This window comes from Dipodomys spectabilis, unplaced genomic scaffold (genome assembly GCF_019054845.1).
Source record: "Dipodomys spectabilis isolate Male_0828 unplaced genomic scaffold, ASM1905484v1 ptg000140l, whole genome shotgun sequence".
Taxonomy (NCBI): domain Eukaryota; kingdom Metazoa; phylum Chordata; class Mammalia; order Rodentia; family Heteromyidae; genus Dipodomys; species Dipodomys spectabilis.
Window position 1 is genome coordinate 38,093,164 of NW_024870817.1, and position 144,179 is coordinate 38,237,342.

At 40.3% G+C, this 144,179-nt stretch overlaps 1 protein-coding gene and 1 pseudogene across 4 annotated transcripts; one reads left to right on the top strand and one right to left on the bottom strand.

The window, feature by feature from the left end:
• Positions 1-3,112: 3,112 nt before the first annotated feature.
• Positions 3,113-60,643, bottom strand: Gpbp1 (GC-rich promoter binding protein 1). 4 transcript variants are annotated; one of them, XM_042690742.1, is made up of 13 exons: positions 60,245-60,643; positions 58,020-58,960; positions 43,771-43,890; positions 31,403-31,526; positions 30,831-31,054; positions 26,441-26,507; positions 25,452-25,511; positions 17,892-18,076; positions 15,829-15,969; positions 11,905-12,072; positions 10,698-10,885; positions 6,393-6,495; positions 3,113-3,607 (listed from the first exon to the last, which is right to left on the bottom strand). In XM_042690742.1, exons 3-13 carry the CDS (start codon positions 43,831-43,833, stop codon positions 3,449-3,451), a joined length of 1,482 nt encoding a protein of 493 aa, XP_042546676.1. In that variant the 5' UTR covers positions 43,834-43,890; positions 58,020-58,960; positions 60,245-60,643; the 3' UTR covers positions 3,113-3,448. The 4 variants fall into 4 exon arrangements, with proteins under 4 accessions (XP_042546676.1, XP_042546677.1, XP_042546678.1 ...); XM_042690743.1 differs by having other exon boundaries at positions 60,534-60,552; XM_042690744.1 differs by lacking the exon at positions 25,452-25,511.
• Positions 60,644-71,213: 10,570 nt separating this feature from the next.
• On the top strand, positions 71,214-71,548 carry LOC122117258 (annotated as a pseudogene).
• The last annotated feature ends 72,631 nt before the right edge of the window (positions 71,549-144,179 follow it).

Genomic DNA, 144,179 nt, shown 5'->3' on the forward strand with positions numbered 1-144,179 from the left:
TTATATAATAATCTAACAGTGTATATAAGCATTAGCAAAGGCAGAAAGTGGGAGGAGCAACAATAACAACAACAAAAATCAAAATACTAGCAAATTGGATGCCTGCATACTTTTTTTAAAAACTGACAAAAAGTCTGTAATCCTAACTAAACAGGAGGCACAGACAGGACAACGTTCCTATCTGAATAAAGCAAATTTAGGGCTAGGGTGTGGCGTAAGTGCCTTCCCAGCAAGCACAGACCCCAAATTCAAATCTAATACTATCTCTCCCCCACAAAAAAAAGGTGGAAGATTATAAACTATTTAGAAGCCAGATGCCCTAAACATAATGAATTTCAATATAAATCTGATGTTACTGAATCTGACTCTAAAATAAACTTTACTTCCATTGTAACAAAAATACAGAAAATATTCAATTCTTATCTTTAAAAATCAAGTAAGACACAATTTCTGAAATATTTTATTTAAAAAACTGGCAATACTCAAGTTTGAAACTCAGGGCCCTGTGCTTGGCAAGCAAGCATTCCCACCACTGAGCTATGCCTTCAGTCCTTACCTTTGCTCTTTTGTCGTTTTGTGCCAGTCATTCCTTGGGCTTGAATTCAGGGCCTGAGACTGTCCCTGAGCATTTTTGCTCAAGGCTAGTGGGCCACTGCTCTAACTCTACACTGCTCTTCCAAGCTTTTTAGTTAATTGAACGTACAGACTTTCCTGCCTGGGCTGGCTTTGAACCACAATCCTCAGATCTCAGATTACAAACATGAGCCATCAGCACCTAACCTTAGCCATTATTTTGAGACAGGGTCTCACTTCCAGCCGAGGAATGTTCTGGGTGTGATCCAACTGTTAGGTTTCCTGGTTACTAGAGTAACAGGTGGTCTCACTGCAATCAGCTCTTTGTTGAGAAGAGATCTTGAGAAATTTTCCCTCCCTGGTAGTGGCAGGCCTGGGAACTCAATCTCAATGATTTCACCTTAGGGAGGACTACAGGCATAAGCCACCAGCACTTGCAGTTCTAAGCAAATTATTACCACAAGAATTTGTTCATGCTACAAATAAAATGGAATAGTAGAAAGGAAGAGATTTTCGGAGAAGCGAGTACCAAGATATTCTGAGAAGTAACAAAGTTCATTACCATGGTTCGGGTGATTTTATGGAACAATTCCTCAAATTTTATGCTTTGTGTTAATTATGTCCATCTATTCCTTAAGTGATTTTTGAAAATTTGTCAGAGATGAGTTTGAAGCATACAGCTTTTACTTTGTTCTGATCACCATGAACAATTCCCCACAATCTACATCTACAATTTAACTAGTTTCTGTACTTGCTGTGATCCTTTTCCAACAATATACTCCAAATTTTATATCAGTTGCCTATTATTTAACAGCAACTTAAAACTATGCTAACATATAACCTTTATTTTTAAGTACATGTGCTTGGCTCCATCCCTTTAGTAACCAAACTTGTTAATGCCATCACTTAATAGGGTACAACTATACCACCATAACATACATTTAAAAAGAGTCCATTATCACACTGTATGAGAGCACAATAAACACTCAACTTCTAGTAAATGGAAATTAAAGTAGAAGGAACTGACAAAATATAAAATGCCAGAAAATAAAAAAATTTTTCTGGTATTAGAAAATACAAAAACACAAGGTAGCTTTTCAACATAAACCACTTTTCTAAAGTCCTTTCTGATTTATTATTAGCAACCAGCTATAAAAGGTAGTTTTTGTTTCCTTATCAAAGTGAAATCTGAGCAAAGATATTCAATATGTGATACAGTCTGTCAAAGTATTTCTTAGGTTCTTGTGACTAATGCTACATTCTAATTCAATTTAGTTTAAAAAAAAAAGCCTATTTAAAAAGTTACGGTGTGGGCTGGGAAGGTGGCTCAGTGGTGGAGTGCTTCTTTTGCATGCCTGAGGCCCTGGGTTCGATTCCTCAGCACCACATAAGCAAAAAGAAAAAAGCCAGAAGTGGCGCTGTGGCTCAAGTGGTAGAGCGCTAGCCTTGAGCTGAAGAGCTGAGGGACAGTGCCCAGGCCCAGAGTTCAGGCCCCACGACCAGTCCCGCCCGCAAAAAAAAAAAAAAAAGTTAAGGTGCAATTTATAATAAAATAAAATTTAAAAAATAAGATGCACATAATACTTTCTGCTACCACTAACTCATCCTCAAGTGTATGTATGTTATGTCTATTTTAATTTTCCCACCATCACCAGCCTCAGTGAAGGTATACAGCTTCTGGTGATAACTGGGAGCCAGGGCAGAATACTGATGTAAAATTAGGGGGGAAAAAATTGTAAACTTCTGAGAAAACACAATTTTAAAAATCAAACAACATTTAACATTAGACAAATATAAAACTTCAAAGGTTTTTGCTCTAAGATAATGTTTACAATTAGAATCTATATGTAATGTTAAAAACGAATGATGGTAAATAATCAAAATACAAATACAGAGCTGGATTTCTAAATCAATAAAAAAAGCTTTTTCTAACCTCAAAGAAATAAAGTATAATAAACTTTGAAGTGAATGTTTTTGGACACCAGTACCTTGAACACTACAGAGAACAACAACATTCTGAAAATCCAGTTTTATTTTCCATGTTGTGGACAGATCCAGTTTAAGTGTGATCAGTTCTTCTGTATGTGTAATAATTTATCAAAATAAAATTTCCCACAATATTCTTTTCCATCAATTCTGAAAATCCTAACCTAACAACATATCCAAATAAAACTCTTGAAACTCACCTCTTAAAATCTGGAAGTTTGGCGAGTCTCTCCTGTAACATTTATTGAACTATAAATGGCTAAAGAGCAATTTATATTTTAAAAGGTGACTAATAAAACAGCTAAGTTCAGGAAATTAATGTCTTAAAGTGTACTTTGCTCCCATTTTAGCCAACATGCTATATTTTTCCTTTTTTTGTTTTTTTTTTCTTTTTTCTTTTGTTTTCGTCTTGTTTCAGAGAAAAGTGGAGTGAAAAGGCGCACGACGCACAATGTGGACTTGAAAATTTCCACAGTACGAAAAAATAACGGCTCTGCAAACAAACCTGTAAGCTGCCGTTTTCCTTAAGACCTGGACATTTTAAGACAGAAGCTTTGCAAAACATTACACAATTTTTTATTATTAAATGAGAAAAATCTCATTTGTTACATAGTCACATTGCTAGTCAGAGAAATGCTGCAGTGATGAAGAAAGTCAATGTTGGATCAACCAAAGTCCTCATTTCTACAACATTCATTTACAAAGAAATAATGTTCAACATAGCCCAACACAACATTCTTGGTTTTCTTCATAATGAAGTCCCCCAAAAAAAATCATCTTCTAATGGGGTATTTCACTACATAAATTATAGTTCTTCATTTTTACAATTCACCCCAAACTGCATGAGAGATGTACCACGCTAAAATTTCTAAAGCTGTTAGGAAGTCCTTCACACATCGTCATCATCTGATGTGTCACTGCTACTTGTCTCTGTGTCATCATTCTCAATTGTGGGTTTGAAAGTGCTGTTTTTCCAAGGTCCAAACTTGAAGTCACAGATCAGGCCATTTTTCAAAATACCATTTTTTCTCAGACCATTTTTCTGTAACTAAAATTTCAAATAGACATTATTACAAGAGTTATCCATTAAGAAGAGTGCAAAAGTGAAGTATACTAATAAATACAACAAACTTAAAAAACTACTGTTTTCCAACAATATTCTACATACCAAGTCATTACCTGGAAAATAAGCTATTTAGATAGACAAAATATTTCCTCTCAAACAAATATACATACAATCTAACAAAATACTGTAAGAATTAATGTATTATACAGTACAGGAAAAAAATATAGATTTTTCTAACCAGACAGGGTAAAGGTGAGCCCTGTCACAATTACAAGTGTATTAAATATTTTGAAATTTTCAGTTCCTTACATGAACACTGTAATAAACATATGCTGAGATGTGACATAACATATATTCAGCAACCATTATAGCTGTTATTATTATCATGACTCATATGAACACACCCCATCATCTGCTTAATTCATATGTAAAATAAAGTGAGGTATACAAAGAAACAAAATCATTTGAGTTCTGTGCTTAACTACAGATATTAACAGAAAAAAATTAGTCCTCTTTTCTGAAACTGAGAAAACAGAGCTAGAATACCAACAAACAAGAACCAAGCTAAGATAAAAATTCAGAAAGAAAACAGATGGTTAACCCAAATTAAAACTGTTATAAGTTACAAAAACAAAATAAAAATCAATGACAACACATAATTACTAATTCAAGCCTTTTGAATTTCTCATGAAAAAATGCATCCATGGGTCAAAAACTATAAATATTTGAAGTATATATTATGTAACATACAACCAAAGAAACGCAAAGTTACTACTATCTATAGCCAACTTCATAATCAGAATTCAAAAACCTATTAAGGGTCCATATCTTTAAGTAATAAGAGTGCTTGCCTTGTAAGCAAAAGCAAAGTTCAAACTCCAGCACTATTGGGGGGGGGGGGGGGGAGGGCCGCAATCCTGAGGCTTGAACTGAAGGTCTGGGTACTGCCTGAGCTTCTTTTGCTCAAGACTAGCACTTTATTACTTGAGCCACAGTGCCATTTCCAGCTTTTACTATTTATGTGGTGCTGAGAACTGAACCCAGGGCTTCATGCATGCTAGGCAAGCACTCAACTACTAAGCCACATTCCCAGTCCCAGCACCATTTTTGATTTTTAAAAAACAAGCTGTAAATAAACTTAACTGGAAACAGTAAGTAACAAAAAGGAAAATTGTCTGTAGATGTCATGAGACAGAAAAACCTCTGTGATCATTCTCTAAAATTCCCTGTAAAACTAAGAAATTCAGCAAAGTTTCAGGACACATAGCCAAACACAAAAAGCAGTTCTTTTTCTAGCAGTGTATGAAAAATTCAGAAAGCATTGTTGCCACACATCAGTAGCGCTCACCCTTGTAATCCTAACTACTCAGAAGGCTGAAATCTGAAGATTTCAAAAGGGTGCCCAAGCAGGCAAGTTTGTGAGACCCTTATCTCTATTTTCAAAAAGCCTAACAACCATGAGGTCCTGAGTTTGAAACTTCCTATAATGGAGTTGGGAAAATTCAACTTTTTATTTTGTGAGGGAGGTAGATGACAGTTTTATTATGTAACCCAAGCTGAACATCAACTTGCAGCCCAAGTGGCTTTCAACTCATGATCCTCCTAACAAACCATCTCCTAACAAATCCTAATCCTAGCTACTCAGGAGGCTGAGCTGAGGATCATAGTTCAAAATCAGCCCAGACAGTAAAGTCTGTAAGACTCTTATCTCTAATTAACTACTCAGAAAAACCTGGAAGTGATACTATGGCTGAAGTGGGAGTGGGGGGGAGGGGGGAGGGGGGGAGGGGGGGAGAAGGGGGGAGAGAGAGAGAGAGAGAGAGGGCAGAGGGGGAGAGGGGGAGAGGGAAGGAGAGAGGGAGGAGGAGAGGGAGAGAGGGAGGGAGGGGGAGAGGGAAAGAAGAAAGGAGAGGGGGAGGGGGGAGAGGGAGAGAGAGAGAAGGAGGAAGGGAGAGGGGAGAGAGGAAGGAAGGAGAGAAGGGGAGAGGGAGGGGGAGGAAAGGAGAGGGAGAGAGGGGGGAGGGAGAGAAGGAAGGAGAGAGGGAGAGGGGGAGAGGGAAAGGGAGAAAGGGGAGAGGGAGAGAGGGGGGAGGGAGAGAAGGAAGGAGAGAGGGAGGGGGAGAGGGAGAGAGGGGGGAGGGAGAGAGGGAGAAATAGAGACAGAGACAGAGACAGAGAATGAATTAAGAGGCCTAAAACAAGATGTTTTAGGAAAGAATGCACTCATACCAAAAGAAAATGTCAAAGGTCAAGTTATTTAGAAGGCAATTAAGAGTTATCATCCAGGCCAAAACAACCACCAAAAGCATCCTAAATAAAAATCAAATATATTGTTTATATCAACATAACTACTGCAGACAAAATTATCATTGCAGATTTGTTTAAAACAAAGGCAGGTATGACCAAAATTTGAGTATCTAACAAATTCTTAAAACTACAAACTTGTCTTTCTACTCTAATTCTTACCTTTTAACTGTATTATTCTAATTAAAAAAGGGCCATTTTAGGACTAGAAGCATGGCTCCGGTGGTAGAGTACCAGCTTGCTAGCAAGTAAGAGGCCCAGAGTTAATGCCTAGTACCACCAAAAAAAACAAAGAAATAGACAGACATTCTCAAGCAAACATTTGAGGAAGAGAACATTTCTTTAGTGCTATAGCATCAGCCTTGAGTGAAAAAAGCCAACCAAGATGAGGGCCAGTAATTCATGGCCCAGTACCACCACAAAAATAAGTAAATAAACGAACAAATGACTTAGGTTTTCTTACCTGCTCACTAATAACTTGGAATTCTCTCATTTCATCCTCAGTTAAAGGAGCACAAGTTTCATCATTTTCACTGTCTTCCTGCCAGCCCATCTCTTTTAACAATCTGAGAAGAAATGTTTAATTTAGAGCTTCACTGAAATAGGATAACTCCTCCACTTAGTTTATGTACTAGAAAATACACAGCACATGAACCATCACATTAAAACAATATATTTTTGATTAAGTTAAATATTTTTGGTAATAATCTATCTTTGCTAATAATAAATAGCTTACCTGTTGGTGTCAAAGGTTCTCTAAGCTAGAATCTTGCAATAGGAAAGGCCTAACTGAAATTTAGTGAGAAGGTGGATGGACTAATGGTACTAGAGATTGAACTGGGCCTCATATGCAGCTAAACAGGTATCACTTGGGCCATTTTGTTTTCCCCAATATCCTGTGCAGGCTTGAACTGCCACCCTCCATTTCAGGCTTTTTGCATATGTAAGATGATAGGTGTGTATCACTACATTCAACTTCTTATTGTTTGAAATAATAACCCAGGCCCAGTTTAGCCCCAAACCACTATCTCACCTCCCAAGGAACTAAATATGTGATGTATGTTGGCCACAGAGCCCAACAAATCTGTCCAATTCTTATACTAAAAGTGACATGATTTCCCCCTCTTTTCTTCCATACCACCATAATCCAACATATTCTTGGCAGCTTATTATGTTTACTACTTTGAAAAGACTTGGATAGCTTTTAACTTCTTAGTTGGTTGTGGGGCTTGAACTCAAGGCCTGGGCATTCATTATGCCTGAGCCTTTTCATTTTGTTCAAGGCTAATAAAACTCTACTACTTTAAGCCAAAGCCCCACTTTCCAATTTTTGGGTGATAAACTGGAGATAAAAGTCTCACAGGCTGCCCAGGCTGGCTTCAAACTCCAATTCTCAGATCTCAGCCTCCTGAGAAGCTAGAATTACAGATGTGAGTCACCAATGCCCAACCCTAACTTGTATTGTATAATTTATTCTTCTGCTCCCATCATCTTTAAAGGGCATGTCAATTATCTTCAACACATAAATTTGAAAGAGGTCTTATATCCTAGGTATTATGTCCTCTAATAGCTAAATAAGGATCAAAGTAAGTAAATCCTCCTCCTTCATTCTTTAATGAAAATACTTTTAGGTAAACAGAGCTTAAGACTGACAGAGAATTTCACCATTTTTCAATAATTGGACCAATTTACTGTACCAACAGCTATATTGCATTTGACTCAGTTACTTCATAGTTTCTAGCTCTTATTAGGCCTCTCCATCTTGTACTGGTGGGTTTGAGTCTGTTTTTTAACTGCATTCCTTTAGGCTAAGTCTGATAAGGCAGAAAGATCACAAGTCCATGGCCAACCTGAGTTACATAAGTAGTTCAAGCAACAAATAGGACCCTGTTTCAAAAAAGCAGATTGTAGCTTGAGCCCATCAGACATCTGATAAATTTTCATAGAACACAACTCGGGAAGAGTGAGTAAAATTTAACTTGCTCTCTATATCTTCCAATGACTAATCAAAGCCACATAGGAAAAACAACTTGCCTATTTCACAGTAAAAGAAGGCAACAGGAATTTTTGGATATCAGCCTCTCAAGCTAATACTATACCAAACTCTGCAACCTCTGAACCAAAAAAGGACAAGTCGACATTACTATGATTTATTTCATTCCCATTATCATCTTTTCTTTTCCAAACGTACTTTTTAAACTTTTTAGATGGCCTCTTTCAAGTGCTATTTTCATGCATTTTTATCATTGAATGCCATCTAATATGGAGCATGTATAGAGCATATGGATCCTAGAACTAGTAAATCTAAACTGCTTTTGCTAGATCTACATATTTAATACTTCTAAAACTGGCTACACCTTTACTACTTCTAAAACTGGCTACCAGCAATATAGATGAAAAACTTAAATATTACAAAGGAAATATAACAAAAGATTGGATTAAAGGCGTTACTCAGTAGGAGAGTATGATTAGAATAAATCAAGTCCCTGGACTGAATTATTGGTAATGGGCTGGGAAAGTGGCTCAGTGGTAGAGCGCTTTGCCTTGCATGCATGAGGCCCTGGGTTCGATTCCCCAGCACCACATAAGCAAAAAGAAAAAAAAATTGAATTATTGGTAACAAAATAATGAGGGTAAGAGGGGGCACAGTAGTAAAAATCATTCAAGCAAAGATCCTTAAGAACTGTATCTCTGGGGCTGTGACATAATGGTAAGAGTACTTGCCTAGCATGTATGAGGCTTTGGGTTCAATTCCTTAGTATCACATAAATAAAAAGTGAAACAAATTTAAAAAACAAACTATATCACTGACAACTCACTGTTAAAATGCAACTGAAGAGTAGGTAATATGTATTGTGGCACTAAAATCACACTTAAATTTATGGTAGCTGGGCACTACCAACTGGATCACACCTATAATCAGGCCACTGAAAGACCTGAGGATAGAGATTTAAATCCACTGAGTCCAGCCTGGAAAGATTCCATCTCCACAGAAATGGAGGCATTAGCATAAATGGTTTATGTCAGCTGTGAGGTGAAAAAGCCAAGCAAGATTTTGAGGCACCAAGTTCAAGCTCCAGCATGAGCACACATGCATGCAGATGCATGCACACGTGCACACACATATACATATACACACACGCACACACACACACACACACACACACACACACACAATACCAAAAATATGAAACCATGGGACAGACATATCACTTGATTTTAACAGAAAAATGAAGCTGGAAATCTAAAAGCTGTAACATTTTTTAACTTAGGGGAAAAATGTATTTCCCCAAGAGTAATAAAAAAATGTTCACAGAAAAATTTGTACACAAATGGCTCACAGCACAGCATTATCCATAAAATTCAAAAGTGGAAATAACTGAGATCTATTAGCTGATGAACAAAATATCTTGTAACAACACAATGTGTTATAATGTGTTATACAGCAATAAAAATAACAAAAGTCCAGGGGGATATGGTATACATCTGTAATCCTAGCACAGGCATAAAGTTAGTAAAACCCAATTTCAATCAACCAACAAAATGGCACACCTGTAATCCCACCTAAACAGCTAAAAGCAGGAGGTCTGAATTTTAATTTGAGGGGAAAAAAAGTTTAAAACCAGGTGCAGATAGAAAACTGCAGTTTCAGACCAGTTTCAGTCAAAATCAGTAAGACATCATCTCCAGAAAAACTACCAAAAAGTAGGACTGGAGTGGGTAGAGTGCCAGCTGAGTAAGGAAAAAAGGCTAAGTTCAAGCCGGGCGCTGGTGGCTCAAGCCTGTAATCCTAGCTACTCAGGAAGCTGAGATCTGAGGATCGCGGTTCAAAGCCAGCCCGGGCAGGAGAGACCGTGAGACTCCTATCTCCAATAAACCACCAGAAAACCGGAAGTGGCGCTGTAGCTCAAGTGGTAGAGCGCTCGCCTTGAGCTGAAGAGCTGAGGGACAGCGCCCAGGCCCAGAGTTCAAGCCCCCACGACCGACAAAAAAAAAAAAAAAAGAAAAAAAGAAAAAAGGCTAAGTTCAAATCCCACTACTAGGGACACCTGATAAGTAACTAAAGCTAATAAAAGGGCTAGAGGGTATGGCTCAAGTGGCAGAGCACTGGCCTAATAAGTGTGAGGCCCTGACTTCAATTCTAGTACCACCAAAAATAAAAAGGAATCAAGTACTGATGGCCTAAAACTCCAATTAGTCTGAAAGTATGCTGTGTCAAAAAAAAACTAAGTAGAAAGATATAAAAGATTGTATATTTCTATATTCTTCAGAACATACCTTGCTTCAATGTTTTATAGGATTAGACAGGAATGAAGATACTACTTGATGATAGGATTACCGAAAGGCTAAATAAAAATCCTTTGAACAGTGAATCGTTTTTAAAAGAAAGATTGTATATTTAAAATATCTCTAAAAGGCAAATCTACAAAAACCAAAAAGTATAGTACTGGTTACCTAGGACAAAGAGAAACATGAATAAATCTTTAATGGACATGCACTGTGTGGAGTGAGGAACATGTTCTAAAATTTTACTGCAATGGCAGTTGAATTTCTATGAGTATACTAAAAATTGTCTTAAAACAATTATTAACATTTAAAACAAGTAAAATTTATGGCATATTAAAAAATCTCAATAAACATTAAATAATAAGTTAGGGACTTGAGCTATAGCTCAGTGGATATGCAAAACCTCTGCTTCAGTAGCCAGCATTACAAAAATCAATAATCACAAAAGACCTGTACAATAATTGAAACCTTGCATACTAACCTGTGTTCTGCCTCAAGTGAACTGGAAAGAACGTCAGTTTGTGGGTAGGTTGAAGACCGAATTATTTGTTGGGAAATAACTGAGGCATTGCCATTCTCTTGAGGAATTTCATTTTCATCGAAGTTTCTGTTTATATCTCTTTCTTGGTGAGTACTATTGCTGTTATGCAAATTAAATGAGTCCTCATCCTGATTTTTAGGGAGTCAAAAAAAGAGAAAGTTTAAAGGACAGAGTTAATAACTTAATAAATTAATAAATCTTGGCTTGATTCCCATTAAGAATACATATACTGGTTATAATCATTAAATTTAAAAGCATTCTCCCAAGAATAGAAAACTAAAATGGAATGGATTCTCAAAACTTTGTAAGTCTAGCTAGTCACACCTATTCAAAAAGATAAAGCCAAAAGAATAAGGATGGAAACAGAGAAAAAGAAAAATATATAGTTTTGCCCTTCCCCCCCCCCCCAAGAAATTTAGTGATTATTTTTTAAAGCAGAGCAAGGTAGGACATGTTTTATAATTTTAGCATCTAGGGGATATTAGAGCATAAATATTACTGCGTTCAAAGGTCAGCCTGGGCTACATAATGAAGTGCTACTATATAACACCACCAACAATAAATGTACATGAAAATGTCATAATGAGCCGGGCGCCAATGGCTCATGCCTATAATTCTAGCTACTAAGGAGGCTGAAATTCAAGGATCAGAGTTCCAAGCCAGCCCTGAGACTCTTATCTCCAATTAACCACCAAAAAACCGTTAAGTACCACTGTGACTCAAAATGATAAGATCACTAGGCTTGAGCAAAAAAGTTCTGGAACAACACCCAGGCCCTGAGTTCAAGCCCAAGAACTGCCTTCCTCCTCCCACCAACAAAAAAAGGAAAATGTCATAATGAAACCCACTTCTGCATTCCTAATGTATGCTGTAAAAAATTCAAAACTTGGGCTAGAGGCCTGGTACAATTAGTAGAGTGCCAGTGGGGAAGCAATACCGAGCACACTCAAGGACCTGAGTCCAATTTCAGCATGGGCAAATAAACATGTATTTTTGCATAGGAAATGCAAAATACAGCATTATGTACACAAATGATTAATAATCAAATTGTTATTAGGCCTTCTCTTTTGGGAGACAAAAATTCCATTATATAAAATATTCCAAGGCAATATTATGGTCAAAGAAGTATCTATGCAAATTAAATCACCTTCTCTGAGCCAGCCCGGCTTTCATCTTCATGTTCCTCTTCCACTCGGTCTCTTTTCAATGCTTTCAAAAATTCACTCTTCTTATCAGTGCGCATTCTTGTCAGTTTGGTTAGCCGAGGCTGCTGATTAAGTTTGTCAACAGGTGAAGAGGAATTTGAGCGATTACACTAAAAGGAAATTCAGAAACTGATAAATACAGAATCAAAGGAATAGGGAAAGGGGAAAAACAAATCGTTTAAATAGGGATACCGGTGGACCCATTGCAACAATGAGACGTCCTTGGGGGGGGGAGTGGGGGGAGGATGAGAAGGGGAAACAAAGGAGGCTACAATGCTTGATAAGAAATGTACTCATTATCTTGCCCATGTAATTGCAACCCATCTGTACAGTATTTTTACAATAAAAAAAAAAAAGAAAAAGAAAAGGAATTACTGTCAATTAAAACTACCTCAGCTGGATAGGAATGTGGCTCAGTCGTAGAGTTATTTGTCTAGCATCCATGAAGCCCTGGGTTCAATTCCTCAGTACCACATATACAGAAAAAAAGCTGAAGTTGCACTGTGGCTCAAGTGGTACAGTACTAGTCTTGAGCAAAAGAAGCTCAGGGATAGTGCCCAAGTCCTAAATTCAAGCGCCAGGACCAGCCAACCAAAAAATACATAAATAAAAATTTAAAAAATAATAAAATTACCACCGCTTCCAGTTTTACCTTTATTCACAATGCAAAATTATCTTTAAGATGTAGGTAAAAATCTGCTTTTATCACTATTCATTTCTTTTCCAGTACTATTCTGTATACATTACCACCACTATATTACATTACCTCATTAATTTATTATCACATTTTGTAATTTCAGCATTTAGGGGAGACTGGAGCAGGAACAATACTGAGTTCCAAGATCGGCCTGGGCGACGTAATGAAACAATACTATAAAAACACCACCAACAAGGACTGGGAAGTGGCTCAGTGGTGGAGTGCTTGTCTTGCATGCATGAGGCTTGGGTTCCATCCTCAGCACCACAAAAGCAGAAAAAGCCAGACGTGGTGCTGTGGCTCAAGTGGTGGGGAACTAGCCTTCAGCTAAAGAGCTGAGGGACAGAGTTCAGGCCCCACAACGGGCCCAAAAAACAAAACAACACATCACCAACAAAAAAAAATGTACATGAAAATGTCATAATGAGCTGGGCGGCACTGGCTCATTCCTATAATTCTATACATTTCCACTTTAACAAGTCGTTATGTTGAAAAACAAACTTTACAATTTTGGTGGGGAGGGGGAGCATGTGGGGGAAGTATGGGAAGGGATGGGAAGGGGAAACAAAGAGGAGGCAACAATGCTTGATAAGAAATGTATTCATTATCTTGCCCATGTAATTGTAACTCCTCTGTATTCTTACAAAAAAAAAGACAAAAATTTAAAGCTCAGCCAATTCTGACCATCACTTCAAAATACATTTAATTTTCTAGGCTACCTGCCCTGAAATGGCTTTCTGTCCATTTCATTATAGTTATGCACTATTTGCTCTGTGATGTTTAGTTAGGATGCTAAATATTAAACTCCTAAAATTAAGCATTTCTATAAGATATAGAACAAGTTTCCCAAACATGTTTCAGCATTCGAGGGTTCCAATAATAGCTCCAATACAATTTTTAACTTTTTTTTTGTTTTGCTGCTCATGGAGAGCCTGGGTGCTGTCCCTCAGTTCTTCAGCTCAAGGCTAGCACTCTACCACTTGAACCACAGCGCCACTTCCAGTTTTCTGAATAGTTTATTGGAGATAAGAGTCTCATGGACTTTTCCTGCCTGGACTGGCTTTGAACCGTGATCCCCAGATCTCAGCCTCCTGAGTAGCTAGGATTATAGACGTGAACCACTGACACCCAGCTTTTTAACTATTTTTATACACATAGTTTATCCGGTTAGATTAAACTGGAGAAAATTTCTGTGAAAGAGCAAAAGCTCAAGAGGAAAAAGGGCATTAAATGAGGTCCTTTGTTTTGGTTCTTTGGTGAGATGAAACAGAAAATAGAATGTTAGGAACTCATATAATAGATTTCTCAGCTATACTATATTGTAACTGCTCTAAAGAAAATAAACTAGTTAGGAATGCTGGCCCTTTCCTCACAACTCAAAACTTTTATGATTGAGAACATAAACTATATATATATATATATATATATATATAAAATGATGTTCCATATTGATACCAAAGCAATATTAGGTAACAATATAGTCAAATTTCCTTTGTCCCTGGGGTCTAGTAGGTTTTTGTTTTGTGCCACTCCTGGGGCTTGAACTCAGAACCTGAGTGTTCACCCTGAGTTTTCTGCTCAAGGTTAGCACTCAAATCTCATGCATAAGCCACCAATGCCCAACTGGTCTGATAATTTTAAAAACGTGTTAAATCAAACAAATACTTGAGTTACCAGATATTTTCAGTACAAAAACAATATATACCTTTTCATCATCTTCTCTCCCTGCTTCTAGATTAATGCTAATAAAATGTCCATTATTCCCAAAACAGAATTACGAGTCTCATTACAAGTCAATACAGCACAACTACTACAAATAAATACAAAGGAAAAAAAATGCAATCTTCTTAAAAGTTATTCTAACTAATGTACTAGGTAATATGCTTTACAGGATTATTTTCTCTGCTCCTTAGGATAGCTGGAAACATTCACTTAAAATTTTTAAAAATTACCGAAATTTAAAAATTACTCAGACTTTCTCCAAGTACAAAAACTAGCATATAGAAGGAAATGTCAACCAAAGTTTTACAAAAAAACTAGAGTAACTCATTTTAATGTAGTTATTTAATGAGTTTATATACTTTATTCAAAAAATACCATCATTTAACAAACATGCATGGCAGAACAAGTATATACTCAAGATGCTAAATCACTCATGCCCAGAATTCCAGTCAAGCCTGAACACAAAGGAGCGTCACTTCAAAAATAAAAATAAGGGCTGGGAAGGTGGCTTAGTGGTAGACTGCTTGCCTACAATGCACGAAGCCCTGGGTTCGATTCCTCAGTATCACATAAACAGAAAAGGCTGTAAGTGGCGCTGTGGTGCTGTGACGCTGTGGCCATGAACAAAAGAATCTCAGGGACAGCCAGGTGCTGGTAGCTCACGTCTATAATCCTAGATACTCAGGAGGCTGAGATCTGAGGATCACAGTTCAAAGCCAGCCTGGGCAAGAAAGTCCAGGAGATGGGGCTGGGAAGGTGGCTCAGTGGTGGCTCACACTTGCCTTGCATGCGTGAGGCCCTGGGGTTCGATTCCTCAGCACTATATAATCAAAAAGAAAAAAGCCAGAAGTGGCGCTGTGGCTCAGGTGGTAGAGCGCTAGCCTTGAGCTGAAGAGCTGAGCGACAGTGCCTAGGCCCAGAGTTCAGGCCCCAGGACCAGACCCCCAAAAAAAAAAGTAAAGTCCAGGAGACTCTTATCTCCAATAAACCACCAGAAAACCAGAAGTGGCACTGTGGCTCAAGTTGTAGTACTTGCCTTGAGCTGAAGAGCTCAGGGACAGCACCCAGGCCCAGAATTCAAGCCCCACAACCAACCGAAAAAGAAAAAGAAAAAAAAAAGCTCAGGGACAGTGCCCAGTCCCTGAGTTCAAGGTCCCAGGACTGGCAAAAAAATAATAATAACAATTAAATAAATAAAAATAAAGCCAGGCTATAATTCTAGCTACTCAGGAAGCTGAGATCTGAGGATCACAGTATAAAACTGGCCTGAGCAGGAAAGTGAATGAGGCTTGTACCTCCAATGAGGCACAGAAAAGTTGGCAGAGGTATGGCTCAAGTGGTAGAGTCCCAGACTAAAGCTAAGGAACAGCACTCTGGACCAGAGTTCAAGGCTCAGTATCAACATAAGACATTAAAATATGACATTTCTCAAGAAAGTATGTCATACCTCTTTCATTGAATTTGTTGATGGACTAAAATTCTTCCCAGTTGATTTAAAAGCATTGAAGTTACCAACACTATATGTTGATTCATGAGGAAAAGAAGTCCCAACTTTATTTTCTTTAGTTTGGCTTTTCCATTGTGTAGGCTAAAAAAAAACAAATATTAATGGTTGTCAAAAACAGACACAAAATAGAGAAAAACAAAGACACAGGGAAAAAAGGTCTTGTGACTGAAGTATCTGCTAGCATGTGTAAGACCAAGTTAAATCCCAGTACAACTAAAAAATAAACAACATTTAGCTCAACAAATTTTAACAATTATTTTTTGTTAACTAATTATTTGTACATGATCATCCTCTTGACATTTTTTTTTTTTGGGGGGTCCGGTCTTGGGGCCTGAACTCTGGGCAATGTCCCTCAGCTCTTCAGCTCAAGGCTAGCGCTCTACCACTTGAGCCACAGCGCCACTTCCGGCTTTTTTTTTTTTTGCTTATGTGATGCTGAGGAATCGAATCCAGGGCCTCATGCATGCAAGACAAGTGCTCTACCACTGAGCCACCTTCCCAGCCCCCTCTTGTCATTTTCTACAAATAAAGTCAAAACTTTATAATCACAACTTTCTAAATAATCTTATTTATAAACCTGAAGTTTATATGAAACCTTATATAAACCTGAAGTTTATATGAAAAATTTCAAAATACTGAACACCAAGTAAAAAGAGTAAAAGTGCATTTAACGTAACAAAATTTGCATAAGTTTAATTTATATTGCTATTAAAAAAGATACATATAAACCTATGTCCACAAATACATAAAAATTTAAATTAAGAGCACAACAGGCCTGGAGCCAGTAGCTCATGCCTGTAATCCTAACTCTTCAGGAGGCTAAGATATGATGATCACAGTTCAAAGCCAGCCCAGGCAGTAAAGTCCGTGAGACTCTTATCTGCAATTAACCACCAGAAAACCCGAAGTGGCACTGTGGCTCAAGTGATAGGGTGGCTCGCTCACCTTGAGCTGAAGAGCTCAAGGCCCAGAGTTCAAACCCTTGACCAACAGAAAGAAAAAAAGCTCAAATACAGAGCTAGTGGCTCAAGCCTGTAATCCTAGCTACTAAGGAAGCTTATATCAAAGGATTGCAGTTCAAAGGCAGCCAAAGCAGAATGTCCATTGAGACTTTTCTCCAATTAACCAACAAAAAGCTGGAAGCAGAGTTGTGGCTCAAATGGTATAACACCAGCCTTAAGCAAAGAAGCCAAGTAAGTCAAGATGAATTGTACGTATAAACTAAATTGTTGATTAGCAATCTATTTATTCAACTACTTAAAGATAATAAAAGTGTAATTTTAAAAAGCCAAGTAAGAGCCAGGAGCAGGTGGCTCACTCCTGTAATCCTATTACTCTGGAGGCTGAGATCTGAGGATCTCATTTCAAAGCCAGCCCTGGCAGGAAAGGAACATCTGTGAGACTCTTATCTCCAATTAATCACCAGAAAAAAACAGAAGTGGCACTGTGGCTCAAGTGGTAGAGTCCTCACCTTGAACTAAAGAGCTCAGGGACATCACCCAGGCCCAGAGAGCAAGCCCCACAACAACAACAAAAAAAAAAAAAAGGAAAGAGCAAGAGACCCTGAGCACAAGCCCCAGTACCAGCACACAAAAGAAAAAATTAAAGCACACCGTGAAGCCAGGTACCAGTGACTCACATCTGTAATCCTAGCTACTCAAGAGGTTAAGATCTGAAAATCGCAGCTCAAAGCCAGCCCAGGCAGAAAAGTCCCCATGAGACTCTTATCTCCAATTAACCTCTCAAAAACTGGGAGCAGGGTTGTGGCTCAAAGTGGTAGAGCTCTAGCCTTGAGTAAAAGAGCTCTGGGACAGCACACAGGGCCTGAGTTCAAGCACCACAACCAAAAAAAGAAAGCATACAATGAGCCAACTCTTTCCACCAACAAGGAGTTCCTCATAAACATTCCACACTTAAAACTTTTTTTAAAAATTACAACAAAGAAAATAAATGGGGAATTCTCATTTACTCAAAATGTGAATTTCTAGTACTCAAGAACTTACTTTTGTAGGTGGAGCAGCAGGTTTAGGGACTAAGCCTTTATAAACACTTGGACCAGTTCCATTCTTAACTGGCTGTGACTGAAGATTTCCTGCTACTGGGAATCCAGATAGCTGTAAGTCTTTTGTATTACCTTTCTTAATAACCAGCATCCTTGGAGCTCTAGATTTAGGATTCGGAGGGTACTCTGCATAAACAAAGCACAAAGAAGAGTTACAATTTCAAATCTTGGCATGATATAAGTTCACCTAAAGGGATAATATATTCTAAACTTTTATTATATTTAAAATAGTAACGGCAGCTGGTTCCTGGGTAATTAAGCTACGTGCAGACTATATTCCAGCTAAAGAAATAAAGATAAAACATAATCTCATAAAACATAACAAGAACTGAGCAATGTTACTAATACAAATGAATCCATCTAGATATAACTGAAAAACTAAGGTTAAATTTAATTTTCCAGTTAAATTTTTAAAAATTACAAATTTCATCCTCTAGAATTCTAAATATTTGTAAAATGAAATACATTGTTTTCTCCTTACCTATTTTGCATAGAAAATCAAATTTTCTAATTCCTTTTCTTTCACACTATATATATAATTATAATCAATCATAACCAATGACCCACGGTTCCTTACTTCTAAATACCTATTTAATTAGTTAAAATAATTACACTTTTTTTTTTTCCCTGGAGCCTGAACTCTGGGCCTGGGCGTTGTCCCTCAGCTCTTCAGCTCAAGGCTAGCTAGCACTCTACCATTGAGCCACAGTTCCACTTTTGGCTTTTTCTGCTTATGTGGTGCTGAGGAATCGAACCCAGGGCCTCATGCATGCAAGGCAAGCACTCTACCCCTGAGCCACCTTCCCAGCCCACACTTTACTTAATACCAATTCATTCAAATATTTACTAGCTAAACTCACGGCATCCTGTGAGAGCAGAGCAAGCAGCTTAATTCTGCTTTCTAAGATGAAATAGGAATTGCTAAATGAAGACATTCTTCAGGATTATTGCACTTTGAAACATTATTTTTAGAGTTTAATCAATGTGTCACTGAATACACATTATACACATATGCATACAACTATTACAGAAATGTCTTTCTTCCCTTACAAAACTAAAGAAAGCATCTGTTTCATAGAAAGTTTAAGAATTTACTCAAAGAAAAAAATCCCAGAAAAATCTAAATTAAAGTTGGCTTTGCATGTTATATATGAATTGCTAAAGGTTTGTGGTGATACTCTGCCCCAAAAATACCTAGAACTAGACTATGCTAGAACTCCTAAGAGAATCTGGAGGGGAATCTAGGTTCTATGAAGTTTCAAACTCTCCAAAAAGTAAAAGCTAGTATGGTGAGTGTTCTACCTATTGTCATGCCAACAGATAAAATAGTAAGTGCTGCTGGGCACCAGTGGCTCACACCTGTAATCCTATATACTTAGGAGGCTGAGACCTGAGCACTGCAGTTCGAAGCCAGCCCTGGCAAGAACGTCCGTGAGACTCTTATCTCCAATAAACCACCAGAAAACTGGAAGTGGCTCTGTGGCTCAAGTGGTAGAGTGCTAGCCTTGAGCTAAAGAGCTCACGGACAGCACCCAGGACCAGAGTTCAAGTCCCACGACTGACAAAAAAATAAAAAGTAAGTGCTGAGACCAAACCTGAAGAAGTTCATCTTAAAGTTAAACACATGTTGATGCACTAGAGCAAACATTCCATTTCTTGGCTCACTAAAAAGGCCCACTATAAAACAGCTAAAAAGGACTTAGAGCACACAAGAAGACAAAAAAGTACATCATCAAAAGTATTGCTTTTCAGGGGAGGTTTTATACAATGAAATCAACAAACAAAATAACAACAGATAACAATGAGGAATACTAGAAAGCAAATTAAACGATCTAAGTTTTACAATGATTACATTTATTAAACAAATGATACCAGGATGAATAAGTGTCAGTGTATGCCTATAATCCCAAATTTGAGTTTAGATTGAACTCCAAAGTAAAGACTATGTCTCAAAAACTAAATAGTTATAGCTGGGTGCTGGTGGCTCACACATGTAATCCTAGCTACTTAGGAAGCTGAGATCAGAGGATCACGGTTAGCCAGCCCAGGCAGGAAAGGCCGTGAGACTCTTATCTCCAATAAAACCAGCAGAAAACTGGAAGTGGTGTTATGGCTCAAGTGGTAAGAGTGCTAGCCTTGAGCTGAATAGCTGAGGGACAGCGCCCAGGCCCAGAGTTCAAGCCCCATGACTGACAAAAAAAAAAACTAAATAGTTCTTGAAACCAGCATGGAAGCATGTCCTTGAAGTTTAACAGTTGGAATTAGAAAGACTGCTTGAGCACAGTAGTTCCACACAACATAAGCCATACAGAAAAGGCTTGTCTTTGATTGTTTTGGTTTTTAATGAGAAAATCATTACCTGGAATTTAAAATCTGAATTAAATAAAACCCAAGAATGAGGAATAACTGGATGGAGGTTAAGAAATATAAAAGGAAGTGAGTCTATAAGGCATGTCATCTTCAGAAGAATCCAGAAGCATGTGAGGGGAAAACTGAGTGAAAGCAAGGGGTGACACTGTCCAACCTGACATATAACTGTAACCACTCTATACATCATTTTTATAACAATTTAAAAAAAAAACAGACTATCAATACATGACAAGATTAAACATGACTGATGAAGACACTTCTAGTTCAAAATGGTCATCAAGCATATTAAGCTTTCTTCCCTTACAAATATTCACATCATTGTTACTACAATGGGGAGCAAACCAAATAAACAGTTTGAGTCATGTCATCAGGAGGGGAATGATCTCAATACAATGCATAAAGGATTGAACAGGTGAGACATGGCATAAGCTATTCTGTGAAATCTCACAGACTGGGATTTGAAAGTGCCATGCCGGGCGCTGGTGGCTCACGCCTGTAATCCTAGCTACTCAGGAGGCTGAGATCTGAGGATCGCGGTTCAAAGCCAGCCCAGGCAGGAAAGACCGTGAGATTCCTATCTCCAATAAACCACCAGAAAACCGGAAGTGGCGCTGTAGCTCAAGTGGTAGAGCACTCGCCTTGAGCTAAAGAGCTGAGGGACAGCGCCCAGGCCCAGAGTTCAAGCCCCACGACCGACCAAAAAAAAAAAAAGCAAGTGCCCGATACGGCAGGGAGCAGAAAATAAACCTTTTCCAGACAAAATCAAATTATTCACCAAAAGAAAATCCTATTCTAAAGAATGTATTTTAGGCAGAATATGACTCTATACAGAAAGATGAAGAAACAAGAAGAAATATAATTGTTACATATGCAATCATACATTATAACTAGGAGGCAAAGATGGAGAATATGTAAGTATATATAATCTTTAAGCCTCAAATAGACTCTGACTAGAAATTTCACCTAAGTTGGATTCCTTGGAGCAAGAAATATTCTGGCTGTTTCTTCAATGAGGTCCTCAGTGCAAAGAATGATGAAATGTCCTATAAAGAAGAAACGTGAAGCCTAAGACATCACTCACAGAAGAGATGACAAAGGTACTTGAAGGAAGATGATCAGGAATGAGAAGGAAGAAAAGCCGACAGTGGTTGTTGTGCTTTTTTAACATTCATATTCCAGTATCAAAACATAGCGTTAAAGAAAACATGTTTTGTGCCTAACTCATCCAAATCTACTTTACTAGCTCCCAACTAGCTCCTAACTGTATTTATTGTACCACTCTGAAGAAGAGTTCATGTCTCAGCGTTACTATAAATGTCTATGTTAAAATAATTACTATAAGGGTAAACCAAAGGAGGAGGCTGCAATGCTTGGTAAGAAATGTACACATTATCCTGCCCATGTAATTGTAACCCCTCTGTACAGTATGTTCACAAATAAAATTAAATTTAAAAAAGAAAAGTAAAGAAAAAAAATAAATAAATAAAATAAAATAAAATAATTACTATAAAAATGTACATGCTTGCCAGGCACTGGTGGCTCACGCCTGTGATCCTAGTTACTCAGGAGGCTGAGATCTGAGGATCACAATTCAAAGCCAGCCCAGGCAGGAAAGACCCTGAGACTCCTATCTCCAATAAACCAGAGAAAACCAGAAGTGGCACTGTAGCTCAAGTGGTAGAGCGCTCACCTTGAGTTGAAGAGCTGAAGGACAATGCCCAAGCCGAGTTCAAGCCCCATGACCCACAAAAAAAAAAAAAAAAAAAAATGTACATGCTGTTACAATTAAGAGTGTCCATTTGTTTTAGGGTAAAAACATGAGAGGTAAGAAATGTGAAAAAATGTAAGAGAAATATGATAAAGGCCAGTATATCTCTTTATAGTTATTCTGAATAAATTAGGTACATGAATTTGCCCATTTAAGAAAAAGATGTTCTCAAATGCTAATAGTTACCTATAGTAATGGAAGAGACAGGCATTACTTGCATTACTTAGGTCCTTCTACACTAAGTTTCAATGTGTTTATCTCAAGCTCACATGAACAGATACCTTCACAAACAAAATTTAATTTTAGCCAGGCACCTGGGGGCTCACACATCTCAGGAGGCTGAAATCCGAGGATCATGAGTCAAAGCTAGCCAAGACAGAAAGTCTGTGAGACTCTTGTCTCCGCAGAAAACTGGAAGTAGAGCTGTAGCACAAAGTGGTAGAACCCCAGTCTTGAAGAGGAAAGCCCAGGGATAGCTCCTAGACCCTGAGTTCAAGCCCCACAACCAACCAAAAAAAAGTTAATTTCAAAAACCTTGAAGGTAAATATAGTTTTAGGAGTTTCATAAGGTTACTCCCTCTATCTTCACAAATAACTAATCTCAAAATACGTGGCTTTTATTACTTTGTCTTGTTACTTTTTACTCACACTTTCTTCATACCTGTGAATACAGTTTTATTCCTCAAATAGTCAATAATGGATTGAAAATGACTCAACTCTTCAGAATACAAATTAAAATACCATTACAAATAATAAGAACTAAACTGACACTAGAGAGGATGATGTAGAAGGATTAAGAATTCTAAGTCAGCCTGGGCTGCATAGTAAGACTGTCTCAAAAACAGTAAATTGGTGTCAGGTGGTGTTGGTATAATCCTGCTATGCAGGAGACTGAGATCTGAGGATAGCAGTTCAAAGCCAGCCCAAACAGGAAAGTTTGTGAGACTGTTATAATCAATTGACCACCAAAATGCTGCAAATAGAGCTGTGGCTCAAAGTGGTACAGTGCCAACCTTGAGCAAAAACAAAAACAAAAACTCAGGGACAGTCCCAGACACTGAGGTCAAGCCCCATGAACCACAGAAGAAAAAAAGAAAATTGGCCACAGGAATAATTCAGAGTTGATATCTCAATTCTTCAACCTCTGTCTTTTGTTATACAGTCCATATTAACAACCTACTACATAAAATTTCCCATTCAATCATTACATTAAGTTTTACTTCTTTGATCTACCATGGAGAAATTTTGTTTCTGTCTTTTAATTAACCTACAACTGGAACCACCTTTCTGTATTTGAGCAAAATAATTATCTAAACATTTGACCTGACACAGGCTTTTAAAACACTAAACGGTTTAGCTCTACTCATTATCTTTCTGTGATCTTGCTCAGGTCAGAGATAACAAATTCACATGGAAATCAAGATATTGAGCTATCTGTCCAAAAATCTAAATCTGTCCAAAATCTAAATGAACAATTATGTAAAAGTACTATTAGAGCCTAGATCTAACCATTTCCAAAACCAGTGTTCTTAACCACTTTATTGTGGAGAAAAAAGAAATTAAGCTGTCCCTATTGCCATGTTATTTTCAAAATGTCTATCATCCCTAACACTGCTGGACATATAGAAAGACACGTGAAGTCAAGGTCACACTGATGGCACATACTACTACAGATTCCTTGCTATTAAAACACAAGCAGCAAATTTAGCATGTAAACAAACAAAATCATACAACCTAGTGAAAGATAGAAATAGTATTTGAATTAAGTTTTTCAATTAATTTGAAGAGGAAATTTGGTTCTATAAGACAATGTCCACTGATGAGCAAACTCAAAAGAATCTTTATCAAGCAATAAAAATATTATTGTGAACCCTAATTTTAATATAAAAAGGCTATCTGCTAAAGAAAATTACGGATAGGCATATAGCTCAATGATAGAGTACTTGCTTAGCATGCACAAGGTCTTGGTTCTATTGGAATGCTCTAGAAAACTTATCTATAAGACCCACTCACTAATTAGCTTTCACTTCAGAAGGCTAACCAAATCCCAATCAAACAAAAAATCTTTATGCTTATTAAGTGTATTAATTATGAGCAAAACTCAAGGAAGTTCAAATTATCAAAATATACACAAAAATGCTAATGTGAAATAGAATTGTTATTGGTAACCAAAATTTTTCACTATTATTTTAAGCACTAAATGCTAAGATCTGTTAATGCTATGTTGCTGACATACTGAGTCACTTATGTAAAAACTGTTAAAAAGGACATCTGAAAACTTTCAAATCAACAGCCGCTAATTAGAACTCAAACTGCCTACTGTAAATGACTGTTTCTTCCTCACACCATCACAAATGGAGTAACACAATTTAGAAATTCTCACTGACACATGTTAGCTGACTGAAATCCTGTTTCCAAGTCTTAAATTATTAAGAACATATAGACAGGTTACTTAAAAACCACTAATTTTATGTAATCTTATGTTGTGCTCTTTTGTCAAAACAGAACACTAAGTCACAAGCCCGAAGGAGATGTTTGCAATAAAACCAACTAAGTTCTAACTCAAATTAAATTGATATAACTATTTAAATGGATTACTTTTCCTCGTTATTTTTTATTGGAGTATTATGTTTAATATCTGACAATTTTTGTTCTTTCAGGAACAAAATATCTTTTTTTATACATAATACATTTTCATTAGTAAATTTTTACTTACCTGGAAAGAAGTAGCACTAGAAAAGCTCTATTGAAGTCTTTCCTAAAATTCTCTCCTCTTCCTCAGGAACATAGCTATTCTAAATGTTGCAATGAGGAAAACAATACTTGGGAACCCAAGGGGGGGGAGGGGGCAGGGTAAGAAAGGAATAGTGATGTGGGATACAATGAGAGTTTCATTGTATTACTGGGGAAAGTACTGGGAATTTAACAATTAACCATGCCACAATTAATCATTTTCTTTTTTTCTCTTTTTTGAATGCAGACACATTTCTTAAGTTTACCTAAACACATAAAGAGTACATCTTCCATTTAAACATTTTTTCTACTATAACTCAGAATCCTTAAATCAACCCTGAAACAGTAAAATCTAATTCTGTATAACATTTTAATCAAATTTTCAAAATATATCTTTGGCTTTAAATCATTTGTAAGATTTTTAAGTCAACCAAGGATCAATACCAGTACTATCTATATGTAGTTTTATATATAAATGCTGACATTCTGGATTGTAAAAATTGACTTTCATTCTAGTAAAATTCAAATTATTCCTAATTACTCAGAGATTCTATTTAATACCCTCCAGGTGGTTCTATATTCTTATGCAATCAGCTGTTCCCAGAAAAACTGAATAATAAGGAAACATACCTAAGAGAGGAGCTTGGGAGAGTTTTTTGGTTGGGTATGTGTGTGTCTGGGCGTGTAGGCCTGGGGAGAGTGGTAGAAATACTAATTTGCAATACAGAAAAAACAATGCCATTCACATGGTTCTAACAAGTGTCTGACCACCCCCACCCCCACCCTCAAAAAGCCCTTAAATAAAGAGGGAGATAAAGGAAATGAAGTTAATTCCCCAGTTTTACTTGACAAATACAATTACAACCAGCATAGGAAGTGGCAAAGTTTAAAATAATGCCTTTATTGTTAGGACTAGTATGCTATCATAAGCCACAATCCTTTTCTATTTGTTACTGATTTTCAATTAAAAAATGCAAATGAACATGTGTATTTAGTGTCAAAGTTGACAGAACTTTGAGGTTGGTATCAAATAATTAAATTTATTTTTCAGATGTCAAATCTTACAAAATTTTACAGTATAAAATTTTCCATTATTTTAAACTTCACTTGAATCTTTTAAAAGCTAATTTGTACTATGAATGCAATTTAATCTATTAGATGCTATCAAATAAACTCTCAACATTTTTAAACAGGGAGTTATAAGAAAACTATCATTACATTTTGAAAATCAAAAAGGAAAATAATTTCAGATATAGACTAACCATAGGAAAATATGCAAATTATTCTTAATAGTCATTAATCTCATTACACCACAATCAGAAGTACTTATCTTTCCAGTTAATCAAATTTTTAACTATGAAAACTAAAATCTTAAACTAAGCTTTTGATATTTATAGATTACCAGGCTGCTCTAGAAATTACATTAACTTAAAAATCATTTCTAGATAACAAACTAAAAGTACACAAGTCAATTATTTCTTATCATACCCCAACTGATGTAGCTTAGCATACCAAAAAGTGTGAAAAGTAAAAGCTTTATTCTAGCCTGCTTTATATTAAAAAACAAAAGAATAACACCAACATTTTATACCCCAAAAAATAAATAAAAAACCACTTACCCCATACACCTGCAGCTAAAGATTTATTCTGATTTGGTTCTCTCTCATATTCAGGATTTAAAGATGGCTGAAAGAAAACTGGAATTAGTGTCTCACATTTAAAAGCTACATCCTTTTTCAAAAGGATCACATAAGTATTGAGGAACCTGATTTAACACTTTGCTATTAATGATTAATTATTATTCATATACTTATTTCCAACTTACTCTGCTAACCATTAAAGCTCTTACTTTTTTTTTTTTTTGTGGGGGGAGGAGGTCCAGTCATGGGGCCTGAACTCTGGGCCTTGGCGCTGTCCCTTGGCTCTTCAGCTCAAGACTAGCACTCTACCACTTGAGCCACAGCGCCACTTCTGGCTTTTTTCTTTTTTGCTTATGTGGTGCTGAGGAATCGAACCCAGGGCCTCATGCACGCAAGGCAAGCGCTCTACCACTAAGCCACCTACATTCCCAGCCCCTAAAGCACTTACTTTTTATAACTTAACTGCTAGATAGAAAAAAAAAAGTCTTTAGTTTCCCCAATGACTACCCAAGAAAAAAACGGGGGAAAATGACACAAGAGGCAGGAATTGTAATTCTAAGAATTACACCAACATTACATGAACGTGTCAAGTCCAATCTAGAGCCCAAGTGCCAACAACTCACCACCTGTACTACTTAGGAAGCTGAAGTCAGAATAGCGTTAGTCTAAAAATTCAAGACCAGCCTGGGCAAGAGATAGCACACAAAAAAGAATTTCAGAATAAAAGTATAATCCCTGCTGGGCACCTGGTGGCTCATGCCTGTAATCCTAGCTACTCTGGAGGCTGAGATCTGAGAAGCACGGTTCAAAGCCAGCCCTGACAGAAAGGAAAGTCCATAAGCCTCTTATCTCCAATTAATCACCACAAAAACAGGAAGTTGCTTTGTGGGGGAAAGTGGTAGAGCCCTAGCCTCCAGCTGAAAAGCTAAGGGACAGCACCCAAGCCCAGAGTTCAAGAACCACAACTGACAAAAAAAATACATAAATAAAGTATGATCCCTTCCTCAGCATAAAGTCTAAAGAAGAAGAAAATTAAGATCATTTTTCAATTCTTTTATGTCTTTATCACTGAGTTTGCTTTCAATATACTCTTCCTAAAGTATAAATTTTTACTTCAAAAAGAGCTCAGGAAAAGCCATGCCAGTCACTGGTGGCTCACGTCTGTAATTCTAGCTACTCAAAGAAGCTGAGATCTCCAGCTACTCAAAGAGGCTGAAATCTAAGAATCTCAGATCAAAGCCAGTCCAGGCAGCAAAGTACATGATACTCATCTCCCAATCAACAACCCAAAGAGTCAGAAGTGGAGGTGTGGCTCAAGTGGTAGAGCTGAATAGCTCAGGGACTGCACTCAAGGCCATAGTTCAAGCTCTACAACCACCCAAGAAAAAAAAATCACAACTACAGAAAATAGGGGTGGGATGGGCTGGGAAGATGACTCAGTGGTAGAGTGCTTGCCTTGCATGCATGAGGCCCTGGGTTCGATTCCTCAGCACCACATAAGCAGAAAAAGCTGGAAGTGGGGTTGAGGCTCAAGTGATAGAGTGCTAGTCTACAGCTGAAGAGCTGAGGGACAGCGCCCAGGACGAGAGTTCAGGCCCCACGACCGACAAAAACAAAAAATAAGGGTGGGGTGAGCGGGGTGGGGGAAAAGAAGTATCACTAGATAAGTGGGATTGTATTCTACATCAACTTTTCTGTAACTTAAAAAAGGAAAATTGAGCAACAAGAAAGTTTGGCAAGAGCTGGGAAGGTGGCTCAGTGGTAGAACGCTTGCCTTGCATGCTTGAAGCCCTGGGTTCGATTCCTCAGCACCACATAAGCAAAAAGAAAAAAGCCAGAAGTGGCGTAGTGGCTCAAGTGGTAGAGTGCTAGCCTTGAGCTGAGGGACAGCGCCCAGGCCCAGAGTTCAGGCCGCACGACCGGACCCCCGCCCCCCCCCCCCCAAAAAAAAAGGAAAGAAAAGAAAGTTTGGCAACTTGTTCAAAACCACGAAGAATATATTTACAACTAGCCCTCCAGGCACACAGAATATACTTACGTTTATAATCCTAGCTATTCAGGAGGCTGAGACCTAAGAATCACACTTCAAAGCCAGCCCAGGCAGGAAAGTCCATGAGACTCTTATCTCCAATTAACCATCCCCAAAACCTCAAGTGGAGCTATGCTCAAAGTGGTAGAGTGCTACCCTGGAGCACAAAAGATCAGAAAAGACAGGCTGGGAAGTTGGCTCAGTGGTAGAGTGCTTGCCTTGCATGCATGAGGTTCAATTCCTGGGTTCAATTCCTCAGCACCACATAAGCAGAAAAAAGCCAGAAGTGGAGCAGTGGTTCCAGTGGCAGAACACTAGCCTTGAGCTGAAGAACTGAGGGACAGCCCCAGGGCCCAGAGTTTCAGCCCCCATGACTGACCAAAAAAAAAAAAAGACAGCACCTAAGCCCTGAGTTCAAACCCTACAACTGACCAAAAAAAATGCAGTGTTCAGATATATTGCATGTTGAAACATAGGAATAATTATTTTTGGTAGAAACACTGACATTCTTAATTGCACTTAACCTAGGATAACAACTCATTTCCTTAACTACATGGGGAGCTGTCTTGGGATTAGTTTAAGAATCAAATATGAATAATCAAGTATTCTTTAAACATAACTTTGTAGAGCAGAGTAAAGCTCAATGGTAAATTGTTGGCCTAGCCTGAGTGAAGTCCAGTTTCAATTCCTAGCACCACATCAATCAGCAGACAGACAAAATATATTTGTTAAAAATAAACGGAAACGAGGAATTTTTCCGGTTGCTGTTTGTTTTCTTGTCATATTTGTTCCTTTATCTGTCTCTGGAAGGCTGGGGGGGGGGCATGGAAATGGACGAAGAAAGGATGAATAAATAGATAAGTGGTATTCGCTAAACACTACGTTAAAAATGAACTAGGGGGGGAGTGTAGTTGTGGAGATGGGAGGGTAGGGGAAAAACAAAGGAGGAGGTAACAATGCTTGATAGGAAATGTACTCATTACCTTGCTCATGTAACTAACTGTAACCCCTCTGTAAAATATTTTTACAATAAAATACGTATTAAAAAAAAAAGAAGAAAATGAATTATATGACTTGTGAGTGGCAATGGGAGGAAAAATCTGGTAGAATGAGGGAAGTGTCCATTATCCAAAAAGAAATGTACTTTTTATATGACTTTTGTAACTGTAACCCCTCTGTACATCACCTTTATAACAATACAATTTTTTAATTGAACAAATAAGAATCCATAAAAAAACACAAGCCAAGGAGAGTAGTTCACACCTCTAATCTTATCTACTTGGGAGGTGGAGATCAAGAGATCAAGGTTTGAAGTCAGCCCAGGCATAAATGCTAGCTCCAACTTAATTAATAGCTGAACAGTGAGAACACCTGTCATCCTATGTGGAAAGCATAAGATCACAAGTCTAGGCCTAAGCATACACATAAAAACTTGCTTGAAAAGTTAAAAAAGGCAAAAACGTCTGGAAATAGGGCTCAAGTGACAGGGTGAGTACTTAACAAGCACTAAAGCCTTGAGTTCAACCTCAATTATCACAAAAAAAATAAAAATACAGAAAATGTAAACGAATGTAATCATAACTGTAGTGAGTGCATGTAGTCTCAGGTTCCTGGGAAACTGAGGTGAGAGCCTATAAATTCAAGAGCCACTTTAGGGCTGGGAACATGGCTCAGTGGTAAAGTACTTGCCTAGCATGCATGAAGCCCTGGCAGTAACCATATAAAGGCCAGAAGAGGCACTGTGGCTCAAGTGGTAGAGTGCTAGCCTTGAGCAAAAAGAAGCAAAGGGACAGAGCTCAGGCCCTGAGTTCAAGCCTAGGCCTGGCCAAAAAGAAAAAAGAGAGAACCACCTGAGCAACATTGCAAGAGTCTGCTATCAATCAATATAAGACCTTTAAAAATGTTACAATATATTCATAGCCAATGAAAGCTATAATTTCTAAGGGAAACTGTTCAATTTTCTATAATATACCAGTAGTTCTGAAAAACCACATACCAGAGGGTAAGGAACACCTTGTAAACCTTAAAAACCCATTGGGGACTGGGAATGATGAGGTGGCACTGATCAAGATGCACTGTACTCATAAACTAACATTATTGAACTGAAATCTTGTATAATTAAAGATAATTTTTTAATGGAGAAAGAACCAATCAGCATGTTTGAAGCATGACAAGAGGCTGAAGTATTACAGGTCAATAAATGGGTGAAAATTAAAGGAAAAAATACGTATATAGTGGAAATACCTGTCAACTGCAGAAAATCATGTAAAACTTCCTAAGAGTGCCTTGCCAGCAAAATGGAACTTGCAGAAAATTGTATTAAAATTTTAAAAAACTTACAAAATCCTCAGCCTCAAACTGTTTGCGTTCTCTTTTGTCTTCTTTCCTCCCAGTTTCATTGTCAGATATGTTGTTTTCATGTAGTCCTTGGCTTTTTCCAGAATGGAAAATACTGTTTCGAGAACGAGAGTTTCCACCATGGTATCCCCCTCGATGATTTATGTTTTCAGTACCATTTCTGCCATGTGAACGCCATCCATTTTTTTCTTTCCTTCCAAAATTACCTTTGATAACATTAAAAAGTAATGAAACATAGACATGTTTAGAATGAATAGCAAAACACCCTTAAAAGACTATTAAAAATGATCCTTAAACTCTTATGCTGGGCATTGGTGGCTCACATCTAAAAAACCTAGCTACTTAGGAAGCAGAAATCTGAAGGAGAGATTCAAGGCCAGCCAGGTCAGAAAAGTTTGCTAGACATTTCCAAATCAACTAACAAAATGCAGGGTTGGATATGTGGTACATACAGCACCAGCCTAGCAAGAACACAAAAACAAACCACCCTGAGTTCAAATCCCAGTACCATCCTGAGCAAAGAAAAACAACAAAACTATCATTCCTTTATTTACCTCCATTAGGACGTCCAATACCAGAATCAAAGGCATCAGAAGAGTTGTGTCTTCGACGATTCACATCGTAACGATTTTCTGTCCATGAAAAATTTTCAGAATGTTTCTCAAAATTCAACGATGACTGAAACAAATACAAGCAGATATAGTTACTTATAACTTTAAAAAGTAGTAAGACTCCAATTTATTTCCAAGAATTTAAATGGTTAAAACGAATACGTGAGGGAAGTAGAGCTGTGGCTCAAGTGGTAGAGAGTTAGCCTTCAACAAAAAAGTAGGGACAGCACCCAGGCCTTAAGTTCAAGCCCTAGGACCAGCAGTCTCCGCCCCACCCCCCCACCCCCAAAAAAGAAAAGAGATGAACTATATTGTTGGAACCTAGTCTTCTATCTATGGAAGGTAACATACCTTTCTGAAAGAGTTCAAGAATGACATCTACTTTTCCAAAAATAAAGGTTTAAAAAAGTTAAGCAATATTCTTATCACATACTACTTGTAAAAATTTTCATTCCAGCTCAAGGTTTTTTTCTACATCAAAATTGTCAAGTGAAACTTCAGTTTTAAATTCTCTAGATTTCTAGACTCCTCAAATCACATGTATAGGGAAAGGGGAGGAAAGAATATTTATTACAACTATTCCAAAAAAGAAGAAAGGAACATACAGATGTCTCTATTTATATTAAGTAGTTAGACTCAACAGTAATCTAATAATCTGAGAAAATCACAATCAAAACCCCTAACAACTTTAAGAATTCCTGACTTCAATGAATGGACTCAATATTAGAACTAAGAAAAATGTACACTGCAGGTGTGGCACTGCAAGCCTGTGACCATGCCCATGATCTCAAGGGAAGACCTTGAGGATAGCTTCAATTACATATTGAGGCCCTATCAAAGAAGGAAGGAAGGGGAAGGGGATGGAAAAAGTGAACTAGCAGCCAACCAGAATAAGTGCAAGCCTAAGATCCAAGTGGAAACGAGGCTCTATTAGTGTATCATCTTCAAGAGCAACTTGGACAACATGCCAAAAGGAGACGATATAATGCACAAAAATTGCTTCTTAAAAAAGGCATTTGAGGGGTTGGCAATGTGGCTTAGTAGTAAACTGCTTGCCTAGCATGCATGAAGCCCTGGGGTCAATTCCTTAGCACCACATAAACAAAAAAGGCTGGAAATTGCACTGTGACTCAAATGGTAGAGTGCTAACCTTGAACAAAAGCAGCCCAGGGATAGTGTCTAGTCCTTGAGTTCAAACCCCAGGACTGGCAAAAAAAAAAAAAACACACTATGTCTTTCAGAAAGACATAGTGATAGGATGGGGGAGAACACTTGTTATGCTGGTACTAAAACATGACCAGGACAGAGCACGGTGATAGTGCCTCTGTAGCATACAAGAGGCCCAGAGTAAATTCATAGTGCAACAAACAAGCTCACAATCATATGGCCTTCTCCCTCTTCCCCCACTTCTCTGTATGAATGTATAATTTTTTTTTTGGTCGGTTGTGGGGCCTGGACTCTGGGGCTGGGGGCTGTCCCTCAGCTCTTCAGCTCTAGCACTTGAGCCACAGCACCACTTCTGGCCTTTTCTGCTTATGTAGTGCTTGAGGAATCAAACCCAGAGCGCCTCATGCATGCAAGGCAAGCAGTCTACCACTGAGCTACCTTCCCAGCCCAAAATGTATAAAATTTAAACTCAGTGGAAGACAAAATGGACCCTATGAGAAAAAAGAAAAGTTAGAATCCTCTTTCACGTGATCAATAAAAGTAAATTCTACATGCATTAAAGACCTAAATATTAATGGGTCAAGAGACTTATCCCAACAGTAGAGCACCTACTTAGCACTCACTAACATTCCAAGTTCAAATCCCAGCATCAAAAATAAAAGGAAAAGAAATAAACAGAAAAAAAGAATACTTTAAATATGTGAGTGTTTTGGTTTGGTTTTTTTTTTTTTTAATTCTTGAAGGCTTTCTTAACCAAGATCTAAAATACAGGCACTATGAGACATGTCCTGAAAAACTATACAAAACAAAAATGAAGCTGGTGTCCGGCGCCAATGGCTCACACCTGTAATCCTACCTATCATGAGGCTGAGATCTGAGGATTGAAGTTCAAAGCCAGCCTGGGCAGGAAAGTTCCCATGAACTAGTGTTTCACACCTGTTAATTCTAGCTACTCAAGAGGCTGAGATCTGAGGATCATGGTTCAAAGCCAGCCCAGGCAGGAAAAATCATTAAACTCTTATCTCCAAGAAACCACCTGAAGTGGTGCTGTGGCTCAAGTGGCAGAGCACTCACCTTGAGCTGAAGAGCTCAGGGACAGCACTCAGGCCAGAGTTCACCCCATATCCGACAAAAAAAACAACAACTCAGGGACCAGGTCCTGAGTTCAATCCCTTAAACTGGTACTAGAAACACACACACACACACACACAATTTCATTAACTCATATTTTGTTTTGCTTAATTAAGAAGGAAAAAAATCTCCTACTTTCTGTTTCTATTTCCCACTACCCATCTTACCTTTTCTCTTTTGGACCTACGCTTGAACTCAGGGTTTTAACCTCTAACTTCACTTTTTTGCATATAGCTTGCACTCTACCACTTGAGCCATATATCAGTCCAACCTTACCATATTTTCATGCAGTACTGGGGATTGTAATTACTAGGCAAGTCAAGCACTCTATGTATAAATGAGAGGCACCACTGGATAGATAAGCTACTCTTTCAATATCACATTCCTGAGATCTTCCTTCAATGAAGGAGATGAAATGCTACGGAAAGAACAAGCCTATTCATGGGGATTACTTAACTCTCCTAAATTAAAACAATGGGAATGAGAAGAATCTAAAACAAGTCTTGTAGTTATCTAATTTTTCAGTATTTGTAATTATTTGAGTAGTACGCCAATAATAAAAGTTTTACTTTTCAAACTGCAAGCCAAGGCCTACTAATGGAAAAATGAACCCGGCTGGTCACAAGTGCCATTTCTGATGGGATACTAGAGAGAGACTAAAAAGGAAAGTATTAGTGCACGAAGGGAGATTAAGCTTTTACATGTATACAAAAAAAAAGTCTTTCACCATGGGTAAAAAACAGCTCAAAAATCAACCTGCTTATTCCATAATCAGCCAGATGCAGTTTAAAATTTCACCACATGATGGGGCTAAAATTCTATACCACTAAGAAAATCACAGAAGTGCAGTTCTGAAAACATTTTTAACTTTATATATGTATATGTGTGTGTGTGTGTATATGTATATACCATCTTTTCAAAAAAAAGGGAAAATGATCATTACACTAGAGAATGCAAGAGCAGTTAACATCTTTTCCATTTTATTCAAGACAAAAGAAGAGTAATGATACAAGCAAACAAGTCTCCAGCAGGGAATAGGTGGTTAATTACAAATGGGAACACAGGACTAGTGATTTTAAAAAATGAAAGGTAGAGAGAAGGTATATTAAATATTAAGAAAGCACATTCTGCTGGGCACTGGTAGCTGACTCTGTAATCCTGAAATCTGAGGATCGAGGTCCAAAGCCAGACAGGGCACAGGAAACTCCATGAGACTCTTACTGCCAAGTAGCCACCCAAAAACTGGAAGGGAGCTGTGGCTCAAAGTAGTAGAGGAATAGCCTTGAGCAAAAATGCTCAGGGACAGAGTCCAGACCCTGAGTTCAAGCCCTACAACCAACCAAAAAAAAAAAGAAAAAAGAAAAACCTATTTTAGCCAAGGAAAAAAAAGAAATCTCAAATACTACTAGTTTAAAAAGTTCAGACTGCAAATAAGTTCATAATAAAAATTTTTTTCAAGTGGCTCAAGTGGTAAAATGCTACCCTGGAGCTTAGAAGCTCAGGGACAATGCCCAGGCCCTGAGTTCAAGCCCCAGGCCTTGCAAAAGAAAAAAAAGTTCAGAGAGGCAGTACCAAAGCCTCAAGTTCAAACCCATGACCAAAAGAAAAACTCATGATAGACAGTTCCAAATTTTCAAAGCAAACTCATTATTATGAAGACCTATATTTTTTTTGGTCACAGTGATATATAGAGGAGTTACAGTTACATAAGTAAGGTAATAAGTACTTTTCGCTTTTTTTTTTTTCCAGTTGGTCCTGGAACTTGAACTCTGGGCCTGGGCGCTGTCCCTCAGCTCTTCAGCTCAAGGCTAGCGCTCTACCAATTGAGCCACAGTGCCACTTCCAGTTTTCTGAGTGGTTTATTGGAGATATGAGTTTCTCAGACTTTGCTGCCAGGCTGGCTTTGAACCGTGATCCTCAGATCTCAGCCCCTTAAATAGCTAGAATTACAGGTGTTAGTCACTGGCACCCGGCTCTAAGTACATTTCTTGTCAAACTTATTACCCCTAGCATTAAGGATTTCAATACACATTAACAATTATCAGCCTTAACCCCAGGTTAATATTAAAATGAAGACATACTAATCTTTTCTTGAATAAAAAATATATTATTTACTCTTGAATTCTCTAGTTCATAGTACTTACTATTTTTCATATATTATTATTGAAAAGGTTTTTTTTCTAAACTGGGAGTAAGGGAAGGGGTAACATTGTACAAAAAGAAATCTACTCTATACCTGACATATAATTGCAACTGCTCTGTACATTACCTTTATAATAGTTAAAAATAAATGAAAATCAATTTTTAAAAACACCAAAAATTATTAAATGGTTGTTTTTAAAGGTATTCAAGTCCACTTTCCAGATGCCAATGACTTTTAGTGATGAGCATTATATCATAGGATCCTTCAAAAATTGAAATAAGGCTAGGAGTTGGTGGTTCATGCATGTAATCTAGCTACTCAGGAGGCTGAGATCTGAGGATCACATTTCAAAGCCAGCCCAGGCAGGAAAGTCCCTGAGTCTCTTATCTCCAATAAACCACCAGAAAGCCACAAGTGGCCCTATGGCTCAAGTGGTAGAGCACTAGCCTTGACCTGAAGAGCTGAGAGACAGCGCCTAGACCCAGAGTTCAAGCCCCCTAAACAACTAAAAAAAAAAGAAAAAAAATGACTTTTTTTACTAATTTATTTTGTTGTTTTAGAATGATATTCAACAGGGTTATCTTTACATATGTCAGTTAAATAAGTACAATTTCATTTTGTGTAGTGTCATCTGTTCCTTTTCTCCCATTCCCTCCCTCCCATCTAAACCCATAAGTTGCATAGTTCACTTTCATCAATGTCCAGTACAGCCAGTTCACTCCACTACTGCACTTTTTCACCCTTTTCCTCTGATTCTGTGCCTTCCACCCACCCTCCCAAAGATGTGCATGTGAGTACACCATATATAAGGCAAAGAATATAGTCATCAAAAAAAGAAAAGAACAAATTAAGAAAGTAAGTCTTATACGTTTCAGATAGCATTACAAAAGCAAAAAACAAAAGGAAAGCAAGAAACCCACATGCTCTGAAGTGGCCTGGGAGGGGAAAAAAATCATTCTGGGGTTAAAAAAACAATACCAAAAAACAAATTCTAGAGACTACATAATGGGGAAATGGGAGGAAAATTAGTAACAAAAAGTGATCTTGGTAGCTTAATTAGAATATAGGGTCTCTATTTCCGACAACTTCAAACCCTTTATATAGTCTTGAAATGGGATTTTTTTTTTTAAATTATTTTACGGAATCCTAGAATGGGCCCTATGGAAAGAACAAGCCAATAGCATGTGCACTCTTGGATTCTAGTCCAGGTTCATATTAATTAGCTATGTGAAAACAATTAAGTCTGCTAAGCTTCCAAATAATCCTATAGAAAGTGGACTTAGATAAACGTTAAAATCTATCTACAATTTAAACTCTATCTACAATTCTGACTAGAATAATTACTTCATCTTTTTCAACATATTATTGGCCAAATTTATACCAATTGAGAAATCCTTTTTTGGGACAAACAAAATTTCAAGCTAAAATTTTTCTAGTAATAGCTGCTTTTTGAATGCCTCAGCATGATAAAAGCTTAATTAATAACCAAACAAATCATTACACTCTCTTGGTTTCTCTCTATTACAGACAAAAAAGTAGAATACAGATACTAAGCTATTAGTCGTTTCCAATTAAGTCCAAAGTATTAAATTACTATAAGACAATTTTTTCTATCATCTCTAAAATCAAGATTACTTAACAAGATGCAAGCACATTAACAGTGTTGGGTTGAAATATAGCTCAGTGGCAAAGCACATGCCTAGCAAGTACAACATCCTAGGTTCCATCCCCAGTACCCCCAAGGGTTCGATTCCTCAGCACCACATAAGCAAAATGAAAAAAGCCGGAAGTGGCGCTATGGCTCAAGTGGTAGAACGCTAGCCTTGAGCTGAAGAGCTGAGGGACAGCGCCCAGGCCCAGAGTTCAGGCCCCATGACCGGACCCAAAAAAAAAAAAAAAAAATCTTGTTTTTTTTCTTCCATGGTTAAACATACAAGAGGACATCTTACAATAAATGATGTTATTAGTCTAGATAAAATATGGCACCTTTAGAGTAATTCCAAATAAGCAGCACTGTAGAAAACAACTCACAAGAATTAGTCTGTTTTGACATTGTATATTATATGGAATATATTTGTTCTCAATCCCAGATTACAGATCATGGAGCTCCTAAAACTTCTGGAAAAATTCCATAGTGGTAAGATTATCTTTTTTCACTTAAAAGTTCATGTTGGAGTTCATACTAATAAGGTAAATTGAGGTAGAACCCCTAATCAACCACAGGAAACTATGAACTCCCTGCTAATAATTCACTCTATCCATCTATATCCTTTATAATAACTAGCAAAGTTCGTGTTTCTCTAAATTCTGTGAGCTGTCTTAGCAAATAAAAGATGCTCATGTTCACTGGTTTGTAGCTAGTTAGAATAATGTATGTCCTAGTGAAAGAGCATAGGTTGTAGCCTCAATCCCAACATTTAGAGGTAGGGGTAGTTCAAAGCTTGCCTGGGCGACATAGTGAGAAAAAAAAAAAAAAAGAAAGAAAGAAAGAAAGCACAAGTGAGAAATACTTAGCACTGGCATCTGTGGTGGAAGGAGTCTTATATGAATTAACTCTCAATTCCTGAAACCAGGTAAATGATATCAGACTGAACTATATGATAACAGGTACAGCTGATATACATTAGAAAATTGCTTATGAAATTGCAATCCTTCTGTACATACCTTGATAATAACAATTAAAGAACTGAGTTTAGGGGCTCAGTGGTAGAGTGCTTTCCTTGCATGCATGAGGCCCTGGGTTCGATTCCTCAATACCACATAAGCAGAAAAAGCCAGAAGTGATGCTATGGCTCAAGTGGTAGAGTGCTAGCCTTAAGCTGAAGAGCTGAGGGACAGTGCCGAGGCCGAGTTCAGGCCCCATATCCGACCAAAAAAAAAAAAAACTGAATTTAATTAAGGGGGCAAGGAATATAGCCTAGTGGTAGAGTACCACAATTTTTTTTTATTGACAGAACAGAGAAAAAATTTTCCTTTTGCACCTTTTTTTCCTTTTTGCACAAGGCAAATAATCTACTGTAAGTACTGTGTTTTCTAGACTGTTTTTTACCTATGGTCTAGAAAACCAAAGTACATCAAAATTGCTTTTTTTAAAAAATTTAATCATTCTGTAGAACATATTTGTAGTTATCTCCCCCCCCCCCTTTTTTTTAATTGTAAAGATGATATACAGTTTATATAAATCAGGTAATGAGTACTTTTTGAACACTGTCTCCTTCCCTTGTTTTTCTCACAGTTTTTCCCTCCTCACCCCTCTCCCACAAGTTGTATAGTTCATTTTCAACATAGTGTCTTCTGAGTAACACTGCTACATTTGTTCACCCTTTGTCCTACCATTTCTGTGCTCGCCCTTATCCTCCCCAAAAGAGATAAACTTACATACAAAACGTACAGAAAACCGGGCGCCAGTGGCTCACGCCTGTAATCCTAACTATTCAGGAGGCTGAGATCTGAGGATGGCAATGACTCTTATCTCCAGGAAAAAAAAAAAAACACTAGAAAACCAGAAGTGGAGCTGTGGCTCAAGCGGCAGAGCGCTCACCTTGAGCCAAAGAGCACAGGGACAGTCCAGGCCCACTGTTCAAGCCCCACGACCAACAAAAAAAAAGAAGTACAGAAATCAAAAACAGTGACAAAGGAGAAAAATAAATTTGAAAATTTTAAAAAGCAAAAGCAACATAAAATCTCCTGTTTCCATTTCTAAAGCTACAACCATGTTCACTGCAGCATTGTTTACCATAGTCAAGATATGTAATCAACACAGATGTTTCTCAGCAGACAAATGAATCAAGAAAATGTGGTGTACACATACAAAATACATACACGCGCGCACACGCACACACACACAGTGGAATTCTATGCTTCCATCAAAAAGAATACTGTACCATTCATAAGAAAATGGAAAGACTTGGAAAAAATTACATTATAAGCAAAGTAAACCAGACCCAAAGAAACATAGATTGGTATGAGTTTTCCCTTATTTGTTGTAATTAGAAAGTGCCTATAAATCTACATGTGAACACACTGGATGGTAAAGACAAAAAAATACACTTGGGGGGCTGGGAAGGTGGCTCAGTGGTAGAGTGCTTGACTTGCATGCCTGAAGCCCTGGGTTCGATTCCTCAGCACCACATAAGCAAAAAGAAAAAAGCCAGAAGTGGCGCTGTGGCTCAAGTGGTAGAGCGCTAGCCTTGAGCTGAAGAGCTGAGAGACAGCGCCCAGGCCCAGAGTTCAGGCCCCACGACCGGACCCAAAAAAAAAAAAAAAAACACTTGGACATGATAAATCATACAGGACTCTAGACATTCACACAGTGAAACCAAGAAAGGATATTCTTAGGAGATCACTATGGACAAAGGTTCAATTATGCTATGGGCATATGATCATATAAAATGATGTTTATTGAAATTACTTTCTATTTACTTTAATATAGATTGACTAAATTCAAATATAAATTACTATGGAAAAAATCTCATAAGTAGTAAAATGTTACATATCAAAAATATAATTTAAATACTTAATGATATGGGTTCCTTCTACTTTCTTCATTAGCTAAGAATGTTCAAGTAGTGGCGGTGTCGCTCAAGTGGTAAAGCACCAGATTTGAGAGAAAAAAGTTGAGAAAATTCATGGCTCTGAAGGTTTAAGCCCCAATATAGCTCCTCCACTCCTCCCCCCCCTCCCCCCAAGCCAAGAGACTATTTATTTATTCTTTTTGTTTGGGTTTTTTCTTAACTGTATTTTTTTTGTCTTTTCTTTTTTGGTACCAGGGAAATCAAACTCAGGATACGGCACTTGCTAGGCAAGCACTTTGTCACATCCCAGCCCTATTTACTCTTTTTTATCTATGTCCATCTATAGTTATTTTATATGTCTGTACACTAGGCAATGCTAGGGAAGACAGACTGAAAATTCCCCAAAAACTTTGTTCATTAACAAGGCAAACTAATGAAAAATACTGTAACACAATCAAAACAAAATAGATAAGTATCTCATACCTGTCAGACTACTGATTTAAAAGAATCATTAATAGCCCATAAACTACCCATAAAAAGACCAATACTAACAATGTGGAGAACTTTCTTACTATGTCTTAATAATAGATGCTAATTTTAATTTCATTTAACAGTGGAAGATATTATAAACATATTTGCATAAAGTACTCTATCTTTATTCATAAGTGAAATGTTTCCTAAGTGAGACCTGAGAAGTTCATTTTATCCTTAAAATTGCAGTAATGTCATATAGTCTTATTACAGAAAAATATGTATCTACAAAGATAGAAAAAAAATAGGGAAAAGTAAAACAGATGATCATAAAAAATTCTTACTATATATCATACACATATATATTGAGTAAATGTCTCTTCATATGCTATGTAACCTTAGACAAATTTTGGAGACCTTATATGTTTTTGTTTTTATAGTTAGCTGAAGAGAAGAGAGGGGTCTCATGGATGTCCCTTGCTAGGCTGGCTTAGAAACATGATCCTCAGGGCTGGGAAGGTGGCTCAGTGGTAGAGCGCTTGCCTTGCATGCCTGAGGCCCTGGGTTTGATTCCTCAGCACCACATAAGCAGAAGAAAAAAAGAAGTCGGAAGTGGCACTGTGGCCCAAGTGGCTGAGCGCTAGCCTTGAGCTGAAGAGCTGAGGGACAGCGCCCAGGCCCAGATTTCAGGCCCCACAACTGGACCAAAAAAAAAGAAACATGATCCTCAGATCTCAGCCTCCTAAGTAGCTATGATTATAAGTATGAGCCACCAGCTACAGACAATGTTTGTTTTTTAATAGTTTCCACCAGTAGTACTACAGGAATTTATGACATAAAAACCACAATCTCAGCCAGGAACCAGTGGCTCAGGCCTATAATCCTAGCTACTCTGAGGATCACAGTTCAAAGCCAGCCGGGCAGAGCAGGAAAGTCTGTAAGACTCTTATCTCCAATTAACCACCAGACAACTGCAGGTGGCAAAGAGCTAGCCTTGAGCTCAAGAACTAAGGACAGTGCCCAGGCCCAGAGTTCAAGCCCGACATATGACCAAAAAAAAAAAAAAAACAAATAAACAAACAAAAAACACAATTTCCTACTCTTCACATCTGAAGTACAACTGAAGATAAGGCTCAAAAAAGATGATTCTCGACTGGGAAGGTGGCTTAGTGGTAGAGTGCTTGCCTAGTATGCATGAAGCCCTGGGTTCAATTCCTCAGTACCACATACACAGAAAAAGCCGCAAGTGGCACTGTGGCTCAAGTGGTATAGCTAGCCTTAAGTAAAAGAAACTACAGCACTCAGACTCTGAGGTTCAAGCCCCACAACTGACCAAAAAAAAGAAAATAGTTGTCTACCATCTGGCATCTGGGCTATCTGATCACTTCAAACTACAATTTAGATTGTCAAGTTCCCAATGAATGCAGTCAAGAAATCAGACTCCTTTCATCTGCCCATTCCCACTTGCAAAAGGAAGGTTCCATTTTAGGTTTATTAGGCCTAGAATAATGAGGCCCCCAACTCCCCATGGTACAGCTACCTAATATACTGTTCCTCAAAGGAACTGCTTTATTTGAAACACAGATGAGTACATTTAAGCCTAAAAGCATCCCAAGAAACAACTGGGATTTTAGCAGGTATTAAAAAAGTAAAAACAAAATCGAAATAAATACATATGTACATATATGGAGGCTGGTGGTTACTCTCAGTGAAAGGTAATAAGCTAAACCAATAAGGCCATTCAGAGCAGAAAACATTCCAGAAACTGAAGAAGAGCCTTACTGGGTTAAAACCTCAAAACAAGCCTCAAAAACCATACCATTTCCAATTAAACTGGATCAGAACAAGGGGCAATTTATACCCTAGGGCATAGTTGAAAATAACATCAATCTGCATTTAATAGAACCTAACAGATGGTTATGATACCAAAGAGGCAGACAGCTTTACTAAGATCAGGAAAAGATAAAGAGAACCCAGATAAAATGAAAACATCCCTGGACAAGGGAGCCCATGCCCTTTAAACTCTGGAAGGCAATTATTTCACTTTCCCTTTATGGATAAATGTAACATTTAAAATAAATGTAGCATGAACTAGTACTAACTCTAAATAACATTCATGCAATTATGCCCAAAAGGTTATTTGGCAAAGTACTTAGAAAACTTTATAAAGAATACTGTGTAGGACTGTAAGGTGTGGCTCAAGTGGTAGAGTACTAGGTGTGAGAAAAAGTCTCCAGGTACTGAGTTCAATCCCCAGTACTCACAAATAGATAGAAAAGACAAAACAGGTAAAATAGAACAGACAGAATAGGTAGGTAGGTAGGTAGGTAGGTAGGTAGGTAGGTTGGTTGACTGATTGGATACAGATATACAGACAGACATTTCACTACTTAACAGAGCAATTAATAACAAACAAAGTCAGGGAGGATTTTAAAAGATAAACTGTAAAGAAAAGAACAGGAAAAAGTTGACATGTAAGTTCAAAGTAGCTAACTGGTTTGAATTAAAATGTGTGGAAACTGAAGAGATGAGGGACAGCGCCATGGCACAGAGTTCAAGCCCCATGACTGACCAAAAAAAAAAAGGGTAAGATGTGTGGAACCTTGACTACTAAACTAAGACAACCTTGGAAAGAAAATGGACTAGTTTGTTAGTAGTATTCTGAAAACTTTTTAATAAAACCTGTAAGTTAAGTATGAAATAACTTGGTACTCTAGAAATAAACTGTTTGCTTTTTTGTCCTCCTGCTACACTGGCTTTGTGCATGATAGGCAAGTGCTTTGCAAATGAGCCACATTCCCAGCCAAAGCCTTCACATTCTGGTTACATATACATATAACATGAGCAAGAGAGACAGACAGAAAGACAGATGCAGAAAAGAATACCTTTGTTGATGATGGTGGAGTAGGAAAATTAAGCCAGGCTGGAGCAAAGTCATGCTGCGCCATTTAGGTCCAGTCTCTCCGACTCAATGAAACAAGGCTTCAACACCTCATGGCAAGTCCCTGTCACATAAAATGGAAGGAATTAGACCTGTAGCTCCTAATCAAAATTACCATACTTCTTTTAAATTACATGACCCTACTGCTCAAGATTTATATCATTTATAATATTTTGATTATGCCAGGTGCTGGTGACTCACAGCTATAATCCTACCTACTCAGGAGGCTTAGATCTAAAGACTGCAGTTCTAAGCCAACCCAGGCAGTAGAGTCTGTAACTCTCATCTCCAATTAACTACCAAAAAGACGGAAGCAGAGCACTAGCCTTGAGCCGGCCCTGAGTTCAAGTCCCAGGGCAGGCACAAAAATAGTAAAGAGGGAAAGGATGACACTGTCCAAAAAGAAATGTGCCCATTACCTGATTTATGTAACTGTAGCCCCTCTGTCCATCACCTTTATATTGACAATAAAAAAGTTAAGTAATAACAGTCTAATTACACAGGAGACCATGGCTTTGGATTAAGCTCTTACAGTAGGCCTCAACAAGATTAAAAATCAAAATGAAATCAATCACACTCAAGTTCCTCATTACCAAACTGAAGCTAAGTTGTTATCTGGCCCCTAGAAAAATCAGGAAAGAGATATAATCACCAAGTTTACCACAGACCAGTTCCAAATCAACATGATAGTCAATCTCCCTCTGCCTTAATCCCTACCCCACCCTCATAATTCACTATCCCCTTGTACGATTAATTTGCAACAACCAATCTGTCTTTCCATTTCTTCAATTCTTTTGTTTATAAAGCCAACTTATACTCAACCCATCATCACATTTATCCTATTTTATACAAAGATATGCTGCCTAAGGCTAGAATAAAGTCAATTAAAATCTTTTAATTTGTAAGTTTGTCTTTCACAGAATAAAAACCTAAAAGGTAAAAAATGTATCTGGGCACTGGTGGCTCACACCTATAATCCTAGCTATTGAGGAGGATGAGATCTGAGAATCTTCAAAGTCAGCCTGGGCATTTGGAAAGCCCATGAGACAATCTTATCTCCAATAAACCACCACAAAACTAGAAGTGGTACTGTGGCTTAAGTGGGAAAACTCTCACCTTGAGCTGAAGAGCTCAAGGACAGCACCCAGGCCCAGAGTTCAAGCCCCACGACTGTCAAAAAAAAAAAAAAAAAAGTGGGGCTGGGAAGGTGGCTCAGTGGTAGAGCGCTTGCCTTGCATGCCTGAGGCCCTGGGTTCGATTCCTCAGCACCACATAAGCAAAAAGAAAAAAGCCAGAAGTGGCACTGTGGCTCAAGTGGTAGAGTGCTAGCCTTGAGCTGAGGGACAGCGCCCAGGCCCAGAGTTCAGGCCCCATGACCGGACCCCCCCCCCCCAAAAAAAAAAAGTAAGTAAAAAGGACAGTTATAGAGGAAGAATGATTGCAGAAGAAGGAATTTAGGGGGCAATGAGGCATTATCTTGCTTGGTGACATTTTACAAAGTTTATTAGTTGTATACTTAGAAGTTAGGTTTCTTTTGTAAAGTATACTTCAATAAAGCTTTTTAGGGGGAGATGCTGGTCCTGACACTTAAATTCAGGGTCTTGATGCTTCCCAAGCTTTTTTGCTCAAGACTAGCACTCAACCACTTGAGCCACACCTCACCACACTGCTTTTCCGTAGATAATTGGAAGTATCTCACTGACTTTCCTACCCTGGATGGCTTAGAACCTCAATCCTCAGATCTCAGCCTCCTCAATAGCTAGAATTACAGGCACAAAACACCAGTACCCAGAAATAAAACTTACCAAACAAATAGAATAAAGTGTCTACTGATGTGAAACAATATTAACTACAGAGTATCATCTACAACATATGTTTTCCCATACCCCAAATGGAATTTGAAATGTGATTAAGGCCATGAAACCAAGCAGAAAACAAAGCCTCTAGCATTTGCTTCTACCATCTATTTTAAAGGTCCCCTTATAACTAAGGAATACACTCCCATTAACATTGCTCTATAGGTAGTAATTTCTCTGACATACAAGTAAGGAAAGTAACAGTTGCATAAACTGTTTTTCAGGAACCAGGAGGAAACTCTAACCAGTTGAAATCACTCACCTTATACTTGGGCCTACAAGTGTCTTGACATCAGAAAGCCACAATCTCCACCCTCAGAGCATACTAAAACCCAACACTTTCTATACTTTCTCCAATGAAGAACCATGAAGTCTGATCACACATGTACACACCACCAATCACTTTTCCATACATCTGAGACCACTGTTTCTTTATCCCATAAGTACCTTAAACCTTACATCAGGGAAGCAGATTTGAGGGTTATTTCCCTGTGTCCTCAAATTTGGCCACCTCATAAATAAACTTTTCCTCTTGCAAAACTCAACTGTTCCAATGACTGGCATAGTGCACAGCATACAAAATGAATGGACCTTCTGGTTCTTTATCAGATGATTGTTTCAAAAAGTAAAAACTGATTACCACTTGCACTACAGACAATCTCTTGGACTTTTCTGCCTGGGATTGGCTTCAAATCTCAGCCTCCTGAAAAGCTACCATCCCACCAGCACCTTAAGCCATTTTTTGTCTGTTTATTATTTGGGGGGGAGGGGAGGAAGGAGTTGCAACAGAATCTCACCATGCAGCTTCAGACTCGACTCAAATTCACACACACCCCCACTGCCTCTAGAATGCTAAAATTCTAAGCATATACTACCACACCAGCCTTTTAATAAGCAGAGTAATCAAATCAATGTAGACTTGTGTGGATGTTACACTAACCAAGCTTTAAAGAAAATTGCAACTCTGAATGTTCTTATCACAAAGAACTGGTAAGTATCTGAGATAATAGGTATGTTAATTGCCCTGATGTGATCATTACGCTACAATGTACATGTATTAAATGTCACTTGATATTCCACAAATGTCAAAAAGGAAAAATGACTTCTACAACTATAATGACTATAATAAATGATGGTTTTGTGTCTGAAAAAAATCGACCAAGATCTAAACATAAAAGCTGAAATAAAATTCTTGGAAGCAAACACAAAGATGAAAAATATATGGCCCTGGATATATCAAGACATTTTTAGATATTTACACCAAAATCAGGAACAATGGGGGAGGGGAGGTATGAACTGTATTTTGTAAACAATAAAAACTTCTGTGCAAGGAACATCATTAAGGGCAGGGCTGAGAATGTGGCTTAGTGGTAAAGTGCTTGTTTAGCATGCATGAAGCCCTGAGTTCAATTCCTCAGTACCAAATAAACAGAAAAAGCTGTAAGTGGTATTGTGACTCAAGTGGTAGAGTGCTGGCCTTGAGCAAAAAGAAGCTCAGGGACAGTGTCCAGGCCCTGAGTTCAAGCCCCAGGCCTGGCAACAACAACAACAAAAACATTATCAGCCGGGCTGGGCACTGGTGGCTCAGTCCTAGTAATACTTGCCTAGCATGTGTGAAGCATTGGGTTTATTTTCCAAAAAGGAGTGAGGGATACACACAAGAGATGAAAACAACAGAAAGAATAGAAAATACATGCGTATCATATTTAATAAGGGTCTGGCATAAAAAATGTATTAAAAACTTCTTACACCATCGTTAAAAGACAATCCCATTTAAAAATAAGCAAAAGATCTCACTAGATATTTCTCTTATATTTACAAGTAACCAGTAGGCACATAAAATACACTCAGTATCATTAGTCATTAGAAAAATGCAAATCAAAACCACATCCAATTAACCACCAGAAAACCAGAAGTGGCACTGTGGCTCAAGGTGATAGTGTTAGCCTTGAAGTCAAAAGAGCTCAGGAACAGCACCCAGACCCTGAGTTCAACCCCAAGACAGACAAAAAAAAAAAAAAACGAACAAACAAAACCCAGAACATTGTGTAATTGATATGAAAATTAAATGATGCAACCACTGTAGACAGTCTGGCAATTCTTCAGAAAGCTTAAGACAGAATTATCCTATGAGCCCATAATCTTAATCATACTTGTGATCCTAGCTACTCAGGAAGCTAAGATCTGAGGATCACAGTTCAAAGCCAGCAAAGGCAGGAATGTCTGTGAGACTCTTACCTCCACTCCAATTAACCACCAGAAAACTGAAGTGGTGCTGTGGCTAAAGTGGTAGAGTGCTAGCCTTGAGCTGAAGAGCTCAAGGACAGCACCCAGACCCAGAGTTCAATCCCATGACAGACAAAAAAAAAGTTAGATGGAGGAAGAAGGAATACAAAGATGATTTCCAGGTGTTTTAGCTTGATAAGTTGGACCATCAAACACTTCAGAGGCCAGATGCTGATGGCTCACACCTGTAATCCTAGCTATTCAGGAGGCTGAGATCTGAGGATCTAAGTTCAAAGCCAGCCTGGGCAGGAAAGTCCGTGAGACTCTTATCTTCAATTAAACACCAGAAAAACAGAAGTGGTGCTGTGGCTCAAGTGGTAGAGTGCGCTCCTTGAGCTGAAGAACTCAGGGACAGCACCCAGGCCTAGAGTTCAAGCCCCACAACTGACAACATAAATAAATAAATAAAAATAAATAAAATAAACACTTGAGAAGTATGAGGCTGGGAAAAGAAGTTTTGCACATTACATATTCAAACTTCAAATATAAGATTTAAGTAAAGATACCTTTAAAAGCAGTGCTGCCATATCTGACTATACAAAAATTTAAGAATGTATTACGTTAACAATTCTGTGTCATAAAATAAAATCTAAATATATCTGGCTTCTGCTCATTTGTGTCCCACCTTCATTTCACATTTAGCTATGTTCCCTAATTTACCTCTTAGCTGATCACTTGGTCATCAACTACTACCATCTATTAGCCAGCTATAAGACTATTAATATTTTTATTACTCTACAATTTCATGGCATTTTGCTTTCAAATTTTGCCTCATTCTAACGATAACCTTGTAAGGAACTATTTGATAAAGCAAAAATTAGGTCATAAGGCAGTCACTGGTGGCTGACACCTGTTAATCCAAGCCACTCAAAAGGCTGAAACCTAAGAATCATCATTTGAAGCCATTGCAAACAGGAAAGTCTATGAGACTCCTATCTCTAATTAACCACCAAAAATTCAGAAGTACAGCTGTGGCTCAAATGGTAGACCACTAGCCTTGAGCAAACAAGCTCAGGGAAAGTGCCAAGGCCCTTAGTTCAAGTCCCAGGACAGACAGACACAGACAGACACACAGACACACAGAAAAAAATACTTAATTTTGGAACGAGTTTCTTAAACCCTTACACTGGAGAAAGCATTTTCCAAATGGCGATTGCCAGGAGCTAGGTAGAAGGGAAAATAGGGATGACTGAAGTCTAAACTTGGGAGGATAAAAAAATTCCTAGTGATGAGTAGTAGTGATAACTACACAGTAATGTAAATTATTTCATGCTACTAATCTATATGCTAGGGCTGGGAAGGTGGCTCAGTGGTAGAATGCTTGCCTTGCATTCATGAGGCCCTGGGTTCGATTCCACAGCACCACATAAGCAGAAAAAGCCAGAAGTGGCACTGTGGCTCAAGTGGTGGAGCAGTAGCCCTCAGCTGAAGAGCTGAGGGACAGAGCCCAGGCCCAGAGTTCAGGCCCCACGACCAGCAAAAAAATAAAAATAAACTATATGCTTTAAAATGGCATATCTCTATAATAACCCTAAACATTAATGGACAATTTTCCAATCAAAAGAACAGCAGACTGAATCAAAAAACAAGATCCATGCAATGACTGCATTCTGTTTTGGGTTATTTTTGAATTGACTGACGCTTCTACCAATTATGACATGTCTTTTAATATGCTGAACAATAAACGATATTAATCTCTGATCTTAGATAAAACAATTCAGATACAGACACTTGCACAAAATAACATACCTTTAAATATACAGAACCATCAAAAATGTCATAAAGGCCATCAAACTTACATTAGGAAATAGCCCTATTGCAAAAAGAAAGAAGCATAGTCCCAAGGTGGAGGGGGGGAGGCAAAATGAAAGCAAAAAGCAAAGCTAAGGAAATAGCTCAGCAGTAAAACATTTGCCTAGCTTATTCTAAGCCCTAGGCACGCTATATTGGATCTCTAGTACTACTACCAAAAAAAAACCCAAAAAACAAAAAACAAAACTTACCTCCAGATCTCATAGAGCAGCTATCAGCTACAAAGGTTAAAGTTTCTAACATCTACTCCCCAAAAAGCACACCGAATCTATATACAAAAGCCTATGTACAGGAGCTGGGAATCTTTAGTAGAGTGATTGCCTAGCATGCATGAAGCCCTGGTTCAACCTCAGCACTAAATAAAAGGAAAAAGCTGGAAATGGCACTGTGGCTCAAGTGGTAGAGTACTAACCTTGAGCAAAAAGAAGCTCAGGGTAGTACCTTGGCCATGAGTTCAAGCACCAAACCTGCCCCCCCCTCCAAAAAAAAACCTATGTACAAAGGACGAACAAATGCAGCAATGGACACTATACTGAATTGACACTATATTGAAAATTAACTATACAACTTGTGGGTAGGGATAAAAGGAAAAACTGGGAGAGAGGGAGGGAAGGGGTGACATTGTCCAAAATGAAAGGTACTAATTACCTGACTCATGTAACTGCAGTAACCCCTCTGAACATAACCTTTACAATAACAATTTAAAAAAAAAAAAAATTTTAAGCCTATGTAATAGCTCACCTGTGGCCTAAAAACTAGCTAATCATGAGGACAACCACTTGTTGTGAAGGACCATCTCCTACATGGTTTTTAAAATATGTTCACAAATTCATGGATACAAGGTTTGGCCTAAAACCCTTTGTTTTGATTTCAAGCTAAATTGAATGGCTTGCAGCTAGCTGACAGAATTTGACAAAAGGGGCTTCTGAAACTAGATTATAAAAGGCATTGTAACCATTTCTCTCTCCTCAAATCACCTGCTATAGAAACTTCAACTGTCACCCTCTAATTCCCAAAGTTTCAAATAATTACAGCCTTAGCCAACATCTGGGATGAAATTTTATGAAAGACTGAAGGGAAGAACACCAGCAAAGCTACTCCTGATTGCCAATCCACAGACAATAAGTAACATAAAAGTTTCTGGAGTTTGTAATCTTGGGGAATTAAGCCTTGCACATGCTAGACTGAGCGACAATCTCCAATTCTTATCAGTTTTTTATTACATTGTTTTTCATGAAGACCCTTTTAAAAAATAACATTCAGCTGGGCGCCAGTGGCACAAGCCTGTAATCGTAGGTACTCAGGAGGATGAGATCTGAGATTTGAGGTTCAAAGCCAGCAAGGAAAGGAAAGTCCTTGAGACTCACCTCCAATTAACCACCAGAAAACCAGAAGTGGCACCGTGGCTCAAGTGGTAGAGCGCTCACCTTGAGCTGAAGAGCACAGGGACAGTGCCCAGGCCCAAAGTTCAAGACCCACAACCGACCAAAAAAAAAAATACACCAATATACATAAAAGTGCCATAAAACTATGAATTCTCAGAAATCAGTCTCCCATTTCCCATCCATATATCCAAAAGAATTCATGTTAAGAACTTCTGACACAAACCAGATGCTGGTGCCCTGGCTCACACCTGTAATCCTAGTTTATTCAGGTGGCTGAGATCTGAGGATCTCAGTTCCAAGCCAGCCCTGGCATTAAAGTGCATGAGATTCTTACCTCTAACCAACAACCAAAAAGGCACAAGTAGTAGAACCCTCGCCTTGAGGGGGGAAAAACCGCTCAGGGACAGCGCCCAGGCCTGGACTTCAAGCACAAGGACTAGCACTAAAGAAAAAAGAACCAGTCAGGTACTGGTGACCCACACCTGTAATCCTAGCTATTCAGAAGGCTGAGATCTGCGGATCACGGTTCAAAGCCAGCCCGGACAGGAAAGTTTGTGAGACTCTTATCTCCAATAAACCACCAGAAAACCAGAAGTGGTGCTGTGGCTAAAGTGGTAGAGTGCTAGCCTTGAGCTGAAGAGCTGAGGGACAGCACCCAGGCCAAGAGTTCAAGACCCATGACCAGCAAAAAAAAAAAAAAATATATATATATATACACACACACACACACACACACACACACACAAATAGAATTAGTAAAGTAATATCCATAAGAAAGCAGAGGCAAAGGGAAGAGGTGACACTGTACAAAAAGAAATGCACTTTTTACCTGACTTCTGTTAACTACAACCCCTCTCCAATCATCTTTATACTAACAAAAACAAGTCTTTTAAGTCAGAGGCAGTGTAAGTATGGCATTTGTGATGATCCCCACCAAAAAAAAAAAAAAAAAAAATCAAGGTGTATGAGTTACTATTCACTGGCAGAAAAGTTCCTTCTATTGTCTAGCCTCAGTCCCTCCTGCTGCAGGAAACTTACACTCTCTCCTGAGCCTCTTTCCCTTAGAAAAGAAAGTTATCCATGGGAACAAAAATTATTGATAAAGGGCAAAACCTCTTGTAAAGAAAAACACCAGTCTAATGCTGACCAGCAGTCAGTCTCAGCCCCTTCCCATCTTTGCTAAAATTTCTTCCTCTCCCAAACTTCACAGGCTGACAGCTTTGCAGTTTACCACAAACTTTGCTGAAGGCCACTGACAACTTTGAGGCTTATCATCAGCTGTACTGAGCTGCTGAACAAGCCAGGAGCTTACAATAAAAATCTTTTCTGTAAAGAAAATTTCAGTGCACCCCCAACCATGGGAATGAGTTTCCGATGTTTTGAGATTTAAAATAGACTACCCCTACCCAAGGTTATGTTTTGACTTTTTGTATTGATAGTATCAGTCATGCTAAGATTGTTTTGCCCATGCTCTTGTGACTCAAGGATATGTTATGCTTCTGTAACCTTGCTTGCTTGCTTCCACCTACATGAAACCCCTTCCTATAAAAATCCCCCATGAAAAGCAAAAGGGGCTGTTCTCTGAAGCTCTGAGAGCTGGAGACAGATGCCATGTGGCTAATAAAAGGCTTCCTGCCAGATTGAGTGCTGATGACTCCTTTCGCTGATCGTGGGTTCAAGTCACCGGCCCTGGAAGTTGGGATACTTCAGTATTGTGGTTCAGAGTAAACTATGGTACTGTTCAATAGACAGCACTTGCCTATTATGGTGAGTGAAGATCATTCCCGGTATCACTATAACTCATAGACACCCACAAAAGCAAAGTGTGTGGAGAACAGAGATGGACAACTGTATATTTAGAGTGCTTTAGAGATTCAGTCAAGATTCCAATTCTAAGTAACTTTCTCCCAGTTTCAGCCTCTCCAAAATCCTAATTTACTTACCTATGTAAGGTATTAGTATTAATAACAATTTTAATATTAGCATTAATATTTAATAGTAATACTATTAGTATTGATAGCAGTGAGATATAGCATTATTCGCATAAGTTATCGATGAAACGTTACGTACAATATTATAATACATAGTATTATTAAGAATTCAATGGGGGGGCTGGGAAGGTGGCTCAGTGGTAGAGTGCTTGCCTTGCATGCCTGAGGCCCTTGGTTCGATTCCTCAGCACCACATAAGCAAAAAGGAAAAAAAAAAGCCGGAAGTGGTGCTGTGGCTCAAGTGGTAGAGCGCTAGCCTTGAGCTGAAGAGCTGACAGTGGGACAGTGCCCAGACCCAGAGTTCAGGCTCCACGACCGGACCCCCAAAAAAAGAATTCAATGGGGGGCTGGGAAGGTGGCTCAGTGGTAGAGCGCTTGCCTTGCATGCATGAGGCCCTGGGTTCGATTCCTCAGCACCACATAAGCAAAAAAGAAAAAAGCCGGAAGTGGCGCTGTGGCTCAAGTGGTAGAGTGCTAGCCAAGAGCTGAGGGACAGCGCCCAGGCCCAGAGTTCAAGCTCCACGACAAACCAAAAAAAAAGAAAAAAAAATTTAAGGTATTCCATGTAAAACAGATGCTAGTGGTTCACACCCATAACCCTAGCTATGCAGGAAGCTAAGATTTAAGGATCAAGGCTAAAAGCCAGCCCAGGAAAACAATTGCACAAATTCGAGAAAGAAATTTATCCACAATTAGCAAGCAAAAGATGGAAGTGGAGATGTGGCTTGAGTGGTACATGGCTTGAGTAGTATAGAACCAGAGTTGAGTGAAGAAGTTAATTCAGGGGCTGGGAAGGTGGCTCAGTGGTAGAGCGCATGCCTTGCATACATGAGGCCCTGGGTTTGAATCCTCAGCAGAAAAAAAAAGGCTGGAAGTGGTGCTGTGGCTCAAGTGGTAGAGCGCTAGCCTTGAGCTAAAGAGCTGAGGGACAGTGCCCAGGCCCAGAGTTCAGGCCCCACGACCGGACCCAAAAAAAAAAAAAGTTAATTCAGAATTGGAGGCCATGACTAAGTACCAGCACACAGGCACATGTGTACATACACACACAAGAGAAGCCATGTAAAATATACAGCAAAACATATGACAGTACCATCATCCATAAATGTCAGCAATAATTATTATTTATAGACCTAGAGTTTGGACAAGCGGGAAAAATCAACAGGGAAAAATTGGGGAAGGGAAACAGTCCTACAATGGTTCTAATTATAAAAGTAATAATGTATACTTTAATAACCAGAAAGTATAAAATATTGAAAATATCAAAACATTCAGGTGAAGTAAATCTGTCCTAGAACTATTGCTGTAAGCAAAGTTCACAAAGTTAAAACTAGTAAAGACGTATTAAAAATTGTGGTTAATGGAGTGATTTATTCAACTATTTGTGAAAACATCCCCAATAGGGTGTTACGTGCTTCTTCTCTATGAATAAAGATCAGGCAGGCCAGGCACCAGTGGCTCACACCTGTAATTCTAGCTACTCAGGAGGTTGAGATCCAAGGATCGCAGTTCAAAGCCAGCCTTGGGCAGGAGAGTCTCTGAGACTCTTATTTTCAATTAACTACCAGAGAACCAACCAGAAGTGGCACTGTGGATCAAGTGATAGAGTACTTGCCTTGAACTGAAGAGCTCAGGGACTGAGCCCAGGCCGAGTTCAAACCCAAAGACCGACAAAAAAAAAAAAAAGGTCATGTAATTCCAGACCAATTTCTTATTCACATTAAAGAATAGACAAGTAACTTGAAGTCAATAAATCAATAAACTGAAATGCATAAAATACAGGCTCTCCCAAGTGGAGAATAGAATGTTCTCACCAATTTGTATGCACTACAAGTGAAATCTGGTAGTATAACGCTATCCATCCCAGCACTGAGGCATGAAGATGGGAGTGAGGCCAGCCTGGGTTTTATGGTTGAGTTGCAGGATAGGCAAGCCTAGCTGCTTAAGGGGAGCCTGTCTCATAATTAAAAATAGAAATACGACAGTGCATACATGAAGCCCTGGGTTCGATTCCTCAGCCCCACATAAAACAGAAAAAAACGGAAGTGGTGCTGTGTCTCAAGCAGTAGAGTGATGGCCTTGAGCAAAACCCAAGCCTGAGTTCAAGCCACAGGACTGGCAAAAAAAAAAAAAAATACTACAAATTGATCTAACTATGAAAATATACACAACCTTAGCTTGTTATGCCAGAGGAGTTGTTAAACTCCCTAATCTCAATTTTAGAGCAGACAATGTCTAAATATGAGTATATGAATACCTAGATCCTTTTACTCTTAATACTTGTTTTGCTCTAAGAAAATAAACAGAATTCAACAGGTGAGTAAAAAAAAAAAAAGCTCTGTCTAGAAATAAATGAACAACTAATAAGGCACCTTGGAAAAAATTTTCAAAAATTACAATGTATCTCAAAAAGATAATTAGATCATGGGCTGGGTATGTGGCTTAGTGGTAGAGTGCTTGCCTAGTATGCATGAAGCCTTGAGTTCAATTCCTCAGCACATAAACAGAAAAAGCCAGACGTGGCGCTGTGGCTCAAGTGGTAGGGTGCTAGCCTTGAGCAAAAGAAGCTCAGGGACAGTGCCCACACCCTGAGTTCAAGCCCCAGGACTAGTTAAAAAAAAAAAAAAAAAATTAGATGGAATAAAATCTAAACTTAGCTGGTGCATTCACCAATGTACTGTTTAAAATATTAGTGAATTCTTGGGGTAGGGGGAGGCTGGGAAGGGAGGTGAAGGGTAAACAAAGGAGGAGGCTGCAATGCTTGGTAAGAAATGTATGCATTATCCTGCCCATGTAATTGTAACCCCTCTGTACAGTATGTTCTCAAATAAAATTAAATTAAATTAAAAAAAAAATATTAGTGAATTCTTTAAAAATAACATTCCTTGGGCTGGGAATGTAGCTTTAGTGGTTAAGTGCTTGCCCTGCAAGCATGAAGCCCTGGGTTCGATTCCTCAGTACCACAGAAACAGAAAAAGCCAGAAGTGGCACTGTGGCTAACATGGTAGAGTGCTAGCCTTGAGCAAAAGAAGCTCAGGGGCAGAGCCTAGGCTCCTCTGAGTTCAAGCCCCAAAACTGGACAAAAAAAAAAAACCACTCTGAATGCCTGCACTTCACTAAAATAAAAGTAGCTAATAGCAACTAAAATCATTCAAACCTGAAAATATACAAGTATCATTACAAGTTTCTCATTTGTCAAATAGATTTCTATTACAGCAGTTCTTAAAAAGGCACACATTGAATGGCGCTGTGACTCAAGTGGTAAGGCACTATCCATGAGCTGAAGAGCTGAGGGACAGTGCCCAGAGTTCAAGCCCCACAACCAACGTAAAAAAAAAAAAAAATGCATACATTGCTTATAAACTTGTCAGTATAACATTACTAATAGAAAAAAAGGTTTTTTTGGTCAGTTGGGGGACTTGAGCTCAGGGCCTGGGTGCTGTCCCTGAGCTTTTCTGCTTTTGTGCTCAAGGCTAATACTCTACTTGAGCCACAGTGCCACTTCTGGTTTTCTGGTGGTTAATTGGATATAAAGAGTCTCACGGACTTTCCTGCCCCTCATAGCTCTGAACCGTAATCCTCAGATCTCAGCCTCCTGAGTAGCTGAATTACAGGCATGAGCCACAAGTGCCTGACTGGAAAAAAAAAGTTTTTAATTCAGTTTACTCAGTTCCTATTTATTGCTTGGCAATGAGTTTTCTTTTTGAAGTTAAAAACTTCATCTGAATGCAAAACCACTTCAACAAATTGCTTCAAAAACTTAATTTCTATGTTAGAATAGGCTGCAACTTAAACTAAGCTTTTTTTAAAAAAAAATGTATCAGGTTAAAAATCAAATACCTTATTATAACACAGGTTTTTGGTTGTTTTTTTTTTGGTCAGTTGTGGGGCCTGAACTCTGGGCCTGGGCACTATCTCTCAGCCCTTCAGCTCAAGGCTAGCACCCTACCACTTGAGCCACAGCGCCACTTCCAGCTTTTTCTGTTTATGTGGTTCTGAGGAATCAAACCCAGGATCTCGTGCATGCAAGATAAGCACTCTACCACTGAGCAATCTTCCTAGCTCCTTATAACACGTTTTAAAGAACTACAAATCCAAACCTGAGTGCTCTATGGGCAACGCAGTCTACATATACATTTAAAAGGCAAACTTCAATCAACATGCATACTTTTAAAATGTTAAGTCAACCTGGGAGCAAGGAAAGGGCTGATATTGTCCAAGAAGAAATTTACTCTTTACCTGACTTATGTAACCATAATCCTTCTGTCCGTCACCTTTATTATCACAAAAAGTTTTTAAAGTAAAAAACAAAAAAGCAAAATAGCTAACCATCATATCAATCTATAAAGCCTACAGTAAATACCGACAAGATGGACTGAGCTTTTTTTTTTTTTTCTTTAAAAGTAAAAAACTTGTAGCCAGGCGCCAGAGGCTCACGCCTGTTATCCTAGCTACTCAGGAGGCTGAGACAGTCAAAGCCACAGGGGCAGGAAAGTCCCCAAGAAACAATCAGAAAGCCGGAAGTGGCACTGTGGCTCAAGTGGTTGAGTGCTAGCCTTGAACTGATGAGCTGAAAAACAGTGCCCAGGCCCAGAGTTCAAGCCCCGTGACCAACAAAAAATAAATTTAAAAAACTTGTAACTTAGAACTGTTACAAATTTGAAATATTCTTAAGCCTTAAAATTATTTTTTCTGCATTTCAGTTTATTCAAACTATGGTTAATGATTATTTTCACACTTTCCAGGAAACTGAAGCCAAGCAATATTATTGCAAGAAACTGAAAGCTTTCCAAGAATAATAGGTTAAATTTGATTCTCGTTAGTTTACAAATGAAGATTTGATTTGCTCACCATAACAGTACTTACAAATTCCAACAGGACTGCACAGGAAGGTGTTGTTTTCTCTATTATCTTTATGTTTTCCAGTTTGTTTTTTGATTTTGTATCCTCTGAAATATCCAAGTTCTTTGAAGATACTTAACCTATGACTATTTGACATAGAGTTTTTCAAGTCAGCTACCCATACTTCTGTTTTAAAGTTTTCATATGGCTATCTCCAGAATTAGCCAAGTTCCTTGGGTTTAAGAACAAAGTCTTCTTTATTATTCCATGTACTTGTCACTGTTGTACTTATCCACTCCAGATGAAAATATCCAACTTATAAGCCAAGAAGTACAAATAAAAAAGAAAATTTCACATCTGAGGAATATTTCTCAACACCAGCATATACAAATAGCTATCTCAACACTACCATGCTGGTGCAAAACTGTAACATCTTAAATTTCCACGTAAATAAAAGATAGAAAGAAAAAAACTCTGTATTCTTTCAATGTCTTCATTTAGAAAAGTTGTCCCATTGTGACATGAAAAGGGCTAAGGTCAAAAATTCCTAAAACTTTCAATAAAGGTAAAAATAAACTGCCATGAAACTTCAGCAATAAACAGTAATTTGAAAATGCTGAATCTACTCAGTATACACATCAAACATCTTACAGTCTGGGCTGAAGAACAGTTAACGGGGAAGGGGGGTGGGGGGGGAGACAAAAAAATACCACCAGCTGAAAAACTTTAACCGGTTATATAATCCATGTGAACCAAAATAATGAAGAAATGACTGGGTCTCTTTAGCTTGTTGAATTTGTTCACTACTATCAATTCACTTCAGAGATGGTTCTTGCCAATTTTTATTAAACTTCTGGGGCAAAATTATCCAAAAACATTGTAATTCCAAAATGGCCACTTGAAATATCCGGGGCCTTTTACACAAAACCTAGAAGATGATCTTCTTATCTGAATAATTCAATCACCTGTGAAAGTTACAGAAAACAGAACAAAACAAAACTTGGATTACACAGAGTTTTGATTTTGAGCTAAAATATCAACCCCCCCTCCGCCCCCACCTTGGAAGGTCAACCTCTGGAAATTCTCTTCTGAATATGCAAGCCTACAGGAGCCTAGAAAAGGGTTTGTTTATGCCCTAACAAGCACTCAATCACAAGTCTACTAAATGAAAAAGACTTCGGAGTGAAGGGGTGGAAACCAGCTGGGCGATGGTATCGCGCAGGACAAGCACTGCTTGGAACTGGGAACACGAGGTGGACCTACCACAGGGAGATTTATAGGAGCAAAAGTGAACTTTCTTGAGTAAATTGCTAAAACTAAGAAGCTGGCACCCAATCCTTCGTAAAGATCGCCCCTAGTTCGGTCCAACATTCCGCAGGAAAACAAGCAGGACAGGTAGGTGTGCTGGGCCCGGAGCACACAACTTAGGGGGGGAGAGAGAGAGAGAGAATACCAGAGAGACGCTCCGTCCGAATTCGGACTCTAACAGGCCGGAGAGGTGGGGAGAGGCGCGGAGCGGAGCCAGGACGCTTCGGAGCTTCACCGGAGGGCCAGACCTCCCCGCCCCCGGGGGCAGCGAGGGGACGGACCGGGAGCAGGTTCCCATTTCCTCCAATTAAGAAAACAGGTTTCTCCAAAACTGAGGGTGTGGGAGGAACCGGGCCCGACTCGTAAACCACACGGGAAGAATGGCTGTCTCCCCGAAAGGAAGAAACAAGTCTCCTCAGACCGCCGCCCCCCCACCCCCGGCCAGGAGGGACGAGGCGGTCCCCGCCGCGACCCGCGGCGGCACGGGCGGGGAGAGCGGGAGCGCCGGCCGCCGAGGAAGCAACCGAAGGCCCCAAGTCGGCCTCGACCCCCTCAGCCCGGGCTGGGGGGTGGGGGGGAGCGGCCCGGGCGGCGGGCGCGTGCGAGAGGCCTGCGAGAGGAAGCCCGAGCCTGGGAGGGCGCCCGGCCCGCTCCCGGCCTCCGCCAGACACCCCCCCCCCACGGCCGCCGGGGCGCAGCCGCCCGCGCCCTCCCCGCAACCGCCACCTCCGCCCCGCCGGGCCGAGTCCACACCGAGGGCGGCCTCCCCGCGCCGCCCGCCCCTCCGCTCCGAGCGCCCCGCACCCCCCCCCCGCCGGCGGACAGCCTCGCACCTCGCGCCGCCAACGCCGCTCCCGACCCCTCAAGCCCCAACGCCGCACGGGCGCCCCCCCCCCCGCCCGCTCCCGGACTCCGGCGAGGAGCGCGGAGGCCGTCGTTACCTTCCGCCCCACCAGAGGTGCCCCTGGCCTGGGGGTGCCGTTGCGCGCGATCCCGGGAGGAGGTTTTCGGTACTTTGAATAATCCCCTTTTGCCGCTTTTCCCTCCCCCACAACCAGTCTCAGTCCCAAAATGGCGCCGACCCGATCCGCAATGTTCTGGGCCAAGTCTCGCGAGATCGTGGAAAGTGGTGAGGCGGGGAAGAAACTAGAGGGGTTGAGAAAAGGAGGGAAGGCGGGGCGAGGAGACCGAGGAGGGAGAAAGGGTGTGGAAGAAACAGTGAGAACGAACCTACTGGGCGGGGCAGCAGGAGGAGCGCCTCCACCGGAGAACCTTCTGGCCCAAGCAACTGCTCACGCCCCGGTCAGAGAAGCTCCGCCTTCTACGTCGGCGGCGGGGGACGGGGAAAGGGGCGTGGCTACGTCTGGAGGCGGGGCTTCTAGGAGGCTCTGGAGGCCAGGACGCGCGGGGGGCGGTGGCTCCACGTGGTGACGTCAGGAGCAGCTGGAGTCGGGGATTACCCCCTGCTGCTGACGTGAAGCTAGTGAACAATCGGGAACGTTCGGTGGAAGGGGGAATTCCCCGCCGCTCTCAGAGGAGCCCCTCCTCCCGCCCCTCCCCTGCCGGATTCCACTCCGAGCCCCGGCTGGTGGGGGCCTCCGGGAGGGCGCCAGGGAGCGCGGCGCGGGCGGCCGTCGCGGGTGCGGCGCGTGCCGCTGCGTCCTCCCCGGCGCGGAGCTCTTGAACAGCCGCGGCGCGCGCCGCTCGCCGTCCGCAGCTCCGGGTCCGGGTGAATCGGAGACCCGCGCACGGCGCGTGTGCACAGCCCCGCGCGGGCGGAGCGCCGACCGGACTTGGGCCCGGCGCCATTGGGCGCCCGGGAGCCGTAAAGCCAGCAACGTGTGCAAATCGGGAACGTGTCAAGCCTCGGCCCCGGGGAGGACGGCCGGTGGGCGGCGGACGCGGACGCGCCGGGGCCCGAGCCCAGGCTCCCCGAGGCCGCCCGGCTGCTCGGGTCTGGTCCCGGAGACCACCCTTCTCGTTTCTTCTGCTCGGGGAGAGTTACTCCCGCAACCCGAAGACTTTATTGTTGCCGTGGAAACTAAATAAACGTGGCGGATTGCGTCTCTCTTCACCGGCATCGCTGGACACTCACTTTGAAACCTCGGGAGCCGGCATTCCCGGGAAGAGGAAAGCAGCCGGTGTTTACCGGGGAGGACGGGAGGCGACGAGCGGAGAAACGAAAAATAGCTGGCCCTCGGATTCCTCGGCAAACCCGATCCTCTTGCCCGACGCCTGCTGGGTGTGCAGTGCCGCGCAGCGCTCGGAAAGCCGGGCCGACGGCTCACGCGTGGACGTTAGTCCCGACGCGCCGGCGCCCGTTTTGGGGAATGAACAAATGCCCCGCCGGGCACAACGAGCAGTAAATGACACTGGGCTGGTGTTTCGTTTTGTTTTGTTTTTCAATCTCTGAGTTATTTTGCAGGTAGGGAAACTGGTCTTTAATGTGGAAGTTGGCCGCTCTATTCAGCAGTACCAGGAACAACGTTTATAACATGCATTCCTCCACATCACGTTGCACCCATACAAGTAACATACGAGGAGAGAATGCATGCTATTTCTAAGCATGATGTCAACCCGGGACACACAGGAAAAAATAGTCTGATCAAAACAACTTGGTGCATTTCCTATGACCAAAGCCATTATGAAATTGAAAAACTAATAATGAAATGGAGAAAAAATTGTAACATGTACAAGAAACTGTTTTTGGTTATACATGCTGCATACTATTCTCAGCATCTAATTTTGATATGTTATATGTATATAATTTTTATTATTAAGGTGATGCACAGAGGGGTTACATATGACAGGTAAACTACGTTTCTTTTTGTACAATGTCACCCCTTCCCTTGCTGTCTCCCAGTTTTTCCCTTCCATCCCACCCTTAAGTTTGTATAGTTCATTTTCCACGTAGTCTCTAGTGAGTACCATTGCTGCATTGGCTCACCCTGTGTCCTTCCATTTCTGTGCTCCGTCTTACCTTTCTAAAGACAGATAAGACAAAAAAATAACAACGGGAAAAAAACTCATTTCCATATCCTGAAATTTATTTTTCTAATTCTTGTAGAGTTCATATACAGAGGAGTGTAGTCGCATGTATCGGGTAATGAGTAATGAGTACTTTTTTTTTTTTAACCATGACTCTCCTTCTGCTTCTCTCTCTCTCCTGGAGTTTATTTCAACATGTATTATATGATTAGAGGCAACCAGACCCATCAACTTTTAAAATGTCAAATGATGGGCTAGGAAGTTGGCTCAGTGATAGAGTGCTTGCCTCCCATGCATGAGGCCCTGGATTCAATTCCTCAGCACTACATAAGCAGAAAAAAGCCAGAGGTGGTGCTGTGGCTCAAGTGGTAGGGTGCTAGCCTTGAGCTGAAGACAGAGGGACAGCACCCAGGCCCAGAGTTCAGCCCCCATGACAGACCCCCCCCCAAAAAAAGTCAAATGATGTAACTGGGTGCAGATGGCTCATGTCTGTAATCCTAGCTACTCAGGAAACTCAGAGCCGAGGATCCCAGTTCAAAGCCAGCCAAGGCAGGAAAGTCCATGGGACTCATCTCCAATTACCCACCAAAAATCTAGAAGTGAGTTATGTCTCAAGTGGTAGAGTGCTAGCCTTGAGCTGAAGAACTCAGGGACAGTGCCCAGGCCCAGAGTTCAAGCTCCATGACCAAAACAACAACAACAACAAAAACCACTATTAAGAACATACTTATGTTAGACACTAGTGGTTCACACTTGTAATTCCACCTACTCAGGAGGCTGAGATCTGAGGATTATGGTACAAAGCAGCCAAGGTAGGAAAGTCTTGTCTCCAGTCAGCCACTAAAGTTCAACTGAGGCTCACTTGGTGAAGCACTAGCCTTAAGCAAAAAATAAAAGCTCAGGGTTGGCACCCAAATCCTGAGTTCAAGCCCCAGAACTAGCACATGCACACAAAATCAAAATACTTGAGGAATGTATTATTGGCTTTTTTTTTTTTGTCAGACATGGGGCTTGATCTCTGGGCCTGGGTGCCGTCCCTCAGCTATTCAGCTCAAGGCTAGCTCTCTACCTCTTGAGCTACAATGCCACTTCTGGCTTTCTGGTGGTTAATTGGTCATTAGAATCTCACGGACTTTCCTGCCCAGGATGCCTTTGAACCATGATGTTCAGATCTCAGCCTTCTGATTAGCTAGGATTACAGGCACGAGCCACCAGCACCCAGCTAATTCCTAGTTTAGAAGGCTGAGAGCTAAGGATCTCAGTTCAAAGCCAGACTGAGCAGGAAAAGTCCATGAAACTTTCTTCCAATTAACTATCAAAAAAGGAAGAAGTAGAGCTGTGGCTGTGGTTCAAGTGGCAGAGTGCTAGACTTTAGCACAGGGACAGCACTCAGGCCCTGAATTCAAGTCTCAGTACTAGCACAAAAACAAACAAAAAAAAAACAGTGAAAAGCAGAGTTAGTGTCCACGCCTCAAGGAGTACAGAATCAGCCTAACAAATTTAAAGTCTTGAGTTCAAACACCATTACCTCCTCAGCTCCCAAAAGAGATTAAAAGCCTAGATGAAGTTATAAGAAATGTTAAGAATGGGGGCTGGGAAGGTGGCTCAGTGGTAGAGTGCTTGCCTTGCATGCATGAGCCCCTGGGTTCGATTCCCCAGCACCACATAAGCAAAAAAGAAAAAAGCCAGAAGTGGCGCTGTGGCTCAAGTGGTAGAGCGCTAGCCTTGAGCTGAAGAGCTGAGGGACAGCGCCCAGGCCCAGAGTTCAGGCCCACGACCGGACCCAAAAAAAAAAAAAGAAATGTTAAGAATGGAACTATGATACATAGCAGCCATGAGTCCTGGGAAAACATAAAGGAAACCTAAAACAGGATAGGCTTAGAAGGTCTGTGAAGAGAACACAGTTTTTTTATCTAGAATAGATAGCCCACCAGGGTCACGAAATATCATATGGTGGGGTTTTTTTTTGAGGACTCTACTCTCCTAAGTATTAATATAGACTTCATTCCAGCCTAAAGCGTGTCAAGGAATGTCTAAAACTGCAGACCTTTACCTTACCTACCCAAGTCAGAATCCATGCCCTAGATGTAAGTCTATTGGAACTCAGTAAACCTTCCCCAAGCTTGAGACAGAGATTGCCCCATGAGCTGGTCTTGGGAAGGGACTTAATGCTCAAAACCCTTTTTACTTCAATAAAAACTTATATCTGAGTAAAAATAATTGCCATTCTTACAGGACAGACTTCATTCTATGGGATATGTATTCTTTTCCTAAGAAATTTTCCTGCTACTTATGTTCCTACTCAGGAGGCTGAGATCTGAGGATCAAGGTTCAAAGCCAATCCAGGGGGCTGGGAAGGTGGCTCCGCAGTAGAGTGCTTGCCTTGCATGCATGAGGCCCTGGGTTTGATTCCTTAGCACCACGTAAGCAGAAAAAGCCAGAAGTGGCGCTGTGGCTCAAGTGGTAGAGTGCTAGCCTTGAGCTGAAGAGCTGAGGGACAGTGCCCAGGCCGAGTTCAGGTCCCACAACTGACCATAAAAAAAAAAAAAAAAAAAACACCAAAAAAAACCTGCCTTATAATACCGTAATTAACAAAAAAAAAAAAAAAAAAAAGCCAATCCAGGCAGGAAAGTTCATGATACTCTTATTTCCAATTAACCACCAAAATCCCAAAAGTGGAGCTGTGGCTGAAATGGTAAAATAGTGAGCAAAAAAAAAAAAATTAAGGGATTTTGTATTGTTGAGTACTTTGGAGAAACAAGGAAACAACAGTAAATAAAACAGAAAAAAATCTTTAAAAAAAAATCCTAAACGCAGGCCCTGATTTCAAGCCCCCTGGCCCCAGAATCACACGCGTGCATGCATGCGCGAACACACACACACAATCTAAAAGTAGTGACTCATTCATAGTATCCTATAGTTTCAGCCATGGTTTAAATTCTCTAATTTTTGTTAGTAAAATGCTTGCCTCTCCCTCCTTTAGTCTTTTTTTTTTTGAACCGCGCACTCTACTTCTCAGAATTTTCCTTGTTTTTGAATATTCTATGCCAGTATTGTTTCCTTTAACAAGATTGTCATTCTTTTTACTTTCCAGATTCTAACTTCTTATCCCAAAAGATCCTCTTCAAGTAACTTTCTGTCTGATAAGGCCTGTATTTTCTGTACTTTCACATGGATTTTACTCCAATTTATACGGCTGTTTTATCTGTTTGTTCTCTTTTGTATCTTCCTTTCAGATAGGGAGACTATGGTTCAGAACACTGTTCTCTTTATATTTCAGCCCTAAACCAAAGCTCAATCCATAGTAGGCTTTAACACATTTAAGTTTGTTTTTTCCAGACAGGATAACATAGCTAAGAATGGCTTGGAAATTACTGTTCTCTTGCTCTTCTTGTCAAATGCTGCGATTACAGCCATGTATCCCCACATCTGGCTAATCAACTGAGTTTTACTGAGTGTTTGTTGAGGCTCATATTTATGAAATCATCTAGAACCCACTCATTTCCTCTTCCCATACACCAACACATCTGATTAGTCACTAAGGTCATTGATTAGGTACAGAGTGTCTCTTGATGATTTATTTCACTGTGATGGTTGTGGCTGTCCATAGATGTTGGGAAAATGGAGGAGAATGGAAAAGGCATAGGTGGGACTTGATCATCAACAGGTGAGGACTGTTTATTGAGGACCAGCGAGGGACACAGACCTTCCCTCGGGTTTAGAGTTTGTGCAAGGGACTGGATTTGGGGTGGGCGTCTATAGGGCTTAACAAGGAAGCAGAAGGTTTAAAAAAAATGGGCTATGGTCTCCTTGGGATCAAGGGCAATGTCCTTGGCCAGTGGAATGCTGGGGTGTGGGGGCTGTTGTGCCCTGGGGGACAAGGTTGGAATGACCTGCCTGTCCGAGCATGTGAGCAAATACCTGGTGCTTTGCTTGACCCTGGGGAAAAGGCAGGACTCAGTCCTTCAATAGATAATCCAAATGGAGGCACAAATGTCTTACTTGGAGAAAAATCAGAAACACAGAGACTTTCTCTTTGGTAGTCTTAAAAATATTTGCACATGCCTCTTAGTTTCTGACAAGTTTCACAATTTTGTACTGCTGATTACTGGGTCCCTCTTCTCAGGAAGCCTCAAAATGAAAGAACTATGCTTGTCTGGTACTGTGCTACATTCCCACCACAAGCACACAGTAAGCACTTGATAAAGACTACCTGGGAGAATGAGTGAATGATTAGTGAAGATAAAATACTTAAAAGAGAAATGTTTAAAAAATAACCCTGCCCTACAAGAAATAAAAAGTCCATGGGCTGGGGGTGTGGTTTGTGGTAGCCTACATTGACTAGCATGCATGAAGCCCTGGGTTTGATTCCTCAGTACCACATAAACAGAAAATGCTGGAAGTGGTACTCTGGCTCAAGTGGTAGAGTGCTATCCTTGAGCAAAAGAAGTTCAGGGACAGCATCCAGGCCCAGAGTTCAAGCCCCAGGTCTGGCAAAAGAAAAAAGAAAAGAAAAAAAAGAAGAAAGCCCTGACATCAATGACTCCTGCCTGTAATCCTAGCTAGTAAGGTGGCTGAGATCTGAAGGTCACAGTTCAAAGCCATCCAGGGCAAAAAGGCTATGAGACTCTTCTCTCCAATTAACTATGAACAAAGCCAGAAGTAGAGCTGTAGTTCAAGAGTCAGAACAACTAGCCTTGAGCCAAAAAGCTCAGGATCAGTGCCTAGAGCTAGAGTTCAAGCAGCACCAGCCCTCAAAAAAAGAAAAGAAAGAAAAAAAATTTTTAAAGGCTTAAAAAAATGTCATCTATTTTGAAATGTACTCCAGGAAATGGAAACAAAAGGTTTTTCATTTCTTTGTTGCTGTTTTTGTTTTTTCTTTTTGTCTTATCTGTTTTTGAGACCTAAGTAGGGGAGGGGGGGAATAGAAATGGAGGGACATAGGGTGAACAAATGCAGCAGTGGTACTCACTAGACACTGTTTTAATATAGGGTTGGAGCTGGGCTCCTGTGGCTCACATCTGTAATCCTAGTTACTCAGGAGGCTGAGATGTGAGGATCATGGTTCAAAGCCAGCCCTGGCAAGAGACTCCGTGGGACTTTTGTTTTTGTTTTCGGTTATGGGGCTTGAACTCTGGGCCTGGGCACTGTCCTTCAGCTCTTCAGCTCAAGGCTAGTGCTCTACCACTTGAGCCACAGTGCTACTTCTGGTTTTCTGGTGGTTAATTGGACATAAGAGTCTCACGGACTTTCCTACCCAGGCTGGTTTTGAACCACAATCCTCAGATCTTAGCCTCCTGATTAGCTAGGATCACAGGTGTGAAGCACTGGTGCCCAACACTGTGAGACTCTTATCTCCAACTAACCGCTAGAAAACTGTAAGTGGTGTTGTGGCTCAAGTGGTAAAGGGCTCGCCTTGAGTTGAAGAGCTCAGGGACAGCGCCCAGACCCAGAGTTCAAGGCCCAAGACTGGAAAAAAAAATACGGGATATGGGAAGGGAAACCTGGGAGAGAGTGAAGGAAGGGGTTCCATTGTCCAGTACTCTTTACCTAATTTATGCAACACCTTGATAATAATATTTTTTAATGTGTCTGTCAAGAGTTCCAGAGGAAGGGGCCTTCAAGTTAGAAGGTTGTTGTGTAACCAAAGACACAAGGATAAAGAAAGCATTTACAAATATGAACCAGAAGGACAAGGCTGGAGAACCATGAGACCACACCCTGGCCCTTGAGTGCAGAGATAGACATTTAGTCTTCAGGCTTTGGAGAACCATTTTGTTTTGAGCAAGGAAGTCATAAGATTGGACGGATACTTTAGACAAGGCTTTCTCTTGAGACTCAGGAAAATCAATACGAAAAATGAGATTCTAGCTGGGCACTGGTGGCTCCCACCTATAATCCTATCTTCTTGAAGGTTGAGATCTGAAGATCTCAGGTGGTTCAAAACCAGCCTGGGACATCGGGTGGCAGTGGCTCATACCTGTAATGCTAGCTACTCTTGGGGCTGAGATCTAAAGATCAAGGTTCAAAGCCAGCCCAGGCAGAAAAGTCTCCAGGAGACTCTTGTCTCCAATTAACCACTCAAAAAACCAGAAGTGGCACTGTTGCTCAAGTGGTAGAGTGTTAGCTTTGAGCACAAAGAGGTTCAAGGACAATGCCCAGACCCTGAGCTCAAGCCCCTCAACTAATTAAAAAAAAGGAAGGAAGGAAGGAAGGAAGGAACTGAGATTTTAGGAAAGGAAATAAGAGGCTATGTAGTAATCTTGGTGAAAAATAATGGGATTTAGGACTGCCTAGGCCCCTTTTCCATTGCATACCTTTCTCCTTTGTGAAGGTCATCATAAAAATAGTTGTTGTTGTTTTTATTGGTTTGCTTAAGGCTACACTGTATCTCGGTGAATCTCTTCAAGTTTTCTGGTAGTAAATTAGAGATAAGAGTCTCTCAGTCTTTCCTCTTGGTGGGGGGGGGGGGACAATGGCTTCTGTTTTGTTTTGTTTTGTTTTTTTGGTCGGTCGTGGGACTTGAACTCTGGGACTGGGCGCTGTCCCTGTGCTCTTCAGCTCAAGACAAGCACTCTACCGCTTAAGCCACAGTGCCACTTCTGGTTTTCTAGTGGTTTATTGGAGATAAGAGTCTCATGGACTTTCCTGCCTGGTCTGGCTGTGAACCGTGATCCTCAGATCTCAGCCTCTTGAGTAGCTAGAATTACAGGCGTGAGCCACCGTCGCCCAGCTCTGTTTGGGATGGCTTCTAATCTTCTTCTTTTGTGTGTGTGTGTGTGTGTTTGTTTTTGGGATTTTTTTTTTATTTTTATTTTTTGTGAACATACTGTACAGAGGGGTTACAATTACATGGGCAAGATAATGAGTACATTTCTTATCAAGCATTGCAGCCTCCTCCTTTGTTTACTCTTCACATCCCTTCCCAGCCTCCCCCCGCCCCCCCCCACCCAATCTCCCCCCACATACACCAAAGTTGTAAAGTTCGTTTTCCACATGACAACTTGTACTTCTCATAGTTGCAACGGGTCCACCTGTATCCTTAAACGACTTGTTTTTCCCCATCTCCTCCACAAATTATACCAACATCAAATATAGTGAAAGCAGGGGTTATACTGTGGGGGAGGGACATACAAAGCAACAAAGAAATAATCTTTTTTTTTTTTTGGTCCGATTGTGGGGCCTGAACTCTGGGCCTGGGCGCTGTCCCTCAGCTCTTCAGCTCAAGGCTAGCGGTCTACCACTTGAGCCACAGCGCCACTCCCGGCTTTTTTTTCTTTTTGCTTATGTGGTGCTGAGGATTCGAACCCAGGGCCTCAGGCATGCAAGGCAAGCGCTCTATCACTGAGCCACCTTCCCAGCCCAAGAAATAATCTTATAAATGAGTTAGAAACAAATGCATGAAAGAAAAAAACATTTAAATACATATCTAAGGGTTCGTTTTCCTAACATCAGCTTATCTGACCTTTTCTGCTTGACTCATACATTTACTAGATATTGCAAATAAGGGAAACCATGGGACCTGTGTTTCTTTGGGCTTGGCTTACTTCATTTAATATAGCTGGGAAGGTGGCTCAGTGGTAGAGCAGCTTCTAATTTTGATCCTCCTTTGTCACCCTCTGGTGAGCCACAGACACCCATATGGATCACGAGTGCTTTCCTACCTTCTCCCAGCAACTCTTACAAGCTTTCAGGTTTCAGCCTAAGTTTCTAAAGATGTCTTTATTCCTTTGGATAATTGAAATAGAAGAAACCTTTCTCAGAAACTTTCCTCCATGGTGCCCAACTTGTCCAAGGAAGTAATTTTTTATTTCTTTCATGTAAGCAATAGTCCTAACATCTTACATTTTTCCTTGTAGAATCAATCATTATTATAAACCAAGTGTGTGTGTCTGCATGAGTGTGTGGTACTAGAGCTCCAACTCAATACTATGTCTTGACTTTTTCCACGCAAGGCTGGTCCTCTACACTTGAGCCATACCTTCACTTCCAGCTTTTTGCTGGTTAATTGGAGATAAGAGTCTTAATGGGCTTTTCTGCTTGAGCTGGCTTCAAATCTACCTTTACCACTATCCTCAGATATCAGCCTCCTAAGTAGCTAAAATTACAGGTGTGAGCTACAAGGTCAAGCTTAAAATATTATTTATAATGTTATTAGTTTGGTATCTGCCTCACCTACTGGACTCTGGGTGGTCTCATGAGGACCTGAATGAGTGAATGAATAAATGAATAGCTGGAAGAGGTACCAGTACACATACACACACACACACACACACACACACACACACACACACACACACACGGAGTAGTTCAGTTTGGGACAAGTAATGAGTATGAATTTCAGACTACAAACTTAAGTGGACAAAAAATAAAATTCAGTTAAATTTCTATAATTAACACTATATGCTAGTGGAAATTACTGTCAATTTCAGAGCTATCCCCCTTGGCTAAGGTTGTTGGAGAAAAGGTAGTTTATGTGATTTGAAGGATTCTGAATAGGAGAGGGTTTCTATTCATCTATCAGTTTTAGAATCTATGAAGAGATCATTGAGTTATCCCTTAGTAATGTCCAATGAAACCAATATTCTATTAAACCAGCTGTACGAAGACAAGATCTGGAAAGGTTGAGGAATAAAGAGCAGAAGGGTGTCAAAAATCAGTTTCCCACTGGATGGAAATTTAAAAAGATAGGGAATGGAGATTTAAAAAGATAGAATGAGTGAGGTTCAGATCTTTCTTTGTTCTGTTTGAAGTAGTCTGGAGATTTTCCTGTTTGAGATATGGAATCTTTGGTTAATTCAAACAGGAAAATGACAGCAGATTTACATTTATTTAAAACAGTCTGGAAATAAATTGGGAGATGAATTGAAAACATTGATCGTGGAATCTGAGAGATGGCTTAAGAGGGTACTGAAAGGCGCGCGCGGCAACATGGTGGACAAGGAGAAGAAGAAGGAGAGCATCCTAGACTTGTCCAAGTACATTGACAAGACCATCAGGGTGAAGTTCCAGGGAGGACGAGAAGCCAGTGGAATCCTGAAGGGCTTCGACCCGCTGCTTAACCTCGCGCTGGACGGCACCGTGGAGTAATGCGAGATCCCGACGACCAGTACAAGCTCACGGAGGACACACCACCGCGGGGCCTGGTGGTGTGCCGGGGCACATCGGTGGTGCTCATCTGCCCGCAGGACGGCATGGAGGCCATCCCCAACCCCTTCATCCAGCAGCAGGAGGCCTAGCCGCGCAGCCCCGCCAGCCGGCCGCTTCTTGTACAGTTGACTATTTCTCTGTTGTTTGTTTGTTTGTTTTTTAATAAAATTGCAAACCTCAAAAAAAAAAAAAAAAAGAGGGTACTGAAAGAACCTGCTTGTGATTCTGTTCATCACAAATATAATCATCCAGGGAAATCTTGTCCATAATGTCTTGGGCCATTTTTGTTTGACCAGTTGGGTGGATGCAAATGAAGTAAAACCAGTGATATTGCTAAAACTTCTATAATAATTACATGACCTCCACTGGAGGTCCATGCCTATACTGTAATCCTAGCTACTGAGGAGGCTGAGATCTCAATTTGAAGGCATACACTGTAGATCCCTTCTCAATCAATAACTGGGCACAGTAGCTATTTCCTGTCTTCCCCCAGCTATGTGGTAGGTTGAGATTAGCAGGGCCATAATACTATGGCAGCCCAGGCAGAAAAATCTGCAAGACTGTATCTCAGTGGAAGAAGCTAAGTGTGGTGGTGCATGCTAGCTACAACAGGAAGCTTAAAATAGTCAGACCACAATCCAGGTATAGGCAGGGCAAAAAGCATGACCTTATCTCAAAATAATCAGTGAAACAAGAAGGACTGGAGGTATGAATCAGCTTCTGCCTAGTAAGCACAAAGTCTTGAGTTCAAACACCACTACCTTGAAAAAAGGAGAAAGAGGAGGAGGAGGAAGAGGAGGAAGAGGAGGAGGAGGAGGAGGAGGAGGAAGAGAAGACCACTGAAATCAGGGCCTCTGTGTAGCTGCAAACTGAAGAGTATAAGAGAAAATTGTCTCTTATTGGGACAAAGGCTGGTTCTGTATGTGTTCCTACACACTTGACCTTGCTGATCCCAGCAGTACGTTGCTTGTGCAAATTCATAACACTGCTTTGCTTCAGTACCTCAACTATAGGTACACTTAAGAAGTGAACCAAAGCTGGGCATTAGTGGTTCACACTGTAATCCTAGCTACTCAAGAGACTAAGATCTGGAAAGATCAAGACTTCAAGCCAGCAGAGGGAGACTCTAGCTTCATTTAAACAGCAAAAAGCTTGGTTGAAGATATGGCTTATGTGGTAGGTTGTTTAAGCCTCAGAACTAGCAAAAACAAAAAACAAAAGTAAATTAGACCTTGTTGCTTCATAGCTTATGAGGGACTTCTCTAGTGAGCAAATAGGTTCCAAGGTCAATTTGTAATCAGATGGCAGCTCTACCACTTACAACCTATGTATGTGACATTGAGCAAATGACTTGACTGGTCTGTAGCTCCTTCCCCACTCCCCGCTCCCCCTCCCATTTTTTGTGCAGATTGGATGGGAAAAAAATTAAACTAGACAAACACCAGATAAATCTTGTCTGCTATTGGTCAAGCAACCCAGAAGCACTTCCTAGTCCTGATGATGCTTCTTGCTGAATCCAGATTGAGCCTGCTTTCCTCCCTACCTAGTGGTCACTACCCGCCTGCCTTCCCCTCAGACTGGCTTCAGAGTAAGTAAACTATGGTAGTGATTGTGAGGATTTATAAGATGATCACATGAAGCACTCACAGAAGGCCCCACATAGGCAAGAGCTTAAGTGAAATATTATTCAACCATAAAGAAGTATATGAGTACTGGGGATTGAACTCAGAGCCGCACACTTGCTAAGCAGATGCACTGCCACTTAAGCCACACTCAGACTTAATTTCTTGCTTTTTAAACTGGTAGCTCAAGCTGTCTTCAAATTGACAAACCTCCTGACTCACCATCTACAGTGCTGAGATTACAAGCCCAGTATATTTCCTCTTTTTTACAATAACTGGAATATGTTGTGATTTTTTCTATAGCTTTCTTTATTCATTCAGTACACTGATAAATACAATTTATTAAAAATAAAGGAAATAGGGCTGGGAAGGTGGCTCAGTGGTAGAGTGCTTGCCTTGCATGCATGAGACCCTGGATTTGATTCTTCAGCACCACATAAGCAGAAAAAGCCGGAAGTGGTGCTGTGGCTCAAGTGGTAGAGCGGTAGCCTTGAACTGAAAAACTGAAGGACAGCACCCAGGCCCAGAGCCCAGACCCCACAAATGACAAATAATAATAATAGTAATAATAATAAATACATAAAGACAACAAATGCTAAAAAAGTAAGAACATGATGTTATTTGCAGGAAAATAGATGGATCTAAAGATCATTTTTAGCAAAATAGGTGAGAATGAAAAAAATGTTCTCTAATCTTTAAAAATCAAGGACAAGACTCTAAAACAGGTTCTCCATCAGGAGCACAAAAGTCAATTGGAGAATGTAAAGTGGTGGGAAATGTGGTCAAATTACTTTATATGTGTATATGAAAAGTAGAACAATAAAAGCTATTGAAAGGTGTAGGAATGATAGAAGGGATTAATTTGATCAGGGCACATTATATGCATATATGGAAATATCACAATGACACTCCTTTGTACATTAGTTAATGAAATAGTCATCTCACCTCTGCTGTATGTATACTTTATTGTTTTTCAACAGTGAGCCATTCAGTGACCAATAAAAGTTCTTGGGTGTTTCTTTTGTTTCATATCAACACACTTGGAGACATTTTCATTTCTATCAGCTTTTCTGTTCCAAATTGATAGGGGAAAGAATGACAATTAGAATGGAAGCAGAATAATTTTAGTACTTATCAAGAATATTGATTCGGGACTGAGATGGTGGTTCAGTGGTAGAATGCTTGCCTCACATGCCTGAGGCCCTGGGTTCGATTCCTCAGCACCACATAAACAGAAAAAGCTGGAAGTAGCACTGTGGCTCAAGTGGTAGACACTAGCCTGGAGATGAAGAGCTGAGGAACGGCACTCAGGCCCAGAGTTCAAGCCCCACAACTGACCAAAAAAAAAAACAAATAAATAAAATAATGTTGATTGAAGACTTCAGAAAGGAACTGGAAGTTTGATTAGAATTAAATGCTTGCATTATCTCATGATTTCCAATACTTGATTTCTTCTTCTTTTTTTGGGGGGAGGGGGGCCCTGGTCCTGGGGCCTGAACTCTGGGCCTGAGCGCTGTCCCTCAGCTCTTCAGCTCAAGGCTAGCGCTCTACTACTTGAGCTACAGCACCACTTCCAGCTTTTTTTCTTTTTGCTTATGTGGTGCTGAGGAATCAAACCCAGGGCCTCATGCATGCAAGGCAAGCACTCTACCAGTGAGCCACCTTCCCAACCCAATACTTGATTTCTTGTTTCAACAAATAATTAAAGATTGTATCATTTGCTCATTAGTATGATTCAGTGTTACCATGGAAGTCTGTCCTATGTTCTCTGTTTTCTAAATGATAATTAAGATCAATGATTATCCCAGTCAGACCTACACATCATTTTTACAGCTATTTAATCTGATTTATTTGTGTCTTTTCCCTCCTTTTTTTTCACTTTCTCTTTCTAGTTGTATCTTTTTCTAAACCATAAAGTACATCTGTGTGTGTGTGTGTGTGTGTGTGTGTGTGTGTGTGTGTGTATTAAGACATGAACTTGAGGCCAAGGAACTCTCCTTTAGCTTTTTCCCTTAAGGCTGGCACTCTAACATTTGAGTCATACTACCACTTCTGGCTTATTAGTAGTTAATTGGAGATAAGAGTCTCACAGACTTTTCTGCCCATGCTGACTTCTAATCTTGGTCCTCAATTCTCAAACCTCCTGAATAGATAGGATTACAGGTGTGAGCCACCAGTGCTGGCTCTGATCTTTTCTTTTTAAGCTTTAATAATCTATCCTATTGACTTCTCATGGTTTATTGCTATTGTTGAAGAATCAACTAAATCTTAATCAATAAACAGAGAAGAGAAATAGGATCATAGTCCCCATTCCTGAGGCATAAATGGATTATAGAAATACCCACCAACCTTGTCATTATGCTAAAAAATGTCTCACCTGTGTCTGCTGGGAGCCATTCTCTGGAAGTGTCTGGGCCCCATATCACAACATATTGCTCTCAAAGATAACTAGAATACTGATTTCTTGAGGTAACTCATTTTGTGTAGCACATGTGGGACTGACTGCATCTACCTGTTTCCCTCAGGCCTGTTCCAGTTCCAGTTCTAGATGTGAGTGCACAGCTGCCAAGTAGAAAAACATGCGCCATGGCCATAATGTTAACTTGGAAGCACATAATTCAAGTTAGACCAACAGAATTTTCTTTAGAACTTTGTCACATAGAGCATCAGGAGTCTGTCTTTTTCTACTGGGGGCAGTTACTGAAATAGAATGAATGTACTTTTTATCATATAGCCAGCCCTTGGACCCTAGTGTAATCAGATCTAGTTCTTTTCTGAAGCAGTGACCATCTCTGAACTTCACAGATGCAAACAAGTAAATCCCATTTACCACTTTACTGTTTGTGTTAGTTTCTGTCACTTTCATTCTAAAGAGTACCCACGAATAACAGGACTTTATTCTGTAAGGTGACTGATACTATGCAATGCTGTATTTCACCCATAAGATCCAAAGTCAATTGAGGAATGCCTTTAGCTTCTTGTAAAAGAACTGGCCATCTGAAATAACCTAAGAAGTGAGTGTAACAATTCTGGTGTTTTTCTCCCTTTTTGTGTCAGAGACCTGGCTTGCTGAAAGAAGCCACAAATTCGCTTCTTCTATGTAGAAGTAAGTTATCCCTTTAAAGTAGGATCTCCTTTGTGGAAAGTAAATTGAAAAGGAAGCAAGTTATCCTGTCCAATTCTTCTCTGTCGCCCAAGGCAGAGAAGCTCTTTTCGCTTTAGCAGAATAAAAGGGAATGTGATAAAGGTTATAAGAAGTCTCCTTGTAGTTCGTTTCCTTTCTACTGCAAATGACAAATTCAGACAAACTTCTAGAAGTATAAAATGAATTGATGATAAAGGCAATTGTACCAAGAAAAAAATGTTGCTGAGAGAAAAGTAGAAATAAAATGAAAGAATAAAAATGGATTATTAGAAAGAAATGAAACTGAAACCATAAAACAACCTTACCAGGATTTTTCTTAATGCTTCTGCAGAAAATTTATTTACCAATGGCATAGTTATTTATCCCAGAAGCAGGTACTACTCTATAGCCTATTTTGATCTAGGAACCAAATCAAATGTTTCCTTCCTTTCTTCTTTCCTTTCCTTTCCTTTCCTTTCCTTTCCCTTCCCTTCCCTTCCCTTCCTTTCCCTCCCTCCCTCCCTCCCTTCCTTTTCCTTCCTTCCTGCCTTCCTGCCTTCCTGCCTTCCTTGGTTGTGGGCCTTGGACGCTATCCCTGAGCTCTTTTGCTCCAGGCTACTGCTCTTCCACTTTGAGCCACCACTCCACTTCCAGTTTTTGAGTGTTAATTGGAGATGAGAGTCTAACCCCTGTTTTCATCGTATTTGATGTTAGTATAATTTGGGGAGGGGAAGGGAAAAAACAAATTGTTTAAATAGGGATACAGGTGGACTCGTTGCAACAATGAGATGTTATGTCAAAAACGAACTTTACAACTTGGGGGAGGCGTGGAAATGGGAAGGGATGATAAGGGGTAACAAAGGAGGAGGCAACAATACTTGATAAGAAATGTATTTATTACCTTGCTCATGTAATTGTAACCCCTTTGTATGGTATTTTCACAATAAAAAAATTTATTAACAAAAAAAATCTCTCAGGGACTTTTCTGCCTAGGCTGACTTCAAACAGTGATCCTTAGACCTCAGGGTCCTAAGTAGCTAGGATTACAACACCTGCATGCTTACAGCACCACCAGCACCTGGTACGTTTCCTTCCTCCCTTCCTCCCTCTCTTCTTCCCTCCCTCCCTCCTCCCTTCTTTCTTTCTTTCTTTCTTCCTTTCTTTTTTTCTCCCTTTCTTTCTTTCTTCCTCCAGTCCTGGGGCTTGAACTCAAGGCCTAGTAGCTGTTGCTGAGCTTTTGTTGCTCAAGGCTAGCACTCTACTATCTGAGCCACAACTCCACACCCAGCTTTTGGCTGATTAACTGGAGATCAGAGTTTCAGGAACTTTCCTACCCGGCTGGCTTTACACCATCATCCTCAGAGCTCAGCTTCCAGAGTAGCCAGAATTACAAGCATGAGCCACTAGTGCCCAGCTCCAAGCTAAACAGCACATCAGGGAGCAAGAACCTTCCCAGCCATGGCTCTGTCTTTATAAAAGACAAAGTTTGGGGCTGGGAAGGTGGCTCAGTGGTAGAGCGCTTGCCTTGCATGCATGAAGCCCTGCGTTCGATTCCTCAGCACCACATAAGCAGAAAAAGCCAGAAGTGTCACTCTGGCTCGAGTGGTAGAGCACTAGCCTTGAGCTGAAAAACTGAGGGACAACGCCCAGGCCCAGAGTTCAGACCCCATGACTGTCAAACACACACACAGACACAGACACACACACACACACACACACACACACACACACACACACACACACACACAAAAGACAAAGTTTGATTCTAGAAAGGAAAGAGAGAAACAGTTATTAAATATCTACAAAATTATTGTGGTAATATTTTCTCTGTTATTCAAATATCTTTGGTAATAGCTAAAGGGTCCAGAGTCCCTTCTCAAACCAATGAAGAAACTTAAAAAAAAAAAGGCTCAGAGAGCTTCACATTTTCTGTGGAGCTTGGAGGACATAAAATGCCTGATTTACATCTAAATTCTCAAGGCCATTGTGACCTGATTTTCTACAACAAACCAAAGACTGGGGAACGTGCAATGAACCTGGACATTGCTGGAATTGAGGATGCATGAATTACTGGTGACCAAATGTGAACTGTGAAGGAGGACAGGCAAGAGCTGAGAAGACCGCTTGGAAGGAGCTGGTGACTGCAGCATAGAGAAACTAGAAGCCAAAAGAAAATTACACATGACCAGCTAGAGAAGCTATTGCCCTGCAAAAACATTTTTGGTTGTTTGTTTGGAGGCAGGGTCTCCCTATGGGGCCTATGCTTCAAAATCCTAATCCTTCTGTTTTTGTCTCATGTGTCTGAGATTACAGGTAACATCACCACACCTGGCTAAAAAAACATTTTTGGGGTGGTGGTGGTGATGATGGTGTCAGTGGTGGGGCTTGAACTCTGGGCCTGGGTGCTGTCCCTCAGCTCTTCAGCTCTACCACTTGAGCCACGGCACCACTTCTGGTTTTCTGGTGGTTTATTGGAGATAAAGAGTCTCTTGGACTTTCCTGCCCAAGCTGGCTTTAAACCGCGATCCTCAGATCTCAGCCTTCTGAGTAGCTAGGATTACAGGCTTGAGCCACTGATGCCAAGCTAAAACCATTTTTTTTCTAAATGAGAAATTTCCAGGTACAATTATCTATAGAAGCACTCCATGGGGGAAAGAGAATTAGCATTTGGACTCTGTTTACAATCTGAGGGAATCATTACCAGATTACAGCAGTGTAAACCTTTCTCTCTCTCTCTCTCTACTCCTTCTCTTCACTGACCTCGCCAATAAAACTTGAAGAGCTAGGTAACCTGGAAATTTGGAGGACTAGAGCAGAAAATAGGGACTAGCTTTATTGCCTGAAAGTGGCAGTAAGATTATTAGAGAACCTGCCTTATACTTTATTTTCAAACAAACAACAACCATTCTAGGGAGAGGTTTCAAATACAAAGGACTAAAAAGAAATGAAGTTATTTTCTGTTTGTACCCTTCCAAGTCAAGCTTATGAAACTATTTAGATGCCCTCCTTCATAATCTTACCTTCCAAACAATCCTTTTAAGAGTGAGCACACTTTCATATGATAAAGCACAGACTGATTACACCAATGATTGAGGATTGGGTGATTTATTTTATTTTATTTTATTTTGCCAGTCCTGGGGCTTGAATTTAGAACCTGGGCACTGTCCCTGAGCTTCTTTTTGCTCAAGGCTAGCGCTCTACTGCTTGAGCCACAGCGTCACTTCTGGCTTTTTCTGTTTATATGGTGCTGAGGAATCGAACCCAGGGCTTCATGCACACTAAGCAAGCACTCTACCACTAAGCCATATTCCCATGCTATACTTTTTATAAATGCTAATGAATTAAAGAGATCACTAGATTTGATTATCTCATGGGACCAAGTCATGATTAGACTCTGGTTGACTCACATACTCATTACTGTAAATATTCTGGTAAATGTTCACAACCATTCTTTGATGAGATTTTTGTCTGCAGGGAAATATCTCTCTATGTTTAGAGACTTTTCTGTAGAAAAATCCCAGAATCATGCCAACTGACACCTACAAATTTAGTATCCAGTTTCAGTTCTCATCGATGTACAAATTTTTCTTCCTTTTCTCCTCTTCCTTTTCTTTCCCTCCCTCCCTCTTTTCTTTTCTTGGCACTCTTTTGCCTACAACACCAACCTCTTCTCATCATCTCAATGGAAAAATATGTTCTTTTTCAGAGAATAAGGTGTTGCCCGATTCTAGATTAGCTTAGATCCTTAGAGCGAATGTGTAATTTTACTGGCAAGGGATGGAACAGGATTATCAACCCAAACAGTCCAATGCCGGCATCTATGCGTTTATCCACTGTACTCTACGGACCTCCCAGGGAAGAAATTTGACAACCCTAACCCCATTCATTTTTATGTTTCCTCATAACGATGCCAAATTATATTTCCTCGTAACAGTTATATTTCCTCATAACACAATATGCCAAATCTCAGCAGATTTAAGTAACAACATACAGGTATATAGGGTCTGTCTTCTCCAGAGCCATGAAACTCCCTTAGATAGGAGATTTATGGTAGTTTTATTCTTGGTCTCTCTTTTGATAGTAGAAGACATTCTGAAGAGGAAAATGAAACAGTCCTCGTTTCTCAGAAGTTTCTGCCTCTAGGCAAATAAAGCAGGCTCCAAGGAAACTTTTTCCTGCATCAGTTGAATATTGGATATCTGTAAAAGTTTTTTGTTTTTTTTTTTGGTCAACTGTGAGGTTCTGAAAGAACCCTTGCCCATAAAATAGAATATTTCCACCCACTCAGAAAGTTGTCTTGGTTCTAATAGAAACCATCAACCCCCTACCATAAGTTGCCGCTCTTATGACTGACAATAGAGTATTTTTGCCTGTTTTTATTTTCTAGAACTTTATTATTAAGTACAGCTAAGCAATGTGTGGGTTATATTATTTATTATTATTTTAGTCCTGGAGCTTGAACTCTGGGCCTGGGCACTGTCCCTGACCTCCATTTTTACTCAAAGCTAGTACTCTACCATTTGAGCCACAGCACCATTTCTGGCTTTTTCTGTGATTAATTGGAGATAAGAGTCTCAAGCCGGGTGCTGATGGCTCATACCTGTAATCCTAGCTACTCAGGAGGCTGAGATCTGAGGATCACAGTTCAAAGCCAGCCTGAGCAAGAAAGTCCATGATACTCTTATCTCCAATAAACCACTAGAAAACCACAAGTGGCGCTCTGGCTCAAGCGGTAGAGTGCTCGCCTGGAGTTGAAGCGCACAAGCACAGCGCCTGAGCCCAGAGTTCAAGCCCCACGACTGCCCCCACCCCCCCAAAAAAATATGCTCCTCATATCTCAGCCTTTTGAGTAGCTAGGATTACAGATGAGCCACAGTGCCCAGCAAAAAATATTCTTAAAAAAAAAACAAAAAACACTTTGATATATATGAGCCACACCTTTTGGTTGCTTAGCTGGAGATAAAAATTGCACGACTTTCTGCCCAAGCTGGCTTTGGGCAGAAATAGCTAGGTTTACAGGCACAAGTTCCGAGTGGCTGGCAGATCTTTATTAGTGGTTATTGTAGATAACTTTTATAAGACATTTTAATTTTAGTTTACTTGGTAGTACTGTGGGCTTAAACTCAGACACTTAAAAACTTGCTAGGCAGGTGCTCTACCACTTGAGCTCCCCAGTCACTATTTTAATTTTTAAGGTTATTTCTGCAATGCTGGGGATTGAACCCAGGGCTTTGTGCAGTCTAGGCAAGTGCTTTAGCACTGGGCCACAGCATAACTGGGGCATTTATAGATGGGGTTAACTTACAGAGAGTGCAAGATAATGTACTGTTTTTTTGCACTCATTTTTTGTTTGCTTTTATTTTTATTTTATTTTATTTTTTGGGTCCAGTCGTGGGCCTGAACTCTGGGCCTGGGAGCTGTCCCTCAGCTCTTCAGCTCAAGGCTAGCGCTCTACCACTTGAGCCACAGCGCCACTTTCGGCTTTTTTCTTTTTGCTTATGTGGTGCTGAGGAATCGAACCCAGGGCCTCAAGCATGCAAAGCAAGCGCTCTACCACTGAGCCACCTTCCCAGCCCCTGCTTTTGTTTTTATTGCTAGTGTTTTGAGATGGGGTTCTCACTATGTAAGTCTATGTACTGCGGGCTGGCTTTGAACCTAAAGTTCTTCTACCTCAGCCTTCTAAAAGCTGGAATTATGGGGCTGGGAAGGTGGCTCAGTGGTAGAGCGCTTGCCTTGCATGCTTGAAGCCCTGGGTTCGATTCCTCAGCACCACATAAGCAAAAAAAGAAAAAAGCCGAAAGTGGCGCTGTGGCTCAAGTGGTAGAGCGCTAGCCTTGAGTTGAAGAGCTGAGGGATAGTGCCCAGGCCCAGAGTTCAGGCCCCACAACCGGACCCTAAAACAAAAACAAAAATAAAAGGTGGAATTATAGACATACACTGCTATGCTTGGTATTGTTCTGTTTTTCTTGAATCCACTTGAATCCACTGCCCCAAATATTCCTTGTTGGAAAAATAGCTACAACACTTACAAGATTAAAAAAAATGAAGTTGACATGCGATCACAAGCCTGTGATCCTAGCTCTTACGAGTTCAAGGCCAGCTTGAGCTACATAGCAAGACCTTCCTCAAAACAAAATCTTTAATAAAAAGATGAAGAATAGAGACACATGATTAAAACAGAATTTTTCTATGAAACTACTGCAGCAATAAAGAATATCAAGAGGTACATCTTCAACTATCTCACTGTCTCATCTCAATAGAGAATCTGGAACTTGAAGGGCTTCTGGTCAGCAAGAATGGGTGGCTTGGGAACCTGAACCCAGAAGAGGGCAGCCAAGAGCTACCCAAAGTATTGACAAAAGCCTTGGAGCCCATCAAGGATGATTATGAAGGGTTTCTTGCTCATTGTAGAAAGTCCTAAAGAGATACAAGACCAACTGAGAGCCTGATGAATTCAAACTAGATGAGACTAGAGATAATAATTAGTAGAGGAAACTAAGAAATAACTAGCTACCCTAGTATAACATTAAGGAAAAGCAAAATGTTTCTGGCAAATGTCAAATCAAAAGCAAGGGACAGATGGTACAAGACCAAGGACCATAAAAGGAACATTTTTTTCTATTAAAGAAAAACAACAACCTGGGTTAGGAATGTAGCTGAGTGGTAGAGTGCTTGCCTAGCGTGTGTGAAGCCCTGGGTTCAATTCCTCAGTGCCACATAAACAGAAAAAGCCAGAAGTAGTGATGTGGTTCAAATGGTAGAGTGCTATCCTTGATCAAAAGAAGCTCAGGGACAGTGCAAGGCCCTGAGTTCAAGCCCCCGGACTGGCAAAAAACAAAAACAAAAACCCTTTTTTGGTCATATTCAACCCTATTATCCCCTCTTGTATGTTTCTTTAAAAAATATTCATGATCATAATGGATATGAAAATTCCATCAAAGGTCTCTCTCTCTCTCTCTCTCTCTCTCTCTAGGTCCAAGACCATGACTTGAACTTGGTATCTGACACTTTGACTCATTGGCTGGCACTGTATCAACTAAGCCACACCTCCAACCCTAGGTTGGATGTTGAAGGTTATGATGAGTTGCAAGGCACTTTGAGAGCTAGCAGCTAAGAGGAAGTTACCATAATGACAGTCTATCACAGCCTAAGCCTTTCTTAAAGTATGTTTGGGAGTAAGGACTAATAATTAAAAGCTATCCAGATATTACTTATTATGAGATCTAGAAAGGATTGGATTAAATGTAAATTACTTACTGTGGGAAGTCCAATGCTGAGAAACTCTACGGGGAGGGGAAGGGCCATTCTCTCGGCCATCCTCACATACTTGGAATGAAACTTTCAGAATAAATCCTGCTGTGCCTTATAAATGTTATCCATTTCCCCCTCTTCTTTTCCCTTCCTTTCCTCAGGTGCTTCCGCCTCCTTTTCCTTGATGTTATAATTTGGGATCTGGGTTTTGATTCTACTGAACACCATCAGTTAATGGATTGTCTTACTAGTTTTCCTATAGGCTGTCCCATTACAAACCATGTGAATTTACTGGCAAATTCCATTCCCTTTCTCAATTGAAATACACTCTAAATAACACCACACCCACAGTAATAGGTATCTGTGAACATAAAGTGTTTGTTTCATTTTGTTTTTAAAATCAGATTTTAATGAATTTTCATGGAAATGAATAAGGTCTGGATATTTATTTATTTATTTATTCTTTTTTTATTGTGAGACTATCGTACAGAGGAGTTACAATTACATGGGCAAGATAATGAGTACATTTCTTATCAAGCATTGTTGCCTCCTCCTTTGTTTCCCCTTCCCATCCCTTCCCATACTCTCCCCAGCTCCCTCCACCTGATCCCCCCCCCCACCAAAGTTGTAAAGTTTGGTTTTTCTACATAACAAGTTGTACATCTCATTGTTGCAATGGGTCCACCTGTAAAAACAAATTGTTTAACTAAGGTCTGGATACTTTTTTTTTTTTTGGTCCGGTCGTGGGCCCGAACTCTGGGCCTGGGCGCTGTCCCTCAGCTCTTCAGCTCAATGCTAGCACTCTACCACTTGAGCCACAGCACCACTTCCGGCTTTTTTCTTTTTGCTTATGTGGTGCTGAGGAATCAAACCCAGGGCCTCATGCATGCAAGGCAAGCGCTCTACTACTGAGCCACCTTCCCAGCCCAGGTCTGGATATTTAAAGCTCAACAGTATAAAGCCCTTCTACTTGGATACTAGAGACTTCTTGGTTGAAGCTGACTCAACTTGTTTGCTTGACTTGTTCTCTGTGAGTAATGTTTTCTGAAGTGAAAAGATGTCTTTCATTTTGAAAATTAACCATCTAAGAAGTGAGGAGAGCCCAAAGATATTTGATGATTTAATAAACTTATTTGGTGAAACTAAAAAAAAATGTTCTGTTGGGCTAGGTACCAGTGGTTCACACCTATAATCCTAGCTACTCAGGGAACTGAGATCTGAGAATTACAGTTCAAAGCCAGCCCGGTAAAGAAAGTCCTTGAGACACTTATCTCCAATTAACCACCAGAAAACCAGAAGTGGCGCTGTGGCTCAAGTGGTAGAGCTCTAGCCTTGAGCTGAAGAGCTGAGGTATAGGGCCCAGGCCCAAATTTCAAGCCCCACGAACAACCATAAAAACAAAAAGTTCTATTGGCTTTACACATATATATGGGTTCAGCAACAAAGAAGCTATTTTTTCCTCTGTTTCTCTTCTGGGTTTCATATTACCTCAATATCCTCTCTGAATATCCAACTCCCAAATGCAAGTTTTATTCCTCCCTCTCACTCACCTCCTTTCTCTCTGTTAGTGCTGGTCTTAGGCCTTAAACTCACAGCTTCTTTTTAAAATTTTTTTCAAAGCCAGTCCTTAAGCCACAGCTCTACTTCTGCCTTTTTTGGTAGCTTATTGGAGATAAGAGTCTCATGGACTTTCCTGCCTGGGCTGGCTTTGGACCACAATTCTCAGATCTTAGCTTCCTAAGTAGTTAGTATTACAGGTGTGAGCCACCAGGGCCTATCAAATTTTTATTCTTTATATATAATACCGCATTTTTTAGTGACATCTTCTTCCAAGCCGAGGTCCAGACTATTTTTTTGCCAGTCCGGGTCTTGAACTCAGGGCCTGGGCACTGTCCCTAAGCTTCTTTTGCTCAAGGCTAGCACTCTACCACTTGAGCTACAGTGCCACTTCTGGCTTTTTCTCTTTGTGTGCTACTGAGGAATAGAACCCAGGGCTTCATGCAAGCACTCTACCACTAAGCCACATTTCCAGCCCCACTTTTTAAAATTTAATACTTGGTGGTGCTGAGAATCAAACGCAGTACTTTGTACATGTTAGGCAATCACTCTAGCACTGAGCTTCATTCTCAACTATTAGGTTTTTGAAACAAGGTCTTACTATGTAGCCCAGACTGGCCTAAAGTTGCTACGTACCCCAGGTAAGCTTTGAACTCCTCACCCTCCTGCTGCCACCTCTGCAATGGTGGGATTATACTTGTATAGCACCAGGACTGACGAAAGATTTTAATTTGCCAGGCTCTAAGTTCTTTGAAGGACATTGTAATTGAAAGTGGCATTTTCACCTCTTCCTTGCATAATCCAGATAAAGTTGGGAGGTACCAGGAAGAACACAAATTGGGAACTTGGGTGTCCTAGAGAAGGGGTTCACATTCAGAGATCAAGTATTCTATAGTAACATGGCAGTTTCAGACTAGAGACCTAACACTTAGAGGAATCCTCTTTGTAGGAAATGGGGCATACTTAGATTTTATACAAAACAAGTTAAAGTAAAGAAAGAATATGTTAGTTAACTGTCTATCCCTATGACAAAATACCTGAGATAACTTGTAAAGTAAAAAGTTCATTTGGGCCAACATCATGAATTCTAACAATAACAAATGTTGGCAAGAATGTAGGGGAAAAGAACTCTATTGCACTGTTGGGGGAAATTAAAATAGTACATCCATTCTGGACAGCAATCTGAAGGTTCCTCTAAAAGCTAAATATTAGATCTTCACTCTGACTCAGCCATACCCTTCTTGGGCATCTAACTAGAATATCACAAGCCAGGATACTGTAAAGACATTTGCATATCCATGTTCATTGCTACACTGTGATACCTATACACAATAGAATTTTACCCAGCCTTTAGAAAGAATAATATTATCTCATTTGCAGGGAAATGAATGAATCTAGAACAATTCAGGTTAAGTGAGGTAAGCAAAGCTCAGAGAGACAAATGGCACATGTTTTGTCCTATATGCAGAAACTAGATCTAGAATACACTGGGCTCAGTGTCAGTGGCTTAAACCTGTAATCCTAGCTACTCAGGAGGCTGAGATCTGAGGATCACATTTCAAAGCCAGCCCAACAAGAAAAGTCTTGTGAGACTCTTATTTCCAACTAACAAGCAGAAAACCAGAAGTAGGGCTGTGGCTCAAAATGGTAGAATGCTAAAGCTTGAGTGAAAAAGCTCAGGGATAGCACCTAGGTCCTGAGTTCAAGCCCCATGACAAACAAAAATAAAATAAAACAAAATACATTGGGGCATCATGAATTATACAGGACTCTAGGTATTCACACATAGTGAGACCAAAGGAGGATGCTCTTGGGGGAGGAGCACAAAGGTGCAATGCCTATGTACTTTTGGTCATATAAAATAATATTTATTGAAATGAGCTTCAGAAAATGGAAACAAGAGGCTTTTTCTTTATTGTTGTTTTGCCTTCTTTTATTTGCATCTTGTTTGTTCATTTATTTGTCTTTAAAGGGTAAGGTAGGGGCAGCGAAATGGAGGGACAAAGGGTGACCAAATGCAGCAGTGGCACTCCCTAGACACTATGTGAACAATGAACTACACAATTTGTGGGTGGGAATGGGAGGTAAAACGCACAGTAGAGGGGTCCTGATCACTTCAGAGACGTCTGGAAGCAAAGAGAAAGGGGTGAGGTCCAAATAACCCTTTCAAAGACATATCCCTAATACCCTCCCACTGTCTCCACTTCCTTAAAGCTCTTACCACCCAAGGGGGTAACCAAGCTTTTGGCATATTGGCCTTAAGTTCCAAATTGTAACAAAGAGTAAAAGAAAATCTTGCTAAAATGAAGCTAATAGGTGAGACCGTCACCAGCTTCAAATAGAAAGTATAGGCCCTGACAAAGTCATCATGAGCTCCTGGCTCCTGTGTGGTGGGGCCTGAATAAAAGGAAAGGAGGAAACTCCAACCTAAAAAATAAATCTATGTGCAAAAGATTTCCTAAACACTTTCTGATGTCCGAGTGAATTTTCTACTCTTTTTGTTGTTGGTGGTGGTGGTGATGAGGTTTGAACTCTGGGTCTGGGCGCTGTCTCTCAGCTCTTCAGCTCAAGGCTAGTGCTTTACCACTTGAGCCACAGCACCACTTCTGGTTTGCTGGTGGTTTATTGGAGATAAGAGTCTCACAGACTTTCCTTGCCCAGGCTGGCTTTGAACCATGATGCTCCGATCTCAGCCTCCTAAGTAGCTAGAATTACAGGCATGAGCCACCGGTGCCCTGCAGAATTTTCTATTTTTGAGGAAAAATTCTTTTTCTGAACTGGGCACTGGTAGCTCATGCCTGTAACTCTAGGTACTGAAGAGCTGAGGTCTAAGGATTACAGTTCAAAATCAGCCAGGTTTGGCACTGTGGCTCAAGTGGTAGAGTACTAGCCTTGAGCAAAAGAAGCTCAGGGATAGCTTCAAGGCCCAGAGTTCAAGCTCCAGGGCTGCCAAATAACTAAAATAAATAACTAAATAAATCAGCCACTGCTAATAAATCTGTGACACTTTTATCTCTAGCTAGTCAGCAATATGCTGAAAGTGGTGGTATGGCCCATGTGCTAGAGCAGCAACCTTGAGGGAAACAAAAAAAAAAGCTAAGGAACAATGCGAGGGCTTGAGTTCAAATCCCAGTACTGATATACACACACACATACATACACACACATAAATAAATAAAATAAAACAAAAATCAGACCATAATGAGGAGTTCAGAATTATATGGAAATAACATTTGATATAAAGTTGCACTTCAAAGCAACACTGGCTAAACGGGTTGTTTCTTAGGTAGCATGAGCAAATGGTCTTTCAGTTTTATAGTGAAAAAGCAAGCAAGATCTCTGTGTTTTTCACAGATGTGAAAAAGTCTCAATATAGATTGTATTACCCACAAAGGTAATAGAAAGTACAGAAGGTGGGCTGGGAAGGTGGCTCATGCATGAGGCCCTGGGTTTGATTCCTCAGCACCACATAAGAAAAAAGAAAAAAGCGGGAAGTGGCGCTGTGGCTCAAGTGGTAGAGCACTAGCCTTGAGCTGAAGAGCTGAGGGACAGTGCCTAGGCCCAGAGTTCAGACCCCACGACCGGACTCCCACCGCAAAAAAAAAAGAAAGTACAGAAGGTTATCTTTCTGAACCAGGAGGAAAACTTTTTAAGCAAAATCAAAAAATAAAAACATGAGATCAAACATGAGTGACTATTTTGAGAAAAACTAAAAGTTTTAGGCGCTAGAGATGTGGCTCAAATACTAGAGTGCTTAGGCCTAGCAAAGTCCTGAGTTCAAATCACAGTAATGTCCCCTCCCAAAATTTTAAAAATAAATGACTGATAGGCATTGGATAGCTGGCTGTGTATTAAGTAATGATGTCCTGATCTAATGAGTGATATCACTAAGTTTTCTACAGTAGGATATACCATGAAATGGAAAAATAAGAGATGAAATCAAGATAAAACATACATGGTTACTTTCCTTATACATAACATTTCACATTAACCACCTTAAAATATGATAAAAGTCACAGGTAATTGTAATGAAAATGGTTTAAAAAACTATTAAGCTGGGCGCCAGTGGCTCACGCCTGTAATCCTAGCTACTCAGGAGGCTGAGAAATGAGGATAGAGGTGCAAAGCCAGCCCAAGTTGCAAAGTCCATGAGACTCATCTCCAATAAACCACCAGAAAACTGGAAATGGTGTTATGGCTTCAGTGGTAGAGCACTAGCCTTGAGCTGAAGAGCCCAGGCCTAGATTTCAAGCCCCAGCAACTATTAAGAACATACTTATGTTGGGATCTTGTGCTTCACATCTGTAATTCTAGCTACTTAGGAGGCTGAGATCTGAGGATTATGGTACAAAACCACCCAAGTAGGAAAGTCTGTGAAACTCTCACCTCCAATTAGCCACCAAAGTTCAATTGTGGCTCAATTGGTAGAGTACTAGCCTTAAGCAAAAAATAAAAGCTCGGGGTCAGCACCCAGACCCTGAGCTCAAGCTTCAGAACTAGCACATGCAGACAAAATGAACATACTTAAGGAATGTATTATTGGCTATTTTTTTATTTTTTGTTGGTTGTGGGGCTTGAACTCTGGGCCTGGGTGCTGGTCCCTGAGCTCTTCAGCTCAAGGCCAGCACTCTACCACTTGAGCCACAGAACCACTTCCAGTTTTCTGGTCCTTAATTGGAGATAAGAGTCTCAAGGACTTTCCTGCCTGGACTGGCTTTGAACCATAATCCTCAGCTCTCAGCCTCCTTAGTAGCTAGGATTGCAGGCATGAGCAACTGGCACCCGGCTGTTATTGGCTACTTAAAGATTCTTTGAGGGTTCTGGAAGGTGGAAAAGAGAAAAAAAAAATCAAATCAATCTATAACTTAACATCAAAACACCAATTAGAGTTTTCTTTCTTTCTTTTTTTTTTTTTGTCATGGGGCTTAAACTCTGGGTCTGGGCGCTGTCCTTCAGCTCTTCAGCTCAAGGCAAGCGCTCTACCACTTGAGCTACAGCGCCATGTCTGGTTTTCTAGTGGTTTATTGGAGATAGGAGTCTCATGGTCTTTCCTGCCTGGGCTGGCTTTGAACTGGGATCCTCAGATCTCAGCCTCCTGAGTAGCTAGGATTACAGGTGTGAACCACCAGTACCGGCTCCAATTAGGTTTTTCTTAGAGCTAGATAAAACTGACAAAAAGTTTACTGAATATAAAGTTCATTAAACATATTGGGGTATCAAAGAATAGCATAAAAAAAACCCAAAGCAAATGAGATAGAAAGTTTCAAGATTTTGAGACACTAGTACTTTAAATAATGGAACAAATGCATAGACACATGGAACTGAGTAGGAAACTTAGAAATTGAATCTTATTGCACACCATCACTTGTTATATAACAAAATCAAAAGAATGGATGATTTTTATGAATGCTGAGACAATGCTTGGAGTTAACTTAGCACCTTATTGTATACATTATATAGCTAGTCTCTATACATATACATTTGATAGGTATAAATATATACCCCAAAATCTGAAAGTTTAAATTTTCTATACATTTTACATTTGTTATTGATGGAAAATAACTTGAGCTGAAAGCATTCACCGTTCCAGGGGCCAGGCATATCTTAGAGCTGTCCTTGCTATCAACCCTGCTGAATCATCTTCCCTCCCCTTCTACCTGAACAGTCACACCCTAAGGGTTTGGAGAGAGCCTGAGCCCAAGGCCAGGTCTGATGGCTGACACCATTGGGGGACACAGATGCTGTTGAAACTCTTGAAACTCCTCAGTCCAAATAACAATGCTCACCCACCCAGCCTGTATCTCACACAGTTTCTGTTTGCCCTGCCTGACTTTACTTATTCCGCCCATATTTAAAGGGACCCTAGTTGTAAGGAGGAGACTTGGTTGCCCTTCCCAGGCTTTCCTCCTAAATAAAACCTGCTGGACTGTTGATTTTGCCCTTTCTACTCCTTTCCTTTTCTTCCATTTGCATGCTGAAACCCAGGAGTTAACCATATTGAAGCCAAACTTAGTGTTAACACTCATGGGCATAGCACACTGCAGCCCAGAACTCCTGGACTGTATATCGAGAGAGAGGGGGTAGGGGAAAGGGAGAGAGAGAGAGGGAGAGAGGGAGAGAGGGAGAAGGAGGGGGGAGAAAGAGAGAGAGAGAGAGAGAGGAGGGAGAGAGAGATATGAGGGAGAGAGAGAGAGAGATTTTAGTTTATAGTTTTAGAGCCTGAAAGTCCAAACAGCATAATTCAGCCTCAGAAAGTGCTCCTCCTTAGAACATTCACCTTGGCAGATTGCAATCATGATTGCAAGCAATCTCTTGGCCAAATAGTTAAGTCAGAGAGAGCTCTGACTTTTTGACACCAGAATATAACAAAAGCAACTGCTGCTGTGTGAATTTCAGAGCTCTACCCACGAAGGCCCAGGAACTTATGCTTTTGCTCACTTGGAGCCCTGCATTGCTGTATAAGCAATCTAGTTAGCTATACTACTGGAGAAAGAGCTGGAAAGAGGCCAAGCTAGCCAGCCCCTAGGTGTTCCAACCATCTCAACTGTGAGTGAGCTGCAATCACCCAGCCTTGGCTGAGTCTCCACATGACTGCAGCTCCCTGAGTCACCCCAAGATGAACAGAATTACCCAGCAGAGACGAACCCAGAATGTGGAATTGTGAGTAAATAAATTGTTTTGAGTCACAAGGTTTAGGAGGAACAATTTGTTTCATAACCATTAAAATTCCTCTCATGATTCTATGAGGCAGGGCTTATTTTTGTTTTAAGTCTGTAGAGGAAGTACCAAGTTTCATAGTGGTTAAGCAGCATGCCCAAGGTCATGTGAGATACTAGTAACTGAGCTGGAACATGAGAGCAGGTATGTCTGACTCCAGAAGGCCTCTGAAAATGGAACAAATATCTCTGAGTCATCTTGTTTTTCACACAGCACCTAGTAGTCTGAAAAAGAATTCCATGCCAATTACAGGAGATTCAAATCTCTAAATAAAACTTTGGGAACAGATAGAAATCTGTGGATTTTATAATGACCAACAGAATCTGAAAGAGAAACTATTCATGGGTGGAGGGAGGAGTAGTATTTCATTCTCAGATATAAGTTATCCCAATTCTATTTAAAAAAAAAATAGGTCCTGCCTATTGCAACAATGAGAAGTACAAGTTGTCATGTCAAAAACGAACTTTACAACGTGGGTGGGGGGGAGGACTGGGTGGGGGGGAGGGAGGATGGGAAGGGATGGGAAGGGTAAACAAAGGAGGAGGCCACAATCCTTGATAAGAAATGTACTCACTATCTTGCCCATGTAATTGTAACCCCTCTGTACAGTATTTTCACAATAAAAAAAATTAAAAAAAATAGGTCCTGATCTGCAAAGGACAACTTACTTGAATATCACTAGTGTTGAAAATACTAGAAATACATCCCTGTAGAATGTTGGGTGAAAAGTTGGTTTATTTTTCTAATGAAGGGGCTCACTAGCCAAGCTAAAACAAGTTTTCTTTTCTTTTTTTTTTTTGGTCCGGTCATGGGGCCTAACTCTGGGCCTGGGCACTGTCCCTCATCTTTTCAGCTCAAGGCTAGCACTCTACCACTTGAGCCACAGCAACACTTCCGGCATTTTTTCTGCTTATGTGGTGCTGAGGAATGGAACCCAGGGCCTCGAGCATTCAAGGCAAGCGTTCTACCACTGAGCCACCTTCCCAGCCCCTAAAACAAGTTTTCTAAAGATGTTTTTATTCCTTTGGATATTTGAAATAGAAGAAATCTTTCTCAGAAACTTTCCTCCATTGTGCCCAACTTGTCCAAGGAAGTAATTTTTTATTTCAGTCAGGCACTCCTAATGACCATATGAATGGGCCATAAGGGAGAATTGTCTAGAGACACACATAAGATCCTTGAGGCTTCTAAGATCATCACTTGTATATATCCTGGCTACCAAGTGCTCTACTACTTGAACCATACCTCCAGCTCTGAATCTAACCTTAAATGTAAGGGTGTTGTAGTATCTATAACATTTCCAAAGGAACAGAGATCTTGAGTTTCTAGACAGAGAATTTAGCTCTGAAAAAGTTGATATGTCATTATAACATTTTAAAGATAACTTCATCATGTCTTGAGATCCAGATGCAAAACTCCTTAATTTTGTCACTTTTTTATATTGTTCTCTTAAGTTGTTCTTGATCTTTTTGGACTTTCAGACTATATATTTTTGGCTTGGTGTTATATGGGTTTCATGACACCAAAAATGATAGCACAGCACAGCTATCTTTTCATCAGGATAAAAGACTTTCAAAAGCTTATCACAGGGCTGAGAAGGTGGCTCAGTGGGAGAGTGCTTGCCTTGCATGTATGAGGTCCTGGGTTCAATTCCTCAGCACCACATAAGCAGAAAAAGCTGGAAGTGGCGCTGTGGCTCAAGTGGTAGAGTGCTAGCCTTGAGCTGAAGAGCTAAGGGACAGCGCCCAGGCCCCGAATTCAGGCCCCATGACAAAAAAATAAAAAATAAAATAAATAAATCACAAAGCAGGAAAGTTCGTGAAACTCTTATCTCCGATTAGCCACCAGAAAACCAGACATGGACTGTGGCTCACTCAGAGTAGTAGAGCACTGACTTTGAGCAAAATAGCTCAGGGACAATGTCCAGGCCCTGAGTTCAAGCCTCATGACTGACGAGACAACAACAACAAAAAGCCTATCACAAAGCTGGGCACTGGTGGCTACACCTGTAATCCTAGCTATTCAGGAGGCTGCGAGCTGAGGATCATGGTTTGAAACCAGCCCAGGCAGGAAATTCCATGACTCTTATTTCCACTTAACCATCAAAAACCCAGAAGTGGAGCTGTGGCTCAAATAATAGAACACTAGCCTGAAGCAAAAAAGCTCAGGTACTGAATAGGACTCCCCTTTCCCACACAACCACATATCACAACCCTATTAGCTTATGGCCTCTATTCCCACTATACATTTACTTTGATTCCGGAAGAACTGTTTACTTTCAAATATAGAAAAGTAGTAAGTTTAACCAAAGTGGTAAAAGGCAACAGTGACTCTGAGGGACAGAAGACCTTTTTTACTTCATCTCTCTGACATTCTTCTATCTCCATCTTGTGTGCAGTGTATCTATAGTAACTATGGCATATATTCATCATTTCCATTCCAAAGGGTATCACCCACTAACCTATTCTGAAGTCTTCCTTGAGTTTGCCTTGAATGGGACCTTGGTTCCTCCTTAGCTCAGGTATTGAATGAACCTTTGAACACACTGTCTGAGGTGGACATTTAGGCACTGATTACTCAGTACCTACTTAATATTCAGACAACAGTGTCAAATACTTACATATGCCTAAATGCCTTATAAGAATTAATCAATTATTAATTTTTCATTGCGTGGGATGGAGCCCAGAGTCTCCATCATGTCAAGCAACAGCTTACCATTCCTTAAATTCTTTTTTTTTTTTTTTTTAGATAGTCTTGCTACATAGCCCAGGCTGGCCTTGAACTCAAAGCTTTCTGCCTCTGTCTCATAAATGCTGGGATTATAAAGGTATACTACTATGCCTGGCTTAATTTCTTTTGTTGTTGTTGGTTGTAGGGTTTGGACTCTGGGCCGGGGCTCTGTTCCTGCTCTTCAGCTCAAGGCAAGCACTCTATTGCTTGAGCCAGAATGCCACTTCCAGTTTTCTGGTGGTTAATTGGAGATAAGAGTCTCACGGACTTTGCTGCCCTGGCTGGCTTTGAACTTCTATCCTCGGATTTCAGCCTCTTGAGTAGCTAGGATTACAGGCGTGAGCCACCAGTGCCCAACCATTCTTTGTTTGTTTGTTTTTGTTTGCTTATTTTGTTGGTTGTGGGGTTTGAACTGTGGGCTTGGGCACTGTCTCTCAGCTCTTCAGCTCAAGGTGAAGGCTCTACCACTTGAACCACAGCTCCATTTCCTTCATTTCATTCTTTATAGGAGGACTTTGCAATAGGCCATGCAAGAGAGAGACCACAGAAAGGCAAACCAAGTAAAGATACATAGCTTTGGAAAGAGGCATACAGCAGACTTAGTTAATTGGATGTGAAGGAAGGACTCATAAAAACTCCAGGGTTTCTAACATGGTGGGCGGCAGTGCTGTGCAGTATAGAGATCAGGGAGGAATCATGTCAAAGCAAAGAAGAGGAGGATAAATTACTTTTGAATGTGTTAAGTATCAGGTGGTTCAGGAGTGTCCACATAGAATTGTTCAGAAACAAAGTGACCAAATTTTCCAAGTTTTGACTTTTCCAATGTTAACACTAAAAGTCCCATGTTAACCCCATGAACTCCTGGGCACAAAAGAACAACTGGTTATTTTGTGATGGGAGTGTGAACCCTCTCAGTAGATGAAGTTAGTGATGGAAGGAGCTACAACCGTCTTTTGATCATTGAAAGCCTGGGAGAAGGTATGACAATTCAAGAGGAAAGAACTCTCAGATGAGAAGTTTTCAGAATCTGGACTGACAACTGTGACTCAGACAGTCCCTCTTTTTTGGCAAGCCATTTACCTAGCCCAGTGATCATTTAAAAAAGCATTGCTTTATCCAATGTGTACTTCAAATTATTCTTTCTACTACAGTAAGATATTCATAAATGTGCTGTGTTAGAAGTGGAATCAAACTCTATCTATGTAAGTGATTATTAGTATCCCTTTAGCCTTTGACACTTTTCCCCTGGGCAGTGATGGATCTACTCCTTGAATCTATTTGACTGGGTAACATTATGTAACTTCTGAGGTTAAACTATAAAAGGTAGTTTTCTCCCTAGATCTCTTGAGCTATTGCTTCTTGGAATTCACCCAGTAAGCTGTGAAGATGGCCAACTACTCACATGAAGAGTCCATATCAAGTCTATGTCAAGTTGTTAATAACTCGCAAGTTATCTCAGCCATCAGTTGAATTGACCTGTAGTGTGAGTCTTTAGATGATTCTAGCTCTGAATTGGCATGGACTTTTCTGATTCTTTTCAATCCTGAGCAACCAAGACAATTGGTAGAGTCTTACTGTCCTCTGCTTTGACTCTTTGCAACAGAGAGCATAGACATCTTAGAGCAGGAACAGTTGTTAGAGCTATGCCTTTTTGAGATTCCAAACCCATAGGATCTATAAGAATAACATCACGGTTGCTATTTTATGCCACAGAACTTGGGATGAAATGTCTTAGCAAATCATAATTGGAACAACTTCTACGGTGGGAGGGTTTTCCACTTTCCCATGGCTCAAAGGTCCAGACAAACTATCTCCTTCAAATGAAGCCATTCAGGAATAACCCAGACCAAGAGGTAGGATTTCAGGGGACTGAAACTTCCTCCTTAGCCTACTGATCTGACAACTTCCACAGTGGGACACAGCCTGTCATCTAGTCGGGGAGTCTGAGTGTCAATCTTTTTGTGCACTTGGAGGAGTAATTGGAATATGTGACACATATTAACAAACCTAGGATCTTCCTGGTGCCAGTAGCTCACACCTGTAATCCTAGCTGCTAAGGAAGCTGAGATCTGAGGATCACAGTTCAAAGCCAGCCCAGGCAGGAATATCTGTGAGATTCTTAATGCCAATAAACCACCAGAAAACTGGAAGTGGTGCTATAGCTCAAGTGGTAGAGCACTCGCCTTGAGCTGAAGAGCTGAGGAACAGCACCCAGGCCCAGAGTTCAAGCCCCACGATTGACAAAAACCAAACCAAAACCAAGAGGTTCACAGAAAGTACCCAGGCCCTGAGTTCAAGCCCACAACTGACAAAAGAATAAGTAACCCGAGGATTGTATAATTTAAATGTTAATCTAAATGAATTGATTATTTCATTTACATGAGGTAGTTTCTCATATAAAACCTGAAAGGGAGAATATAAGAACCATGTGTCCCTGAAGTGGTTGCCTTTGTCTATCCATAATTCTTTGCTGTGTCTTCAATCTGGGTCTACAGTTTCCTTTTCAGAAGAATTTCTGAGATTCAGTTGCTGCTCCTTATAGAAGAGAGGGCACTTCTGGTAATACTTAAACACTTAATCATGTTCATACCTTTCCTAGATCTCCATTCCTTTCCACTTCCAAGCTACTTCATTTTAAAATTATTTTAAATTAAAAAAATGTACAGAGAGCAAAGCAATACACCAGGCATAAAAGTAGTTTGTTGTATTCTCACAAAATAAGCTCTTTGAGAATATATCAGTTCAACTGAATGAATACTGCTAAGACCCCAGAAGTCCCTCTCATGTCCTCTGTCACTATCTATTTCCTCACTTACCCCTGAACTTTCACCCAGAGTTTAGCTATGCCTATTTAAACCTTATGCAAATGGAATCATACAGTATACAGCCAACATCTAGTTTCTCTTGTTTATCATTATAAGATTTATTCATGTTCTGTTACATGAATAGAATTCCAATATTATGTTTGTCTACATAACAAGTCACTTGTATATTCCATTATTGATAGATACTTTATTTTCAGTTTGGGGAATATTACAAATAAGTTGCTGTAGACATTCTAGTACATGTCTCTTGATTAATTTATATTAGATAACTATTGTAGGAATGGAATCATTGGCTCATGGAATATGTGCATGCATAACTTTAATAGGGAATACTCAATAGTTTCCAAGTTTATACTGATTCATACATGCATCATCATGAGAGTTTTCCTTGTTCTGCATGCTCATCAAAACTTAGTATTGTCATTTTTGTTGTTGTTGTTGTTGGTTGTGGGGCTCAAACTGAGGGCTTGGACACTGTCTTTGAGCCTCTTTGTGCTCAAGGCTAGTGTTTTACCACTTGAGCCATAGAGCCACTTCCAGTTTTTGAGTGGTTAATTGGAGATAAACATCTTACAGGGACTTTTCTGCCTGGGCTGGCTTTGAACAGTGAGATCCTTAGATCTCAGCTGAGTAGCGAGGATTACATGCATGAGTCAGTGGTGCTCTGCTGTCTATTATTATTATTATTTTGGTTGGTCTTGAGGCTTGAGCTCTGGGCCTGGGCCCCGTCACTGAGCTCTTCAGCTCAAGGCTAGCACTCTACCACTCGAGCTACAGTGCTACTTCTGGTTTTCTGGTGGTTTATTGGAGATAACAATCTCACCGACTTTCCTGCTTGGGCTGGCTTTGAACTGCAATTCTCAGATCTCAGTCACCTGAACAGCTAAATTACAGGCTTGAGCCACTTGTGCCTGGCTGTCAATTATTTTAAATTTAAACTCTATTTAACTGTATAGTGCTATTTAACTAAGGCTTTAATTTTGATTTCTCTGGCTATTTTTGGAAGTGGCGCTGTAGCTCAAGTGGTAAAGCACTCGCCTTGAGCTGAAGAGCTGAAGGACAGCGCCCAAGCCCAGAGTTCAAGCCCCACGACCGACAAAAAAAAAAAAAAAAACAGGAATTCTCTGGCTATTTTAATGAGACTATATATTTATATTTATACGTGTGTGTGTGCATGGTGTGTGTGTGTGTGTGTGTGTGTGCGTGCACGCGCGCGCGCATGTGTGGCAATCCTGGACTTGAATTCAAGTCCAGGACTGGGCATGATCCCTGAGGTTTTTTCCTCAAGGTTAGTGCTCTACCACCTGAGCCACAGCTCCACTTGTGGCTTTTTTGTGCTTAATTGGAGATAAAGTCTCATGGACTCTCATGCTCTTTGTGACTTTGAACTCTGATCCTCAGATCTCAGCCTCCTGAGTAGCTAAGATTACAGGTGTGAGCCACTGGTACCTGGCATCAGACTAAATATATTTTCATGTGCCATTCCCATTTGGGTATTTCTTTTTTGTAATGTGAAGAGTCTTTAAAACTCCTTCCTGAGGGCTGGGAAGTTGGCTCAGTGGTAGAATGCTTGCCTTGCGTGCATGAGGCCCTGGGTTCGATTCCTCAGTACCACATAAGCAAAATGAAAAAAAAAAGCCGGAAGTGGTGCTGTGGCTCAAGTGGTAGAGCACTAGCCTTGAGCTGAAGAGCTGAGGGACAGCGCCCAGGCCCAGAGTTCAGGCCCCACGACCGGATGCAAAAAAAAAACCAAACAAACAAACTCCTTCCTGATATTTCATCCTGTGGATTTCCAGCTTCTAGTTCTGCTTTAGACACTATCACTCTGTCCTAAAAACAAGACCAAAACTAACTAGACTGAAAAATTAATGTCTTTTTATATTTGTAGGAGGTTAGGGCACAGATTAGACAAAGATTGGAGAGACAGGCTTACCAGTGGAGTCATAGTCCACCCAGCTAGAGACCATGGACAGCAGTCAATGCTTGGGCCCAGTTAGGAAAAATCTAATCTGAAATTGATAGAAGAGTTTTAGAGTAGTTAAACATTCCATGAGAAGTAGTCATAACACACTTTCTTTTTCTTTTGTCAGTCCTGGGGCCGGAACTCTGGGCCTGGATGCTGTCCCTCAGCTCTTCAGCTCAAGGCTAGTGCTCTACCACTTGAATCACAGCGCCATTTCCAGTTTTCTGGTGGTTTATTGGAGATAAGAGTCTCATGGACTTTTCTGCCTGGGCTGACTTTGAACTGTGATTCTCAGATCTCAGCCACCTGAGTAGATAGGATTACAGGCATGAGCCACTGGTGCCCGGCTCATAAAACACACTTTTAAACCAGCATTTGTGAGTTTATCTCCAGGAACGCAACCAGAAATTTTATTTATTTATTTATTCATTCATTTATTTGTGTCAGTCCTGGGGCTTGAACTCAGGGCTTGGGTGCTGACCCTTAGCTCCCCCTTCCCCCTCAAAGCTAGCACTTTACCACTTATGCCACAATTACACTTCTGCTTTTTGGTGGTAAATTAAGTATAAGAGTCTCACGGACTTTCCTGCCTTGGTTGTCTTGTGATCCTTAGATCTCAACCTCCTGAGTTGCTATGATTACAGGAAGGAGCCCAGCTAATAATTATCTTTATTGATTTCCTAAATTGATCCATTGCTGGTTCATGAGGGCTTGTTCAAGTCAATTTTTCTTTTTTTGTGTGGTGGATACTGAACCCAGGAACTTTGCTGTATTCTAAATAGACTTCTAGTCCTTCTGATAAGATTTTTTTTTTTTTTTGCCAGTCCTGGGGCTTGAACTCTGGGCCTCCCCACTATCCCTGAGCCTCTTTGTGCTCAAGGCTAGCACTCTACCACTTGAGCCACAGTGCCACTTCCAGCTTTTTCTGATTAGTTTGTTCGAGGTAAGAATCTCATGGACCTCCTGCCCAGGCTGGCTTCAAACTGCAATCCTCAGATATCAACCTTCTGAGTAGCTAGGCTTATGGGCATGAGCCACCAATGCCTGGCTTGATATGAATTTTATAGTCTCTGAAATCAACCATTTCTCCAAGTAGCTCTTGCTCCTTTTAGCGAGGAAAGATTCAGAAAATACAATCTGGCCACTAGGGTTCTCATTGTTCCACATTGTCTTAAAATGTACTGACCCAGACCTAGAGAAAGTCAGTTTGGTCTACTGATACATAGTACAATTTTAAAGGGATTATATGGGAAGAAATAAGAAGTAGGGAGAAGTGACATAAAATCTGGGAAGTTATCTGCAGTTTATGGTCTTTCTTAGAAAGAAAGGAAGAGGAGCTTATATACAGAGTATATAAGCTCAGGGTCCCAGTGTTCCAGATTTTTACCAAGATGGAAAGGAAAAGATCACAGACACAATTTTTAAATAAATCTTTATTTTCAACAATTGCATTGCAGAAACATAGGAGGGAAATGTTCACCAGCCTGGGTAACAGACCAAGAGCACACTCTGGGCCTGGGCTCTTCAGCTCAAGGATAGATGTTATGGTCAGTTGAGGAGTTGTGGCTTCTGAGCTTTCATGTAAAGGGAAGGGGAGCTCCTGACATGCACAAGTGGAACTGTCTTCCTTTCCAAGAGAGGAGAAAGTAGGCCTTATTTATAGTCAATACTAAGAGGAATAAAAACGCAACTTGAAATTTTGTCTGAAAGATTTATTTTACAGGGTTGCAGTGTCAGCCCTCTCAAATATTAAGGATTCATCATTTTGTGGGACTTCAGTTTACTTTTCTTGCTGTCAGACATACTTTTGTAGTGGAGGAGCTGATTTTGTCTTTACTGAGCAATGAGTGGATGGATTCAGAACTGAACCACCTTGCTTGCTCTGATATATTTCTGTTTCCCAACACATCCTGATTCCACAGCTTTGGCTCTTTTCTCCTTTTTGTTAATCAGAAAACCCACTTTAGACCACTAATGCAGAAAAGAATCCCACTGCCTATGATGCAGATTTCTAGTTACCACTTCATTGTTTTAGGCTTGGCCCAGGCCCTGATTCCCTAAAGTTGCAATCTTTCTCCTTACCTGAACAAAAGCCTGAAGAAAGATGTCAGCTTCTCAGACCTCTTGCAGGAACCTAACTCACAGAAACAAGAGATGGACACCTACACACTCAAGACATTCTAGGGCCTGTCCTTGCAGGAGCTAGACCCTGGGCAAATATCTAATTTATTTTGTGTGTAGTCCTTACCTCTATAGTAGAGATTGTATTTACTTCCTACTTCATTAATTGCCAGGAGAATTTAGCCAAACAATGCATGGAAAACCCTTAGCCAGTGTTTAAAGGAAATGATCAGTAGATGAAATCTACCAGTACTATCTCTTTTTTAGGGCAAGGAAGTCTTCCCAAGCAGAAACAATCAGGCTATGGACTCAAGTCCAGCCTTGATCATTATCATTCAGAGCTGCATTATGTTCTTTTCTCGAAAATAATGAATCTCTTTGTTTCCAGAAAAGAAGGCCTGGGTGCTGGTTTTACGTTTTCAGAAATTCTTTTATTGTTGTTGATCATGAGGCTTGCACTCTGGGCCTGGGCTCTTCAGCTCAAGGATAGAACTCTACCACTAGAGCCATAGCACTACTTCTGGTTTTCTGGTGGTTAATTGGAGATAAGAATCTCATGGACTTTCCTGCCTGGGCTGGCTTTGAACTGCAGTTCTCAGATCTCAGCCTCCTGAGTAGCTAGGATTACAGGTATGAGCCACCAGCACCCGGCTGTTTTGTGTTGTTGTTGTTTTTTTTTAATATTTATTTATTTTTTTATTGTGAAAATACTGTGCAGAGAGGTTACAATTACATGGGGAAGATAATGAATACATTTCTTATCAAGCATTGTAGCCTCCTGCTTTGTTTCCCCTTCCCATCCTCCCCCCGCCCCCCCCCCCCCAAAGTTGTAAAGTTCATTTTCGACATAACGACTTGTACATCTCATTGTTGCAATGGGTCCACCTGTATCCCTATTTAAACGACTTGTTTTTTTGTTTTGTTTTTTCAGAAATTCTTGAGAGGAAGGTAAGAAGATCACTAGAACCTAAGAGTTCTATATCACCCTGGGTAACAGAGGGAAACCCCTGGCTTTCTCCCATCTTAAAAAAAAAAAAGTCTTAAAGGAACAGACCATCCTCTTTCAGAAGGGAATTTATATCAGGCTTGAGAGTCCCTTTCTTCTATAGTGTGATTTTCCTTCTGCAAAGTCATCTTAGTAAGATAGTTCCTCTATCTGCTCTCTAAAACCCCAAATTCATTCTTCCACTTTTCCCAATATTAGGAAGTGGCATTATTATCTCCCTAAGTCACCTGGTGATTTCCTTACACTTGGACTTGGAATCCTGCCTATTCTCTTGTTTCTTCCTTATAGCTGGATTTGCACTACTATTTTTTGGAGGAGAAGCCTCACAGATTGTTTATTTGCTTTCTTGGGTTCTTCAAATCAACTGGCTTTGGCCACAAATAAAGGCCATTTTACTGGATAGTGAGTGTCTGAATCACCTTGAAAGTTGAAAAGTAAATAGAAAGTATGGATAGTGGAGGCAACTAATCCTTAAGATTAGCTATGAAGAAAGGAGAAAACAGAGATAAAACACATTTTCTAGGAAAATCAGCAGTAAAATTCTTTTTTTTTTTTTTGTCAGTCATGGAGCTTGAACTCTGGGCCTGGGCGCTCAAGCTCTTCAGCTCAAGGCTAGTGCTCTACCACTTGAGCTACAACACCATTTCCAGTTTTTGTGTGGTATATTGGAGATAAGAGTTTCACAGCCTTTCCTGCCCTGGCTGGCTTTGAACCATGATCCTCAGATCTCAGCTTTCTTAGTAGCTAGGATTACAGGTGTGAGCTACCTGCACCTGGCAGATGAGAATTTTTTATACAGTCTGTGGGCTTGCCTTGATGTTTATGCCTTCAAATCATGTCCCCTTGCCTGCACTAGTTTAGTTCAGCCAACATTTATAAATCCCCTGCCTGGAATTGAATATTGTGTGAGGAGTTAGAAATTTTAAGAATGTCAAAATTGGTCCCTTTCTCCAATGGTATTTTATTTGCTTAGCTACTTAAACAACTCTGAAATATTACAGAAAGGATGCAACATAATGTATGTTTAATAATTATAAAACAAATACAAGTATAATCAACCCACTAGGAAAAGAAATAACATGAACACTAAGTAGTGTAATGATCCTCCAAAGAAAGCACCAAGATAATAGTAGTATTCCAGAATTACCCACAACCTGGTGACTTCCTCAGAACATTTGTTTTTACCTCCCCAACAGGAAGCTTGTCTCCTGATTTTATAGTAATCACTTCTTTGTTTCTCTCATTTAAGCTTCTATGTATGCATTCCCTTGTTATATGGGAATTTAATCTGTGAGATACAGGGAAGCCACATTTTGAGAGATCTAATTGGTAGTGCTTATTAGAAAGCCAGAGACTGCAGGTATACACAGGTCCTCAGAAAATTTGTGGCCTCCAATTAGAAAACTGAGCCATGAGGGTAGTAAAGCAAAGAAAGAGCAGAAAAACAATGTCAACAAACCAGATTGACTCCAAGGAGAGCCAACATGGGATGCCATGGTGACATGAAGAGAGCCAGGAGACACAAGATATGGTGCACAAATGGTGCTTGAGCTGGTTGGGTCCTGGTCAGGGGGAGGGTCACAGGGAGCTAGAGAGTGTCTGGAGTTCATGGCACAGGACTGGCAGGTCCAGTAATCTGTTGTTCAAATCCCTACCCCTGCCCCTAGGAATGCAGCCATGCCTATCTCCTGGGCATGATAGCACCATTTAAACCAATTCTATCTACTGTGTGGCTAAGATGGCACCAGTTAGACCCAGTATCCTTATTTTACCCTAATTAATATAATTTAGTTCAGGTTTTTTTTAAATCAATGATGACTACTTCATTCAAAGTCCTATACTTCAGAGAACACTGTAAATGTGCTAGGTTGACTCTTCTTTATTTGATGTGTAGAAATTTGAATATATTTATTTAATCACTAGTGCTACCCTATTGAAATGAAGATCCTTTCACGACATAAAATTTTGTGCACTTTCAACAGTAAATAACATCTCAAGTGAATGTTTATATACTTATATTCAAATGTGTCTTGTTTTTCCTGGCTTTTTTTTTTGTTGTTGTTGTTGGTCATGAGACTTGAACTCTGGGCCTGGGTGCTGTCCTTGAGCTCTTCAGCTCAAGGCAAGCCTCTACCACTTGAGCCTATTTTCTGGTGGTTAATTTCAAGAGAAGAGTCTCATGGACTTTCCTTGCCTGGGCTGACCTTGAACCAGGATCCTCAGATCTCAGCCTCCTGAATAGCTAGGATTCATTTCCTGGCATGTTAAAAACTAGCTTACATTTGTATACTGAGGGGGATTTCATTGTTATATTGCCACTCATGTTTATAATATGTTCCAACCATGTTGCTCCTTGTAGCTGAAGTTTATCCAATTGGATTGTTCTATATCACTATTTATGTGTTCAGCAGAAAAGAGCTCAGATTCCTAGAACCCTCAAGGAGCTGTTCGCACTGATGATGTCCTTCAACCACAGTAACTTGCAAGTTCTTCTCTTCTAATCAATCCAGTGCGCCTGCTGCTATTCTCTTTCTTATGACAACCCAAAAGGAAAACACTGAGGAATCCAGGAAGTCTTATGATTAAAAGAAATGTGATCTTTCTGATTTTGTTTTTCTGTCCTTATTTTATTCAAGATGTTTGCATAATTTAAATGTTATTGGTGACATGAATAGTGAATTACCTGAAGATAATACTATCTGCTAGAACTTTTTTTCTCTTAGGTCCCATTTCTAGTTCTTTTACTATTAGCTGTACACATTTTCTGATTTCAATAGAGATTTTTCCTTCTTTAGAAAAAAATCCACATCACTTTCTTTAAAGTTAATATTAATATGAAACTCAAACCCATTTATATGGTAATTCTATCATTCAGATTTATGGCTGTAATTGAGAATCTTACATTATTTGATCTATGGATAATCAAAATGAATGGAGCTGTGGTCAGATCAAAGTGAGTTTTCACCACATGTAACACCAAAACTAAATGGGGTAATTTAATACTGCCTAATATAATATTCAATATTCACAGAATACTTGTTTCATTTCTTCAGACACAGTTATTATTCTGTATAAAAGACAAACCTGAATAAGTAAGCCATCACAGATGTTACTGCATACCAATTTTAACACCTGAAATTTCTTACTGTAGGTGAACTTTTCAAAGAAATACATTTATTTTCTCATTTTATAGCCAATTGTAAAGTACCTATGAAGAACCATATTAAGTTTAAAATACAAAATCAAATCGAATCAAACAAAACAAATAGTGCCTATCCTTTACTGATTTTTTTTTGGATGGCAAAGAGTTTAGAAAAGAGATAGAGTGAAGAAATGGGCATCAATTGAAATGACTAAATAGTAGAATACATGCTACCATTGGGGTAGACCAAGTGTGTAATGGAGAAATAGAAGAGGGGATAAGGAAATGATAAGTGAGATTGAGGAAAATTACTAGAGCACCTAGCTTGAGAAAATAGTAAGGACAGGAACAAAGGAAACAGCAAGTATATTTCAAACAGAGGGGGCAGGTATAAAAGTTCATAGGTAAAAACCAACAACTTTTTGTTTTTTGGTCAATTGTGGGGCTTGAACTCTTGGCCTAGGCACTGTCCTTCAGCTCTTCAGCTCAAGGCTAGTGCTCTACCACTTGAGCTACTTCCGGGTTCTGGTGGTTAACTGGAGATAAAGAGTCTCACGACTTTCCTGCCTGGGCTGGCTTGAACTGTGATCCTTAGATCTCAGCCTCCTGAGTAGCTAGGATTACAGACAGGCATGAACCAACTGTGCCCAGCTAAAAAACAGCATCTTAAGAAGCTGAAAATTGTGAGGCTTAGTATGGCCTTAATATGATGGATAAGAGGTGAAGAGAATGAAAAGATGAGGGTAGAAAACTGAATCTATGCCATATCAGAAAAGGTCTCTAGGCCACTATAGTGATTGGTGTCTTCCTAAATTCATACTTCTCTGGAACTTCAGAATGTAACCTTATTTGGAAATAGAGTCTTTACTGATATAATTAACGTAAGCATCTTAAAATGAGACCATCTACAGGTAAAAAAAGCCCTAAGTCCAGTGATTGCTTTCCTTATAGGAAGAAGAGAAGACTCATGTAGGCACAAAAAGTTCAGGTGAAGATAAAGACACGGACCAGAAGGAGGACTGCCAGTCCAGGAATGCCAAAGACCTCAAGAAATCACAAATAGCTAGGGAAAAGTTAGAAAGGGAACATGGCCCTGCCAATGACCTTCATTTTTGGTTTCTAATACTATAAAAGAATAAGTTTCTATTGTTTTCACCTACTAAATTTGTAGTAATTTGTTATAATGGCCAGAGGAAACCATTCAGTCACATTAAGGAGTTAGAACTGACGTAGGTTCCAACATGTCCTAATTTATGCCCTTTAAAAGTGTTTTAAGAAAAGATATTTTACCAGATGAAGACTTTACCCTGTCTGTGGTGTGGAGGGTAGATGGGAAGAAAGACTAAATGTAGGGACATATTGGCAGGGCCTGGAGAAAGCCTCATCTAGAAAAGTAAAGGAGAGGAATTAATAAAAACAGATGGCGACATCTAAGAAGAGTGTTGTTATTGGAATGCCTGGGACACATTGATATACTATCCCTTCAAGAAAGAGAATTTATTTCCATCCACAGATCTAGCAAAGACAGCTTAGGTAGCTGGGTGCTGGTGGCGTATACCTGCAATCCTAGAGATTCAAGAGGCTGAGATCTAAGGATCGTGGTTCAAAGCCAGTCAGGACAGGAAAGTATGTGAGAATCTTATCTCCAATTAACCACCAGAAAAAGCAAGTGGTGCTGTGGCTCAAAGTGGTAGAGTGCTAGTCTTGAGCAAAAAGGGCTCAGGGACAGCAACCAGGTCCTGATTTCAAACCCATGACCAACAGTTAAAAAAAAAAGATAGGGTTGGGAAGGTGGCTCAGTGGTAGAACGCTTGCCTTGCATGCCTGAGGCCCTGGGTTCGATTCCTCAGCACCACATAAGCAAAAAGAAAAAAGCTGGGGCTGGGAAGGTGGCTCAGTGGTAGAGTGATTGCCTTGCATGCATGAGGCCCTGGGTTCGATTCCTCAGCACCACATATGCAAAAAAGAAAAAACCGGAAGTGGCGCTGTGGCCCAAGTGGTAGAGCACTAGCCTTGAGCTGAAGAGCTGAGGGACAGTGCCCAGGCCCAGAGCTCAGGCCCCACGACTGGACCAAAAAAAAGAAAAAAGCTGGAAGTGGCGCTGTGGCTCAAGTGGTAGAGCGCTAGCCTTGAGCTGAAAAGCTGAGGGGCAGCGCCCAGGCCCTGAGTTCAAACCCCAGGACTGGCAAAAAAAGAAAAAAGAAAAAAACCTAACATATAAAAATGTAAAAATTCGCCGGGTGCCTCACGCCTGTAATCCTAGCTACTCAGGAGGCTGAGATCTGAGGATCGCGGTTCAAAGCCAGCCCGGGCAGGAGAGACCGTGAGACTCCTATCTCCAATAAACCACCAGAAAATCGGAAGTGGCGCTGTAGCTCAAGTGGTAGAGCGCTCACCTTGAGCTGAAGAGCTGAGGGACAGCGCCCAGGCCCAGAGTTCAAGCCCCACAACCGACAAAAAAAAAAAAAAAAAGTAAAAATTGAACACAATGGAATACCACATGATGTTTTAATATAGGTGTATATGTTATGCAATGCTTAAATAAGATTAAATATATCTGTCTCCTCAAATATTTACCCTTTCCATATGGTGAAGACATTCAGAATCTTATCTTGTACCTCCCCCCCTCCCTCACCAATACTAGGGATTAAACTCAAGGACCCATAGGCATACACTCTACCAATTGAGCCATGCCCCTAAATCATCTCCTAGATTTTTGAGATCCTCAGTACATAATTGTTATCTATAGCCATTCTATCATGTAATACCTTCCTAGTATAAACTAAGATGTTCAGAATCTTCAAATGACATTGTGTGGACTTATACTGAAAGGTAAATGTAATCCCAGTTTATAGAAGGCTTTATCATGACACATATAATGGGAAAAATCTAGTTCAAAGAGGTAGGAAATAGGTAAGTCAAGGAAAAATAATTCAGGTGAAGTCAGAAGGCAGAGTATATGGAAAGAAATTCCTTTGAAGCTCACTTATACTTCTCATAATTGTCTTCCATGAGATCATTCTTTTTTTGGGGGTCTGGTCTTGGGGCCTGAACTCTGGGCCTGGGCGCTGTCCCTCAGCTCTTCAGCTCAAGGCTAGTGCTCTACCACTTGAGCTACAGCGCCACTTCCTATGAGATCATTCTTATACATGCAATAAATATTTTTGCTTGTACATTGAATTTTTTATGCTTTGTAGTTTTCCCTAACATTATTGTACCCAGTCTCTTACTTGGGTAACCAAATGGATAGCAATGTTATTCATCAAAAGGAAGAAAAACAACTTTTGAAGAAAAATTACACTTGTTGCTTTTGTGGTACCTATAGGCTGTCCATTGTGGATATAGAAGAACTTGAGAGAATGTTTGGATCTGACTTCAGCTCTAGAAGCAATTACTATCTGCCATATTTTCATAGTAAGCGGAAGAAAGACCCAAGGGTGGTCTGAAGACTGACATTTGAAAGTCTTCATTATTTTGGGACCAGTATTAGAGAAAAAGTGACTTAAGAAAGTTGAGAGGAAAAAACATCTCAGGAAGATTAGATCATCAGATGTTGGGGGAAAGTCCATTGGTTTTGAACAAATTCAGCTGCAGCTGATTTGGGAAAGAGAAGATTTAGAGAATAACAAGGAGAGACAGAGGAAAGACTATGGGTGGAAACTGCAGATACATTTCATGGAACTGGCTGTAAGGGGAATAAAAAGCAGGTGAAGGTAACTGGAAGAGAGCAGAGGATTGATTAAAGGAGGGATTTGTCTAAATAAAATGGGAGACATTTATGCTTATATACAAACCGGGGGAAGAAAAACAATTGAGAGAATTTAAAGGTCCCAGAAAAACAGTAATTGATGGATTGAAGTCTCTAAGGATGTGGGGGAGATAGATGCAATGCCTAGTTGAGTAATTACCCCCTTTCATGATGGGAAAGAGAGTAGAATTTTAAAAAAGTATGAATGCAAATAAATTTGCAGGCCCACAAGAGAAGTATAAAGAAGAGAGATTTTTTTTCTTGATGACTTTTAATTGGTCTCTGTGTGGTAAAATGAGGTTACAGAGATTAAATTTGTATTAACTGGAAAAATGTACCAGAAAGACAACTTGGAACTATAAACTACTTAAGTAATCCAATTTCCAAATGGGAAGCAGGAATGAATACTTTGGAATATCATCTCTAAGCTAACCAAAGGATATGTCAAATAAAAAAAATTGGCTTTTTTGTAAAGATAAATGGCCAGCACATTGTTTCATAAGCTTAAAATGGTTGTGTTAACATCTCACCTCATTCCCACAGAAACTACAGAAACTGTAGTTGAAACACATAGCACTTCTGACAGGACCACAGTTGTAGTCAAGTCTGAAGCAAAGATACCCAGGGCTTTGGTTTTTGTGGTTGTTGAACTATGTTTTTTGTTGTTGTTTGTTTGTTATTATTATTTTTTCTGTCAGTCATGGGGCTTGAACTCAGGGCCTGGGTGCTGTCTCTGAGCTTTTTCACTCAAGGCTAAGCACATTACCACTTTGAGCTATAGCTCCACTTCTAGTTTTCTGGCTAATTGAAGATAAGAGTCTCATGGATTTTCCTGCCCAAGTTGGCTTTGAACAGCGGTCCTCAGATCTCAGTCTCCTGAGCAGCTAGGATTATAGGTATGAGCCACCAGCTGAACTTTGTTTTTTAAGTCTGCTGTTCTAGGTCTGGAACTTTGAAAGCTGCCAAGTGGGACACATTTGAGAAGATTGAGATGTTTTTTTTTCCCTTGAAGACTGAGACGTTGCTGCAGGATCATAGAAAGAACCAGAAGCAACAGACATCGATTCAAGACATTGTTGTTGTATGCAACTGTCAACAGTATGTACAGCAGGCAGAAGTCATGACAGTGTGATCACAGTAGATTCCAGGACTAGCTCTACTTGGGTGTAAAAAGTGTCTTCTTTTAGCTGTGAAAACCCTTAAGGCTTTTGCCACTTCAGAGGAAATGTGTAGTCCTCAAGACTCCAGAGGGTGTAGATCAAGTGGTACAGTGTCTACTCAGCAAGCACAAGGCCCTGGGTTCAATCCCCATTACCACCAAACAACAACAACAACAGAACAGAAACAGAAAGTGATGTTTCAATTCCTGATCCATAAGTTTACAAACAGCTCTCTGTCTCCACAGGGTCAGGACCACTCCCTTCTTTTTGTAACAATGAGGATGGCATATGCTAGGCAAACTCTCTACCCTTGAGCGGTTCCCTTAGCTCAAACACTCCCTTCGGATACACCCATGAAGTGGGATCAGTGACTCTTCTGAGGCTGCAGAAAGCTCTGGGGATCATAGAGTTGAGAGTGAATGTTTGGAATAGGAGGGCCAAAACCAAATAAAACATTCATCAAAGGACTTCAGACTGTGAGGAAGAATAAGCTGAGGATGGAAAATCTAATGACACATTTCTCGGAAGCCTCAGGTGGGGGGCTGAGAGAGCAGGTGGAGGAGCCTGGATGTGAGGTGAAGCAGCAGGGCAAACATGGTGGATGAAGTTTCTGGCAAGACCATGATTGAACAGATACAGAGAAGATAGGAAGTGCATGAAGGTTAGAGGAAAATATGGATGGTCCTTTGGTCGTGTAGGTGACTTGGACAGAGCAAAGTCCAAAGGGAGGAGTTAATTGTGGGAGAGCTGGAAGATTGTGGTCAGAGTGCAATCTTCTGGAATTCAATATATGGAAGGTGGAGTTCATGGAATGTACAAAGGTCCCCAGGTGTGCTTCTGGGAGGAGGTAGATTTGTATAGCATAAAGGTCATTGTGTATCAAGGCAGTGTGATATGAAATGTTGTATGGCTTATGTTAAAGCATCCAGGCGGATGGCAAATACCAAGAGGGAGACTTGGCATGAGCTTAGGAGAACACTGACAAGCTGCTGTCATTTGGGGCTATCAGTCTCAGACTCTCATTTCCTTCTATTGTATCCTGACTCTTGGAGGGGAATGTAAGGACCCTAGTCCTCCATTCTCTGAGGACTCTTACAGAGCTCTATCACTCTAAATTAGGAAAGAGCAATTGAAAACTCCTAAACATAAATTTATTAGTTCAAAAGAGGAAAATACAGCCTGAAAAAGGAAAACCTATAAAATGACTCACTAGGATTCAAGAAATCAGCACATTTATTGCAGATTTACTTAGTACTTAACATGGGGTTTTATTTATTTATTTATTTATTTAGCCAGTTCTAGGGCCTGAACTCAGGGCCTGGGCACTGTCCCTGAGCCTCTCTGTGCTCAAGGCTAGCACTCTGCCACTTGAGCCACAGTACTATTTCCAGCTTTTTCTGTTTGTGTGGTACTAAGAATTTGAACCTAGGGCTTCATGAACACTAGGAAAGCACTCTACCACTAAGCTAGATTCCCAGCCTTTATTTATTTTGACATTATCTCACTTAATCTTTTTTTTTTTTTGTCCATTTGGGACTTTCAGTCTGGGCATGGGCACTGTCCCTGAGCTCTTCAGCTCAAGGCAAGTGTTCTGCCACTTGAGCCACAGCGCCACTTCTGGTTTTCTGGTGGTTAATTGGAGATAAGAGTCTCAGAGACTTTCCTACCCAGGCTGGCTTTGAACCATGATTCTAAGATCTCAGAAGGATGACAGGTGTGAGCCACCAGCACCTGGCACTTAATCTTTTTTTTTTAAGGTCATGAAAGACTTTAATGCACATGTTGACTATATGAAAACACCCATGAAATATTTTGTAACTTTAAACTTTTCCCATGCAAAGTAACTTCTCCACACTTTATGATAAAGTATAAAACTCCCAAGCTAATGGGCTGGGAAGGTGGCTCAGTGGTAGAGCGCTTGCCTTGCATGCCTGAGGCCCTGGGTTTGATTCCTCAGCACCACATAAAGCAAAATGAAAAAAGCCGGAAGTGGCGCTGTGGCTCAAGTGGTAGAGCACTAGCCTTGAGCTGAAGAGCTGAGGGACAGCGCCCAGGCCCAGAGTTCAGGCCCCATGACCGGACCAAAAAAAAAAAAACTCCCAAGCTGAAAGAAAGCATTGATCCAAAGTAAGAAAGAAAACCTACTGAGAAATACTTTCTAATAGAAAAGTTCACGATCTTCTTTTAAGCTACCATAACTCATTTTACTTCAGGTATAGATGAATATGCTTAAGTCTAGCTCTTCTTCACAAACCGATTCTGATGGGTCAGTTTGCATGTCTTTAGAGGTTGTACTCTTGCAATGAGATAAACAACTATCTCTTTTTAATAAATCATATCTCACTTAATTTTTGTTGTTGGTGATGGTGGTCATGGTGCTTGAACCTTGGGCCTGGGCGCTGTCCCTGAGTTCTTCAGCTCAAAGTGAGTGCTATACTACTTGAGCCAAGGCGCCACTTCTAGTTTTCAGGAGGTTAATTGGAGATAAGAGTCTTAGGGACTTTCTTGCATGGGCTGGCTTTCAATGACAATCCTCCAATCTCAGCCTCCTGAGTAGCAAGGATTACAGGCATCAGCCACTGTCTGGCTCACTTAATCTTAACAACAGTATTAATTAGATATTCTTTCCCCTGATTTACAAGCAAGGAAATTGGAACTCAGCTCAAGTAGCTTGGCAAACATTACTGAGTCTGAAAGTAGTCACATCAGAACCTAAGCCAGGCTTCTGACTCTCATGACTTGGGCTCATTTTGGCATATCTTTGCCTTACTGTGTGCATCTTGTATCCCTCAAATGATGGTATGTTGGGACAGGATCATGGCTCACGCCTGTAATCCTAGCTACTTAGGAGGCTGAGATCTGAGGATCACAGTTTAAAGACATCCTGGGCAGGAAAGTCTATGAGACTCTTATCTCCAATAAACCATTAGAAAAGCTGAAGTGGCGCTGTGGCTCAAGTGGTAGAGTGCTTACCTTGTGCTGAAGAGCGCAGGGACAGAATCCAAGCCCAGAGTTCAAGCCCTACACCTGACCAAAAAAAAAAAAAAAGTAATTAATTTGCTGGGCGGTGTGTGTAGCTCATCTTAGGATGATGGTTCAAAGTCAACCTGGGCAGAAAGTCCCCATGAGATTCTTGCTTCCAATTAACCACTCAATAACCAAAAGTAGAGCTGTGACTCAAAGTGGTAGAATGCTAGTCTTGAGCAAAAAGAGCTCAGGGATGCTGCCTAGGCCATGAGTTCAAGTCCCATGACATGACGATGATAATGACAATAATAAATTTATTATTAATTAATGTTTGCATTTTCAATCAAGATCTCCTTAGGTAACCAAAGCTGACCTTGAATTCACAATCCTCCTGCTTTTGCCTTTCCAATGTTAGGATTATAGTGGGTACCAGTATGTCCATGTAGAAAAAGTTTCTTCATTCCCTATACTTCGATTGTTGTCTTAAAATTGTATCCTTTATTTCATAGTTGATGTGAGTTAAATAGTTTAAATAAGATGAACCTTATAAAGTGTAAAGTGCTTAGACTAACAAGAGCTCTCTCCCTGCTTGATTCTATTTCCTTCTTCCTAGGGATTTTTTTTTTTCAATCAACAAGCTCCATTTACCAATTCTAGAATGGAGAAAATTATAAGATTCTAGAATGGAGTATTTTCCTGGAATGAGGTGATCTGAGAAATTTCTCCTGAGTTAGGATTATATACATTTTCCAACTAGTGGTTGGTGATGTTAAGTACTAAGATCCAGTATGGTGATAGTGCTTGTCTATTTCCTTATAAGATGTGTAGTTAGACAATAGGCTGATGTGTAGCTCAATTCCCACACTCTTTCATGGTTTTTTTTTTTCCTAGTGAGACTATTCTGCCCTGAGAGATTGCATTTTCTTCTGTTCCTGGTGTCTCTGGTTAGATCTGTGCAACTTTACAATTACTGGAGGCCACGGTGGGCATAGTTCTTTCTGCCTTAGTGTTGGGCTTGACTTGGAGAGCTATAACACCTCACCTATCACCACAGTTCCTGCCTTGTTTGGGGGACTTTAAAATGGATTTTAAATGTTTTAAGAGAAAGAAGTAGGAAGGACCAGAGGAAACTCATCTCCTCTGAAACAGATCGTGTATGGGAGTGACCCTGCATGGGTCTAAGTAACATGGCCTTGTTTTCACAGGCATCGTGTTGCCTTGCTGGGTGGCGGGGGCTTTCCACTCAGCTCTAAAAAGCCTAGATATGAAAGAGGCCATTCACTGAATTGCAGATGTCATGCTGTATAGCCTCTGGAGAGCTTTGCTACCGAGAACATTTTCCTCTTACTGGTTCCCTAAATGGTTTGATTCGCTCACCTCTGAGTATTCCCCTATATGGAAAGTTTAGTTGATACCCCTTCCATAGATGGAAAGTTCTGCTTGAACCTGAGCATTTCCCTATATGGTCTGCTTCCGTGGGTTTTGTTGGTTGGTTGGTTGGTTTTTTGTCTTTAGAAGCTTTGTGCTAGCTTTGTGCGAGGCTGCAGGTCTTAGAGACGGGAGTCTACCTGCAGTCACTTACTGGCTTTCCAATAAAGACTCCCAGTTCAAAAAGGTGGCTTCTCTGTTTTTCACAACTGAATTTCTGTACAATAGAAGGTTGAGATTAGGTTTTTTTGTTTTTTGTTGTTGTTTTTTTTCAATTAGGGAAAGACAAAGACCTTTCTATCTGCCATCTTACCTCCACATTTGTCCTTTTTCTCTGTGGCATAGGAAGGGAAGGAAATTCATTGAACTTTTCTGTAGTTTTATCTGACCTGGAAGTAGTGAAGAATTCCCTTTGCTTTTGATTATCAGTTGGCAGTCTTATTTTGATTTTGGCATTTATAATTTTTTTCATCTATTGAAAGTTGAAAATGGTTCTGATAACAGAATGGCCTCCTTCTAACAACTTGCTTTTTTTTTCCCCTCTGAAACTGAGTATTACTATGTAGCTCAGGTTGGCCTTGAAGTTGTGATTCTTCTGCTTTACTATTTTGAGTCTAATTCCTTTTATGCAAAATAAAGCTATTAATTAGAATGTTTTTCTTTTCTAGAGGCTTGAACTCAGAGCCTTTTTGCTCAAGACTTGAGTCACAGCTCAACTTCTAGCTTTTTTGGTGCATAATTGGAGATAAGAGTCTCATGGACTTTTCCCCCTGGACTGGCTTTAAACCACAATCCTCAGATCTCAGCCTCCTGAGTAGCTAGAATTACAGGCCACTGTATGAGCCACTGGTACCGTGCTAGTCTTATTTTCTATTATATTTCTTGAATGAATCACAGATATCAAGGATTTGATCCAATCCAATCTAGAATTTCTAGGAATATTCTATACAATAGTGTTCTGTATAAGAAGATTTCTCCAATATGCACAAAAGCATTAACAAATTTATAAACTCTGCTTAGGAGAGCTAAAAGCCAGCAAGTAAAGATTCTCCTATTAAATATGCTTTTCAAATTTATCTAAAACCTACATTGATAAGGCTTCCATCTAAACTGATGTTTTTAAATTTCTTTTAATAAAGACTAACAGAGTTAGGCCAAATGAAAAACAAAGCCCGAATTCAAGTATGTATTGAACACCATCTCTGGCAGAGGAAAAGAAAATCATCAAAGGATGCTAGGGATTGGGAAGGTGGCTTAGTGGTAGAGTGTTTACCTAGCATGCATGAAGCCCTGGGTTCGATTCCTTAGTACCACATAAACAGAAAAAGCCAGAAGTGGCACTGTGGCTTAATTGGTAGAGTGCTAACCTTGAGCAGAAAATCTCAGGGACAGCACCCAGGTCCTGAGTTCAAGCCCCATGACTGACCAAAAAAGGGGGGAGCGGGGTAAGCAAGACAAATTTGAATTTGGGGAAATTCCTTAGAAAAGAACGTTATAAAGTGATGGTAGAGTTTTCTGGCTGTGATCTGTTGATTGGAGAGTGAATGTGAATCCTAAAGTGGTGAATATCCATATGTTTTAAAAAGTCTGCTCAGGTGATCACTGCAGAATTCTGAACTGTGTGTGTGCGTGCATGCTAGAATACAGTTAGGGTGAGGCTCTGTCTGTCTCTGACATTTTATATTCATGGGCAATCTAGAAGGATTAGTAATTCCAGTTTAATTTAGTTGCATGCATGCTGTCAGGTTGTAACTAGCAATAAAGAGGAGCACCCTCTTTCGTGAAATTGAGTCACTCTGTTGTCTTACTTCTGTCAGAGTAACACCTCCCTTTAGCATGGGGGAGAGCCTGAGGTATTATACATCCAGGCTGACATATTAGAATTCTATCATTTGACAGTAGACACCAACTTGGGTTCATTGACAACAAAGCATACCCAACAAACCTTGTGATGAGAATGAACTTCTGGCCCTACAAGGAAAAGGGAAACAAAAGTCATTTTCCTATCTGATTTAGGAGATGACATGAGAAATTTTATTTGAAGAAATTTGGTTGACAGGCTACTGTGTTCATGACCAACAGATAATCAGGATCAGGACATTGCTATTCTTTTCATTAAAAGAGAATTCACAGAGGAAATGGTGAAAACCATGCTCTTTTGAAAGAATTTTTATTATCGAGGTGATGTACAGAGGAGTAACAGTTACATATGTCAAGTAAAGAGAACATTTCTTTCTGAACACCCCTTCCCTCACAAAACCCATCTTTTAAGTAAACAATATTTCCTATATGGTTAGTTAAAGGATTATTTTTTTATTATTATTATTTTTTTGGGTCCGGTCGTGGGGCCTGAACTCTGGGCCTGGGTGCTGTCCCTCAGCTCTTCAGCTCAAGGCTAGCACTCTACCACTTGAGCCACAGCGTCACTTCCGGCTTTTTTCTTTTTGCTTATGTGGTGCTGAGGAATCGAACTCAGGGCCTCAGGCATTCAAGGTAAGTGCTCTACCACTGAGCTACCTTCCCAACCCCAAAGGATTATTTTTTAAAGGAGACATAAAACAGGATGGAATTATAATGGTCAGTTCACAGTTACACTTGATGGAAAAGTTTTCAGGTTAATACTGAGTGTTCCCCTGAAATGAGAAGGTTAATTTAAAATTCTGTAATGACCCACAGGAGTAAGACTCTTTACTGTTTGGTGAATCTGGTTGTTTCTATTTTAAGAACTTAAGAGAAATAGGTTTTATTTTTTTAAATGTAAATCCAAATGTGACAGCATCTAATAGTTTTGAGAAATAAGATTTAGGCTGCAGAATTCTTTTCTCCACCTTTGAATAAAAACTTTTCATGGAGCTGGGAAGGTGGCTCAGCAGTAGAGCACTTGCCTTGCATGCATGAGGCCCTAGGTTCGATTCCTCAGCACCACATAAGCAAAAAGAAAAAAGCTGGAAGTGGCGCTGTGGCTCAAGTGGTAGAGCACTAGCCTTGAGCTGAAGAGCTGAGGGACAGTGCCCAGGCCCAGAGCTCAGGCCCCACAACTGGACCCCCCCAAAAATACCAACCAAACAAACAAAAAAAACTTTTCATGTCATACCCTACCTTGCAGTTACCCATAGGATAAAAGGCTTACCTAAATCTAGAATTCCCAGGTCTATGGAAAAAATCAGTAACTTTTAAGTTTGAGAAGCTTTTTTTTTTTTTTTTTTTTTTTATTGTTTTCAGTTTACTCTTGATGTTCACAGTCAAGACCTGGTTTGTCTCAAAAAGGAACTTTGTTATTATCACAAAGTCAGGGATCTAAATCCTATAGAACCTGGGCATTTCTGGTTAAATTTTGATCTGTTTCTTAAGAGATAGCCTTAGTATTAAGAAAGCCTTCTGACTAGGCATCAGTACCTCATGCCTGTGATCTATGATCATAGTAGCTATTCAGGAATTTGAGATCTGGTCATGTTTCAAAGCCAGCCCATGCAGATACAACTAAGAAACTAGAATTGAAGGCATGATTCAAGTGATAGAGTGCCATCTATAAGCACAAGTGTGTGGCTTTGAGAGTTCTAGTCTCAGTATTAGCATGTGTACACATACCACACACACACACACACACACACACACACACACACACACACACACACACACACACACACACACACACACACACACACAATGGTCTTTCTTCTAAGGTCCAAAATTAGTTCCCCTGGAGTTACAACATGGCCTGTTGTTGGAAGATCTATGCCTTTCATGGAGACTAAGCATCTTATAGACCAAAAATTTGGAAATAGGCTTCACAGTTTAAAGTTAAGGGACTTAATTTCCTTGATACTCTATTTTTAGTTGCAATAGGTTTAGGATCTAACATGCTACATTGAGATAAGAGAAAAAAGGTTCTATTAATCTTCTTGGCTATTTTTCAGCATCAGATTTAATGATACCCCTTATAAAACTAGCCAGGTGCTGGTGGTTCACGAGTGTAATCCTAGCTACTCAGGAGGCTGAGATCTGAGGATGGTGGTTCAAAGATAGCCTGGGCAGGAAACTCCATGAGACTCTTATCTTCAATTAACCACTAAGAAAACCAGAAGTGGCTCTGTGGCTCTGAGTGCTTGCCTTGAGCTAAAGAGCTGAGGGACAGCGCCCAGGCCCGGAGTTCAAGCCCCATGACTAACAAAAAAAAACAACCAAAAAAAACTTGTTAGAGTTGTTTTCCATGAAATTGATATAAATGCCGTAGAGAAAAATCCAATTGTAATGGCAAAACTTAGAATAGCTAAAATTTTGAAAAATGGTTTAGCAATTGCCAAAGTCTTATTATTTCTGTCACATGGAGCATTTTAGGATAATAATTTTAATTGACAGTATTATGCCAGTACTATTCAGCTACTTCGTACAATTCAGAACGCACAGAAATATCACTAATTTAGAGATCACAAGCTTGGGTTTTATCCTAAGCTTTGTATTTTTGAAGGCTTACGGACTTGGAGAACACGAAGGAGACAGTAACAATTTGCATCATATTTACACTGATGTCACACATACATACTAACTTTAGTTTTTATCTTTACATACATACTAACTTTAGTTTTTATCTTTGAGAAAAATTTTGAATCTTTGCTAGGTCAGATATGGATACAAATCACTGACACAATTCAGAACTTTAAACCTCTTATAAGTTAGGGAGACCATTGAAATATTCCACATGTATTTATAGAAAAATCACAGTGAATTCCACTAACATGTACATTTGATGTGTGTTAATATAGATATAAATAAGTCAATAAATAAAATAAATGCATCAAATAGTCATCAGGAGGGAGAGTCACAGTGAGCGTTGAGAATTGAAAGTAAGCAAGAAGGTCTTTATGAACCAAGTGAAGATGTTTAAACTTTAGTCACCAAGCAAGAAGTGTATTGAAGTTGCTACAAAAAAGGACACTGTGAGTCAGCACCAGTGACTCACTTTTTTTTTTGGGGGGGGGTCATGGGGCCTGAACTCTGGGGCCCGGGTGCTGTCCCTCAGCTCTTCAGCTCAAGGCTAGCACTCTATCACTTGAGCCACAGTGCCACTTCTGGCTTTTTTCTTATGTGGTGCTGAGGAATCGAACCCAGGGCCTCAAGCATACAAGGCAAGCGCTCTACCACTGAGCCACCTTCCCAGCCCACGACTCACACTTCTAAAAAGTGTAGCTACTCAGGAGGCTGAGATCTCCTGGTTTGAAGCCAGTGTGAGCAGGAAAGTCTGTAAGACTCTTATCTCCAATTAGTCACCAAAAAACTCAAAATGAAGCTGTGACTCAAGTGGTAGAGCACTAGATTTGAGCAAAAAAGCTCCAGGACAGCATCTAGGCCATGAGTTCAAGACCCTGATGGGTGGAGCCAGTGGTGGAGCAGTGAAACAATCTGTTAGGTTAGGGTTCAGGATAACTTGCCTCGGGGAAGTTTCCAGTCCATAGATATGTTTAAGAGATATTTATGTGGGGCTGGGAAGGTGGCTCAGTGGTAGAGCGCTTGCCTTGCATGCATGAGGCCCTGGGTTCGATTCCTCAGCACCACATAAGCAGAAAAAAAAAAAAAAGCTGGAAGTGGTGCTATGGCTCAAGTGGTAGCGTGCTAGCCTTGAGCTGAAGAGCTGAGGGACAGCGCCCAGGCCCAGAGTTCAGGCCCCATGACCGGACCCAAAAAAAAAGAAAGAAAAAAAAAAAGAAAAGAGATATTTATGTGGAAGAATCCTAGAGGTGAGGACAGTTCTACACTTGAGGCCTGAGTGAGAGAAAAATAATAACCGGGGCAGCTAGGTGTATGGTGCTAAGACAGAAAATACAACAGGAGAGTTCTACCTATTTAGTAGGAGTTATGAACAAGAAGCACTATACTTTGACTTTGCAAAAGGCCACACAAAGATTGTTTAGCCCATCCTACCATTACACATGTGGGTGTACAGCATCAGAGTGCAGAGAAATAAAGATTTGAGTTATGTTCCCTAATATGTCTTTACAGGGAGCTATTTGTATGTGGGAGTGGGTGGGTAGAGGAGAGTCCATAAACTAGGGCACCATAAGTAGATGAGATATCAGGTTAAGCACAGTTAAATCATTTTTTTTAACACAGAATATCTTAGAATCATTAATATGATAATGAGCTAGATTATAATGAAGAATATCTGTCTGGTTTCCATAACTGGCACAGAGCGACAAAAACCTTTGGGATTTCTAGAGTGATAATGAAGTGAGAAGGTTGAATCTAAGTAACTTCTCAAGGCCATCCTGGTGCCTTGCTGGGTGGAGGGGGCTTTCTACCCCCCACCCCAAGAGAAAGAGGTGAGAAATGCCATTAATTGAATTGGAGATGCCATGCTGTTTAGCCTTAGGAGAGCTCTGCTATAGAGAATGCGCCTCATTGATTACCCCTCTAAATGGCTTGATTCACTGGACTCTGAGTAGCCTCTAAATATACCTCTATATGGAAAGTTTAACCTGACCCTGGACCCACTTCCTTAAATGGAAAAGTCAGCTGACACCTGAGCTACTTCCCATATAAGGTCTGCTTTTGTTGAGCTTGAGTGTCTCCACCCAAGCATGTGGTTTTTGTCTTTAAAAGCTTTGTGCTAGCTCTGGTTAGGGCTGCAGGTCCACCTGCAGATGCTGGCTCTCCAATAAAGACTCCTAATTCAAACTCTCAAAATGTGGCTTCTCTGTTTCTCAGTGACTGGACTCCCTTATAATAATAAGAGTATCTAAAGGTGACTAATCAGGAGAAAGCATAAACACATGATTAGAGAATTGGAAATGTCAGTCATTCAACTTCCAAAGAGAGAAGGGGACAGAACTTGGAGTTAATTTACATGGCCAGTGATTTAATCCACCATGCTTATGGAAACCCCAATAAAAACTCTGGACTTTAGGGTCATTGAAGCTTCCTGGTTGAACTCCTTGATGTTCTGAAGGGGTGGCACACCCAGATTCCATGAGATTCTACAAGGTGAGAGCATCAAAGCTTTGTATTCTCCCCACTCCAGACTTTGCCCTGTGTCTCGTTTCCATTTGGCTGTCCTTTACAGTAAAACTGTAATTATTAATGTAATGCTTTTAATGTGTCTTGTTATGCATTGTAGTGAATTATTGAACCCACGATGATTGTGGTGAACCCTTAAATTTATAGTCAACAGATCAGAAGCATGAGGAGCTTTGAGGTTTACAGTTGGTGATGGCAGACATGTACCACCACGTTGAAAAGGGAGTCTTGCATATATGCTGAGTAGACCTCAGGCCACAATCTTTCGAGTAGCCTCCTAAAGTAGCTAGAATTGAAGGCTTGAGCCACCATGACTATAGAGTTTGTCTTTTTTCTAACACAATTTCTTCTATTACTCAAATCCGCTAAAAACTACAAAGAGATCTTGGCTCAACACATCTTCCTGGAATTTGCCTGATTTTGGGGGCCAGATAAAGACCAACCCACTTGAACAAAGATTCACTGTGCTTGAACAGTGAAAGTCACAAGAACAGATGCTTAGGGTTAGATGTTTAGGGTAGCTGTGTCCATGCTGATGGCAGGAGTCCAAGTGGCAGATGTGGAGGTATTAAGGTTTGAAGAACAGTGCAAGTATAAACCATAAAGCCCAGGGAAGGAGTCCACCTCATCTGGGTCTCAAGAGTAGTTTAGCTACTCTGGGAGAATTAATGCCTCACAGGAGGAAATTTTGACCAATGGAAAATGGAAACCAATGAATGAATTCTCCCTTCTCTCCCCCCCCCCCCCCCACCCAGTAGTGGGGCTTGAACTCTGGACTTGGGCACTGTCCATTGTACTCTTCAGCTCAAGGCAAGCACGCTACCACTTGAGCCACAGCACCACTTCTAGTTTTCTGGTTGTTCATTGGAGATAAGAGTCTCACGGACTTTCCTGCCTAGGCTGGTTTTGAACCGTGAACCTCAGATCTCAGCTAGGATTACAGGCATGAGCCACAGGTGCCCAGCTTCCCCATCTTTCTGTAAGATGAGAGGTGCCGGTTATACAGTTTCCTAGGGATACAATCTCATGGCTTGGAGATATATTCCTATTCCTTAGGACTGTGTCCTAGCAGGACAATCATACAAAAGCCCTCTGCTGCAAACTCTATTCTTCTAGGAGCTAAGACACTTAGGGTATTTCTATTTTGGATAAGAAAGGTAAATCTAGTTCTCAAATACAGAATTGGGACCAAGGTAAAACAAGAAAGGTACCTTGGGTACCTAGGGTGCATGATTTAAGGAAGCATCCCCTCTCAGGCTAGCACAAGCATAGAATTAGATTCCATAGGAAACACTTTCTTGAATTGTGTGCCCTAGGTGCCTCTTTCTCCTTACTCTGTCTAGCATTTTTCTGTGATCATCCTGTTAGAGGTAAAGTGATGTCAATCAGTTGCCCCTGAACTTGGAACCAATCACTTGGAAATAGGCATACAAATTAAAATGGTAGAAATTTTAATAGAAGCCAAGTAGTGCCCAACAAATCCCAAATACAATTTCTGCTAAATTGAGGATGTGGAACTTGCCCATAAATTTCCTCAAATATACATTGATAACATTTCTGAACACTCTTATATAAATAAATGTTAGCCCAATGAGCCTCCTTCCCATAGCTTAGTATGCTTCTTCCCCTCTCCACAGCTTAGCATGCTCCATTCTTAGGTAAATGCTAGGCCCCTGTAGTAAAGGCAGTCAGTAATCAACCAGTAAATAATCAGCCACCAACCCCCTATACCTTGGGATGGCACTTCTCTGGGGCAGCTACCACCAAATAAAACAACAAGAGCCCTTAGGGTGACCTTCAGGTCTGGGCAGCTGCAGGACCCCTTATCTACTATTTGGACAGCAGCCATAAATCCTAGTCCACCATGATGAAGCCCCTGGCCCCCACATCCACCCAGGTTCTCCATCTCCTAGACCCTCCTAAGCCTCCTAGGTTATACAGGTCATCTTCTTACTTCTCTCTGTGAGAGGGGTCATGCAGGCCCCTTTCCCGGTAATAAATCTTTCTTTGTTCTCTGGACCTGGATGTCTGCATGGTTTTCTGGCAAAATCCAAATATTCTAACAAGATAAATGCATTGTTTTTCAGCAAAATACATTCTCATGTCATTAGACTTCAGGTGCAGATAAACAAGTTAATGATTCTTGGTATATTACTCATTTTTGCTGTTGATTCCAGAATATCTTTAGATATTAATACTCAGTCCTCTTAACTGTCACTTAAATTTCTTTTGGTTTTTACATTTTTTATAATTATTAATTTCTTTTAATTGCAGAAAATTAAAAAAGTTTAGTAACATGTAATCATATCTATAATCCCATACACAAATGTTATCATTGTTAACATTTTAATCATTGCTTCCAGGCCTTTCTCTGTGCATTTTTTTTTTGGGTGGGTCAGTCATGGGGCCTGAACTCTGGACCTGGGCGCTGTTCCTCAGCTCTTCAGCTCAAGGCTAGCACTCTACCACTTGAGCCACAGCTCCACTTCTGGCTTTTTCTGCTTATGTGGTACTGAGGAATCGAACCCAGGATCTCATGCATACAAGGCAAGAATTCTACCACTGAGCCACCTTCCCAGCCCTCTGTGCATTTTTATATAGGATAGACTTCATAATTTTCTATCATGTTTTTAAATTTAAGATTATATCATGACCATTTTGCAAAGGCCTTAAAACTCTTAAGTAAAATGTTATTATGGAAATAACTTGATTTTGATCATAAAAGTAGTAGTGCTAGCTGGGCCCTGGTGGCTCATACTTGTAACCCTAGCAACTTAGGTGGCTGAGAGGTAAGGATTGAGATTTGAAGCCAGCAGGAAGTCCATGATACTCATTTCCAGTTAAAAGCCAGAAGTGGCTGAAGCTAAAGTGGTAGAGTACTAGCTATGAACCAGTCTCAGGGACAGTGCCCAGGACCTGAGTTCAAGCCCAAGAATTGCTATACACATACACATAAAAATACATACACACAAAGAAATACTTATTGTAAAAATAATCTAATATAGAGAAATGTTAAAAACAAAGTCATCTATATTTGAATATTTTAAATATACACCACTTCTAACTTTTTTTTTCTTTTTCTTTTTTTGTCGGACATGGGGCTTAACTGTGGGCCTGGGTACTGTCCCTGAGTTCTTCAGCTCAAGGCTAGTGCTCTACCACTTGAGCCACAGCGTCACTTCCAGTTTTCTGAGTGATTTATTGGAGATTTGAGTCTCATGGTCTTTCCTGTGCAAGCTGGCTTTGAACTGTGGTTCTCAAATCTCATCCTCCTGAGTAGCTAGGATTATAGGCGTGAGCTACCGGTACCCAGCTTACATCACTAATTTTTTAGAACATATCCTTGTAATGAGTTTTATGCAAAAATTACCACAATTATTTTCTTCTTTATAATCACCCCTCTTCATAATGTGACTTGGCAGCTCCTTATATCAAGAAATGGAGTTAAGCCCAGCCTGGAGTACATTGTGAGAACCTGCCTCAAAAACAAATGAAAGGGCTGGGAAGGTAGCTCAGTGGTAGAGCGCTTGCCTTGCATGCATGAGGCCCTGGGTTCGATTCCTCAGCACACATAGATAGAAAAAAAAGCCGGAAGTGGTGCTGTAGTTCAAGTGGTAGAGAGCTAGCCTTGAACTGAAGAGATTAGGGACAGTACCCAGGCCCAGAGTTCAGGCCCACAACCGGACCCCCTCCCCTCCCCAAAAAAGAAAAATGACAACATGTTGCAAAATAATATATAGGTTGCAACAGAACTGAAAAAAATATGTTTATGTGAAGCATAGAAAAAGATATCTGGAAAGATTACCTTGTTAGCTTTATTGTATAATGAAACACTCTAAAACTTAGTGGCTTAAAACGCTACCATTTCATTTTATAGAATGATAATTTTGCCTGGGTTTAGTTGGGCAGTCATTCTGGTCTTCAGCTTACTCGGGTGTCTGTGGTCAGCTGGCTGGAGACTGCGTGGACAGATCATTGTCTCTTGACCTGCAACTGTGCTGTTATTAGTTTGCATTCCATGTTTGGAAATGAATTACTAGACAAAGACTATGTGTGTATTTAAGAATATTAACCCATGTTCTACACCATTCTTAAGAAAAATGACACCATATTGCTATTCTGTTATTTATTGTCTTCACAATGGATTTGTATTCTGTCATTCCAGTCTATCTCTACCCTCTCCTTTTTTCCATTTTTTTGGTCCTGTTTTCCCACTTAACCTATCCTGTGAATCTGATTCTGTTTCAAAGAGATGAGGTACCTTGCATTCTCCCTAAGATGCCATTGTTTTCTTCCTTCCTTCCTTCTTTCCCTCTTTCCTTTCTTTTCTGCCTGATTTTTTAATAGGCAATCTCTTTAGGAAGCTAATTGTTCAAGTTTGTGGTGATGCCCCTTGTGCTTGATATTTTCCACAGACCTTATTTTATTATTTGCTGTTTATTCTGTTTATCCTCTACAGAAGCCAGGTCCATGTAGCCATTCCAGTGTGCAAGGTTTTTTATATCAGTGTTATTCTCACTTCCCTTGGTACAGGAGAGCTCAATGAATCAGAGCTATAGGAAATGACCAGGGTACCACTTGTAGCTCTATTCAGACTTCTACCTGATGTCTTCACAGGATCCTTTTATACATGTTTGTAGTCCTCTCCCACTCTCAGCAGACTTAATTCATAAAAAATTGGTCTCTAGGGGCTGGGAAGGTGGCTCAGTGGTAGAGCGCTTGCCTTGCATGCCTGAGGCCCTGGGTTCAATTCCTCAGCACCACATAAGCAAAAAGAAAAAAGCCGGAAGTGAGGCTGTGGCTCAAGTGGTAGAGCGTTAGCCTTGAGCTGAAGAGCTGAGGGATAGCGCCCAGGCCCAGAGTTCAGGCCCCAGGACCGGACCCAAAAAAAAATTGGTCTCTACATGCACCTCTCAAGGGTTCTTGCTATCTTCGTCCTCCAAGCCCTAAAATTCTACTTGACAGGTAGTCACATCAGAACTTAGTTCCTTGTCTGCATTTAACATCTCTGTGCTAATTAGAGCATCATGTAATACATTTGCATTAATAAAAGATATAAATTACATATCTATGTGGAAAAATCTGTGATTCAAAATGTGCACTAACATCCTTCAGAGTTATAAGCTCTTGGCCAACATTATCCACAGTCCTCCAAAGTACTTCACAAGATGCATAGCAGGTAAGCGTTTTTTGCTTCTGAACTGCACAGGGAAACAGAGTCTCCGAAGGATCATGTGATTCCTCTACACAATCAGTGGGTATCTATCAGTTCCCTTAGTTTATGCTTCCCCTCCTGTGACAGACATTATACTGCCCACCACGCTTCTTGGGGTAAGCTGGGATGTGGTGGAAGGTCATGCAAGGTCGGATGAGTCATGCAAACCTTTGAATTGCCTTGCTGATGTTCAGGGAGTGCCCTTAGCACAGGTTGCCCTGCTAAGCACTAGGGGTGTGGTACTGAATAGACCTGCATACCATGCAGCCTGCCCTAAGAGCACTGTGTCATATATTTACTGTTTAAACTCCCCGAGTCTTAATCTACTTCAACCCTAAGAATAACTTATTCAGTAGGAAGTGCTTCTAATAATAGCAGCCAGCAGATGAGTTCACATAACACCTGCCATCCTGATGGTGCTTAAAGATATTCTATGCAGGTGTTGGTGTGGCTGTTTGGCCAGATCTCTTAACATGCATGTGGAACCAGATGCTCATGGTGAGGTAGATGGAAATAGCTGGTTGCTGGGAAATCACAGGGTATGCCTAGGTGGTTCATTAGAGAATTGTACTAGGTCCAGCTGACCACATTGGAGATATCATGTCCATTCCCTTGCTTCCTTTGGAGAATGGACACCAGCCTTTACTATGAATGTTTCATGGCATTGTTTTCCATGGAATGTAGAACCCTGATGGTACAGCAGGTGCAGGAGGGAGCCAGCTGTGGAAAGGGTAACATGTCATATAGCCTAAGGGCTAATATTAGGCATTTGGAACATACACATTTGTTGTACTTGCAGAAATGAAAGCTGATAGGGAAGTAAAAGAGGGAGAAGGAGAAAGATTGTGTTTCAGAAAAGGAGGGATTTGGAGAGATTGTGAGGCTTGGGAGTGAGGAGTATAAATAAGACAATTCTCTGGCAAACGAAAACAAGGTTATAAGTGATAGCAATTTCAGGAGGCTTGTGGGGTCCTTTGGCTCCCCTCCTTATATTGCAGACAAGATATAGTCCTTTGCCTGAAGCCACACTTCAAGCATGGCAGGCTGAGACAGGAGTAAGTCAGGCTAAGAAGAAAGATGACAGCAGAGAATCTGAGATGAACCTGTTTTTAGTTCTTGAAATGAAAGCATAGCAAATCTAAACAGATATAATCTATTAAGAGCTATGACTCCTCCAGGAGGAAAATCCTATTTCTACATCATTTATTTTGATAAAGAAAATGTACTCATGAAATCAAGTTTAGTTAGAAACTTTTTCCTGTTTTCCAATCTCCTGAGTTTGCAAGCTATGAAAAACCTGCTCTCTATAGAAGTTCTTAATTTTGATTTCCACACTCAAATAGTACAATTTCTAGTCAACCATAGAAAGGAATAATCTTATAAGCATGTGCCTAAAGCTACAAAACTTGTTGATGTTTGATACACAAGCCATACCTCTGGAAGGGAATATTCTGTTTTTTTGGGGGGGGCGGGCAGTCGTGGGGCCTGAACTCTGGACCTGGGCACCCATGGAAGGGAATATTCTCAATGTCAAAGAATTATATTGGGTAGGGAAGTTTTGGTTTTCACTTCCTTCTTCTTTAGCCATAATTTTTGAGGCGTGCCATGCTGAGCCATAAACCCAGAATCACAGGCAAATCATGCTCACAGGCTTGGGTGTGATTGCAGAACTTTCTAGGGTGGCTTATGAACTTTAATAACCTGAAGTGTCTGCTCTTTTTCCCACTTTTTTTTTTTTTTTTGATTTTTTTCAGTTCTAGGGAGCAGCATCAAGGCTTCATATACACTAGACAAGCATTCCTCCTCTTCCTTCTCTCCCCCCTCCCCCTCCCCTCCCCCTCCCCTCCCCCTCCCCCTCCCCCTCTCCCTTCCCCTCCTCCTTCTCCTCCCCCTCCCCCCCCTCCTTCCCCCCCCCCTCCTCTTCCATTTTTTTGGTTGGTGGTGGAGCTTGAACTCAGTCTAGGCGCTGTTCCTGAGCTTTTCAGCTCAAGTGAGCACTTGAGCCACAGTGCCACTTCCAGTTTTCTGGTGGTTAAGTGAAGAGTCTCACAGACTTTCCTGCCCAGGTTGGCTTTGATCCGTAATCCTCAGATTTCAGCCTCCAGAGTAGCTAGGATTACATGTGTGAGCCACGGGCTCCTGGCTCTACTTATTTCTATAACAAGGATAAATATTTTTGCTATGTGATCTATCTCTCTGTCTCTTTGGAAATTGCATTATTTGTTTATTTCCTTTGAAAGAAAATTGTAATTCTTGGTTAACTACTTCACCAAGCTTGATACTTGTCCTGCCATCAGAATACAAGAATTCTTTTTCTGTTTTTGTTTTGTTTGAATATTGCTTTTTAGTATTGCTACTGAGGTTTGAACACACAGCCTTTCACTCGCTAGGCAAACACTCTACCATCAGAATGAGAACAGTATCCCTGGCTTTTTACCCCCCTTTGGTTATTTTGAAGGTAGGGCTTCTTGTTTATGCTGATCTTGTATTTATGCTTCTTGGGTAGCTAAGACTGGCTTATTTGTTGAGATGGGATCTCCCAAACATTTGGCCCAGGCTGGCCTTAAACTGTAATTTCCCCAGTGTTTGCCTCCCTCGTAGCTGAGATTGTTAGCACGAGCTCCCATGCTAGGCAGAATGTGGGAATTCTTGAAAAACAAAGTAAGGTCTTGCAGAGAAAGTGTGGACAAGATGAATTGTCAATGTGCATTCTGGGAATGGAAGGTTCCAGCATTTTGCTATTTTTTTCACATTAATTCTCAGATAAGTGGTGCCATTTTACAGAGAATGCATGATAAATTTGCTCTTGGTAGTTCTTGTTTTAATAATTTTTAAGGAGATAAAGCAAATCCATCTTAATTCTGCAAACTTTTATGTTCATTTTTCATTGTTTATTTAAAAAAACCCACCTTTGCCACAATGTCCTATTGCATATGAGCATTAGAAGATAGATCTTGTTTTTTTCCTTCCAGTATATTAAGTACTAAAGGTATTTTATAATGCATATTTGGACCTATTAAGGAGGAAACTACAATATTTCATTATTTTTATCTGTGACTTGAAGCATAACGAGATACTTACTTTCTAAGGTGAAAGATGTTAAATATCACATTAACACTTGCTAATGATTCTAAGATACTAGAGAATGACACATTATAATAATGGCTATCTTCTCCAGAAAGATAATTATATTCCTTTAATGTACTCATAATATCTATGTGATTGTTTATCTACGTTTTGTTCCAACCCATCTTGTACACAAATACGGAATGTGATGCCAGTTAATTAGTGGCTAGATGATAGAAGGGAGAAATTATTCATTAGGAAGCTACAGATGTCTTATCTTTGTTTCAGAACAAACCAGAAAATTTAATTCAAAGTTCTAAAAAAAATGTTGACAGACAGATGGGAAATGAACTTAATGAACCAGCTATGGAACAACACTCTCTACTATAGTAAGCCCCTTTCTTGAACTTTTCTTTTTCTTTTTCTTTGTTTTTAACCAGCACCATCATTATGGAAAACTGGACAAAAGCCATTAGAACTAGACAATAATAATATTTAAAACAATAAAAGCTAGCTGTTTTTGGCAAAAAGGAGTCTGGTTATATCACTAAGTATCTAGTGGTGATCTTTTATATCAAGTGTCTTACTGCAATGCATGTGGAAAGCATAGTCTAGTGGCTTCCGTACAAAGACTGGGGTGTACTAAGAACACTTCGAAGTTTGATTCCTTGGTGTCACTCACCAGGGTTCTGATTTATCAGGTATGGAGTAAGGCTGGAAATCTTCATCCTTGTTTAGTTCCCTTGGTGATTCTGAGGCAGCCCATGGTAGAATATGCTTTGCTCAACCCCTTAGTATTTGAGATGCTTCGGGGTTGAGTTATTGCCAAGCCTTATTTGTCATGTGTGAACTGATTAAATACTTGCTTTGTTGGTTGACCAGTGCCAGTAACCTCCATCCCATCTAGATAAGTACTGGTCAGGAGGAACTGGGACCCATATCCTTCAACTAAGGGGAAGCATTATATATAAGGGAAGCTCTGAGAAAAGAACCTTTTTCTCCATTAGGTCTGAATCTACTACCTAGGAGGACTTCTTTCCTTCCTGGTGGTAGTTGAACAAGGTGTGTGTGTGTGTGTGTGTGTGTGTGTGTGTGTGTGTGTGTGTGTGTGTGTGTGTATGCATGTGAACATATGCATAGCTATTGGATTCAAGAGTAGTCTCTCCAGGGTCTACATTCCCAATGTAGCTCTCTGCTCTGGAGTCACATGGGTCTTCATACAAATTACCATGCTGTGTACAATAGTGCAATATAGACCTATGGAGAAAAATAGGCTAAAAGAAACAACAGTCAAAGACATTTTTTTGTTCCTGGCCTGAGGCTTGAACTCAGGGCCTAGCCTCACACTCTACCACTTAAGCCACAGCTCCACTTCTGGCTTTTATAGTGGTTGACTGGAGGAGATTGGAGTCTTATGGACATTCCCTCTTGGCCTGGCTTCAACCGCTATCCTCAGATCTCAGCCTTCCAAGTAGCTAGAGTTACAGGAGTGAGTTCAAAGACTTCTTAATAAAGGACTTTAATCAAAATGATAGGCTAGTCTTACATGCATTACACAGTTAAAAAATGCAAAGGTAACACAGTAATTACAGTACTTTGCCTTAAGAAGACCTGGATGCTTTTATGGACTTGGGTATTGAAAAGTTGGCAGCTTGGGGTGTATTGCGAAGTGATGGGCAAGAACATTTCCTGCACTCAGAAGAAAAGTTGGGAAACAGTTTTGGTGGGTATGACATAATAACTGTGGTGTGTGCATACATGTGCACATTTTGTTTACCCAGGCTTCTTGGATGAACTCAATGCTTTTGCCTACATTTCTCGTTCGCAGATTTCATATAGGCATTGGCAAATCTGCATTATATGCATATCATTTCAATCACAGTTAGAATACATTAGTGTTTTCAAGATCAATGTCACAGCATAACTGACTGTATTTGCAAAACATTCATATCACATGTAAAGGTTCAAGTTACACGCTCAGGGTGGCCAGAAAGACAGTACTGCTATACAAGAAGTATTGTCTTGCCAGGTACCTGTGTCTCTGGCCTGTAAGCCTAGCTACTCAGGAGACTGAGATCTGAGGATCGGGATTCAAAGCCACCTCAGGCAGGAAAGTCTGTAAGACTCTGATCTCCGATTAACCACCAGAAAATTGGAAGTGGAACTGTAGCTTAAGTGGTAGAGTACTAGCTCTGAGCAAAAAAGCTCAGGGACTGCACTCAGGCCCAGAAAAAGTATTTTCTTGTTTAATAGAGACTGGGGACTGAAAGCTAAAGATAGAGTTAACAGTGTTTCTTCTATCTTCTAGACCATCCATCTGGACATTTAGGAACTTCAGTGTCCCGTTGGTATACTATCTTATTCTGTTTTACCATAGATAAACCTAATTAACTTACTCAAGGATTTATCATAGCTATTAGGTATAGAATAAAACAATACAACAGTAAACTTTAGAGGGGCCCATTTTATTTTAGTTCTAAAAGTTGTATGACCTGAAGAAGCCCCTTTAGCTCTAGTAATTTCTTCATCTATAAACTAAACACGATTGCATTTTCTGTCTGATAGATCACTTCTTGATCCAATATCTTGTGATTTTGAGCATTCCATGTTGATTCAATGAAGAGCCAATGAACTTTATTTTATTTATTTATTTATTTTGTCTGAGACCGAGGAGTCTAACTCAATATTTGACACTTTTACACAATGGCTGGCACTCTACCACCTGAGCCACGGCTCCAACCCCAAACTATTTCCAACCTCTTCAAAACTTTCCATACTTCTAAGCAATATTTGTTTCTATTCCATCTCATGCTCCCCTTAGCTATTTCCCAAAGTGAAAATTCCAAATTGCTCTGATCCTTAATCTCTGTCTCCACCGACAAATGGAATCCACGGAGGTAGATCAAGCCTCAGTTCATAAGGCTCCCTTCTTTATTTTGCTAATAATAATAATTGAAGTAAAATTGACATACTATCCACTACAGAATTATTGTGTATAATTTGTTAGATTTTGACATTTGTACATTGATGTAGCCATCACCAGGAACAGGATAATGAAAATGCCCCATGTTCCCAAAAGTTTCCTCGTGCCCCATGTCATCCACCATTCCCCTTCTTTCCCCTGACAGGCAGGTAACCACTGATCTTCATTCCGTCATTATAAACATCTACATTTTCTACAATCTTATATACATACATATGTACTACTGTTTTGTCTGACTTCTTTTATTTGGCATAATCATTTCTGTGATTCATTCATGTTAAATAAAAAGGAGTAATTTGAAGGAGATGGGTAGCAGTCTATCATATGGATATTGTACCATTTTATGTATCTATCCATTGAGCAGCATTTGGGCTCTTTATACTCATTACAAATGAAATGGCTAGAAACATATTTGAATATGTGCTTTCATTTCTCTTAGGCAAATACTTAAGAGTGGGTCACACATGGTAAGTACGTATTTCATGTTTGGAAAATTCCAAATTGTTTTCCAAAGTTGTTTTTTTTTTAATCATTTTTTAATTTTTTTTTTCCGGTCATGGGGCCTGAACTCTGGGCCTGGGCGCTGTCCCTCAGCTCTTCAGCTCAAGGCTAGCACTCTACCACTTGAGCCACAGCACCACTTCCAGCTTTTTTCTTTTTGCTTATGTGGTGCTGAGGAATCGAACCCAGGGCCTCAGGCATGCAAGGCAAGCGCTCTACCACTGAGCCACCTTCCCAGCCCTTTTTTAAATCATTTTAGCACTGTATGAAAACTCAAATTCTGGGCTGGGAAGGTGGCTCAGTGGTAGAGTGCTTGCCTTGCATGCATGAGGCCCTGGGTTTGATTCCTTAGCACCACATAAGCAAAAAGAAAAAAAAGCCGGAAGTGGCGCTGTGGCTCAAGTGGTAGAGCGCTAGCCTTGAGCTGAAGAGCTGAGGGACAGTGCCCAGGCCCAGAGCTCAGGCTCCATGACCAGAGCCCCCCCCCCCCCCCAAAAAAAAAGAAAAGAAAACTCAAATTCTTTCATATCCTTGCCAGAACTTAGTATGGCCAAAAATCTTTTTTGCTATTCTAATAGATAAGTATTCTGTCATTGTTATTTGCGTTTCCCTAACGGTATTGAATATAACTTCAAACCCTTATTTTTTCATTTGTAGATCTTTTTTGGGGGAGCATCTATTCAACCATTTTGCCTAATTTATATAATTAAGTAATATTCTCAATGTTAATTTACATTGTAGTTTGTATCCGAATTTCCTCCTATTTATTTATTTATTTATTTGTCATGGGGCTTGAACTCTGGGCTTGGGCACTGTCCCTGAACTCTTCAGCTCAAGAGGAGTGCTATACTACGTGAGTCACAGCTAAACTTTCGAGTTTCTGGTAATTAATTGGAGAGAAGAGTCTCACACATTCCTGCCCTGAGTGGCTTTGAGCCATGATGTTCAGATCTCAGCCTCCTGAGTAGCTAGGATTACAGGCATGAGCCACCACTGCCTGGCAATGTTTTCCCATTTAAATGTTGAATGCTATTCTAACGTATGTAATACTATATTTTGTTTATTCATTCATTTCCTGATGGACCCTTGCGTTGCTTCTTTTTTTAAACTTTGTTTTATAGTAAAGATGCTGTACAGAGGGGTTACAGTTACATGAGTAAGGCAATGAGTACATTTCTTGTTGAATATTGTTACACACTCCTTTGTTTTACTCCCACTATCCCCCCCCCCACTCTTCCCCGTGAAGTCATAAAGTACATTTCCAATTTAGTGTCTTGTGGATATCATTGTTGCATTGACGACAACAAGGTCAACAATACCCCCCCCCAAAAAAAAAAAAACCCTGTTGTTTCCATGTCTTGGAGTTCATTTCAATTAGCATCATTTTATATGGTCATATGTGCATAGCTATTGAGCTATTATGACTCTGCCAGGACTATACTAGACATATACTAATTATTACAAATGATGGAAACCATGGAGCCTATGTTTCTCTGGGTCTGGCTTACATCATTTAATATGATTTTTTCCAAGTCTTTCTATTTCCTTACAAAAGGGGCAATGTCATTCTTTCTGATGGAGTAAATGGGATTGCATTAAGTTGTGGAGCTTCTGCACAACAAAGCACATAGCTAGCGAGATTTTTTTTAAAAAGCCACAGATTGGGAAAAGATCTTCACTAGGTATAAAACAGACAAGGGTCTCACATCAAAAATATACCTAGAGAGGCTAGGAAGGTGGTTCAGTGGTAGAGCACTTGCCTTGCATGCCTGAGACCCTGGGTTCGATTCCTTAGCACCACATAAGCAAAAAGAAAAAGCCGGAAGTGGCGCTGTGGCTCAAGTGGTAGAACATTAGCCTTGAGCTGAAGAGCTGAGGGATAGCGTCCAGGCCCAGAGTTCAGGCCCCACGACTGGACCCCCCCCCAAAAATATATATATATATATATACCTAGAGCTCAAAAAATTAAATCCCCCAACAACAAATCCCCAAAGAAACAACCACTCCATTAATAAATGGGCTAAAGAATTAAAAACAAGCTTCTCTGGGGAAGGAAATAAGAATGGCCAATAAACACATGCAGAAGTGTTTAACATTACTGGCCATAAAAGAAATACAAATCAAAACCACATTGAGATTCCATCTCACCCAGTTAGAATGGCTATTATCAAGAAAACAAATAATAACAGATGCTGGCAGGGATGTGGCCAAAAGGGAACACTACTACATTGTTGGTGGGAATGTAAGCCGGTTCAGCCACTCTGGAAAGCAGTATGGAGGTTCCTCAAAAGACTAAATATAGAACTCCCCTATGATCCAACAATCTCACTCCTGGGCATTTATCCAAATGATCACAAGCAAGGCCACACTAAAGCTATCAGCACAACTATGTTCATTGCAGCGTTACTTACCATAACTAAGATATGGAACCAACCCAGATGCTTTGCATCTTACACGTAATGCTCCTACTTCTTTGAGTCCTTACTTGTAGCTTTCATTGTTGACTTTGAGAATCCTTTATACCTTGTGGATATTAAACCTTTTCAGAAATTTAATTCAAATTTTTCTGTCTATAGCTTTTCATTTTCTTAACAATGTCTTCTAGACATTTTGATTAAGTCAGACTAGTAATTTTTTCTTTCATTGCTTTTATATCTAAGACAATTGCTGCTGAATTGAATGGCACAATAATTCTCCTTGTTTTCTTATAGAAGTTGCATGGCTTTAGGTTTCACAATGAGGTTTATAATTCATTTTTGTGTACATGAATTCTGAGTATTCCAGCATGACTAGTGGAAAAGATTATCTTCACTGCATTGTTTTTTAACCTTTGTCAAAACGGTGTGTAGATCTTTTTATGGGATTTCTAGTCAGTTTCTCTGATGTTATTTGTAACATATATCCCTGATTACTGTGGCTTTAAAAGAAATCTTAAAAAGAGGTATATTCATTCTCCAATTTTGATTTCCTTTCCAAAGTCATTTCGAGCATTCTAGTCCTTTGCTTTGCCAAGTGAATTTTGCAATCAACTTATCAAGTTTTATTTTTAAAAAACCTATTAGTCTTCTGACTGGGATTGTGTTGAAGATATAGATCAGTTTGGGAGACTGACATTTTAAAATCATGGAGTCTTCCATAAATATCATTTCTCTTTCAGTTACTAATGTCTCATAATTCCTCAGAAATCAATTTACATTCTCACCAACAGTTTATAAGGGCTCCATCCTATCCACTCAAGAATTTCTTCTTGCTTCTTGATGATGGTATCCATTTTGACCAGAGTGAGATATAATATCAGTGTCATTTGGTTTGTATTTCCCTAATTTCTAAGGAAGTTGAACATTCTTGAAACTACTCACTGAACATTTGTACTTCTTTTGAGAACTGTCTGTTAAATTCATTTGCCAATAATGTTTTCTTTTGGTGTTTAATGTTTTTGTGCTTTAACTATTCTGGATTTTAATCACCTGTTAGATAGATAGCTGACAAAGATCTCTCTCTCTCTCTCTCTTCTCTTCTCTTCACTCTGGTAATTGTTTCCTTTGTGCTGTAAAGCCTTTTAATTTATTGCAATCCTATTTGTCTGTACTTGCTTGTATTTCATGAACTATTGGAGTCCTAGTCAGAAATTTGCTGCCTATATCTTAAATTTTTTTTTTCCAGGGCTGAGAACCAAACCCAGGGCCTTGTGCGCACCAGGCGGGCGCCCTTCCACTGGGCTAAACCCTCAGCCCTCTTAAATTGTTTTTTTTGTATTTTCCTCTAGTCATTTCAAAGATGTGGGCATTCACTAAGTATTTGATCCATTTTGAACTGATTTTTGTATGAAGTGAAAGGCATGGATCTAATTTTGGTCTGCTATATGTGGGTAATCAGTTTCCTGGCACCATTTGTTAAAGAGGTTGACTTTTCTCCCAAATATGTTTTTGCACTCTCTCTTAAAGGTCAGATAGCTATGTCTTATTATGTCAGATAACACGTCTTATTTTGTGCTATTGCCATCCTGTTTTTGTCAGCATAACTCTGTGGTATAATTTGAAATCTGAATTATGATATTTCTGACAATACTCTTTTTGCTCAGAATTTCTCTAGTGTTCAGGGTCAATTGTGCTTCTGTTCGAGTGTTATGATTGTGGGTTTTTTTTTTCTATTCTTGTGAAGACTGTCACTAGAAATTTTGTGAGGACTGCTCTGAATCTTAAGAATACTTTCAGTAATATGGTGATTTTCTCAATAGGAATTCTGATCCATAAACATGGGTGGCCTTTCCATTCTTGAATGTCTTCAATTGCTTTCTTCAGCATTTTATAGTTTTCATTGTAGAGAACTTCCTTGGTTAGATTGATTCCTTGGTTTCTGTTTAAGTGGGGTTATTTTCCAGATTTTCATTACTCTTCTTCTTTCTCCTCTTCATCTTTCATAAGATTGCTCTTTTTGTCTGAATATGATCAAGACTTTATATTTGATAGCATTAGCATATTATGTATGTTTAATATATCCATACAGTTCTTTTTAAGAATGTAAACATAAGTTAGTACTAATATTTTTATTTTTTTATTGTTATTGTGAAGGGATATACAGAAGGGTTACAGTTACATAAATCAGGTAAAAAGTACATTTCTTTTTGGACAATGTCACCCATTCCCTCTATCTCTCCTAGTTAAGTTTGCACTAATTTTTGTATTAAAGTAGAATATCAGAGCTCCTAAGTCTATCTGGCATGATTTAAAGCAGTATCTTCTTCTACTAACATCTAAAATGGATTAGTGGACTGATTCCTTTGAGGATTATGTTTTAATTCTATATTTGTTATTTCATTCCATTTTCCCTAGAAGAACTTGAAATACCTGAGATTTAAGAACTTAAAGGTGATTACATACCTAATTAAATTGCACAATGATAATAAAGTTTAACAATGCATAAAAGGTATTTTGTAGGTTATTCAGCATTTGAAGATTTTTTTTTTTTTTGTCAGTCATGGGGCCTGAACTCTGGGTCTGGGCACTGTCCCTCAGCTCTTCAGCTGTAGACTAGTGCTCTACCACTTGAGCCTCAGCCCTACTTCTGGCTTTTTCTGCTTATGTGGTGCTGAGGAATCGAACCTAGGGCCTCATGCATGCAAGGCAAGCACTCTACCAGTGAGCCACCTTCCCAACCCCCATTTGAAGATTTTTAAAAATTAACATATTAATTTTACAAAGTGGAAGGATTTCGTTGTTACACTTCCCAAAACAATTTCAGCAGGTTTCATTTTATAGTGTTAAAGTCTTTTTCAACCCAAATCATCCTCTTTCATCCTTTTTTTTTTTTTGAGGTGGGGTTGGTTCTAGGGCATGAACTCAGGATCTGTCTTTTTTTTAAGTATATTTTTATTGTAAAGATACTGTGCAGAGGGGTTACAGTTCACGAGGAAGGTAATGAATACATTTCCTATCAAGCATTGTTACCCCCTCCTTTTTTCCCCAACCATCCCTTCCCTCCCCACCTCCCCAACTCTTCCCTCCCCTCCACAAATTGTAAATTTGTTTTCAACATAGTGTCTTGTGCATCTCATTGTTACAATGGGTCAACCCGTATCCTTATTTCAGCATTTTGTTTTTTCCCTTCCCCTCCCCAAATTAGAAAAATGTATATACAAGATGCAGGGCATTGACATCAAATACAGGGAAGCACATACGAAAGAAACAAAAGAAATCACATAGTACATTATAAGTACATTAAAAACAACAGCAACAAAGATTAAACCTCTTGTGTCTCTATCTTGGGGTCATTTCACTTAGTACCATTTTATATGGTCATATGTGCATAGCTTTTGACCTTTTCTACTTGTCTGGTAAGATTATCCTAGACATATACTAGTTATTGCAAATAAGGGAAACTATGGGACCTATGTTTCTTTGGTCCTGGCTACTTCACTTAATATAATTTCCAAGTCTTTCCATTGCCTAACAAATGGAGCAGTGCCTTCTTCCTGATGGAGGCATAGAATTCCACTACACACACACACACACACACACACACACATCACATCACATTTTCTTGATCCATTCAAGTACTGAGGGGCATCTGGGTTGGTTCCATATCTTAGCTATGGAGAATAATGCTGCAATAAACATAGTTGTGCTGGTAGCTTTAGTATGGTCTTGTTTGTGGTCATTTGGGTAAATGCCCAAAAGTGGGATTACTGAGTCATAGAGGAGCTCTATGTGGAGTCTTTTGAGGAACCTCCATACAGCTTTCCAAAGTAGTTGAACAAGTTTACACTCCCATGAGCAATGCAGTAAGGTTCCCTTCTGGCCACATCTCCTCCAGCATCTGTTGTTATTAGAGTTCTTGATTTTTGCCATTCTAACTGGGGTGAGGTGGTATCTCAATGTTGTTTTGATTTGCATTTCTTTTATGGCTAGAGAGGCTGAGCATTTCTTCCTGTGACTATTGGCCATTCTTATTTCCTCTTCAAAGAAGTCTCTAAGTCTTTAGCCCACTTATTTATCGGGCAGTTGTTTCTTTGAGGATTTGTTTATTGGGGGATTTAATTTTTTGAGTTCTAAGTATATTTTAGATATGAGACCCTTGTTCATTGTATGGCTAGTGAAGATCTTCTCCCAATCTGTGGGTTTTCTATTGATTTTGCTAGCTATGTCCTTTGCCATGAAGAAGCTCTGCAGTTTCATGCAATCCCATTCTTCTAACCTTTCTTTAATTTTTGTGTTTCTGGGTCTCTATTAAGAAAATTTCAGGGGGCTGGGAAGGTGGCTCAGTGGTAGAACGCTAGCCTTGCATGCATGAGGCCCTGGGTTCGATTCCTCAGCACCACATAAGCAAAAAGAAAAAAGCCGGAAGTGGCGCTGTGGCTCAAGTGGTAGAGTGCTATTCTTGAGCTGAAGAGCCCAGGCCCAGAGTTCAGGCCCCACGACTGGACTCCTCCCCACCCCACCCCCCAAAAAAAAGAAAGAAAAAAAAATTTCAATCTGTGCCAAGGAGACCTAGAGTTTCTCCTATTGCTTCCTGTAATGTTTTCATGGAGTCTGCTTTTATATTGAGGTTTTTGATCCATTTGGAGTTGATTCTGGTGCAGGGTGATATATAAGGATCTAGCTCTGGTTTTCTACAGGTGTTTAACCAATTTTGTCAACACTATTTACTGCAGAGGCTGTCTTTTCTTTTATCTCCTTTATCAAAGATTAGGTGGCTATAGGTCTGTGGTTCATTTCTGGGTCTTCAGTTCTATTCCATTGGTCCTCAGATTTGTTCTTCTGCCAGTACCAAGCTGTTTTGATTACTATGGCTTTGAAATTTGGTATTGATATTCCTCCATCACTGTTTTTTCTGCTAAGGTTTATTTTTGCTTTTATTGTTCTATATGAATGTTTGGATTACTTCTTCTATTTCATTGAAGAATGAGGTTGGGATATTTGTAGGCATCATATTGAATTGTAGATAGTCTTTGGCAGTATTGACATTTTCACCTATGGTGAGCCCCATGGCATGGGCGGTTCCTACTCCAGCACAAAGCCTGACAAACTCAGAAAGGTCACCCTTGTTTTTATGTGGCTGGAGGACTTCTTGACATGCCGGATTAGCATTATTAAAGGCAAGATGTTTAACAAAGGCACTTTGACTTTCACTAGGCCCAAGAAGCCTTTCTGCAGCCAAGTTAAGCCGCGAGACCAAGTCACTGTAGGGTTCATCTGGCCCCTGTCTAACTTTTGCCAGGGAAGTAGTAGCCAATCCCTTTTGAGGGAGACGCTTCCAAGCATAAAGGCCAGCATTTTGAATTTGTGCCAAAAGTCCGGTAGGAAAGCGCGCCTGTTTAGCATTGGTTTCAAAGGGCACATTACCCAAAAGTTTAGTATAGGTCCAGGTTTTTGAAGATGTTTTAGCCAAATTTTTTCGCGTGGTCTCTCTACATTGTTCCTTAAAGTCCGCATTCCATAAAACAAAATCACCCCCACTAAAGGTGGCACGGGCCAGGAACTTCCAATCATTAGGGGTGAGCCAGCACTCACTTTGGTTTTCTAACAAGGATAACGTATAAGGGACAGTCAGGCCATATTGGGCACATGCATTTTTAAGCTTTTCAACAAACAGAAGGCTAAGCCTCTTATACTCTTGTTGGCCTTTTCTCTGGGTGGGTTGTTCCTCTTCATCCCCAGTATCCTGTTCCTCATCCTCCTTTTCCTCCTTTCTGATTCGTCCTCCTCACCCTCTGAGGTGTCTGGTTCCGAGTTACTGGAAAGGCGAGAACTGATTGATGGCCTGATCTAACCTTAATTTTATTAGGCGGTTTTGGTGTATCGGCCAAGGCCAGTGTGTGGAGTTCATAATCAAGGGACCGCAGTTCTTTTAAAGGTTGAAGGTGTTCTCGCCTATGTTGAAGGGTCTCGCGAAAAGGGGCCAAGTTAGGTAAAGCGGGGAGAGAAAAAACATCTAGATCTGGAGGGGCAGTGGGCCCTTGAAGGGCCTGGCCACAAAAGGAAGGGGGCGCATAGGAGGGATGCGGAATATTTAAGGTAGAGGGTTTAGTCTGAGGTAGGGGGTGACTGAGTAAGGGAGGCCAATCAGGCTGATGATATTGGGCCTCCTCCTCTTCCAGGGTGGCCTCCTCCTCGGGACTTAAATTATCCTGAGGGGATCAGGCAGCCTGGAGTACAGGATAAAAATGTTCATCTTTTTTCATCTTTTGAGAGGGAGTTTCAAGATATTTTAGGGAGGTTTTAGATTTTTGAACAGGATTTTCAGTAAATTGACCAGAAGGTGTATCTAATACAACCGATGGGCAAGCTGTGGGGGGCCAAGAGGCATGTTGGAGAACCTCCTCTCCCGTTTTTACAAGTTTTAAAATTCCACTATCAAGTAGAGAACATTTTAAAATGTCATTAATCAAATTCCAATAGGAAAAGGCGGTAGCAGGAACCCTTTCTGGACCAAAGGTTTCATAATAATCTTTTAAACAATCTCCTACTCTTTGCCATCTTTTTGCGTCTATGGTTCCTTCAAGGGGGAACCAAGGACACAAGTCCTCTATGTACAAGAAAAATTCTAAATCCTTTTTCTTAACTGGCGTTCCCCGTGTCTTGAGGGCCTCCTTGAGGTCTGACAGAAATAGATCATGTGACAATATTGCTTGTCCCATGGTGGGTCACTCACCGTGAGTTGTTCTCACTCTCCTCCTGGATCTGTCTCTCGGTGGGGTCTGTCGAGGCGATCTCGGACTGTACTTGGCCAAGTTTTCCCGGAGGATGTCGTTCCTTCCTTAGTCAGAGGCTCGTGCCCCAGTTGTCCCAACCCGCAGGACGTCAATGAAGGCAATGAACCTAAGCTAGAAGGAATGAAGGGACAAGAGACACGAAGAAGGACAGCAAGACAGAGATTCTGATCAAGCTGCAAATTTTTATTTTTCACACAGGGGTATTTATATGCTTGGAATAAGGAAGCTTTTTCATTGGCTGTCAAGGAAGCTTTTTCATTGGCCGTAGCAGTGCAGGATGTTTGCTTAGGGCAGGGGGAAAGGGTGGTCGTTAGCAGTTGCAGGATGTTTGCTTAGGGCAGGGTGAGGGTAGCATTCTGTAAACTCAGCCTCAAGATGTTCCAGTGAGATAGTCAAGCCTATTATGTTGAGAGACTCAACTTTTGGCTCCCGACAACAGTGTATGATTTTTTAGGTGAGTTGTTGAAGTTGAATGGCCAGAATTTTATTGAGAAATTTTTCATTGATGTTCATCAAAGAAATGGGTCTATAATTCTCTTTCTTTGATGAGTCCCTGCCTGGTTTTGGGATGAGGGTTATGATGGCTTCATAGAAAGAGTTTGGTAGTGAACTTCCACTTTCAATTTCATTGAAGAGTTGGAGGAGTAATGGTGTGAGTTCTGCTTTGAAGACCTTGTAGAATTCAGCTGTAAAACCATCTGGTCCTGGACTTTTCTTGGGAGGGAGGGCTCTTATTGCTGCTTCTATTTTGATGCTTGATATGGGTCTGTTAAGTTGATTTAAATCATCTTGGTTTAGTTTGGGCATGTCAATATTTTCTAGAAATTTGTCCATTTCTTCCAGAGTCTCAAACTTATTAGCATAAAGGTTTGAGAAATATTTCCTTATTATGTTCTGAATCTTGGTTGTTTCTGTGGTGATGTTTCCATTCTCATTCTGAGTTTGTTTTTTTTGAGTGTGTTCTCTTTTTTTTCCTGATAAGTTTTTTTTTTTCTTTTTTTATCTGTCATGGGGCTTGAACTCTGGGCCTGGGTGCTGTTCCTGAGCATTTCAGCTCAAGGCTAGCGCTCTACCAATTGAGCGACAGCACCACTTCCGGTTTTTTGTTGGTTAATTGGAGATAAGAATCTTATGGACTTTCCTGCCAGGGCTGGCTTTGAATCTCCATCTTCACATCTCAGCTTCCTGAGTAGCTAGGATCATAGGCGTGAGCCACCAGGGCCCAGTTTCTAGATTCCTTTTATAAGACCTCCTGTGATTTCTTTAGACATATTCAGAATAATTTTCCCATTTCAAAATTCTTTTTGTTGAGCCGGGTGCCGGTGGCTCATACCTGTAATCCTAGCTACTCAGGAGGCTGAGGTCTGAGGATCGCAGTTCAAATCCAGCC

Coding starts and splice junctions, on each gene's coding strand:
- Gpbp1 (XM_042690742.1), bottom strand. CDS start 43,833: ATGGCGCAGCATGACTTTGCTCCAGCCTGGCTTAATTTTCCTACTCCA. Junction 31,527..43,770: donor CTCCACCATCATCAACAAAG/GTATTCTTTTCT, acceptor TATTTGTTTCAG/TCATCGTTGAATTTTGAGAA. Junction 6,496..10,697: donor TCACTTGAGGCAGAACACAG/GTTAGTATGCAA, acceptor ATTTCTTCTCAG/ATTGTTAAAAGAGATGGGCT.